The 144,179-nt window shown below is 35.5% G+C and overlaps 1 long non-coding RNA gene across 1 annotated transcript; it reads right to left on the reverse strand.

The window, feature by feature from the left end:
- Positions 1–12,203: 12,203 nt before the first annotated feature.
- LOC141419700 (uncharacterized) lies at positions 12,204–114,951 on the reverse strand. Its single transcript, XR_012444323.1, has 6 exons — positions 114,725–114,951; positions 54,578–54,711; positions 39,848–40,017; positions 28,667–28,797; positions 14,655–14,770; positions 12,204–12,314 (listed from the first exon to the last, which is right to left on the reverse strand). It is a non-coding gene; the product is annotated as an uncharacterized lncRNA (long non-coding RNA).
- Positions 114,952–144,179: the final 29,228 nt, after the last annotated feature.

Raw genomic sequence — 144,179 nt, forward strand, 5'->3', positions numbered from 1 at the left:
ATATCCCTTTTGCTGTGATCTGACGGACATTCCACCGCAATAGAACAGGGACTGAAGCCACATCGTTGAAATGTTACCCAGTAGAGCAACTTTGATCCAGGCTGGTGTTACAGATAATAGGATAGTTCAGCTCAGATGGCAAGTGCGACTCTTATGACCAGTGAGACTGTGGGGTTTTCCCTCTGGCATTTGGGGATTGGCCACCTTTCATGAGCCTGTACCATAATGTAGATCTGAGAGGTGTGCTGCAATCCTCCACTGCTTTCCCTCACTATGGGAAGCCACTTGTGGTCCCATATCACTCCTGGGAATGAATATAGTTGCTACAGGCCCCACACTGCCACACAGCGAGTGCCAGAAGCCTTGCTGCCAGCTGAGCTCACTAAAGAAGTACCTTAGGAAATGTCCACAATGCTCCCAATACCATAATTCCTACTTTAAATTGCCAAAAAGCTGCACACCCCATCTTCACTTCTGTATTTACCACACCCACTTGGGTCATTTGGGTGGTCCCAATCCCACATAGACCCCAGAGACACTGGGTTTCTTCAATATACTGTTGTAGTCACTGCTTACAAAACCAGCAATTATAGTTAAAGAAGCCACAGAAAAACTTCACCACATTGCCCAGCTTGAGCCAGAGACAATATTGCCTACTAAACCAATACTCTAAGACATATCTTCAGGAAAGAGCTGTTTAGAACAAAGCCACATTATATAAGTGGAACTATGAAAAAAGAAGTAACATGATACATACAAAAGTACACAATAACTCTCTAGTAACATACCTCAACAAAACAATATTGATTAAATGTCTGATAAAGGATTCAAAAGAATTACATGGAAACAAAATGTGGGGAATACAGCAGACCACTGAATGAAATTAGGCAAACAAATTATGATATGAATAATAATTTCAATAAAGAAATAGTGATATTGGAAAAGAAATAAGAATAAAACTTAGAAATGAAGAATAGAATATGTGGTGGACCACAAAACCATTTTCCAGAAATTCAAAATAACTGTATATATATTGTCCACAATGGAATGAAAACAGAAAAAAAACAAAAGTAACTTTAGAAGTTAAGCAAATTCATGGAGTATGAATAATGTGATATTGAATTAAAAATGAATCTTTGAAGAAATAAAGAAGAAACCTTTTTTCCTGAAACAAATGAAAATGGAAACACAACATAGCAAATCTTATAGAATAGAGCAAAAGCAGTAATAAGAATAATTGTAGCAATAATGCCTACCTCAAAAATAGAAAGATTTCACATAACCCAAGGTTGTATCTCAAGGATGTGGAAAACCAGGAAGAAACAAAACCCAAATGAAATAGAAGGAAAGAAGTTGCAAAGATCAGAGAGGATATAAAAGATATAGAAACTAAGGAAATTAAAAATAATAATTAGTTTGAACTTAGAAAAGGTAAACACAATTAACAAAAATTTACTTGTGCTAACCAAGAGAGAAGATCCAAATAAAATTAGAGTTTAAAAAGAAGACCTTATAAATAATACCTGAGCAATACAATTGAACTTTATAGAGTATTACAAGCAACTATATGCCAAAAATTGGAAAATCCAGAAGAAATAGATAAAATTCCATACACATATAATCTACTAAAATTTAGCTGTGAAGGATAGGAAACTTGAACAGATCAATAAAATAAACAATATTTAATCAGTAATTGAAAAGTGTCGCAAGAAAAAGAAAAGTCCAGCACCATATAGATTCTTTGCTAAATCCTGTGAAAATTTTATGGGACAACAACCACCAATTCTCTTCATACTATTTTGAAAAACTAAAAAGAAATAAATTCAACCAAACTTATTCTATGAAGTTACATTAAGATGATGCTAAAACCAGTCAAGAATACAAAAAAACTATATATGAACATCTATTATAACATAGATGCAAAAATTCTCACCAAAATACATGCAAATTGAGTTTAACAACACATCAAAAATCATTTATTATGATCAAAATAGATTTATCCCAGCAATGCAGGGATGATTTAATATCAGTAAATCAATAAACATAGTACATTACATCCATAAAGTGAAATATAGAAATCATATGACTATCTCAATATATGCAGAAAAAGTATTCAATAAATTTCAACATCCAATCATTTTGAAAACTTTGAGATAAATTAGTATAGAATGAATGAACTTAGACATGATAAGCTCATATATGAAATGAGGATGTTCATTCTCATTACTTTTTCAATATACCCATGAATGTCTTAGCCAGATTAGTTAGGCAACAGAAAAGAATAAGAGGTTTACAGTTAGAAAAGGAAGAAGTCAAATCATCCTTGTTTACAAATGATATTCTTTATAGTTAAGAAAGTAAAAAGTTGAAAAAGACTCATAGAACTCATAAACGAATTCATCAAAGTTTCAGGACACAAAATCAACATACAAGAATCAGTAGTATTTTTGTTCACCATCAATGATAATGCTGAAAAAAAACATTAAAGCAATTCTATTCATAATAGCTATAAAACAAAAATGAAATCCCTAGAAATAGATTTAACCAAAGAAGTGAATGATTCTATAATAAAATTATAAAAGTCTGATAAACTAAATTGAGACACAAAAACAGAAAGCCTATCCATTTTCATAGATTAGAAGAATCAATATTGTTAAAATGCCAATTATACTCAAAGATTTTTACACATTTAATGAGATTTCCATCAAAATATCAAAGACATTCCTCACAGAACTAGAAAAATAATCTTAAAATTCATATAAAAGCACAAAGGTCTCTGAATAAACAAGGAAATCTTGATCCAAAAGGAATAAACTGTGGACACCACACTACCAGGCTACAAAATACACTATGAAGCTATAGCAAACAAAACAGATAGCATTGGCATAAAGCAGACACAATGTCCAATAAATAAATGAATACAGTAGATAGAAATAATCTCATAATCATTAACAAATGCAAATCAAACCACAATGTGATGCCATTTCATCCCATTTAATATAGTTATTATTTTAAAAAGATGAAAAATAATGAATGCTGACAAAGATGTGTAAAAGAGTATTATTTGGCCATAAAAAGAATGATATCTTATAATTTTCAGCAAAATAGATGGAGTTGAAATTCATTGTAGTAAGTGAAATAAGTGAGACACAGAAAGACAAATACATCATGCTTTCTCTTACAAAAGTGAATTTGAATTTAAAACAGTCATTTATATAGGCTGTGAAGTATAACTGGATACTGGGATATTGGAAAATCACTACTTTAAAGAGGCATCTTTCCTTCTATGCTCATTGCAACACTGTTCATAATGCCAAAGATATGGAAACAACCTAAGTAAAGGGATAAAGAAATGTATATGAATGCACACACACATGTATACAAAAACACAAAATGAAATATCAGGCATAAAAATTAAGGAAATCATGTTATTCATGATAACACGAATGAACAAAACTGGAGTATTTTATGTTATATGAAATAAAAGTAATAGGGAAATACAAATAAATACATGGTTTCATTTTTACTAGAATCTAAAGAAGCAAAACCCACAAAGACAAAATAGAAGGGTTGTCATCAAAAAAGTGGATATGGGAAATTGGAATATGTTTTATACAAATTTTCTCTCTGTATACGAACTTTCTGTCATAAGTAAGTTCTAGGGACCAAATGTAAGGACTACAGTTAATAATTGTGCATTGCATGCTTGAACTGCTAAGGGAGTTGATGTTAAGTATTCTTTTGGAAAAAATGCAATTACAAAGTAACATATATTAATTACTTTGATTGTTTCAATCATTTCAAAAATATATCAAAACAACCTTTAGTACAGTATACCAGAAATATATTCAGATGTATGTCAATTATAATATAACTTGAAAAACTGCTGAAAGAATAAAAAGCTACCAACCAAGAATAATATATCCTGATAACTATGACTTTAAAATGAAAGAAAAATAGACATTTTAAAATTAACAAATGCTTAGAGAGTTCATCATCATTTGACCTGCTTTAAAAGAAGTGATAAAAGGAATCTTTCAACTTGAAATGTAAGGATTTTAGATCAAAAGAAAAGCATATGAAAATGTAAAGCCAATTAGTATAGATAAGTATATGAACAAATATACAATGCCATAGTATTGTAATGATGGTATACAAAATATTTATTTTTAATATATTTAAAGGCAAAATATAAAAATTATCATAACTACTAAATTATAATAATGAATACAAAATATAAAAATAAGCAATTTGTGATATCAATAAAATAAAGCAGAAGAAATGTAAAACAGTAGAATTTTTAGCTGGGTACACAGCCTTAGGCCTATAATCCTAACTATTCAGGAAGTGGAAATCAGGAGGATTGCATTTACATGCCAGCCCAGGCAATAATGTTCCCATGACCCATCTCAACCAGTAGCTGGGTGGGGTGGTGAACATCTGTCATCCTAGCTATGCAGAAAAGCATGAATGAGAGATTGTGTTCTAGTCTGCCTGGGCAACTGCCTAGTAAGTGAGAGGCCCTGAGTTCAACTCCACCACTGCCAAAAGAAAAATAAAAGTGGATCCTATTTCCCTTCCCTTGAATGTGGGCTGTATTTAGTGACACACTTCTAGGTAATTAAATGTGATAGATATGATATATGTCACTGATAAGATTGAGTTATATAAGGGCATGGTAATTTCCTCCTGTAAAAAAAGTAGAATTTCTGTATAAATTAAAAATTATAGAGTATTAAAGTAGACAGTTGTAACTACACAAAAATTTCTGTAAGTCCCTGAAACCTCAAGGAAAATACCTATAGATGATGCAAGTATAAAATGAGAAAATAATCAAGACATATCATCAAAATATATCAATAAAGCACAAAGGAAGGCAGCAAGAGACAGACAGACAAAATAGGTGTAAGAAAGAAAACAATGAGCAAAATGATAATAGTAAGTCCTTTATCACTAATTCATTTAAATGTGGAAATGTTAAACTTTCCAGTTCAATGCAGAATAAGTGAAAGGGAAAAATAATATCAATCTATATCCTATGTTTATGATACTTTATATTTCAGGACACACATAGGTTGAAAGTAAAAGGATGGAAAAAGATATTCTATAGAGTTGGTGACTAAAGCAATTCATGGGTTGTCATACTTTTATTGGACAAAAGTATGTTTTATGTCAAAACTCTCATAAGAAGCAAAAAATTCATCATCATACAATAATGAAAGAGAGAATTCCATAGGAACATATAACAGTTATGTATTTACTTAACATCAGAGAACCCAAATATATGAAGTAAGCATTGATATAATTGAAAGTCAAGTAAGGTCAAGCACCAGTGACCCAAGCCTTTAATCCTAGCTACTCAGGAGATAGATATCAAGAGGACTGCAGTTAGAAGCCAGCTAGGGCAAATAGTACTTGAGACCCTACCTTGAAAATACTCAACACAAAAAGGGCTGAATAGTGGCTCAGGAGTTAGAATGCCTGACTAGCAAGTGTGATTCCCGGAGTTGAAACCCCAGTACCGCAAAAAAAAAAAAAAAAAAAAAAAAAAAAAAAATTAAAAAGGGGGAATAAACAGTATAACAATAATAGTAGCATATTTCAAACCCAGCTTTAGTAATGGATAGAACAAGCAGATAGTGGACAAAGAATTTAAACCATGCTATACAACAAGCACACACAATGGAACATTTCACACAACAGCAGTAGAATACACATTAATTTCAAGTGTACATGGCCATTTTTCAGGAGAAATCTCATATAGTGGGCCACAAAAAAAATCCTAAAATAAGAAAATTGCAATTTTACACAAGTATCTTTTCAAAACACAATGGGGTGAAAACTGGAACAATTTCAAATATGTGAAAATTAAGCAATATACACTTGAACAATTAAACAATTGATGTGTCAAAGAAGAAGTCACAGGAGAAATTAGAAAATATCTTGTGACAAATGAAAACAAAATTCAACATGACAAGTTTATGGAGTGCAGAAAAAGTAGTAGTAAGAGGGAGGCTGATAGCAATAAATACATATATTAAAAAAGAAACAGATCTCTAATATAAATGCAGAATATTATGAAAAACAGGTCAGGTAAAGGGGAGGTCACACATGAGTGGGGGAGGGGTAAACAAAGGAAGTTAAGGTCAATGTGGTTGATGTACTCTGTATACAAGAACGAATACAGAATTTTCAAACTGGTTGAAACAACAATAAGAAGGGGACTAAAGTAGAAAGAAGAAAGAGGAGATGAACCAAATTGGGCTATAATACATGTATTCATGGAAGTGCCACAAGGAAATTCCCTTTGTAACTATCTTAAACAAGCAAAAACATCATTTCTTTTTTCTCTCTTTTGCAAAATCAGAGAACAGGAAGGTGGAACAGGTCCTGCTTGGGGGATTAATACCAATGGAATTCGGGAAGAGGTGGAGAAAGGCTGTAGGAAGGTGAATATGGTGCAAATACTGTGTACACATGCATGTAAACGGAAAAAAGATAACTGTTGAAACTACTCTAGGAATGGGGCAGAGAAGGGGATAAGGGAGAATGGTGAAGGGGGTAAATTCAACTATTATGCATTTGATATATTACAAGAACCTTTGTAAATGCCACAATGTACCCCTAAACCAGCATAACAATAAATTTTTTTAAAATCTCAAGTAAACATTGTAAATCTGCTCCTCAAGAGATTAATAAAAAATAAAACCAAAGTTTACAAAAAGAAGGAAATATCAATTAGAATTTAAAAAAAGACTAAGTGGCAAAACTAAGATATTTTTGAAAAATATAATCAAAATTGACAAAGCCTAAAACTAAGAAAAAATGAGAGGTCTCAACCAAAATTACGAATGAGTGAAGAAATATTACTAGTGATGTTACACAAATAAAAGAAAGAATAATTAGAGTACTATGAACAATTGCATGCCAACAAAATAGCATGCATTTCCTGGAAGAAATGCATAAACTTCCTAGAAAAAAATAACCTACTAAGGCTGAATCATGAAGAAATGGAAAATCTGATTACATAAACAACAAGTAAGGAGAATGAATCAGTTATCTAAAACCTCTCAACAAATATGACTTTGGACCAGATTATTCCACTGGAGAATTCTACCAAACATTTAAGAATTATAACAAATCCTCAAAATGTTACAAAAAAGTCAAAGATGAGAGACCACTATACATACCAGACAAAAATACTATAATAATCCTTCAACAAATACTAGTAATTCAAATTCAGCCACATGTCAAGGTACTATAGAATATGGGCAAGTGGTATTTATCCCTGGGATGCATGAGAATTTCTACAATAGAAATCATTCAATGTAATAATCACATTAACATAATGAAGATTAAAAATCATATGATTTCTTTAATTGATACATAAAATTCTCTTGATTAAAGTCAATACACATTCATGATAAAACACTCAACAAACTAGGAATAGAAATTACCTCAACATAATATGCTGATAAAAGACAAGCCCACAGATAACATCATACACAGTGGTTAAAAATGACATCTTCTACTTTAAGATAAGGAACAAGGCCTCACTTACCACACTTATCCAACACTAATGGAATTTGTAAACACTAATTACCTAAAGGAACAAATAAAAGAATTTCAATTTGGGAAGGAAGAAGTATATTATCTGTGTTTATAGATGGCATGATTTTATATGTAGAACATCATAGATTCCACAAAACAATTTAAAATAAATTCAGCAAATTTGGAAGATACAAAGTCAATATCCAATGTTAGTAATATTGCTATACATTGACCATGAATAATATGCAAAGAAAATAAGGGAGCAATCCATTTTAAATTGCATCAGACCTGGACACCAGTGCCTCACAACTGTAATCCTAGCTACTTGGGGAGACCAAGATCAGGAGGAACATGGTTCAAGCCCAGGCAAATAGGTTGCAAGACCCTATTTCCAAAATAACCAGAGCAAAATGGACTGTAGTTGTGCCTCCAGTGGTAGAGCATCTGCTTGGCAAGTGCAAATCCCTGTGTTCAAATCCCAGTGCCAACAAAAAAAGATAGCATCAAAAAGAATACAATACTGAAAGTATGGGTGTTGTGGTGCACCACTGTAATACCAGATATTTGGAAGGTAGAGATTGGAAGCTTGCACTTCAAGGACAGCCTGGGCAAAAAGTAATTTGAGACCCCCATCTCATTAAACAAAACTTGTCTGGTAGTATGTTTCTATAATTCCAGCTAAACAGGAGGCACAGGTAGAAGGATCATGGTCTGAGGTCAGCCCTGGGCAAAAACATAAGATCTTATCTGAAAAATAACTAAAGCAAAAAAGGACTAGGGGTGTAACAGAAGTGGTAGAGCACCTGCCTATCAAGAACAAGAACCTGAGTTCAAACCTCAGAACTAGCTAAATAAATAAATGCTTAGGAATAAAATGAAGTAGATGGAAGACATTGAAAATGCAAAAATATCACTGAAAAAAATAGGCAAAGCTTTCAGCTGGGCACCAGTGGCTTACTCCTGTAATCCTACCTACTCAGGAGGGAGAGATTAGGAGGATCATGGTGCAAAGCCAGCCCCGGGAAATAGTTCCAAGACCTTATCTCAAAAAACCCTTCACACACACACACACAAACACACACACAAAATAGGGCTGGTGGAGTGGCTCAAGGTGAAGGCCCTAAGTTCAAGCTCAAGTACCAAAAAACAATTAAGAAGAAAACTTTCAAAAAAGAAATACATGTTCATGAACTGAAAGACTTAATATTAACATATCCATAATATCCAAATTTATGCACAGATAAAATGCAATCTTCAACTGGTGGAGTGGCTCAAATGGTAGAGCACCTGCTTGGCAAGTGTGAGGCCCTGAGTTCAAGCTCCAGTATCACAAAAAAATGCAATTTCCATCAAAATTTCAATGGCAGCTCTCTACAGAAATAGTAAAAAAAAATCCTAAAATTTTCATGCAATCTCAAAGGACTCTAGATGACCAAAAGATCTCTCAGAACAAAGTAGGAGGTCTCATACATCTTGTTTTGCAAACATATTCCAAATTTACAGCAATCAAAACAGTATGATATTGGCATAAAGTCAGACTTGCAAAACAATGGAATAGAATACAGCCCAGAAATGAATTCTTCTGAATGTAGTCAAATGACTTTCAATAAGAATGATGAGGTTACATAATGAAAAAAAGATAGTTTCCTCAACAAATACTTCTGAAAAACTGGATATCACCAAGTAAAGGAAAATTGCATTCTTATCTCATAATATATAAAATTAAAGCATATGAATTAAAGACTGAAACAGGAGATCTGAAAATAAAAGTGCTTGGAAGAAACTAGAGGAAAAATGCTTCATGACAATGGCTTTGTCAAGGATTATTTTTCTATCTCATTTGTTTTTTCAGAAAGTAATGGATCTCATGATGATATTTTTGTATATGTATACAATATGCTTCAAGGATATTTACCCTCACATCACACTCTGTGGTTCCCCTCCAAAGTCCCTATAGTTCTCCCCTCCTCCAAAAGAAAAAAAATAGTAAATAGCTCCAGGTGTATGTTCATGTTTTCTCATTGGTTTGATTGTTTTTAGGTTTAAATTCCACATATGAGAGAAAAAATGTGTTATTTACTTTTCTGAATCTGGCATAATTTCTTAACATGATGAACTATTGTCCCATCTATTTTCCTACCAATGACATAACTTCATTCTTCTTTAATGCTAAATAATACTCTATTGTGTATATGTACCATATTCTTTATCCATTCACCTGTTGATGGGTACCTAGTAGATTCCATGGTTTGGCTATTATGAATAGTGCTGCAATAAACACGGGTGTGCAGGTGTCTTTGTTGCATGCTAACTTACATTCATTTCTATATATGCCAAGGAGTGATGAAGCAGTATCATAAAATAGTTCTACTATTAGCTTCCTGAAGAATCTCTGTACCAATTTCCATAGTGGCTGTATTAATTTATATTCACAGTAACAGTCTATAAGAGTTCTCTCCCCTCACACATCCTAGCAAGCAGTGAGTTATATTTGTGTCCGTCATGTCAGCAATTCTGAGATGGAATCACAATATAGGTTTGATTTGTGTTTTCTTTATGGCTAAGGTTGTTGGACATTTTTTCATGTATACATTTGTCATTTGTACTTCTTTCCATTAGAAAGGTTTGATTAAGAAGTCTCTTTGAATGAACTAGGAAGTGCAAAAGGGCCCTTTTACTGATGTCTGGTAGCTGCATGTAGATCTTCCATCTTTTTATTGTACAGTACCCTCTGGTGCATGAGTATGGATCTTTGGATCTTTCTGTGACTTCCCTTTTACTCTTGCTTGCAGTCCTGATTAGAAAGAGGAGCAGAGGGAGAAGCTCTCCCTTCTGTACCATTTTGCTCAGTGTTGTGTAGTGAGGTTTGCTGCTGCTTGTATAAATCTAAAGTTTATTATTTCTGATTTTCCTCTGATTTCTAACTCTATGTTTACTGTTACATCTCTCTGAGCTACAAATCTTATGGTTTTGTTTCAGATTCATGAAAACCCAAGAAAGTGTGGGGAATCTGCAAAATATAATCTTGAATACTTTTCCAATGATTTCTTAAATATGACATGAAAAGCACAGGCAAGCAAAGCAAATCTAAGTCCCTTGGACAACACCAAACAGAAAATCTTTTGCCCATTGAAATAAACAATTAGGAGCATGAAAAGGCTCTAAACAATATATCTGGAGTTAATATCAAGAATAAATAAAAGAACTCTCTATTTGATAACAAAAAATCTAATTATAAAATGGGTTATGACTCCAATTGACATTTCTATATAAATCATAAACATATGAAAAGTTCAAAAACACTAATAATCAGAAAAAAACTTCAGAACCACAAGTTATCAATTGATACTTATCAAGATGAATAATACTAAATGAAAATAGAATATATTTCATTGGTAGAGAACTTTAACCCTTTTGTACTGTTGTTGGAAGAGTAAAATGGTGCAGCTCCTATGGAAAATTAAAAATAGATTGACCATATGGTCCAGCAATCTTATTTCTGGTCATATATCCAACAGAAATGAAAAGAGTGTCCCAGAGATATTTGCACACCCATGCACATTATATCTTTATTCATAAGAGCCAAGAGGTACATGTATCCTATAAGTCTATGTATGGATGACTGGACAAATTAAATGTAGTATACAAATAAAATGGAATATTATTCAGCTGTATGAAAGAAGAAAATGCTGTCATACACCACAAGACTGATCATCATTGACAACATTATGCCAAGTGAAATAAGCTACTCATAGAAAGACAAATACTGAATGATTCCACTTAAAGTAGACATCTAAAGTAATCAAATACAAAGAACTAGAAAATACATTGGTGGCTACCAGAAACTTGGGAGAGAGGCAGTGAGGATGTATTTGTTCTGTGGGTATAGAGTTTCAGTCATGCAGGATGGCGCATGATATGGGAGTTTGGGGGATGTACATGCTGTTGACAATATTGTACTATAATTAAAATTTTAAGTATATGTTATATGTGCACAGATTGAGCAAAATTTTTAAAGTAAAATGTCTTGTGTGGATAAGGCAATTACAGATAACTAATAAAAACTCTTCCTTTGATTCCAATCAGCTAAATGAGTACACATGGGTCTTAGCAGTTGAAGTAAAACTCAAAGGAAAATATCTGTGTCCTAAGAGAACAGGATAAAAATGTTGTTTAATCATGTTAAATGCAATATTAAGGAAATACATTTATCCAAATCAAGCTGAAGACAAAAAGCAAATAATTAAAATGGGACTTCCACCAAGAACCTTAATACAGACTAAAAGTTCAACTGTGTGGGTGCTGAAGAATTAGATCTGGCTGCTTAAGTCTACCTACTACTCCAAGGGAGCAGATGTAATTGTTTAACACTAATTTTTAATCTTTATACTATAAAATAACACACTGTTAATGGGAAAAATCCTGGAGTTATTTAGGAATTAGCTTAAAAAGAAAAAAACGTAATTGGAGTTAAATATGATGATAGAATGCATTGTCATGCAGCAAGTACTCTGTAGAGAGATTCTTATGAAATCACGGAACATGAATAACTAGGTAGTTTAATAACAATAGGTGAAATTCCATGAGCATTTTCTGTGGATCTGGCATTATATTAACCCTCACTTGTCTTATTTAGTTATGTAGACTACTCACCTGTCCCATTCACAGATGAAGAATTTGAGAACTAAAGAAATAAAGTAGCTTCTGGAAGTTTATTCATCCAGGTAACACAACAGGAGATTTTGAATCCCAAATGTCTGATTCTAGAAGGCATGGATATTGAAATTACACAGAGAATTTATGAATTTGGACATTTGCAGTAGAATGGATGGAACTGGGGATCATTATGTTGAGGGAGATAAACTGAGCTCAAAAAGCAAAATGTCTCATGTTTTCACTCATTTCTGGGATGTAGACCTAAGAATAATAATGGGGCATTAATGTAAAAAAGGGGGCTCATTTGGAGTAGGAAGCAGTGGGAAGGAGAAGGGGAAAGGAAAGAATACTGAGAGGGTAAAGAGGATTGAAATTCATTACACACATACATATATATACATATACATATATATATATGCACACATATGACATATGACGAAAACATAAGAAAACTCAACTCATGAAAACACTGTTTGAAAAGAGGGAAGAATAGTTAGGAGAGGTCTGGGAATACAGTGGAGGGGATGAGTTTGTTCAAAATACATTGTGCATGTATATATCTGTGGAATTATCACAATGAAAGCCACTCATTACTTTATGCTAATTCAAAAAATAAGATCACATTTAAAACAAAATAAATAAACTTGGGCATATTACTTAACTTCTCTGTGACTTATTTTTCTTATCTGTCAAATAGGAATAAATCCACTATCTATTCACAATGCTAGTATAAGGAATCATAGGAAAATATATGTTACATGATAGGAATATAGTAAGTACTTAATAAATAGTGACTTATTTGTGTTTCTAGATAAGATCAAGCAGCACAAAATATTAAAGCATTTCCAAAGACCTTTGGCATTAAGTTAGCAAAAACTGAAAAGGCTTTCCTGAAGCCATAAATAAATGTAATGATTTCTTGAAAATAATGAACCCTGATAAGCTAATTACAAGTACAACAAAACAAAATTGATATTATATCAGACTGTCAGAAATTAGTGAAAATATTGAGGAAAAAATAAATTGTTTCTAAACTATACATAATAAATTTAAACATAGGTTTTTTCATACATATCTTAGCTCCTGGTATATAAATGATTCTGTTTATTTAGAAAAATGACAGATTAAAACTTGTAAACTTCTTTTCTTTTCTTAGGCACACTGCCTTAAATTTCTGACATTGCAAATAATAACCCTTTTGGTGTCAACTGATTTGAATAATAAATGTGAATTACTTTTCTTAATAAAATTTACTATGTCCTTAGAGTTATGTATCTACATTGACTAACAATAAAAATTGTTAGGTCCTTAAAGGTGCATATTTACATTGACCAAAAATAATTGAAATTTAAAAAGTTTTTTTGCAGCTTTGAAATCCAGATTCAGTTTATCTATAATATGAATATTTCCATGTAGAGAACAAAGAGACCTATGTCTTTTTAGGTGAAATAAGATAAAAGGAATAGTCACTATATTTTAGCATGGTCCATGATTTCTGCCTCAGAAAAAGTAATAGCAAGGAGTGTGTAACACACTCCCACCCTTTAGTGAAACATTTCTTGTGTTCTCTTTACAGAAAGTAGTCTGAATCAGAATCTTTCATCACCCCCCCTTTTTTTTTCTTTCATCACTAAGAAGGCAGCTATGAAGTTCAAAATTGTTTTTGAGTATTAAAGCTTCCCACCTATAGGTGGAGACACTTATGAAATACTGATACCAGCCAAATGTTGCTTTTCATGGATTGTATTCAAGAGAAAGACTCTGCAAAAGGTCCTTACATGAGTTGGTAAATCTGAAATTTTTACCTCATGATTTAAAGGAATCAAAGGGATAAATTTATAGACTGGTAGCAATATGGAAAAATAATCCCCGAGACTCAGAGATATTCAGCGTTTCTGGATGATTAAAGAAAATAAAGATGAATAAAACCTAAATATGAGTAGACTTTTTGAAAAGACTGTGAAGCTCACTTTACTTTTTTATCAGAAAAGGAAAACTTTAATACATAAAAATGAAAACAAATGAGTTTTAAAACTTTTTAGCATAATAAAACAAGAAAATAGTATACTAACTGTTAAAATATAATACTGTTTTTGTGGTTTTAAAGGGCTACATTAAGATGACAAACACTTTTTTTCTAGTCAGACAAGTATTTAAATGAAATAATCTGTTAAGCGCTGGTAGTGCAAAACATTTTTTTCTTTGTTAGATTTTAAAAACAAAATGAGATTTCCTGTACAGTAGTTTCCTAGGGCTGCAGTAACAAATTATCAAAAATTAGTTGTCTTAAACAGAGTACACACTGGGTGGCTTAAAGAGAGTACTTGGGATATATGTTTCCTTATTCATTCATTGTTCCAGAGGCTATAATCCTGAGATTAAGATGTACTTAAATTATTGCCTTTGGACAGTTGTGAGGAAGAATTTCTTCCAGGATTCTCCCCTACCTTCTAGTGCTTTTCTGGCATTCTTGGGTGTATTTTGGCTTGTAGAAACATCATCCTCATCTCTGCCTTCATCTTCTTATTGCATTCGCTCCCTGTGTCTTGGTATCCAAATTTATCTGTGTACAAGGAAGCGAATCTATTAGATAAATGCCCATTTAAGGTTACATTCTAAGGAACTAAGGGTTAGTACTCTGAGATATCTTTCTTTGGTGGGGAGGGCACAGTTTAACCATTAATACCTTGCAACATTTAGGGAAAGTAAAAGGGTGTGTGTGCCAGAACATCTATTTACTTCCATATCACATGGATGATTTGAGACAAGAATAGGACAGAAGGGGCCAATTTAGAGAAATTGGTCAGGTTAGACTGGTAATTAATACTTAATCAAGTGCATTACTCTATAGTTCTAAAGGAGATGTTCCTTGCAAAGTAAAGCCGGATTAGGCTCCAAAACTTGATTGCAAAACAACCTGACTGGAGGTTTTGTTACATGCCATTGGTATCTTTAGAGATGTCAAAACAGTTTATGCTGTTACAAGTATAGGGTTGTTCATATGATCCTTATGCTGTTTTTCACAAGGATAAAATAATATGCTGAATTACTATCAGGGAAATTTGTAGTCTAGACAATTCACATTTGGCAAAAATTATATTAAGCTTAGAATAAAGAATCCTTCCTCTTGGTTTATCTTTAAAAAAAACTGCCACAAGTTATGTAACAGTCAAAAGGGACTACAATTTCATTATTTTCATGCTAAAGAGTTCAAAAATGTGAGTTAAAGAGTATTCCCACTGGATAAATGATGACCAGTTGTTCATCTAAATAACTAAACAGATGAATAAAACTAGATATAGCCAAGTAAACTAGTTGACTTTTTAAATAAAATAATGACTTCGTATTGCATTTTAAAATGCATGAAGTGTTCTACAAAATATCAAGAAATTTTCCCTAATGACATCATGTTAATCATATCTGGTGAGTATTAACTACTAATACTCTATATTCCACAGAATGTTAAATGCATCACTTCAAAAATTCAGCACCCAAAAAACTAGATAGCAATTTTTGTCCTCAATGCAGAGAAACTAATGCAGATACTTTAAAGTGACAGAGGCAAATAGGAGAAGGAGACCAGGAACTAGAGAAAAGGTTAGTTTGAGAAGAATTAATTTAGAAGGTAACACACATGTACAGGAAAACAATGCGACTCAACTCCCTGTATAGCTATCTTTCTCTCAACTAGCAAAAACCCTTGGTCCTTTCTATTATTGCTTATACCCTCTTTTCAACAAAATTAGAGATAAGGGCAAAATAGTTTCTGCCTGGTAGTGAGAGGGAGGGGGCATGGTAGATAAGGAAGGGGGTGGGGGAAGGGGGAGAAATGACCCAAACATTGTATGCACATATGAACAAAAGGAAAAACAATCAGCCTATATTAGTATGTCAGGTGGTCAAGTGGTCTATGATATGCTATAACATTACTTCTAAGGAAAAAGAAAGTTTAATTTCCCACATTCCAAGGAAAGGAAAACTACCCAACTCATTTTATGAAGCCAGTATTAAACTCAACCCAAAACCAGACAGACACCTCCAAAAAGGAGAACTATAGGCCAATCTCCTTAATGAACAGCAATCCTAAAATCCTCAATAAAATAATGGCAAACTGAATCTAACAACCTATCAGAAAGATCATTCACCATGACCAAGTTGGCTTCATCCCAGGAACGCAGGGGTGGTTCAACATACACAAATCTATAAATGTAATACAGCACACTAATAGAAGCAAAGACAAAAACCACTTGATCATCTCAGTAGATGCAGAAAAATCCTTAGATAAGATCCAACACCACTTCATGATAAGAGCTCAAAGAAAAGTAGAAATAGAAAGAATGTACCTCAACATTGTAAAGGCTGTATAGGACAAACATATAGCCAACATCATACTTAATGGAGAAAAACTGAAACCATTTCCCCTAAAATCCGGAGTGAGACAAGGGTGCACACTCTCCCCACCCATATTCAACATAGTACTGGAATTCCTAATCAGATCAATTAGGCAAGAAGAACAAATAAAAGGAATACAAATAGGTGAAAAAACTGTCAAAATATCACTATTTGCAGGAGACATGATCCTATATCTTGAAGACCCAAAAAACTCTACCCAAAAAGTCCTAGACACCATAAACAGCTACAGCAAGGTGGCAAGATACAAAATCAATGTACAAAAATCATTAGCTTTTCTATACACCAACAATGAACAAATTGAGAAAGAATATATGGAAACAATTCCATTTACAATAGCCTAAAAAAAATCAAATACCTAGGAGTAAACTTAACAAAAGATGTGAATGATCTCTACAAGAAGAACTATGAACCCCTGAAGAAAGAGATCAAAGAAGACTACAGAAGGTGGAAAGATCTCCCATGCTCATGAATTGCTAGAATCAACATAGTAAAAATGGCCATACTACAAAAAACAATCTACATGTTTAATGAAATTCCCATCAAAATCCCAAGGATATTCATCACAGAGATTGAAAAATCTATCCTAAAGTTCACTTGGAAACACAAGAGACCACGAATAGCCAAGGCAATACTCAGCAAAAAGAGCAATGCTGGAGGTATCACAATACCTTATTTCAAACTATAATATAAATCAATAGCAATAAAAACAGCATGGTACAGGCACAAAAACAGATATGAAGATCAGTGGAACAGAATAGAGAACTTGGATATGAATCCACACAATTATACCCACGTTATTTTTGACAAAGGTGCCAAAGAAATACAATGGAGAAAAGGCAGCCTTTTCAACAACTGTTGCTGAGAAAAGTGGTTATCTGTCTGCAAAAAACTGAAACTAGATTCATGTTTATCACCCTGTACTAGTAGAACTCTAATATCAGACCTGAAACTCTGAAGTTAGTACAGGAAAGAGCAGGGAATACTCTGGAAGCAATAGGTATAGGCAAGGACTTCCTTAATAGAACCCCAGCAGCTCAGCAACTAAGAGAAAGGATGGAAAAATTGGACTACATAAAATTAAAAAGCTTCTGCACAACAAAAGAAATGGTCTCTAGACTGAAGAGACTACCCACAGAGTGGGAGAAAACATTTGCCAGCTATACTTCAGACAAAGGACTGATAGAATATACAGGAAGCTAAAAAAAACTAAATAAACTCTCCCAAAATCAAAGAAACAATAAAGAAATGGGCAACTGAACTAAACAGAACTTTTTCAAAAGAAGTAATTTAAATGGCCAAAAAAACACATGAAAAAATGCTCACCATCTCTGGCCATAAAGGAAATGCAAATCAAAACCACACTAAGATTCCACCTCACTCCTGTTAGAATAGCTATCATCAAAAACACCACCACCAACAGATGTTGGCAAGGATGTGGGGGAAAACAAACCCTTGTACACTGCTGGTGGGAATGCAATCTAGTTCAACCACTCTGGAAAGCAATATGGAGGCTTCTTAAAATCTAAACATAGGTCTGCCATATGATCCAACAATTCCACTTCTAGGGAACATACCCAAAGGAAAGCATCTCAGGTTACTCCATAGGTACCTGCACCCTCATGTTTATTGCAGCGCTATTCACAATAGCCAAGTTATGGAAACAGCCAAGATGCCCCACTACTGAGAATGGATTAAAAAATGTGGTGTTTATACACAATGGAGTTTTACTCAGCCATGAAGAAGAATGAAATCTTATCATTCACAAGTAAATGGATGGAACTGGATCCTGAGCGAGGTTAGCCAGGCTCAGAAGACCAAAAATCATATGTTTTCTGTCATATGAGGACTTTAGATCTAGGGCAAAGGCAGTAATGTTGTTGGACTTGGGTCACACACTAAGGGGAGAGCACATATGGGATGAATGGGGATAAGTAGGAAACCCAAAACTCGAAAGTGGTTGATGTCCCCACTGCAGAGGAGCTAATACATTAACCCTAAAATGACAGAGGCCAATATGTGTAGGTGACTGGAAGTAGTGAAGAGGTCAGGTAGAAATGAATGAATTCAGGTTGTAATACACTTGTGCACGGAAGCAATGCTAGGAATCTCTGTGTAGCTATCCTTATTTCAACTACCAAAAATGCTTTGTCTTTCTTATTATTGGTTATGTTTTCTCTTTAACAAAATTGGAGAAAAGGGCAGAACTGGTTCTGCCTGGAAGCAAGGGGAATAGGAGGAGAGGGAGGGGGCAGGTGGGAGCAATGACCCAAACAACGTATGCACATATGGATATATGAATAAGGAAAAAAAAGGGAAAAATTTCTCACATTCTACTACTAGAAAGAGACTTAGTCTTTGGTGGGTATATAGCCCTGTGAGCAAAATTCAGAATGTGTGCAAATAAAATATTAGAACTCAGTCATATATATGAGTTATTCATTGTATATGGCTACTTTACCCCTATAATACCAATTTTGTAGTCATGACTACTTATAGCCTTCAAGCTTTAAAATGTTTACTCTCTTTCTAGAAAACTAAAGGTTTATCCCTGTTTTGAGGGATTAGGTATGGTACAGTAGTCACCATCCTTTGTAAGTTGGAAATAAAACATTTCTCTCTTGCGAGAAGTGACAAGACAGATCTCTGAGTAACACAAAGTCTCATAGTCCCCACCTTTGCTCTACCTGTGCTTCTCCTTCAATTCAAAGTAGAGGGAATTCAAATGTTGGGTGAAGTAGCCTAGTTCACAGAATATTAATGGATTTGTGGGACTGGGAACATGGCAAGCTAAATTTTGTATCCCACTTAATTCCAACCAGAAATAATTCATTATGGGATATTTCATTCCAACCAAAAGATTCCACTATGGAATAATTAATCAACAGGCAGGTGAACAGTATGATTTATTCTACTTTCCTTCACTATCAGTTTCCACAATGAGTATTTGGCCATGAAAATGAAGATGTAGGTTTTAAATTATTCCTAACACATTAGATTTCCTTGAGCATAGCTGATGTAGTAGTTTCAGTTGCTGCTAAAAGTCCAATCTGTGGGAATCAGATAACATTACTGGGTCTTTGATAAAACATACTCTTGGTTAAGAAGTCCAGCTGGACACCTGGGGATAGGGTGACTATATCAGAACATCTCTTCCTTAGAAAGATTAGCAATTATTTTTTTTTCAAAATACATACATAACATAGAAATGAAATTTATCTTTCTTATTTGACTTCATGTAAAAGCATCACTATACAATAGTTGATGTAATTCTTTATCCATTGACATAGTACACTATTCAACATTATCTTGGACAAAAGGAGACACAGATGGTATAAAAATAGGCTAATGTCCATGGCATTTACTGCTCTTGTTATCATGGTCTTATTACCAAAAACTTGCTTGCCTGAACAAATAGTATAATAGTTGAAATACTCATGACTTAGTTAAAGTCACCTGTTTAGGATGAGAATCTAGATTTTGGAGTGTTGTCCTCCAGGTTGAAGTGCATGCATTGACTGTACTATATGTATTGAACTGGAATCATACAATTAATATGGAGTATGCACTTAACTATCATAATAATGGTATATGCTGATATATGGTGACATGTCTCAGTAAAAGAATAAATATGCTAAGAAACAACACAGTGAAAATACATGTGACCCCACCAGCATTACTTCCAAAAACTACCTGTAAATTTACTGCTTTGCACATTCACAAACTCAAATTGAGACAGAAATTCTGGCTCTTCAGGATAGAGATGAGGGCTAGTGAATATTTCATTGTGGTTAGCCACTGAAGGTTTTATTGTATTGGAAACTATGACTAACACCTGATCATTTGAGGGTTTCCATGCCAATAAATCAGAAGACACAAGAAAGTTTAGTGATTGATCTTGCTAATCATTAGAACCAAATTTGGCTAATATGCATTGGAGACAAGAGGTATTATATTTGAAATCTTGAGAATCTACTATATATCTCTTAGCATTTTTTTCTTACTAAAGGAGAATCAGGAGTTCTACTATATCAAATTTCCTCAATCTACATGGTTTCTACCACCCTACAATCTTTCCAGGTAACTTTTTCCTGGATCTGTTAGTCAGTGTCTCATTTTTTCCTTTTCATAGCTACATTTGTTAAGCAAGTTGTGTGTACTACCTGTGTACGTGACATTTTCCCCTATTATACTTCAACCCACTGTTTTCAACAGGTTTAATTACTTTTGGTTTTTTTAAGACCTGGTCTAACTATGTAACTCAGGAGGGATTTGAACTCATGATGCTCCTGCCTCAGCCTCCCAACTGCTAGTGTAACAGGCATGCAATACCATACCCAGCTCTTAATGCCTTCTTACGGGTGCACATGCTAGAAGTACTTTAGGGTTTCTCTACTTGAAATCTTGAGGTTTTTGGAGCCTTTGGTGCCTTCTTGAAACACCCTGTTTTGGAAAATAAAATCCATAAAAATTTCCTGGAGTTTTCCTTGATCTAAAAATATCAAGAACAGGCACATAAAAGGCATGTCATAAGAAATTAAATAAATGAAAAAATAAAATATGTTATTTGAATAAGTTACCAGTGATGCTATCATTATATGTTCTCACCTAAATTCTTCGCTCTGTATGAAAACATGATTTATCTACATTTAGTTACCAGAATCCTTGCTGGAATCCTTCATATACCTAGGATGCAAAATAATTCAAATGATTTCATGGTGATTTATAAAAGATGCATACATTTGGCCACAAGAATTTATCCATATTGAATTGCTAACTAAGTCAGCAAAGCATTCTAAATATAATTTTAAATGATCTAACACTTCTGATTTTTTTGAACTATAAGACATTTCCTCTGCATTTTTAAGTTTTTAAGCTATAGAATCATTTATACAACTGTAATTAATCATAAAGGACTGGTGTATGGAAAACCATATCATTGTTAAAGTCTGTATATATGTATATATATATGTTTTCATATATATATATGAATATATATATGAAAACATACATACATAATGCCCACTTAAATACCATTTATAATTCCACAGATAACCTTTTCATTCTTTCAAACATGGAACTTTTTTGTGTGTAGAAGATTGTATAAACTCCATACATATTGTAACTTGAATAATACGCACTTAATTTTCTGAGAAGCCATTTAGATCCTTTCTTATTAATAGCAAAGTAGTAAATGAAAATCTCTTTCCACCAGCAGATTGTGGTGTTCCACTTCTCTATTCTACAAATGATGTGTTAACAACCATTTGCTATAAATACCTAAACTAAGAACATGAATATGGTCATATACTGTCTATTCAAGAATGAATATGGAAATCTTTAATGGACTGAAACCACCATAAGAAAGGGACTAGGGTAGAATGAAGAAAATTACAGGAGTTAAACCGATTTGCGTTATAATACGCATATAAATGGAAATGCCATAAGGAAATTCCCTGTGTAGGAATTTATCTCAAACAAGCTAAAATGTTTCACTGTTCTTTTTCTTTTTTCTCTTTTTTCTTCAACAAAATCAGAGAACAGGAGGGCAGAACAAGTCCTGCCCAGGGATGAGGGCTTGCACCAGTGGGAGGGGGGAGGTGACAGGGAAAGAGGGTAGGAGGATGAAAAAATGTGTACACATGCATGTAAATGCAAAAATGATACCTGTTGAAACTATTCCAGAAATTGGAGGAGGAGGGGATAAAGGAGAACAGTGGAGTGGTTTAATTTCAATATGATATATTTGAAACATTTTAAGAACCTTTGTAAATGCCACAGTGTACCCTTACCCAGCACAATAAAGGAAAAAAAGATAAAAGACTTAAACATATTTTCAAAACATGGCCTGGAAACTTTGGGAGGAACAAATTAGGAAGCCACTAAGGCTTCCATTAGCAGTGAGAAAACAACCTTGGGATACTAGTATCCCAAGCAACAAAAAGCAGCCCAGCATGTAACTTATAGTCTAATTGGATCATAGAGATAGAAGAACAATGCATTTCTGAACCAGATCCTATAAAATGATGCATTTTATGGAAATACAATATTAATACTAGGAGAAATTGGTGCTTCCCAAGATGTGGCACTTTAGGTTAATGATAGTCAAAACATATCAAATAACTATCACATTAAGCTATTGGGTCATTTACTTCAGATCACGGATTTGTTAATAAATTCAGATGACTTGTGATTAGCCTCCAGAAGCCACAGGGATTCACTTCATCTAAGAACTCACCTAGAAGCAAATAAAATTAGATACCATAAATGCCAATTTAAGATGGAATGTCACTCAAAATAATATTAGCACAGGCAAAGAACCAAAAAGTATTAAAATTAAAATGAATCTGGGTCCAAGAAATTTTATCTCCAAGTTGTAACTTCACAATGGGCTTCCTTCCAAAATTTTTGGCATGGTCTAATTTTGTAATCAAGAGATTAAGTCAAAATTTATTCAAAAGCTCTTCTAGTACATTTACTGCCCTTTGAACCCTATATTCTGTAATTTAGAATGGAGAACCTTTTCAAGCCACCACATGGTTTAAATTTTCTGCTTTGTATAATACAAATCTAATTCTTTTCTGTTACATAATAATTCCCATTTATTTTATTAAAGGATAGGTGGAAGCCAGATAAGTCAAGACTTTACAAAACAGTTTAGTAATTCTTAAGTATAACTTAAGGATAATGTGGTTAGTAATAATAATAAGTAATGGTACTGAATATTTACTATATGCAAAATTTTATGCAGAATATGATTTAATTCTTAAGGAAAGATTCATTTAAGAAAAGCAACTTGCATATGGTCATATAACAAATGAATGGTCAAGTGAGGTTAGAACATTGATTATTTGAATGCACAAATCACAATCCTAATAGCTCTATTACATATTTGTTATGGACTTGTCAATTATATATTTCACAAAAAAGTATATACAACAAATATTGGTGAGGATGTGGGGAAAAATACTATTACTCATACTAATACTCATATACTATTGGTGGGAATGAAAATTTATACAAACACTATGGAAAATACTATGGAGGCTCCTCAAAAAAGTAAAAATAGAACTGCCATATGATTCAGCAATACCACTCCGAGGGATATAGCTAAAGGAATGTAAATAAGGTTACAATAAAGGCATCTGCATGTTGATTATAACATTATTCATAATAAGTAAGCTATGGAAATAGCCAAGATACTCTACTACTAATGAATGGATTAAGAAAATATGGTATTTATACACAATGGAATTTTATTTAACTATAAAGAAGAATAACATTCTGTTGTTCCCAGGTAAATGGATGGAACTGGTGAACATAATCTTTAGTTAAGTTAACCAGGTTCAGAAAGCCAAAAGCCTCATTTTCCCTCATATGGGGAATATAGACCTAATACAAATACAAGCAATATTATGACAAATAGTTCATGTTAAAGGGAGGTCATATATGAGGGAGACAGGATAAAAGAAGGAAGTTAGAAGGTGAATATGTTTGATGTACTTCTTATACAAGAATAAATATAGAAATTTTAAACCTGTTGAAATCATCATAAGAAAGGGACGAAGGTAGAAAAAAGAAAAATAGAGATGAACCTGTTTATAATACACATATACATGGAAATTTTATGAGGAAACCCCCTGTGTAACTATCTTAAAGAAACAAAAATAGTACTTTTTGTTTTACAAAATCAGAGAACAAGAGGGCAGAAAAGGACATCCTGAATCCCTAGCCCATGGAAAGCCTCCCCACACCAGGCACTGAGAAAATTTGGTGCCATTTCTCACCACTGCCACCTCCAAACCTGCATGTGTGTCAATGAACAGAACAGAGTATCCTTCCCTGCTACCCACTCACCACCTGCTGACCAACCTACTATACCAACTTTACATAACTCCAACCCCCTGCATTCCCTGACACAAGCACCCTACACTATAACAACAGAAATACGCCCAAATGTACACAAGGTCCACAAAACTCACCAGCCCCCACACCACTTACCCACTCACCCACCGCACTTCCCACTTCCCCTTTAAGTGCCACCCTAGACAATTCCCCAAATTTCTATTGCTAGCCTAACAGATGTTAACCCCCCCAACTCCTACTGTTTATAGATATTATCACCAAAGGGTCTTCTATATAAGATGCAAACAACTGGTTGGGTATTGAACCTGTCACTTAGTTATTGCTAAATTACACCTCCAGACCAGGAGCAGGAATAGCACACTAACCTAGCTAACAGCCAAGACAGCCACAACACAAAAATTAAATCAAGGGGAAGAAAAACAGGTGACCAAAACCAACAAATATTCTGATGTCTACAGAATGTTTCTGTCTAACATCTGCACAATACACATTCTTCTCAGCAGCCCGTGGAGCTTTCTCAAAAATTGATCATATCTTAGGGCACAAAGCAAGTCTCAGCAAATATAAGAAAACAGAAATAATCCCCTGCATTCTACCTGATCACAATGCATTAAAACTAGAATTCAACAACACAAACAACAGCTGAATAACACATTACTCAATGATCAGTGGATCATAGATGAAATAAAAAAGGAATAAAAATGTTCCTGGAAGTTAATGATAATAAAAACATGACATACCAGAACCTATGTGGCACAGCAAAGGCAGTCCTAAGAGGAAAGTTTATAACCATGAGTGTGTATATTAAAAGGACAGAAAGATCACAAATAAGTGATATAATACTACATCTCAAACTCTTAGAAAAGCAAGAACAAGCAAAACCCAAATCAAACAGAAGGAGAGAAATAATAAAAATAAGGGCCAAAATTAATGAAATAGACACCCAAAAAAAAAATACAAAGTATTAATGAAACAGAAAGCTGGTTCTTTGAAAAAAATAAACAAGATTGACAAACCTCTGGAAAATCTGGCTTAAATGAGGAAGGAAAAGACCCACAGCAGTAAAATCAGAAACATAAAAGGAGAGATAACCAAACAAGGAAATCCAAGGAATCATAAGAGATTTGAGAACCTATATTCTAATAAATTGAAAATCTTGAAGAAATGGACAAATTTCTAGGTACTTATGACCATCCAAAACTAAACCAAGAGGATATTAACCACTTAAACAGATCTATAACATGAAATGAAATCGATGCATCAATAAAGCATCTCCCAAAAAAGAAAAGTCCAGGATTCTCACCTGAGCTCTACCAGACCTTTAAAGAAGAACTAACACCAACTCTCCTTAAACTATTCCACAAAATAGAAAGGGAAGGAACACTCCCTAACTTATTCTATGAAGCCAGTATTACACTCATCCCACAGTATTGCTACATCCCAGTGTTATTCATCCCACAACCAGACAAAGACATATCCAAAAAGAAGAACTATGGGAAAATCTCCTTAATGAAGATCGATGCAAAAATCCTCAATAAATTAATGGCAAACAGAATCCAACAACATGTCAGAAAGATCATTCAGTGATCAAGTCGGCTTCATCTCAGGGATGCAGGGGTGGTTCAACATATGCAAATGAATAAATGTAATACAGCACATTATTTGAAGTAAAGACAAAACCCACTTGATCATCTCAATAGATGTAGAGAAAGCCTTTGATAAGATTCAACAGTACTTCATGATACAAACTTTAATAAAACTAGGAATAGAAGGAATGTACCTCAGTATTATAAAGGCTATAAATGAAAAACATATAGTCAACATCATACTTAATGGAGAAAACCTGAAACCATTTCCCCTAAAATCAGTAACAAGACAAGGGTGCCCACTCTCCTCACTCCTATTCAACATAGTCCTGGAATTCCTAGCCAGAGCGATAAGGCAGGAAGAAGTAATAAAAGGAACACAAATAGGTAAAGAAACTGTCAAAGTATCCCTATTACAGATGACATGATCCTTAAAGACCCCAAAAAAACTATATCCCAAAACTCCTAGACAACATAAACAGCTTCAGCAATGTAGCAGGATACAAAATCAAATTACAAAAATCAGTAGCCTTTCTATACACTAACAATAAACACATTGAGAAAGAATATATGAAAACAATATACAATAGCCTCAAAAAAATCAAATACCTAGGATTAAACTTAACAAAGGATGTGAATGGGAATTAAGTGGGAAAGGGAAGGAAACCTAAAACTTGAAAGTGTTTGATATATCCACTGTAGAGGAGCTAATAAAGAAATCTTATAGTGACAGAGGTCACTATGGGAAGGTGACTAGGGAGTAGTGAAGAGGTCTGGTACAGATGAAAAAATTCAGATTGTAATACTCATGTGCATGTAAGCAATGCTAGGAATCTCTCTGTATAGCTATATTTATCTCAAGCTAGCAAAAATGCTGTCTTTCTTATTATGTCTTATGTTTTCTCTTCATCAAAATTGGAGAAGAGGGAAGAACATGTTCTGCCTGGAAGTGAGGGCATTGAGCGGGGAGGGAGATGGGTTGGGGGTCAGTGGGGAGTTGGTCCAAACAATGTATACACATAAGAATAAATGAATAAACAACAAAAAAGAGGGCAGGAAAGTTCCTGTCTAGGGGGATGGTACCAGTGGGAAGGGGAAGAGATGTGGAAAGGGTATAAAAGGGTAAATATGCTGCAAATACTATGTACACATATTTGTAAATAGAAAAATGATATCTGTTGAAACTATTCTAGGAATGGGGGGAGAGGGGATAAAAAGAATGATGGAAGGGGAGAGTTCAACTATGAAATATTTGGTATGTATTAAGAATGTAAATGTCACAATGTACCCCCATCAGAACAATAAAAATAAATGCAAATAATGAGAAAAAGTAACAATTTTTAGAACTTGTGTAATTATATGCAATGAAATCTTATCTTGTTTTCTATATAATTTTAATTACCTAAAAATTAAATGTTACATATTTATTTATTAAAAGGTTGTAAAAAGACCACATTATTTTTTCATAATGTCCATTGTCTTTGGATTATATCATAAATTTAAAGGTATGCATATGAAAATCCCAATCTGGTTTTTAGCAATTATTTAAATGACATAATATTTGTATATATTTATGGGGTAAAGTACAATAATTCAATACATGTATTCAAATTATTGTAGTTAAATCAGGGAAATTAACAGTTCTCTTTCTTCCAACATTTATTATTTTTATGCATTGGGGAGCTTTGGAATCCTCCTTTCCAGTTCTGTTTACATATATAATAAATTACTGTAGGCTGCATTTACTCAATTGTGTTGTAGAAAACTAAAACTAATGCCTTCTATCTAACTGTGTTTTGGTACCTGTAATCTAATCTCTCCTTGTTCTCCCTCCCTCCACTCTTCCTAGTCTCTACTCTCCACTTCTGTAAAGTCACTATTCTGCAAATGAGTGAAAATATTCATTATTTGTCTTTCCATGCCTGGAAGATGTCATTTAAAAGTATGTTCAATAGTGGTCTTGAAAATTAACAAATGTTTCTAGATTATAGGATAATAAATTATTAAGAAAAGCTGCATTTATGGAAGAAAAAAGTAAAAAAACATGATTTCATTAAGTACATAATTCATATTATAGAGCTAAAATAATTAAAGTGTTGTATAACAACAAGAGTAATTAATAGTAATATAAATGAAACATTAAGTACCTTAAAATACTCAAAATGCTCAGTCAAACTGATAATTTCGGTTGTATTTCGTTAGTAAAATCTTCCAGGAAAAAAACAAGTTAATATCCAGGTAGCATAGATCAAAATGGAACAATGATGAAGAATACATGCTTCCAGTTTAAGGAAATAATATATTGTTGAGCACATTAACTCTGTTGATGTACTCCTTAGAATTCAATCCAGTTGTTTGGTTTGACTATTATGAGAACATTATTAAGTTACTCAACTTCAATGTGCTTAGGTCCTCATCTGTAAAATAGGGACAATAAGAATACTATTTTGATTATTGTCTGAATTCATACAAACAATTTAAAAAGTGCTGGACCCTATTAGATGAGAGATACTACTATTGTTGCTAGTCTGACAGTAATGCAGGAAAACACAGGATGGCAAAGGAATAATAAACAGAGAAGTGATTCAATAGTTTACCTGATGATGCAAACTCTGTGATGACACAAAATACATTGGAGAGATTTGGTCTGAAATATCAAGGTTTGGAAATCAACGCTTACTTCAGTAGAACCTATGCTCAGTGTCCATCAAATTATTCATTTTTCTTCCTGGAAATAGAGGAAGTTATATTTCCCTGTAATCAGACATTAAGAGATTGTTTTTTTTTGTTTTGTTTTGTTTTTTCATTTTTCTTTTATTATTCATATGTGCATACAAGGCTTGGGTCATTTCTCCCCCCTGCCCCCACCCCCTCCCTTAGCACCCTCTCCACCCCCTCCCGCTCCCCCCCCTCAATACCCAGCAGAAACTATTTTGCCCTTATCTCTAATTTTGTTGTAGAGAGAGTATAAGCAATAATAGGAAGGAACAAGGGGTTTTGCTGGTTGAGATAAGGATAGCTATACAGGGCATTGACTCACATTGATTTCCTGTGCGTGGGTGTTACCTTCTAGGTTAATTCTTTTTGATCTAACCTTTTCTCTAGTTCCTGGTCCCCTTTTCCTATTGGCCTCAGTTGCTTTAAGGTATCTGCTTTAGTTTCTCTGCATTAAGGGCAACAAATGCTAGCTAGTTTTTTAGGTGTCTTACCTATCCTCACCCCTCCCTTGTGTGCTCTCGCTTTTATCATGTGCTCATAGTCCAATCCCCTTGTTGTGTTTGCCCTTGATCTAATGTCCACATATGAGGGAGAACATACGATTTTTCATCTTTTGGGCCAGGCTAACCTCACTCAGAATGATGTTCTCCAATTCCATCCATTTACCAGCGAATGATAACATTTCGTTCTTCTTCATGGCTGCATAAAATTCCATTGTGTATAGATACCACATTTTCTTAATCCATTCGTCAGTGCTGGGGCATCTTGGCTGTTTCCATAACTTGGCTATTGTGAATAGTGCCGCAATAAACATGGATGTGCAGGTGCCTCTGGAGTAACAGTCTTTTGGGTATATCCCCAAGAGTGGTATTGCTGGATCAAATGGTAGATCGATGTCCAGCTTTTTAAGTAGCCTCCAAATTTTTTTCCAGAGTGGTTGTACTAGTCTACATTCCCACCAACAGTGTAAGAGGGTTCCTTTTTCCCGCATCCTCGCCAACACCTGTTGTTGGTGGTGTTGCTGATGATGGCTATTCTAACAGGGGTGAGGTGGAATCTTAGTGTGGCTTTAATTTGCATTTCCTTTATTGCTAGAGATGGTGAGCATTTTTTCATGTGTTTTCTGGCCATTTGAATTTCTTCTTTTGAGAAAGTTCTGTTTAGTTCACATGCCCATTTCTTTATTGGTTCATGATCCTATACCTTAAAGACCCAAAAAACTCTACTCAGAAGCTTCTAGACATCATCAATAGCTATAGCAAGGTAGCAGGATATAAAATCAACATAGAAAAATCATTAGCATTTCTATACACTAACAATGAGCAAACGGAAAAAGAATGTATGAAAACAATTCCATTTACAATAGCCTCAAACAAAATCAAATACCTAGGTGTAAACCTAACAAAAGATGTGAAAGACCTCTACAAGGAAAACTATACACTTCTGAAGAAAGAGATTGAGGAAGACTATAGAAAGTGGAGAGATCTCCCATGCTCATGGATTGGTAGAATCAACATAGTAAAAATGTTGATACTCCCCAAAGTAATCTACATGTTTAATGCAATTCCCATCAAAATTCCAATGACATTCATTAAAGAGATTGAAAAATCTACTGTTAAATTTATATGGAAACACAAGAGGCCACGAATAGCCAAGGCAATACTCAGTCAAAAGAACAATGCAGGAGGTATCACAATACTTGACTTCAAACTATATTACAAAGCAATAACAATAAAAACAGCATGGTACTGGCACAAAAACAGACATGAAGACCAGTGGAACAGAATAGAGGATCCAGATATGAAGCCACACAACTATGAGCAACTTATCTTTGACAAAGGAGATAAAAATATACGATGGAGAAATAGCAGCCTCTTCAACAAAAACTGCTGGGAAAACTGGTTAGCAGTCTGCAAAAAACTGAAACTAGATCCATGTATATCACCCTATACCAAGATTAACTCAAAATGGATCTTAATATCAGACCCCAAACTCTTAAGTTGATACAAGAAAGAGTAGGAAATACTCTGGAGTTAGTAGGTATAGGTAAGACTTTCTCAATGAAACCCCAGCAGCACAGCAACTAAGAGATAGCATAGATAAATGGGACCTCATAAAACTAAAAAGCTTCTGTACATCAAAAGAAAAGGTCTCTAAACTGAAGAGAACACCCACAGAGTGGGAGAAAATATTTGCCAACTGTACATCAGACAAAGGACTGATAACCAGAATATACAGGGAACTTAAAAAACTAAATTATCCCAAAACTAAAGAGATTGTTTTGGAGTGAGTGATACCGAGCATGATCATTATCTACCAAAAGGAGAGGAGGAAGCCAAGATTGGACAGTGGGAGAAACCTGTGGGGTGAGTTTTCCATTGAATTTTGTCATAATTCTCACACAGTGTTGTTTCCAATCACCAACACCTTTAATTACATAAGGTTTATTATATTGTACAGAAAACAAGGCTGTTTACAAAGCAACATAGACCTTCATCCAGGAAATGGGCTTTTTCATACTCTACACTATTTTCCAAACTTATGTTACTGATTATAAAGGCTAGAGTAGTATCTATAGATGTGAAGATATATTCTCAAAGCCTGGAAATGCTTGCCTGTGTGGTACTCCATTCTGTGTGGTAAGAGATATAAATTTTAATGATTTTTCTTTTACTTTGGAAGGATAACTAAGGTTACTCCTAAAAGTTTGAGTGGCAAAAAATTCTCTCTGGAAATTTCATTGAGTTTCTCTCTCTATGTCTCTCTCCCTTTCTCTTGAGAGCATGTGTATTACCAAGGCTTTTCTGTCTGCTAGCCATTCCTTGCTCATTTAGATTTATTAATGAAATATCATAGTGGATGACTGTGATATTCTATAAGATTTTTATACAGTCTGTCTTTGGAACATATTGTGACAAAAGGCCAGTGAGTTAACATAACCCTGGAGAAAAACTATACATATTAATTTTTGCTCATACCAAGCAAATGCAAACTACTATGGAACAATTCATTCACCACATCACTTACCATATATCACATACCCATAGCTCTCATATTCTGCTCTTACTCAGTAACTTTAAATGAGGTTGCTATTTTGTTGAGTATACTCTAATTTACTGTTATCATGCAGGATCTATGCAGTTTATTCAGGGGCCAGGCAAGCAAATTCAATGCAGATATCATTGAGACAACCAGCCTGAGCCCTTTCTATAGTGAAAAGATACACTAATTTTTTCCACATACTCTGCCATCCAAGATGCAAAATTATTTTTTACTTACTATGCTGGGTAACAAGGGCAATCTCAGAAGCATAGTCTTAGTCTTCCCTAATATAATAGCCCTTACTCTCACAAGTGAAGCCCTCTATATGGAGGTTATGCTAAATCCCATGTATATCAATCCTATTTATAAGTGGAGGTACAAGGTAAATGGCTCCCTGGTAGTAACCACCGTAAGCCAGATATAAGGCAGAAATCTATTACGTATTCACCATTCACCTTTACTCTAACAGAAGGGGGGTAAATGATGATATGTATGGCCTCTTGATATTATGGTCAACTTAGAGATTTCAAAAATCCTTGAAATACTTGGGTGTTCTTCCTTTACTAGTGTAAGTAAATGTCTATAAGTCATTGGAGAAAAGAAGTAAGGGAAATATTATTGTATATATTACCAAAAGTATTAACATTTTTCTTTCCTCTTATAGATCAAGTCTTCTTTTCAGTAAATATGTCCAAAATTTGAAAACTAGCTCATTGATGTAATAGATATTGATATTTTAATTTGCTTGATGATATAGACTGAGTAATACTTGGGTTGACTACCAATATATTTTTGTCCCCCAATATTTCATGTTTTTTAATCACCTCAGAAATTTAGATCTCTTTGTTTGCCACTCCTACCCCTCTGCCATAAGGTAATCACATCCACCTGGCTTCTGCCAGCTAGGTTTCTTCTCCTAACTTTATTGCATAGTGTATTCAGTTCTAACATGTTCATTACTATAAAAATGTAAGAAGAGAACACTGGTAAAGTAGGATAGTAATGAAGAATGACTATTGGAATAGTTTTATTTAGAAGGTACCCAAAGATATTCAAAAGTATATAGGGTTATAGACAATTGTAAGCAAAGTAATTTCCATATCGACAAATACTATGTGTAGTTTATCCTAAACTTGATATGTTTGTGTGAGAGTGACCATCAAGATAAAAGCATCATCTCATTTCCACCTTCCTATTCACTTTCACCCTTTTCCTACTTTGTAAAAGAAGAGTTTCTCTCTTTAAAATGTATTTTCACTAATACATAAAAACATAATAATTACACATATCAATGGGTCACCTTGCAATGCATTGACACCTGTACACATTGCATAATGCTTAACATAAACATGTTTGTCTTCTCAACATTTTATCAATTCTTTGTAATGAAAATTTCCAAACTTTCTTATAGCATACTATTGTCATTCATGATTACTCCACTGTGCAACAACATTCCAGAATGACTTGTTCCTATATAAATGTATTTTCATTTGCTTAACTAATCATATTACACTCTACCAGTGATGTAAATACCTACGGGTTTAACAATGGAAAAGTTCCAAAGTTAGTATCCATAGTAAAAAAATTTGTTACTAATGAGTATATATTAAAGTGTTTTCAACAAAACTGAAGGAGGCCCCCATTAAGTTGCCTAATAACTCAGAAAGAGTACAAAGACTTGAAAGACATTGCTACAACATAATTCTACTATCAACCATTTATGTTTACAAAGTTTATTTAGAATTTGTATCTATAAAACTAAAAAAACTGAAATGGAATTGTGTGTTTTGACTCATTCTATCAATTAAGCAATATCCTATGTATACGTAAACTGTTTGAAAATTCAAAATGTAACTTACCCATATCATTTAGGAATACTATTCTGTTGTTAGCATTATTGTACTTTAAGTAGATGAACTACCAGGTACCACTAAATACTATTCTTGGTGAAACAAGAATATGTAGTATTTGAAGCCCTATGGTGACAGAAAATTTACAAAATATTTCAATTTAGATACATATTATTTCGCTGCAGAAACATAAGTTACTGTGACCAATATAACAATGCTAATATCAAATATTTTGTACACATGTATGTAAATGGAAAACTGAGACCTGTTGAAACTATACCAGGAATGGAGGTCGGGGATATAAAGGAGAATGATGGAGGGGGTGAATTCAACTATGATATACAGTAAGAATTTTTATAAAAGTCACAATGTACCACTAGCAAAACAATAATAAAAAATTATGCTAAGATTATTTGGAAGAGACTGGATCAAAGATGGCAACTGGGACACAGCTGCAGACCACATGAGCTCCGTGAACCAGGGACGTTGCTGAGACACTGGAGACACACTTGACTGAGGTAAAGCACAAGAGAGAGCTGAAACATCAGCACTCTGAACCCCTAGCTCGTGGAAGGCTTCTCCTCTGAACCCCTAACTGGTGGAAGGCTTCTCCATGCCACAGTTTACTAAATTAGTAAATTACACAATTTAGTAAAAGAACAGCACTGCACACCAAGCCCCTCCCCATAGGCCCTCAGAGCTACTGCTCCATAGGCTGTGGGATCTTCAATTCTTGGGCCCACTTCTCAGCCCCTCCAGGGGCTCCCCAGACCCATGTGGGTCCCCTCAGACCCACATGATCTCCACAAGACCGAGCCCTTAAGGCCTGCCAAGCCGGCAATCAAAAGCATTCATGATCTTCGCTGGGCTGCGCCCCTCAGACCTGCACAATCTCCACTCTGCTGGGCCATGCCCCTAAGACCTGCCAAGCTGGCGATCCACAGACAATCATGATCTGCCAGGCCGTACCTACAAGGCCTACACAGGCCTGCATGATCTCCGCTCTGCCGGGCCCATACCCCTATGGTCTGCCAAGCTAGCGATCCACAGGCATTCAAGTTCTCCCCTCTGCCTGGCCTGCACCCTTAAGGCCTGCACAGGCCTGCATGATCTCTGCTCAGCCAGGCCACGCACAGAAAGCCTGCCAAGCCGGCAATCCATAGACATTCACATCTCTGCTGGGCAGAATTCCTCAGGCCTACACAGGCACTGCATGATCTCCACTCTGTTGGAAACACAAGAGACCGTGAATAGCCAAGGCAATACTCAACAAAAAGATCAATGCTGGAGATATCACAATACCTGACTTCAAACTATACTACAAAGCAATAGCAATAAAAACAGCATGGAACTGGCACAAAAGCAGACATGAAGACCAGTGGAAGAGAATAGAGATTCCAGATATGAATGCACACACCTATACCCACCTTATTTTTGACAAAGGGGCCAAAAATATACAATGGAGAAAAGACAGCCTCTTCAGCAAATGCTGCTGGGAAAAGTGGCTATCCATCTGAAAGAAACTAAAAGTAGATCCATGTCTATCACCCTATACTAGTATCAACTCAAAATGGATCAAGGACCTTAATATCAGACCCAAAACTCTGAAGTTTGTACAGGAAGGTGTAGGAAACACTCTGGAACTATTAGGTACAGGCAAGGATTTCCTAAATAGAACCCCGGCAGCCCAGTAACTAAGAGAAAGAATGACAAATAGGAATTCATAAAATTGAAAAGCTTCTGCACAATAAAAGAAATGGTCTCTGAACTGAAGAGACCACCCACAGAGTGGGAGAAAATATTTGCTAGCTGTACATCAGACAAAGGACTGATAGCCAGAATATCTGAGGAACTTGAGAAACTAAACTCTCCCAAAATCAATGAACCAATTAAGAAATGGGCAACTGAACTAAATAGAACTTTCTCAAAAGAAGAAATTCAAATAACCAAAAAACACATGAAAAAATGCTTACCATCTCTGTCCATAAAAGAAATGCAAATCAAAGCCACCCTAAGATTCCACTTTACCCCTGTTAGAATAGCCATCATCAAAAACACCACCAACAACATGTGTTGGTGAGGATGTGGGGAAAAAGGAACCCTCGTACAATGCTGGTGGGAATGGAAGCTGGTGCAACCATTCTGCAAAACAATATGGAGGTTTCTTAATAATCTGAACATAGATCTGCCATATGATCTAGCAATCTCACTCCTGGGGATATACCCAAAAGAATGCGACACAGGTTACTCTAAAGGCACCTGCACACCCATGTTTATTGCAGCACTATTCACAATAGCCAACTTATGGAAACAACCAAGATGCCCCACTACTGACGAATGGATCAAGAAAATGTGGCATTTATACACAATGGAATTTTACTCAGCCATGAAGAAAAATGAAATCTTATCATTCACAAGTAAATGGATGGAACTGGAGAACATAATTCTGAGTGAGGTTAGCTAGACTCAGAAGACTAAAAATCATATGTTCTCCCTCATATGCAGTCTTTAAATCTAGGGCAAATACAGCGATGTTATAGGACTTGAGTTACATGACAAGGGGATAACATATACGGGAGGTATGGGGTTAGATAGAAAACCCTAAACATGAAAGCCATTTGATGTCCCCACTCCAGAGGAATTTATATAGAAACCTTAAAGTGACAGAAGTCAACATGAGAAGGTGATCAGGAACCAGTGGAAACATCATTTACAGATGAATCAACATCGGTTGTAACACATTTGTACATGAAAACAATGCTAGGAATCTCTCTATATAGCTGTCCTTATCTCAACTAGCAAAAATTCTACGTCTTTCTTATTATTATTTCTACTCTTCAACGGAACTGGAGAAAAGCACAGAAAAGGTTCTGCCTTGAAGGAAGGGGGAGGGGGGAGAGGGTGGGAGCAGGGGCAGGAGGGAGAAATGACCCAAACAATGTATACACATGTGAATAAATGAATAAAAAAATTATGTGGAAGAAATATGAGGTTAATATGATTAAATAGAAAACAAATATACAGAATTTCTGATGGTGAAATAAGAGTGCATGCATTATTTTTCATGATTATTATGTCATTTAATTATGGTATTTGAATGACATGAGGCATTTTGCAGGACAGATGTAACTTTTATTTTTAAATGTAAATGAATTTAATGTGAAAAAATACACATTTTGCAATTTCTTAAACTTAAATAACAAATATATTTTACATTGTAAATGTGTGATATCTAAAGCATATCAAAATCCTTTTAGAAAGCTAGGCATAGTGGCTCATGCCTGTAATCCCATTATTTGGGAAGTGAAGGCAGGAGGATCATGAGTTTTAAGTGAGCCTGAGCAACATAGTGAAACTCTGTCTAAAAAAAAATTTTGAGTGGACATGAAAAAAAATGTTCATAAAAATGAAACAGGTTGGAGAACAAAAAATATATTTCTATATTTGTGACTCTATTATTTGAAGTTTTTAAAAGTGCCATTAAAATCCTTCAACCTATTCTGCCTGACCATCTATTTTGGATAACATAATTCATTGATTGCTATTCAATTTCAGCATATATTCATTCTAGCATAAAAACATAGATATTTCCTTATTGTTTGTTTTATGTATGGTTCAATATCACTGAGAAAAGTGAAGTGTATAGAAATGGTTAAAATATGTTATAGGTAGCCCGGTACCAGTGGTTCACACTTATAATCCTAGCTACTCAGGAGGCAGAGAGCAGGAGGATTGTGGTTCAAAGCCAGCCTGGACAAATAGTTCACAAGATACTATATCAAAAAAGCCCTTCACAAAAATAGGGCTGGTGGAGTGGCTCAAGGTGAAGGCCCTGAGTTCAAGCCCCAGTACAGCAAAAAAACAAAAAGGAAAAAAGGAAACAAAAAACTATGTTATAAGTATGTATGAAAATGTCATAATGAAATTCATTACTTGACCAACTTCCTATATCTATATTTGTGCAATTCCTATGTCCATATATAGATATAATGAAACAAATAGGGACATACTGAATCTTACTGAATTATTTGTAAATAGAAATATATTTGACTTAAAAAGATCAAACAAATGAAACTGTAACTTTTATAATAGCCTACTTTAAATATTTTCCATGTATAAGTAACATGAATATAATATATTGCTTATATGCATGTCTATGAATGTGTGTATGTACATGTGCTATAGCCCTATAATATTATCTATTCTATCCATGTAGTAAAATAAAAATTAGAGATCTTTTTCATTATTTACAAAGTTGATTAAAGAAACATAATTTTTAAAGATTTATATTTAAAAAATAATTTTTGAGGCAGTCTCCTATCTTGCCCATGCTAGACTTAAACTCCTGAATTTAAGCAATCTTCTTTCTCAGCCTTCCAATATGCTTGAAATTTAAAGAAATATTCCAAATCTTTATTTATTATAAATTTGACAATGTTAATTTATTTTATTTCAAGTTGCTTTTATTACACACTTTCCTAAGGTGAAAATGAATGATACATATCTCTTACTTCTTCCATAGCTTTCAGAATCCCGATCTGTGTAACTGACTCATTCCAATATGTCTCTAAATAGGTAACAAGGTTTAGGTTAACTCACTCTTAAAATATAATGTCATTTCAGAAATTACATCCAAGTAATTTGTCTTTTTTTCTTTTAGACCAATTAAAAACATCTAAATTCAAGTTAGTGCTAAATGTTGTAGCTATTACAAGATTACCTAGTTCTAGGAGCATAAGTGCCACTACTTTTCTGGCAATTTTACTAAGTAAAACTATAAATCATTTGTCAAATCATTTATTTTTATTACAAGTTTGTTTACTGCTTCTGATTTCCTTATGTACCTTCAATTTATCCAAGTGGAAATAATTTTCACATCTCCTGTTTCGTTGCCATGACTTTTGTCCAAATGTTACCTAGTCCATATGCCAGCTCCTTCAAGATTCCCCTGATGATTTGCTTCACCCATATTATGCCACAGCTGAAAATAATACTTCTTGTCAATTTTATAGTTGAAAATATTTTCTTGAAGTCCAAACACCTTAATTTTTACTTTTTGGTAGATTATTTTCTATGCAGAATTATAATATTTAGGCACATATTCCATATTTAAATGCTAAATCAATGTTGAACTAATTTGCTTTCCCAACAGCTTCTAATAATATTGTGATATATTTTGAGATTAGGAATTGTCCAGGGCTGGGAGCCTGGCTGAAGTAGTAGCATATTTGCCTTTCAAGTGGAAGGTTCTTAGTTCTAACCCCAGCACTGCCAAATCCACTTCCTGTAAGAGACCAATATGATGGATTGCTGATAGGCACCACTTTCCCATGTCTCCACAAACCAGAAATAAAACTTCCACTGTGTGGCTGCAGGGTTAATTAGTAAGAGAGGGGATGGTATCTGAGAAAGGACAAAAAAGTAGCAGGGGAAAATAACAATACATAGAATGCTAAAAGAAACAAAGAGAAAACCTGACTTGGAGGGAGTCCAGGACAACTGCGAAATTATGCTCCATGTTTCAACCATCTCAACCCCCACCTGATCTTCTTTTTTTTGTTTACTGTTCTGTTTTGTTTTGCTCTGGCAAGAGCTATCTATGCAGACCATCCCATGAAGGAAACAACTGCAGAAAAGGCTATGTGCACATTGGCAAGCCTTGCTGGTACTACCTGACAGAAATCTACTGGTGTCTGTACCCCACCACTTGGGGCAAAAAGTCTGTCATAAGTGAGCCAGCAGGGTGAACTTGTTTCATTCTTGAATGCTGCTGCATAGGCAAGGCCAGTAAGTGGGTGCAAATACATCTGACCCCTGAGAAAAATTTTTTGGCTAAGTGAGCTGATTGAAGGACCCAGCATGTGACTATGGCCTTGTACTTGTAGGTAAGAGCAGCCACTCAGTATCTCTCTACCCCAATACAAAGGAAGAATGTAGACATGAGCTAGCTACCACCCAACCCAATCGTGTATGTGTATACAAGTGACAAGAGCTACTTGCACCTCACCCTCCAAATGAAACATTAAACTGGAAACCTAGAAGGGAAAAGGAAAAAAGTTTACCATGGACAAGCCAGAGCAGCCACTGGATTCCCTGAGCAGGCAAACTGTGGGCTTTGAGTGGCAGAGTGCTTTCTGACCCACAGGCTGTGCTCAGAGACTCTCCTACCTTTCTCCAACTGCAATTGTACCATCAAACTCCAGCAGAGTAGCCCAACAACTGGGAATGGCTAATTTTCCATAGGAACTTGCCCACCTCACTCCATCAGCTGCCCCTAATCCAGAGCCTTAACCAGTCACAGAACAATTTTTGCAGGTTGGTCTGGTCAATCCAGGGCCCTGTGGGGATATATGAGTAAACAAAACAGGAGAACTTCAGACAGAAAGCTGAGGATTTGAGATTGGAGAACATTCATTATACAGAAAGAGCCAAGCAGACATAAACTTTTGTCCTCTACAAGGAAGAAATATGGAATTTTAGAGACATTTTTAGCAGAAAATCAAGATGGCAGATAGCTGACAGATGTGCACGATTTCAAACAATTACTCCATATTTTCATGTCAGCAAGGATCAGGTAATACTGCTGTTACTGCTAACCAAGATACCTCAATTATAGAGGGAGTACATAATATTTATTGACTGACCCTTAAGCTAACATTTTAAAGTGCATAACAGCCCAGCATAGGGTTAGGCAGCTACTGCCAGCCTGCCTATCTGTTTGCTGGCTAGGGACAGGGTCAGATGGCCCCAGCCAATCTGGCGATTTTTTTTCCTTGCTTTTTCTTTTCTTTTTCTCCCTCTCTTAATTCCCTCCCTCCTGGGTTAATAAAGCTAAAACACAATGCAGAGAACAGCAGAGACATGCAAGCATCTGGCAATACCTGGACCCACCATAATACATGCAGACACAGAACCTTCACCTGATTGCTACCCACCTGTGCAGAGCTCTCCCCACCTTAGTGTGTCTGCAATCTTGTCAACAATAATGCAATGCAGAAAACTACAGAAAGAGAGCTGCTGCAAGCATTTGGGAAGACCAGGACCTGCCAAACACAAGTGTACACAAAACCTCTGTCTGCCACCTGCCTGCTCTGCCCTGTAGCTGCTCTGTTTTCAACCAAGCAGGTCTGCTAACCAACCAGGTGAACCCAAAACACTGTTTGGGAGGGAAACACATCTTCTAGCACAGCTGGGGAGCTGACTGCACCCTCTCTGGACAAAATGGTGACCAAATACACAGAGAGAGTATTTCCCCTCTGCCTGGGGGGGAGGCAGAATGCAGAGCTGAAAAAGCCCCTGTGTGGGTTGGGTGACTCAGAAACCACTGTGGGGAAAGCCAGGCATTGCACTGCCTTGGAGAAACCAGGAACAAGCTGAAATTGACAGTCACACCAAGAGAAAAGCTTGTTTATAACACACAGGCTTGCTCTATGAGTGCAAGGGGCTGGTGACTACTAATTTACCAACCCCTCACAGGACCATTCCTGAGAACCTGTCTGCTCCAAAGGCCCTGCTCCACTAAGGAAGCCTGAGATCAAGCCCCCAGAGCTGAGTCCTGCCCCCCCCAAAGCTGTCTGATAGGGAAGAACAACCCTCATTTCCATGCAACCCAACATACTAACTGTAAGAAGGGACACTCTTGGCCAAAGCCCCTATAAAAAAAATAGAATCATCAACACCTCAAACTGAAATCAGAGAAAAATGTCCAGAACATTCATTGAAGTGATATAACTTTTAAATTTTTATTTCGCATTACTTCTATTTCATTTTTTAATTTTTGCAGTTTTATTTTTAATTTTTTATTTTAATTTTTATTTGCTTCATTTTTTTTCTTCCATCTTACTGTTACATAACTCCCTTCTCTCCTAACACTAACTTGCTCAGCCCTCTATTACCCACTTTCCTTTCCCTACCCCAGGTTTTCTTTTTCATCTTTTTCCATATTCACCAACTTGCTTTCCCCCTCCTCACCTTTCTCTCCCTCCTCCCTCTCTCCCTAGTACCTTGATCTCCTCAAAATGTACCACCCACTGAATATTCTATTATACCAACTTTACACATTACCCCATCCTTACTATCCTTCTGAAACCCTGACATTAGAACCCTGTGCTATAACTGAACTACACCTCAACACACACTAGGGACTTAGTACCCTTGAACCCCCATGCCTCACATCCCTCACCCCTCACCCCATCCACCCTTTCTGCCCCTTCCTCCAGCACCAGCTCTTTCAATGCCTAAGTATTCACCTCTATCCAAATAACCATTATTCCCTCAATCACTACAGCTTATAGATAATACCACCAAGGAGCTCACTATATATTTTGCAAATAACTGGATTGGCATTGAATCAGTGAATTGGTTGTTGATAATTTATACCACCTAGTCAGGGAAAAGAAATAGCACATCAACATAACTAACCACTGAGCCAGTAATAGCACAGTAATTGAGTTAAGGGGAAGATAACAGGATTACAATCCCCAATTAGTCACTCAGCAACATATGAGCAAAGCATATCATGGAATTATGGGGAGAAGAAGGAGGCAGGAAATTCTACAAACCAAATGACCAACAATTCAATAAAGAATCCTCTATTGTGAGGAGTGAAGAAAATGAATACTCAATTCCTGTCTCCAATAGAACAATGAAAAATATCACCATTAAGCTCAGTACACCCACAAAAAATCTCTCAAAGAAGAAATTATGGACAAAATCACTGAGAAACTCATGGAGAATCTACTAAACACAGATAACCAGAAAGTACAAGAAGCACTCAAGAAATATCAAGATACCATAAATAAAAAACTTGAGAAGACACAGAAACAACTAAATGAACACAGAGAAAACTACGACAAACAATAAAGTAACACAAAGGAGACTACAAAAAAAAGAGACATAAGAAATAAAGAAGACAAAACAGGTTACAAAAGAGGAATTTAATAAAGATGTGGAAAACCTCAGAAAAAAGAATCAAACAGAAACCATGGAAATAAAAATTTCCTTAAATCAGATAAAAAATACAGGGGAAAGTCACTCCAGCAGACTACAACAAGTAGAAGACAGACACTCAAGACTTGAAGACAAAACAGAAGAAAATCTTGAAGAAAACCCAGAAGAACTCTTAGACAAAAGACTCAAAAGCTGGAAAAGGAATATGTAAGAACTCAGCAACTCAATCAAAAGACCAAAACAGCAAATAATGGGCATCGAAAGATAAGAGGTGCAAGTCAAAGGGATATGTAATATATTCAACAAAATATCAGGAAATGTAACAAATCTAGAGAAAAAGTTGTCCATTCAGGAACAGGAAGCCCCCATAATACCAACAGACTTGACCAAAATAGAACTTCCTCACAGCATATTATCATTAACACATCTAGGACAGAGAACAGAGAAAGAATATTGAAGGCTATAAGAGAGAAAAACAAGTAACAGGGGTTTTTTGAGCACTGAAAGAAAACAATTTCAGTCCTAGCATATACTACCCAGCAAAAATATCATTTGAACTTGATGGAGGAATAAAAGTCTTCCATAATAAACAGAAACAAAACAAATTTTGACCGTGAAGCTAACACTATAGAAGATTCTGCAAGGAATTCTACACACAGAACATAAAAGTAAACAAAACCATGAGAGGATGGGAAGTATTAAACTGCAGGAGAAGAAAAGACAAGTAATCAGAAAGTAGCATTGATTTGGCTACACACACTGAATTCCTTAAACAACAACAAAAAAACTAAATGACAGAATTCACCACATACCTATCAATATCAACACTGAATGCCAATGGACTCAACTCTCCCATCGCAAGACATTGTTTGGCAAGCTGGATTAAAAAGGGAGATCCAACAATCTGTTGTTTACAAGAGACTACCCCCCTCCTTATTGACAGAAATAAACACTGGCTTAGGGTAAAAGGCTGGAAGATTTACCAAGCCCATGTTCCCTGAAACCAGACAGGAGTAGCAACATTTTTATCAAAGTAGACTTCAAACTTTCATTAGTCAAACATGACAAAGAATATCCCCTCATACTAATAAAAGGGGCAACACATAAAAAGGAAATAAGAGTTATCAACTTATATGCACCCAATGTCAGTGCACCCAACTTCATTAAACACACACAAAATGACTTAAAATCACAAATATACTCCAATACAGTGGTTGTGGTTGACTTTAATATCCCTTTATCAACAATAATTAGGTAATTCAGAGAAAAAAAATCAACAAAGAATTCCTAGAACTAAAAGACACCATAAATTGAATGGACCAAGCAGATAACTACAGAATATTTCACCCTACAAAAGCACAATATACATTCATCTAAGCAGTCCATGAATCTTTCTCAAAAACAGACTGTATCTTAGGGCAAAAAGAAAGTCTCAACAAATATCAGAAAATTGAAGTAAGCCCCCGCATACTATTTGATCATAATGCAATAAAGGTAGAGCTCAACAACAAAAGCAGCAGCAGAAAATAAACAATTGGAGGCTGAACAACACATTGCTCAATGATCAGTTGGTCATAGAAGAAATAAGGGAAGAAATCCAAAAGTTCCTGGAATTTAATGAAGATGAAAACTCAACCTATCAGAACATGTGGGACATAGCAAAGGTAGTCCTAAGAGGAGAGTTGATATCCATGAATGCCTATATTAAAAACACAGAAAGATCTCAAATAAACAACATAATGCTACATCTTAAACTCCTAGAAAAACAAGAACAAGCTAAACTGAAAACAAGTAGAGAGAAAGAAATAATAAAAAATTAGGGAAGAAATCAATGAAATAGGGACCAAAAAAAAAAAAAAAACACATAAAGAATCAAGGAAACAAACTGCTGGTTTTTGAAAAAAATGAACAAGATTGACAAACCTCAGGCAAATCTGACTAAAATGAGGAGGGAAAAGATCCAATTTAATAAAGTTAGACATGAAAAAGGTTAGATAACAACAAACACCAAGGAAATCCAGGGTATCATCAGGGACCTTTTGAGAACTTATATTCAGATTAATTGGAAAATCTAGAAGAAATGGACAAATTTCTACATATATATGACCATCCAAAACTGAACCAAGAGCATATTAATCACCTAAACAGATTTATAACACTCATTGAAATTGAAGCAGCCATAGAACACTCCAAAGAAGAAAAGTTCAGGATCTAATGGGTTCTCCCCTGAATTCTACCAGACCTTTATAGAAGAACTAATACCAACACTCCTTAAACTTTTTCACAAAATAGAAAGGAATGGAACACTTTCTAATTCACTCTATGAAGCCAGTATTGTAATCATCCTAAAACCAAACAAGGAGACACTCAAAAAAGAGAACTACAAGCCAATCTCCTTAATGAATATTGATGCAAAAATACTCGATAAAATAATGGCAAACTGAATCCAACAACATAAGATCATTCACCATGACCAAGTTGGCATCATCCCAGGGATGCAGGGATGGTTCAACATACACAAATCATTAAAGGTCATATAGCATATTAACAGAAACAAAGAAAAAAACATCTCATCATCTCAATACTTGCAGAAAAAGACTTCAATAAAACTCAACACAAGTTCATGATAAAAGCTCTGATGAAACTAGGAATAGAAGGAATGTACCTCAACATAATAAAGGCAGTATATGACAAACCTACAGCCAACATCATGATTAACGGGGAAAAATGAAACTATTTCCCCTCAAGTCATGAATGAGACAAGGGTGCCCAATCTCCCACTCCTACTCAACATTATCTTGGAATTCCTAGCCAGAACAATAAGGCAGGAAGAAGAAATAAAAGGAATACAAATAGGTAAAGAAGATATCAAACTATCCCTATTTGCAGACAACATGATCTTATACCTAAAACATCCAAAAAACTCTACCAAAAAAATTCTAGACACCATAAACAGCTTCAGCAAAGTAGCAGGATACAAAATCAGCTTACAAAAATCAGTAGCCTTTCTATATACCAACATTGACAGATTGAGAAAGAATATAGGAAAACAATTCCATTTAAAAGAGCCTCAAAAAAATTAAATACCTAGGAATAACCTTAACAAAGAATATAAATGACCTCTACAAAGAAAACTACAAAATTGAAGATTATAGAAGATGGAAAAATCTTCTATGCTCATGAATTGGCAGAAACAACATAGTAAAAATGGCTATACTAAATAAAGCAATTTACATGTTTAATGAAATTCCCATCAAAATCTTAATGATGTTCATCACAGAGATTCAAACATCTGCTGTAAAGTTCATTTTGAAACACAAAAGACCATGACTAGCCAAGGCAATACTGAGTAAAAGAGAAAAACTGGAGGTTTCATTATGCCTGACTTCAGACTATAGTACAGAGTCATTGCTACAAACATAGCATGGTACTGGCAAAAAGACAGATAAGAAGACCAGTGGCACAGAACGGAGGACTCAGATATGAATCCATGCAGCTACACCCACCTAATTTTTGACAAAGGTGTCAAAAACATATAATGGAGAAAAGTATGCATCTTCAACAAATGTTGCTGGGAAAACTGGATATCTGCCTGCAGAAAACTAAAACTCTATCAATGTTTGTAACCCTGTACAAGTATCAACTCATAGTGGAGTAAGGACCACCTGAAACCTTGAAGCTTATGCAGGAAAAAGCAGGGAATACAATTGGAAGCAATAGGCATAGGCAAGAACTTCCTTAGGAGGAAACAAATAGCTTAGCAACTAAGAGAAAGGGTGGACAAATGGGACTGCATGAAATTAAATAGCTTCTGCATAACAAAAGAAATGGTCTTTAAATTGAAGAGGCCACCCACAGAATGGGAGAAAAATCTTTGTTATCTATACATCAGAAAAGGGACTGATGCCCCAAATAAACAGTTCAAAAAACAAAAATCCACCAAATTCAATGAACCAATAAAGAAATGGGCAACCAAACTAAACAGAACTTTTTCAAAGGAAGAAATCCAAATGGCTAAAAAGCACATGAAAAAATGCTCACCATCCTTGGCCATAAAGGCAATGCAAATCAAAATCACACTAGATTTCATCTCACTACTGTTAGAAGAACACAAACAACAAATATTGGTGAGGATGTAGGGTAATAGGAACCCTCATACACTGCTGTTGGGAGTTTAAGCTAGTACAACCACTATAGAAAACAGTATGGAGGCTTCTTAAAAAACTAGGAAGATATGTCATATGATCCAGCAATATCATTGCTAGGGATATAGCTGAAGGAATGTAAGTCAAGATATAACAAAGGCACCCCCATGGCCATGTTTATTGCAGCACTATTCATAATAGTTAAACTATGGAAACAGCCAAGATGCCCCACTGCTGATGAATGGATTATGTAAATGTGGTATTTAAACACAACGTAATTTTACTCAGCCACAAAGATGAATGGTATTTTGTCATTTCACATGTAAACGGATGGAATTGGAGAATATTATCTCAAGTGACATTAGCCCAGTTCAGAAGGCCAGAAGCCACAGGTTCTCCCTCATATGTGGTTTGTAGACCTAAAACAAATGCAGCAATATTATGGGACACAGGTCACACTAAGGGAAGGCTGTACAAGTGAGGGATAGGGCAAGTAAAGGAAAGCAAAAACTTGAATGAGGTTTATGTGCTTACTCCACAGGAATGAATATAGAAATTTTAAATTGGCCAGGGCCACTATGTGAACCAGACTAGGGAGTAGTGAAGAGGACTGGAAGAGGCGAATCAATTGTGGCTGTAATACACATATGCATGGGTACAACACAAGGAATCTCTCTGTGTAGTGATCTTTATCTCAAAGTAGCAAAACATCATGTCTTTCATTTTTCGTATTATGTTTTTTCTTCTATAAAATCAGAGAACAGGAGGGCAGAACAGGTTCTGCCTAGGGAAGAGTGGGTGGCTGGCACCAGTGGGAGGGGGGAGGTGATAGGAAAAGGGGTAGGAGGATGCATATGTTGCAAACAATGTATACACGTGTATGTAAATGCAAAAATGATACCTGTTGAAACTTCCAGGAATCTGGGGAGGGTAGATGGCAAAGAAAAGCGGAGGGGGGGATTCAAGTATGATATATTTGATACATTGTAAGAACTTGTGTAAATGTTACAATGTACTCACACCCAGCACAAGTTTAAAAATGACATTTTTAATTCTTTTATTTCATTTATAAATGATCTTTACTTTTTCTTTTCAGTTTATCTATCTTTTATTTATAAAACTATTCTACTGTTGGTTTGTTCTGCCTCCTTCTTTTATTATTCTTAATCCTTCTATCTCTTTGCCATGCCTGATGATAGCACCTTTCTCCACAATTACTGACCTATATTCCTACACGCTAGTGTTTCATTTAACTACAGCTCTCACACTTAACTCCTCTTCTTCCCATCCTGCTCATTCCTTATTTCTTTCCTTACTGCCTTATTTTGATACTTAATGTTTAATCCCTGTGCACGTAAATTTTATATTTTCTAATTACATACTCTACAACATAAGAATGTAAGGCCACTTTTTTCATCTAAAGCCTGATATTATTCTTCCATCTTGGGGTCTGTCTCCATCTACAGTGCTCTCTGTCTCTCTGTGACAAGAAGGTGTCTTGCAGATCCATAGGCAGGATGCTAGACACCTAAGAAGCCAGGGATGAGTTCTTGCTGCAAGCTAGACAGAAGCTCAAAAGGCTTTTCCAAGATGGTGTATTGCTGATAGACCCTAAAGCATCAAACTCCTACAAGCTAGAAAGATAGTCTTAGGTTTGTGGCAGCAAAGATAAGTGAGTGGTTTGGCTAGTTTGTTAAATAAGAGGTTGATAATACATAGGCAGATCATATCTATAACAAACTCTAAAGACTTTTGAAGTACAAACCTGACCTAGGAGTGTGGGCACTACCAGCAACATGCCTCACTGCTGCTCTGCTGGCAGGTGTGATTTCTTTCTCTTGTGTTGCCCCTGGACCAGAGTAAACTCCAGGCCATAAAAGACCACCTGAAGCACTAAAAAATCAACATTCAGGGCTATGATCCCACAGGTCCAGGGGAGTCTGGTAATGCAGAGAAAATGAGAAATCTCCACCATTCACCCATTTAACTGAGTCCCTCCTATACCAGAGAGAGGTGCCTAAAATCTGTCCAGATGAGTGTGTTGCTTTTAGTCCTGGGGGATAACACATAGTCCATCTTAACTTGCATCTGACTGCATTTCTCAGGGAGAAGGCTTTAGGTCTAATAAACTGAATGAAATCTCCCACCCTGCCTGATGGAGGAAGGGAAATGTGACATGTGACTCAGCCCATGCAGTTCTCCATACAAGAAAGATACAGGAAGTACAGGCTACCTAACCTAAGCCCAGCCTGTAAGAAATGAAAAATTTCACAACTTCTGTGAGCTGAAAATGATTGCTTTAGCCAAACAGTCTGGACTAAAGCGCTCAGATTTACCTGGTGGGAGAGGCAGTCCAATATTCCCTTTTCAGCCCCCTTCAATCACCTCAGAGAACCTGCCTAGTGAAGAAATCTGAAACTAACTGCCCACCCAAAGAGGAACCTGTGGCTAAAAAGCTTGAGTGGAGCCCCCAAAACCATCCCAGAGTGGAAGAGCACCACCAATTGCCACCCAGTCCAGCACACCTATCCTAAGGAGGAACAGGGACACAGAGAAAGGCCCTATTAAAAGTGATGCAGGCTTGTATGGTTGGGCAGGGAAGGCAAGCAGAGGGGACAGGTGAGAACTGCATACTAAAACCAGAAGATGAGGACTGGGAGCATGGCTCAAGTAATAGAGCACCTGCCTATCAAATGTGAGGCTATGAGTTAAAACCCCAGTACAAGCAAAATAAATAAATAAAACCTGAGGACCAGAAATTGGAGGGGGATGTCCAGTATACTCATTGAAAATCTACTCCTCTACAATAAGGAAGAAATTTGGATATTTTTCTTTTTTTATTATTGTTGTGCCTGGTATTTGCAAAACTTCTCACAATATAACAAATATATTATACTTGAATTTACCTCCTCCACTGCTCTCTTTCACTCCCCCCTCCCCTGATTCCTAAACATGTTTCAACAGGTACCATTTTTGCATTTACTTACATATGTACACATTATTTGTGCCAGCTCCAACCTCCCCCCTGGGACCACTCCCCCCACTTTCTGGTAGAACATTTTCTGCCCTACTGTTCTCTGATTTTGTACAAGAAAAAACATAAAAAATAATAAGAAAAATGGCATTTTTCTAGTTTGAAATACAGATAGCTGTACAGGGAGATTCCTGGTATTGTTTTCATCATATATGTATTACAACCTGAATTGATTCATCTCTATCTGACCTCTTCATTTCTCATTTGTACCCTTCTCATAATGGCCTCAGCCAGTTTAAGATTACTATATTCATTCTTATACAACTTGCCCTAGCCCTCCCATGCACAGTCTCCTCTTAGTGTGACCCATGTCCAATAACATGATATTGAAGAATGAGAAGAGGTCCAAGCCAAAGGGATATGTAATCTATTCAACAAAATAATAGCAGTTAATGTAGCAAATCTAGAGAAAATGTTGCCCATTCAATTCCGGTACAGGACGCCTCCAGGACACTAACAGACTTGACCAAAATAGAACCTCTCCATGCATGTATCATTAAAACAACTAGAACAGAGAAAGAAAATTGAAGGCTGTAAAAGAGAAAAACAAATATCATATAAAGGTATACCAATCAAGACAATGGCAGAGTTCTCAACAGAAACCTTAAAAGCCAGAGTGGCATGGAGTTGAGGTAGTTTGAGCACTGGAAGAAAAGAATTTCAGCCCTAAAATACTCTACCTAGCAAAACTATCATTCAAAATTGATGGAGGAATAAAAGTCTTCCACATTAAACAGAAACAAAACAATATATGACCATGAAGCAAACACTACAGAAGATTCTGCAAGTAATTCTATACAAAGAAGATGAAAGTAAACAAAACCATGAAAGGAGTGCACACACTCAAATCCTTAAACAAAAACAACTAAATGGCAGGATTCACTATATACCTATCAATATTAACACTGAATGTCAATGGACTCAAGTTCTCCCATCAAAAGACACCATTTGGCAAACAGGACTAAAAAGGGATATCCACCAATCTGTTGTTTATAAGTGACCACCTTATTTACAGAAATAAACAGTGTCTTGGGGTGAAAGGCTGGAAGAAGATTTACCAAGCCAATATTGCCTGAAAACAGACAGGAGTAGCACTATTTATATCAGACAAAATAGAGTTCAAACTTGCATTACTCAAACAAGACAAAGAATATACCATCATACTAATAAAAGGGGTAATACATCAAAAGGAAATAACAATATCAACTTATATGCACCCAATGTCAGTGAATCCGATGTCATTAAACATACACTAAAGGACTTAAAATCACATGTACACTCCAACAGAGTGGTAGTGGGAAACTTAAATAGCCCTTTATCAACAATAATTAGGTAATTCAGACAAAAAAACCAACAAAGAATTCCTAGAACTAAATGACACCATAGATTAAATGGACCTAACAGATGTCTACAGAATATTTCACCCTGCAACAGCACAATATACATTCTTCTAAGCACCCCATGGAACATTCTCCAAAATAGACCACATCTTAGGGCACAAAGCAAATATCAACAAATTTAAGAAAATAGAAATAACCCCCTGCATATTGTTTGACCATCATGCAATCAAACTAGAACTAAATAACGTAAGCAGCAGCAGCAAATATACAAGCAATTGTAGGTTGTACAACACACTGCTCAATGATCAGTGGGTCATAGAAGAAATAAGAGACAAGATCAAAAAGTTCCTGAAATTTAATGATAATGAAAACATGAACTATCAGAACCTATGGAACATAGCAAATGCAGTCCTGAGAGTGCACAGAAAGGTCTCAAATGAACTTATTAAAATCTTATTGAACTTTTTGAAGTTTCAATTTGTTTATCCTTTCTTTTCTTTTTTCTTTCTTCCTCTTCCTTATCTTGTTTACTTCTCATCCTCCCTTTAAACACACTTTCCTAGTCTATTCCTTATAAATCACTCAATAAGTGGTTTATTCTACCACCTTGTATTACTCCCATACTTTTTCTCTTCTACAATCTCTGACAATAGCACACACCTCCACAATGACTGAACTACACCTCTACACACATTAGGGTGTTATTACCCTAGAACTCCCATACCTTGTACGTCTTTTTATATCTCTGTCCATCCTCCTCTTCCTTATTACCTCTTCTACTTACATTGTTTTTATCACCTATGTTTTTATCTCTATCCAAACAAATTTTATTTCTCCAAAACACCTCTATTTATAGATAACATGGCCAAGGGTTTTTATATTTCATGTAAATAACTGGTTTGGCATTGAATTCATGAATTTGTTTGTATACCCCCAGGACAATGGACAGAAATGATACAGCAACCTAGACCACAAGCAATTTAGCCAGATCATAGAAATTAAGTCAAGGGAAAGATTTCAGGTGACTAAAACTCCCAACCAGCTAATTGACAACACATGGGAAAATTTCAAAATAGAATCATGAGAAATAAGAGAAGGCATGGGAATATGATGCCTCAAAAGATCAACCACAGCAAAATATAGGGTCATATGGATAGTGAAGGGGATGAAACCTCAGTTTTTGAATTTAAAACAATGATAAGAATGTTTTAAGAGTTTAAAGAGGACATACAAAAACAAGTCAATGAATTCCAAGAGAGTATAGATAAAAAGCTCAAGAAGGCACAAAAAAGCCTAAATGAACTCAATGAGGATACAAACAAACATCACAATGAAATCAAAGAGGATACAAAAAAAATTAGATAAATGAAATAAAGAAGACAATACATTATGTGCAAAAAGAGCTTTATAAAGATACATAAAGTCTCAAAAGAGTGAACAGAAACCCTGGAAATGAAATGCTCTTTAAGTGAAATAAAAAATACAGTTGAAACCACTCTTGCAGACTGGAATAAGTGGAAGACAGAATTTCAGAACCTGAAGACAAAACAGACATAATGGAAAAAAATAGAGGAATACATAAAGAAAAGAATGAAGAATTGTGAAAGGAATATACAAGAACTCTATGACTCCAATAAAAGACCAAACATGAATCATGGTCATTGGAGAAGGAGACGAGTTGCAAACCAAAGGCACAGGAAACATATTCAACAAAATAATAGTAGAAAACTTCACAAATCTCAAGACAGAGATGCCCGTACAGGCAGAGGAGATCACTAGGACACAAAACAGACATAACTAAAATAGAACTTATTCGTGTAATGAATACTGAAAGAATACTGAATGCTGAAAGGGAGAAATGTTAAAAAAAAAACCCTATAAAGATAAATCCATTAAAATAACCACAGATTTCTCAACAGAAACTTTAAAAGATTCTGTTTACCATATAAAATTTTTATTTCACCTTCAATTATGAACGGTAGCTTTGCTGAATGGAATTTTCTAGGTTTGAAATTGTTTTCTTCCAGTGATCAAAATACCTCACTCCATGCCTTTTTTCCTTTTAATGTTTTGTTGACAAATCTCCTGCTATTCATGGGTTTACCTTTATATGTTATTTAATTTTTAAAATTTCAATTATTTCATAATTAATATAAAATTATTTTATACTTTCATTAATTGTATAATGTCCATGGCTTTGTTCTGATATTTGTTTAAATCCTCTTTGAGTTCATTTAGTTGTTTCTGTGTAGGAACAAGACACAATGAAACAAGAGAACTTTTAACCACACAGAGTGGGGAAAAAGAGCAAGGAAATGCTGTCAAGGGGGATACATTGACTTAACCATAGTGCATGTACAGGTATAATGTCAAGGCAAAAATACCACTGAACAATGAACAGATACCTAGACAATGAAGGAAAAGAATGGAAAACAGGTCATACATAGGAGAGGTACTTATTGGAATGGTAGGGTAAAAGAAGAAAGCTAAGAAGGTGAATATGTTTGATATACTTTATATATAAGAATGAATATATGCACATATGAATAGAATAAATGAATTTAAAATAACATATTGGCTGAGAAGCCTCCATTAAAATAGCAGGCATAGTAACTCAACGAAAAATAAAAGAATGAATATAGAATATTTAGAACTGTTGAAATAATCATAAGAGGGAGACTAAGATAGAAAAGGAAAAATGGAATGGATGAACCAATTTGGAATATAATACATATATACATGGAAAGGTCACAATGAAAGTTCCTGTGTAGCTATCCTCAACAAACAGAAATGTCTTTTTTCAAAAACAAAGGACAGGAAGGTGAGGTAGGTCCTGTCTGGGTTTTGGTACCAGTGGGTGGGGAGAGGATATAGAGAATGGGTAAAGCAGGGTGAATATGGTTGAAATATTATGTACTCATGTATGAAAATGGAAAAATGAAACCTGTAGAAACTATTCTAAGAAGGGGAGACAGGGGATAAGGAGAATAATGGAGTGAATTTGAATAAAATATATTGTAAGCATTTTTGTAAATATCACGAAGTACTCCCTAAACAATAATAATATGATAATAAATTTTTTAAAAAAGAAAATTTAAAAGGAAGAAGAGGATGGAATGAGGTTTTCAAAAGCACTGAAAGAAAATAATTTCAAGTACAGAATTATCGGGCTGGTGGAATGGCTCAAGTGGTTGAGTGCCTACCTAGCAATCATGAAGCCCTGAGTTTAAACCCCAGTACCACCAAGAACAAACAAAAAGTTTTATTCAAATGTAGAATTATCTACCCACCAATGTTATCATACACAATTGAATGAAAAATAAAAACCTTTTATGATAAACAGAAACTAAAACAATATATGACCACTAAATCAGCACTCCACAAATCAGCGCTCATGCTAATTCCAAGTACTATTACCATCTCCACTTACCATTAAAATGAAAAAAACTCACAATGCCAAACTTTCTCTTGTTTTTCTGGTTTTCTTGATGAAAAATACTCCTTACATGATTCTGCCCATCTGCTCTACTTGTTTGCTTTTACTCAATGGGAAAATGAGTTATCCTGTTGGGAAAGATAGATATTGATCTAAATGTAACAATTTGGCAAGGCAATGTAAATGAATCAAAATTCCTAAACTTTGAAAATTCACAATTTGAACTTTTTTTTCAAATGCTTCCCCTTGTGAAAAGACACAATTTGTGAGTCTTCCCAATAAAGTAGAACTTTCCATGGAGTAGACTGTGTCAAGATCTAAATACTATGTGAAGATTATGATGAAATCCTTATTGTCACACAGATAATCCACATTCTCACGATCAGCTTGCATCATTAATTAGGCAATATATTGTTCTTGATCTGGCAAGCTCCTTTGGCTGTCTTAACTGTTGCTCTTTATGGATACCCATGAAACTATAAAGTGACAAAAAGTATGACTCAAAGCCAAAGGCTGTTACTAAACCCTATGACCTCCATGGCTTTGTACTTTTAGTAAAATGATTATCATCTTGGCTGGGTATGGTAGCCATGGCTGTAATCTCAGGTACATGGGCAATTTAGGTAGGAAGATCACAGTCTGAGGGCAGTCCTAGGCAAAAAAGGAGGAAGCTTTATATTTAAAAAAAATAACTAAAGCAAAAGAGGGTGGGGGTGTGGCTCAAGTGGTAGAGTGCCTCCTAGCAAATATAAGGTTTCAAAATCAAACTCAGTACCACCAAAAAGTATTATCTTCTAAGTAAATTAGGAATTAACAGAGATTATTTCCTTTCCTTCCCTTCTTCCTTATCTTTCCCTTTCCCTTCCTTCCATTTCCTTTCCCTTTACTCCTTTCCTTTCCTTTCTTTTCCTTTCCCTTCCCTTCCTATCTCCTTCCTTTTCCCCACTCTCTTCCCCTCTCCTTTCCCTTTCTTTCTTTCTTTCTTTTCCTCCATCTCTTTTTCCTTTTTTCCTTCCTTCCTCCCTTCTCCTTCCTTCTTCTTCCTTCCTTCCTCCTTTCCTCCCTCCCTTCCTTCCTTCCTTCCAACTGGGATTGTGCTATGTAGCCCATGCAAGCCTTGAACTTTGAACACTTTTTATTTTTTGCAGTACTGGAATTTGAACTCAGGGCCTACACATTGAATCACTTCACCAGCCCTTAATTGTGATTTTTTTTCAAGGTAGAGTCTCACAAATTGTTTCTCCAAACTAGCTTCGAATGGCAATCCTCCTGATTGCTGCCTCCTGTGTAGTGAGAATTACAGGTGGGAGTCACTGGCACCCTTCTAGCCTTGAACTCTTGATCTTCCTTCCTCAACATACTAAGTGCTGGGATCACAAGCACCCTGCCCTGCCGAGACTATTTTCTTGAGTAGTTTTTAAACTCTTCTGCTTTAAAATGTGATTTTTATTTTGTTTTCATTTTGAATATAAAAAATCAAATGAAATACAAAAAAGTAGATGATATTTCAGATGTGTGAGAGTATGTTGCATGTTTTAAAAGTAACTTTTAACTTTCTGTATTAATTAGGATAGTACAAAATATTAAGAAATATAGATGAAATACTGTGTATACATGTATGCAAATGGAAAAATACCTGTTAAAACTTCCAGGAATAGGGGTAGAGGGGGATAAAGGAGAATGATGGGGTGAATTCAAGTATAACACATTTGATGTATTGTAAGAACTTTTATAAATGTTACAATGTATCCCCACAAAGCACAATAAAACAAAAAATATGGAAACATATATAAATGGATAAATATACAAGCTTAAGTCTCACATTCTCTTTGTATTTATTTATTTTTGCAACGCTGTGGATTGAACCTAGGGCCTTAGATATGCTAGCCAAGCACATTACCATCAAGATACATCCCCAGATATTTGTCATACTTTCTTTATTGGCTGGGTGGCTCTCTCCTCAATAAGATCCAATGAACCCTGCTATTTCCATCTGTGTCTTTACCATTGTGTAAGCAAGTAATGTTCAGTAGCATTTGTTATAATGATGAGAATGTACCCTTTATACTTTTGAAATGTGGCTAGTGTGAATAGGAAATTTAAACTTTAATACTACTAAATTTTAATGCTTTTAAATTTAGTCACAGCTGCCATATCATTTAAAATATCTAGAAGAGGGGAATAAAAAATGGACAGGGGGAGGAACTTTTATTTTCAATGATTTGATCCAGAATAGCATTATGTTCACTTAAATTCCACTGACATAAACTAGTTCTGGTAACAACTAGATGGGTGCATGCAAATACAGATTTTTTTTTGCCAGCTACTCCTCAATTGTAGCCATACATAATGAAAGGGTAAATATATTATGTTGGCCATGGATAGTCATTATTATACCTGAAGAGAAATGATTAATGGATTTTAAAATAAATGTTCATATTGAAATAAAATATAAAATGAGAAGTAGGTAACTAGAAGAGTGACAAAATCATAGCAATAGCCATAGTGATAACAACTGGCTTTCTTTATTTTTTGGGTCTAAGAAATTAAGAAAGAAAAAATATGAAAAGAGAAAATTGGTAAAAAGCTCAAATTAGAGAGGGAATCTAGAGTTTTGTGGCTCTCATTATGAATTCCCTATGACAAAATAATCCCATTTTTGTAATAAGCTACAAACAGATGGTTAGAAACATTTGATGCCACTGAAATCACTAAGTAGTCATGAAGTAGCAGAATGGACAGAAGTTGTATTTAAGCAAAAGGACCCAGTAGTGTAGATACTCCAATGTATAAACAGTATAAAAGTAGATGTTTTCACAAAGGAAGAAGAATATCAAAGGCACAAAAAGAGCCAGCGATGTCTAACAGACTTGTTTAAAGAAGGGATACTGGATACTGAGATACCAGGCTCTTTTTGGGTCATTCACTAACTAATAGATCAGTGTGGGATAATTTCCTTCACTTCTAATAGGTCAATTTTATCTTTTGTAAAATTAAGAGTATAAATGTTGTCAATTGATTGTTGAAAATTAAGAGTATAAATGTTGTAACTGAAAGATCTTTTCAGTTACACATGACAGAAAATCAATGAAGTCTAATTTAAACAAAATAGGTAATTTACTAGTTCATGAAACTGTACAAACCTAGCCTGGTATGTTCAACAAACTAAAACTGTATAATTCAGATGCTCTATCTCTTGGCATGTACACTGGTGTGTAAGGCTGGTCAAGCCTATTTCATGTGGCTATCCCAGTGAACAATAATGCAATTAATAATATAATGATAACCACATGCTATTGGAAAGATAATGGGTGAAAAAAATAAAGAAGAAAACCAGACCAAAAAGGATTTGCGGTAAACAAAAAAAAATTAAGTAATCTTTATAGTGATAAACTTCTGAATCCATTGTAGAATTTTACCAGTTAAGTTTCTTCAGACAAAAGTACTCATCATTTTCATAGTTTATCAATTTGTTTAATCCAGTTCCATGTGGCATTTATTTTCTATTACAACAAAGGAATTGGTTCATTATACTCTAATTTTCAGTTTCAAAAGATTCTTATATCATAATGCATTTTGTCTAAATATTCTAGTTTTCATATGATATAATTTTCTTTGTGCACCTAATTTACAACCTACGCTCATTAAAATATTAAAATTATATTTCACTTTTATAAAAATATGCTTTTATTTCACATGAAAAATAAGCAAGTAAGAAGATGTATTTATGTGTGAGAGAGGTAGTATGATACATTCATCTAGATCAAAATGATCAGAAAATAGAAATCACTGTCTAAATTACTATAAGTTAAACTATAGGAAATTAATTCGTTAAGCTAGGATATTTTCCATTATTGCTAATTAATTCATTCAATGATGTGTATTGAACATGACAATGTCTCAGTTGTTCAAGGACAGTACAGCATCGAACAATACTGAGAAAACCCTGCCGTCCACCAAGGACCTTTCATTTTAGTGTGGGAGGGAGAATACTGATGTACTATTAACATTCTAATAGTTTTAAATCTAGGTTCCCAAAGAAAATATTCACTGAAGGGAACAAAATAAAACTCATTTAGTATAAGATACAGTCACTGGCATGCCTGTTCCTAATCTGGAATGTGTATGTTTCAATTCATGATATTCAAATAAATTTTATTTTTAATCATTATATCAGGTCTATAAAACACAGCTAAATGTGAAATCAGATAACAACTGACAAACTAGATTCCTACTTCATTCAAATGCACATTGTGGCATCAAAATGCAGGAAATCCTTGGTCAGGAAAACAGGTTCCATTTACTCTAATCTCCTCCAAGATAATGTCTCTATTTGTCAATTAGTTTTCTCTAAACATCTCACCTTATGGAAGGACATTAGCTAAAAAATGTAGGCATTTTGGAGAAATAACTTATCCAGAAAAGCATGGCTAAATATAATCAAAGTAGAATGATAAAGAAGTAATAAAATTGATAAAAAGTAACTATTCCTACAGAAATAAAAAATCTGGCTAGAATTTTACTTGGCTAACACAGTTTACTGAGCACAGCAATACAATTCCTCTCCTTGACTCTACCTTGTGTGGACTTCATCCAGATATTCAGATTTTTAGCCTAAAATAAACCCAGATTTACTATGCCTCTATGCATCTTAGAAAAATGTTATTAGACTCCTTAATGTTTTCTTTCAGCTGGATTCCCATGTTGTCTACATTAGCTTTCAACTGTTCTCTGATTTGGTTCAGTAGCCCCACTGGATCCTTATTTTTTGAATGAAACAGAAAGTGTCTATTGTGACTACAGATGTCTATTTAGGATTCAGGCAATTATTTACTGATGTTTGTTTTAGCTACTTAATGCTTCTGTGAGATTTTTACAACTTCAGTTATCTGGAAAACCATGGTTGGCCATTTCTCTCCCTTTCTCTGGTTTGCATGCAACATATTCATGAGTTACTTCATAAGGCATGCCATATCCTTAGGAAAAACTCTGTCTCTTCAGCTGTTATACTTAATTAAGCTAATTTCATATTTTCCAGGATAATACTGCATCTTATCCATCCTAAAGTTTGTCCTTCAAGCTGAGATCAAAGTTGACAATGATGAAAAACTTGACATATGGGCAAGAAGGAAGGTAGTAACGAAAAATATTTTTTGAATATTGAAGAAAAATAAATTGCAGATTTTTATTGCCTATATTAGACCTAACCGTAACCTCATATGTAAATTTTCATCATCTGGGTCTTGTGTTATTAGAATTTGTGCATCTGCCTCTGACTAAAAAACAACAGTAAGCAGTCTTCCCCACCAATATTTCCTGCAAAACACTGCTTTACAAAAGTCATGTGAAATCTCTATTCTGCTTTGTGGATAGAGACACAGTCACTTGCTTAGATCAGTTCTCCTCAGACCACATATCTAGCTTCCTGTAATGTTTCAAGTAAACATTACATCCTGTTGACCCCCTCCCAAATACAAATCTATCCCATATCTTGGTATTAATGGGAGCACTTCTGCAACTAGAATTGGACACACCTCTTTAAAAAAAAGTTCTCTCCTATCAGAAATATAGAGTGAAGAAAGATTCTTAAATAAGACCCTTTCTTCTATAAATTTATCTGTGTGTAGCACTGCAAATGTAATCATCTGTTTTATAACCACAGCCAAGGCTTCAGCGTGGTTGTCTCACAAATTTATTTTTGGGTCCCATTGGAGCATATACATTCTTGCTACACACTGATTCTTAAATATTGCAGTTTAGCCATGACACGTTGTGGGATCACAAATGCAATATTACTACACTCACATGTGTAAAGAAAACATAGGTCTCTTACTTAGTTTTTCCTCATGTTTTGTCCCCCATGCAAAGACACATTTCATAACATAGGCAAATCTGGTCTTAATCATCTGCCCTTTAAATACAGAGCTCAATCTTATAACTTCTAGGTTTTCAGAAGCCCTAATTTCTGGTTATGATAATGGATATGTGCATTTTAGCCTTAGATATAAGGTTATTCTCATAATTTTAACCAGGGAAACAGTTGACTTTTCTGATTAACCCTGGAGCCATGTGGGAATTTCTTCAACTCTGTATCATCCTATTCTTTCCATCCCTTCAAAAGTCAAGTGTGGCTCATGGTACCTTATCAGAATGCTTTTTGTCTAACTACTGCATTCCGTGACTTTTTACTGTGCTATAGCTTTCATTCCTTGCCCAAGTTATTTCCCTGGTCTCATAGGTTTAGAAGGTCCTCTATAATGTAAGGACTAGGTAAAGATTATCTCTATCTTTCTTCTTCCTATCCCAAACAATGTCCTTTATAAGAGATTGACAGAAAAGGAAGGGAAAAGGCAAGCATGTATCTCTTTGTCAGCTTCCATTCATTTTCCCTTTGTTTCTCTTCCTTTTCTATCCAAATGGAATTCAAAATCTGGATGTTCCATTTTCCCTGCTTTGTGGTAAGGACTACTCACATACCACCTACTTGTTTTCTGATGACACTTAGTTTCATGGTTCACTTTTAGTAGTGGAAATCATAGAATAGTAATATGGTAAAAGAAATGTCTGAGATGTAGTATATCAATTAATTTATGAACCCCAGCACTGAACTTGTTAAAAGTATTTTTGTGAGATTAGAAATCCTTTCATTTTCATTGCAAAAGTTATATTTTCCTTATTTTCTGAGGAGAGTCAAGTTTAAAGTCAAATGTATATTTTGACCTCTTTGTTCTCAGAGATACCTACTCTCTTGTTCTCTCTTATGTTCATTGAAGTGATAAATTACATGATTCAACCATGGAGGTGCCTATAAAGGAAGATGACTAAAGGAGAAGTGAAAATATGTCTATTGAAATGTTAAAAGTATTAGACCCATCTCAAAAATTTTACCTACTTCATCTTGTAGCTGTAGAATGTCCTGATTAGAAGTTTTATGGGAATTAACTTCAATTAATTTGAATTCTAGAATATATAAATTATATGATTCAGACTTCATTTCTGCATTGATGTCAATGACCCAAGTACACATGCATTTCAACAATGACTGTACTGTATTTCTCTACAGAAATTTAGGGAACCATCTAGTGAAAAGAAGAATATCTATTTAAGAAGAAAGAGTCAGGCACTGGCTACTCAGGAGGAAGAGATCAGGAGGATTGTGGTTTGAAGACAGCCTTGGTAAATAGTTTGTGAGACCCTATCTCAAAAAACTCTTCACAAAAATAGGGTTGGTGGAGTGGCTCAAGGTGAAGGCCCTGAGTTCAAGCTCCTGTACCACAAAAAAAGGAAGAAGAAGAAGGAGAATGTGTGAGAGAGGATGAACATGAGCATGAGAGAAGGAGAAAGAGGAACGGGAAGGGAAGGACAGAAGAAGGAAGGAATCAAGAAAGAAAGAAAGAGAAAATGAAAGAATGAAATAAAGAAATTAAGAACAACTCTAATAAAATATGACCATTTCTTTTCTACTCAAAATTTCCCTGAAGTAATTTTTTGTTGAACTAGGGTTGGAACCCAGGGCTTTGACTATGCTAGTCAAGTGCTCTCCACTGAACTCTACCCTTACCCCTCTGATACAGGAACTTGAATCCATCTATTTTCTATAAGTTTTTTTCATTTAGTGAAAGCTATGCTCACACAGCTTTTGCTCAAGGTGGTTAAATATGCATTTCTATCACTATCATTTTATGACATTATATGAAAAATTATTTAAAAGCTAGAGAAAATTCCACAAAAGTGTACTTGATAAGATTCAGGAAACAGAAGAAGAAATCTTTATCATTTTATTTACCTTTGTGGGTTTTCACGAACATACATGTTTTCTTGAACTCCTTGTGAAAATGTCTATATGTGCACATGCATCCATCCATTGATCCATCAATTCATTAATATCTTCATTAACTTTGTTGAGGATTTTTCCAGGATATAAGGGGGGGGATACAGTGGGGAAAGTTGGCAAGGTCTCTGTCTGACAGATGTGAAATATAATAATCCAATAAACAAGTTAACTGGATTTTGTGATAACATCCACAAAGGAAATGAATGGGATGTTGAAATACACAGAAATATGATCACTGTATGGATATCACTTTTGACTTAGGACTTCAAGAAAGAAGATGAACATGAAAGGAAACAATATAAAATGTTGACAAATTGCAAGAATTAGAGAAGGATGTAGTTAAGTGGACTATTGCAGTATCACATTTGAAACGGAAGTTATATTGATTTCAATAACTATTTTAATACTTTTCTGTAAACCCAGATTTTTAGTAAGAAAATTTTACCTCATCTACTATAAAACATAAAGTATATTTTAATTATATCTCTATCATGTACAATTTCAAATTCATTAATTCATTCTACACATGTACTTATTTACTTTTCTGATATATTCATTAAGTGATTACTGTGGTTAAGAATGCCCACATTTAAAGTTGTAATTTAAACAAAATGCTATCAGCATTTTTAAAGAGCAGCAGGGTGTAAAAGAAATCCATAATAGAGGCATTGAACATAGTCTGACAAGAATTCTCTCTGGGAAAGAGTTCTTGGAGTGAAGTTATATATTGAGGAACAAGGAGAATTGCTGGAATTAGATTCTTTTATAATGTAAAGTTCACTTAAGCTAGCAAACAAGACATTTTAATGGCCAATGAAACCAATAAACATTCAATAACTGCAAACTACAAAATTTTTATTGTAAATAGTCTAATTTATAAAGTGAAATATCAAATTCATAGAGGTTCACAATTATGCACACCAAATAGAATAAGCATAAATTGTTGTGGGAGGCTTTTAGCTGAGATAGGAGACACTGAAGCAATTTAGCAGGAAGCAATGTTTATTGTGCCAAAACAGACCCAGTGGACTTGTGTCCAAAGGCTGAGCCCTGGGAACAAAGGGGTCTTACCTTATGTACCCTAGCAAGCAGGTTACAGAGGCAATAAAATTTAAAAGAACAAGGTTTATCCCATACATGATTACATGCAATTCTATAAGCTACTTCACCCTAGTGATTTAGTGCCCCTCTACCCCTAATGCTGTGTGACCTTCTTCACCTTTGAATTCCTTAGGTTTTATCTCTCTGCTATGCTCTCCCTTCCCCCCTGCTGCCTTATCAGAACTTGGGCCTGTTTGTTTTCTTCTGGTCCTCCTCCCTGGTACATCATTCCCCCCTTTGATGCTCAGACCCACCTAGGGTCAAAGAGCATCATCTTGATCTAGGGGTTTGTATCTCCACAGCATCATTACATGTGAGGGTGTTTTCCTCTCCATAGTAGCCTCCATAATATTCCTTACAGACTGCATTACAGGGGGAACTAGGCAGGGTAGTATTAAGCATACTCCTAACATTAGGCCTATTGCCTCTATCAAAGTTTTGAATCCACCTAAAGCAGATAACCACCCTCCAAACAGGTCATTGGGATCCCATCCTTTCCAAGTCTGGACAGGACATGGGAAAGCTTTTTCATTTTGTCTGTGATCTCTTCTATGACCTTTCCCTCATCATCAATCTGTAAGCAGCAGTTTCTCAGGTTAAATTTTCCACAAACTCCTCCCTCAGAAGCAAGCAAATAGTCTAAAGCCAAGAGGTTCTGATAGATGGCATTGTGCATGATAGTGCTTTTTCTCGCCAGCAAACTGAGGGCTCTTGCAGTTTCATTAGTTATAATTTCAGCAACAGCCTGCAGCCTGATAATGCGGTTCAGCATATATATAGGGGTACAATAGCCCCAGGACCAGTCTTCTGCCAAGGTGGCAGGACCACAATACTGGATGATTTGCTCAGGAGGCCATTGGTCATCTTTCCAATTACCAATTTGTAAGGCACCCCATTTTGTCTGCTTAATCTTTCTTCATATATGGGGACTCCCAGTTTTTCACCTTGTCTGAGGGGAAGCAAGAGGAGGGATGGTCTGATTGAGCCTAGTACACAAGACCCAAACCAGCTTCTAGGTACAACACATAAGCTTGCTTCCCACAGATCCAGTATAGCCCCCTGGGTGCCCACCAATCTATGTTTGCAGTAAGATTATCCAATGCTCTCCAGAGATTAGAAAAATTGGCCAGTGTGTGGGGCCGGGTTCTGTATGGTTTGGAGCTCCCCACCACTTGGTCTCTTGGGCATTGTCATTGTAAAACTTCTATCCTAAATAAGTTAAATCCCCCACTGAGGTAGTGATTTTGCCTTCTGGGCAGAAGATACAATAATTTCTGATGATGGAAGTTTTAAGGAGTCAGATGCCCTTCCTGTGTTTTGGGAAGGCAGTCTCATTAAAAGGCTCTTGTGGGTCCAGCTCCCTTGCTTCCCAAGGCCAATGATCTCCCATGTTGGTTCCCCCACAAAAATAGCACAAAGCGACATTCAGTGTCTGGGCTATAGACTCAGCCAGTGAGAGAAACAAGATTTTAGCCTTGGCAGAGATGGAAAATTCACTCCTCATCTCCTCATAAAAGGAGTGAAATATTTGCTATGAGGAACTCTCATGGGTAACAGTTACTAATTTGAAGTGCATCAGACTCCCAGGGTCAGGGCCCTTTCCTTCTATCCTTATGCTAATTACTTGTCCCTGTGTCCAATCTGATAGCTTAAGTACAGGGAAATTTACAGGGTTACAGGTGCCATGGGTGCAGTTTGGGGCAGCTTTCCCCTTGTGAAGGAAGGCTGCATATTTAGCCCTCTGCCATGTGGCCCATGAAACACAACTCCAACTAGGGCAATAATAAGAACCCATATCATCACATGGCCAAGAGTTGTCTCCCTGGCACATATACTTCTCATTTGATGTACAGGCTCTTTCCCAAGCTAGGTCCCCACAGCCATAGCCTGTACTTCCACACCCATCTTTGTCTATGGCTGCACATGCATCAAAAAGCATTGACACTGGTTTATCAGTACTAAACACCTGGCTGTGGCTGACATGGTTCCCAGGGTGGCAGATGCTCCTGATCTCTAATCATTGCTCCTGAAGGTGGTAAGTGGGGTTGAGGCAGATATGCTGATTCCCATTGGAGCACACTAGTTAGGTGGTGTGATTGTGAGTGCATGACATGGTAACAGAGCCTGCACAGGAATAGTAAGTATGGAAAAGTAAAGTCTTAGTAACAACACTCTCTGCCCGAGTAGTACATATACCTAGGTCACAAGGGAGGGCTCTGGGGCCACAAAAGGAAACCAGACCAGTAACAATAAATAGTAAATATGCAGCCTGCCCAAAAGAGATAGAAAAGAGCAAATAAAAACCTTTCACTGTGAGGTCAATCAGAGGGGTGGTTTCTACCAAGCCTATGGCAAAGACCAGGGTGAGAACTACAGCAGCAGATATGAACAAGAGGTGACAATGCATTACAGAGAGATAACTGGTGTGGAAAACAACCTGTTTGTCCCATTGGAGAGTTGACTCCTCAAGTTTCTGCCATGCATAGACTAGTCAGCTTCCAGAGTGACTAGAGCAGGGCTGTCATCCTGTTGTTCTTGGTCCCTTGTTGTTTCCTGGGAAGCAGAGTTCTGCTGAGGGAGAGTGCTCAGGTTCTGGAGGGTGATCCTACACAGTGAAGCCAGATCAGGAATGCACTCCCAATCGAGAGAAGCTGGCTTGACTCAACTGTGGTGGATCCAAGGGGCAATCTCTGCTATTTTAACTGTGGTGGGAGTGGACAAAATAACAACAAAAGGGCCTCCAATGAGGCTTTAATGGTTGGACATTCCATTTCTTAACCCAAACGGCATCTCCTGGCCTGTATGGGTGTGTGGGAGTCTTTAGGCTAACAGGAAGTCTCTCCCAGACCCAGTCATTAATCTTTGAAAGAGTTAACCCAAGAACCTGCATCTGTTGCCTCAGGGTGAAGTCACCTATTTCCTTAAGGTCCCCCCATATGCCCTTGATTAAGGGGGGATGGGCGTCCATAGAGGATTTCAAAGGGTGAGAATCCTGTCCATTTCATGGGGCTAGACCTAATCCTCAGTAATGCTGTGGGCAATAATTGATCTCACTGTAGATGGGTCTCCTGACACAGTTTCCTTAACTTTGATTTTAGGGTTCTATTCATGTGCTTCACTTTTCCTGAACTCTGGGGATGGTAGGCCGTGTCCAGCTTCCAGGTGATTCCTAAGCCCTTGACCATTTGTTGTACCACCTCAGCTACAAATGCTGGCCCATTATCCAACCCAATAGACAAAGGTATTCCAAACTGAGGGATGATTTCCTTTAACAGACATCTGGCCACCTCCTGGGCCTTTTCAGTCCATGTGGGTAAGACTTCCACCCATCCTGAGAAGGTACAAACACCAACAGATATTTGCATCCACAAACTTGTGGAATTTCACTGAAGTCCACAATCAAGGCTTCAAGGGAAGAAGTACCACCAACACTCTGGTCATGAGGGGGTGCTCTTGGCCCTTGTCTGGGGTTGTTTTTGGCACATAAGGCACATCTCTCACATATTGTTTTACTTCTGCTGGAGAGGCTGGGGCATAAAAGTGCTGGGCCAGGGTGCTCTCAAGGACTGCTCTCCCTGAGTGAGTTCCCTCATGGAACTGCTTGATAAATGCAGGGGCCAATGATTCAGGGATCGTAATACAATTATCAATAAATTTCCACTATCCATTTGGTAAAAAATTTCCTTCTTCAGTCTCAAACCATGCCCATTACTATGGTGTGTAGCATGGGTCTCATTCAGCTAAGGGGCATGGGAACAAGGCAGCGGCCAGAACATCTAGGGCTGGTATCCTCATGAGGGCTGCTTGCTTGGCTTCCCTGTCAGCCTTCCAGTTTTCCCAGGCAATTGTTACATTTCCCTTCTGGTGCCCTCATCAATGCATAATTGCTGCCCGTTTAGGAGCCCACACAGCATCTAGCAGTTCAAGGATTTCCTGTCCATACTTGATACTTTTTCCTCCCGAGTGAATGAGTTCCCTTTCCTTATACAAAGAGCCATGAACATGACTTGTTGTGAAAGCGTATTTTGAATCAGTATACATATTTACTTGCACTCCTGCAGTGACCTGGAGTGCCCTTGTGAGGGCAACAAATTCAGCCTTTGGTACAGAAGTCCCTACCAGCAGCAAATGAGTCTCAATTATTGACTCCAAAGTTACCACTGCATATCCAGCAAAGTGTGTGCCATCCTGGACAAAACTGCTGCCATCTGTGAAATACTCAACATCTGGATTATTGATTGGCTGATCAGTTAAATCTGTCCAGCTGATGAAAACCTCATCCATAACCTCTAAGCAGTCATGCTCTGGGGGTCCAGTGTCAATTGGCAACAGAGTGGCCGGGTTTAGAGTCTTAACAACCTCCAGCTGTAAGCATGGGTTTTCACACAGCATACTCTGGTATCTGACCATCCGAGAGTTAGTCAGCCAATAATTTCCCTTGTACTCCATGACTGTCAGGACAGAGTGGGGGGAGCTTGGACAGTGAGTTCTTGCACCAGGGTGAGCTTATCTGCTTCCGTTACCACAGCAACCATTGCTGCCAACACCCACAGACATGGTGGCCAGCCTCGGGAATGGGATCAAGCTGCTTTGATAAATAGGCAACTGGGCAGTGCCAGGAACCTAGCAGCTGTGTCAAGACTCCTACAGCTGTACCCAGTCTCTCATGTACATATAGAAAGAAAGGCTTTGCCACATCTGGCAGGCCCAGAGCAGAGGTGATTGTGAGTACCCTTTTTATTTCTTTAAAGGCTTTCTCCTGTTCCCTTCCTCATATCAAAGGCTTCTGCTCTCCCCACTTTCTGGCCTCATGAGGGGTTTTGCCAGGAGGGAGTAATTAGGGATCCAGATTTGACAGAAACCTGTGACTCCTAGAAATTCTCTGATTTGTCTGCTGGTCTTAGGGGCTGGGATGGAAGATACAGCCTGTTTTCTCTCAGGGCCAAGCTTGTGCTGTCCCTGGGACAGGTGAAAGCCAAGGTACTTAACAGTGTTTTGGCAAATCTGGGCCTTTTTCCTAGAGACTTTGTTTCCTGCCTTCCATAAAAGAGAAAGGAGAAGATGTGTCCCTTCCATGCATTCCTCCAGAGTTGATCCAGCCAGCAGGAGGTCATCTACATTCTGGAGGAGGGTGCAGCTGTGCCTGTCAGCTGAAAAGGCTTTTAGGTCAGACAACAAGGCAGTTCCAAAAATAGTAGGTGAATTTTTGAAACCTTGTGGTACTCAAGTCCAGGTTTGCTGTCCCTCTTCTCCAGTGTTGGGATTTTCCGATTGGAAGGCAAAAATAGGCTGGCTCTGTGGGGCCAGGCAGATGCAGAAGAATGTGTCCTAAGCAGGTAAAAAACTTTGCCTCAGGTGGGACAAGGCTTAAAAGCACACATGGATTTGGGACTATGGGATGCAAAGTGACAGTTGCTGAATTTACTGCCCAGAGGTCCTGAACTGGTCTGAAATCCTCAGTCCCAGTTTCTGGACTGGTAATAAGGGAGTGTTCCAGGGTGACTGACAAGGTTGGATGATCCCATATTTTAAGAGTCTGTCAAAGATTTTTGAATTCCAAACTGGGCCTTTCAAAGAATGAAGTATTGTTTCTGGCTGATGGAAGTGACTTCCAGCTTTAATTTACCACTACTGGGAGCATATTTTGGGCCAAACCTGGGGGATTATTCAGCTCATACATGTGGAATCTTGAAAGGAAGTTCAGGAATCTCTAGAGGCTTCCCCTCAGGAGCATAGAGCCACCACTTCTTCTCTTCTGCAACTGTGAGTATTAAAGTCCTTGCCTTGGGTTCTCTCAACTTTAAGGCTGCTGTGCTATCTGAATCAAAAGTTATCTGTGCCCTCAGTTTGCATAGCTAGTCCCTGCCCAACAGGCTCACAGGACAATCGGGGAGATACAGGAATTCATGCCTTACTTCATGACTCCCTAGATTGCATTGTGTAGCCATCAGGAAGGGGTGGTGGACCCAGTCCCCTGCAACTCCAATAATAGTTGCATGTTTGTTGGAAAGAGGACCTACTGGGTGGGTCACAACTGAATGTTCAATGCCTGTGTCCACCATGAGATCAATGGGATGGTCCCCTATTTTTATTTCAACCATAGGCTCCTGGGGGCCTAGTAGGATGGAGTCCAGTCTATCCTAGTCTTCCTCATAGCATTCCAGGCTTGCCAGACTGACAATATTTTCCTCCCATGGGCTGGCTCCCCTGCAGGTGGGCTGGTACCTTTTCTCAACCACCTGGCCTCTGCCTTTAGTCTGGGGGGACTTTTGGGAGACTCCAGCTTGCTTGGGACATTCATTCTTCCATTGTCCTTCCTGACGACAGTAGGTACATTGGTTTTACCCCAGTTCCTCCTTAGGGCAGGGGTATCCTGGGGGTATTTGCTGTCACTCTTGGGGATTGCCTCTGCCTCAGCCTGAATTTGCTCACCAGTGCCCACCTGACTGTCCATCCAGGACTGATGCAAGGAGGTCTACTTTCCTTTTCATCTTCCTGTCAGCCTCCCACTTAGCTTCTTGATCTCAATTGATAAAAACCATTGTGGCTACCTCCAGGAGCTGACTAGCATTCATTCCAGCAAATCCCTCCAGCTTCTTGAACTTTCACCTTATGTCTCCCTGGGCCTGACCAACAAAAGCGGCATTTATCATCCTCTGGTTTTCAGTGGCTTCCAGGTCAAAGGGGGAAAACAATCAGAAAGCCTCACATAAATGCTCATATAAGTGGCTGGGACTCTCATCTGGCCCTTGGAGGACTTCTGATGTTTTGCTCATGTTCATGGCTTTTCTTCCTCCTTCCTTCATGCCTCCTAGTAATGCCTCCTGATAACATTCAAGTCATAGGTAATCTCATCTATTATTGTGGTCCCAATGTGGGTTCTCCTCAGGGAAATAGGCATGAGCATATACTTGGGTATTTAGAGTGCCCTCAGGGGTATGATCTTCTAGCCACTTTAGAGCTGCCAGCATTATATTGCACCACACTTCAGTATTAAATGGAGTCAGGAGAAGCAGTCTACAGTCTGTCCAGATAGGTTTGTGATTCTGGATGATAGATTGCATCAAATCAATCCTAGCCTGAGGCTCTTCCTTGAAGAAGGGAATATGATGCTTCCAGTTGAGGAGGTCTCTAGTGGTAAAGGACTGATGACTGATAGACAAGTATTTGTCCTCCTCCTTGTATTTGGCTTCCTGGTCATAATACATGGGGATCTGGGCTTCCCTAAGGAGCATCTGCAGGGCAGCTGGAATCTGGGGAGAGGAAGGGTCCTCACAGTGACTGGTCAGATGTTCTCTGTCAAGTGGGGAATGTGGGATGAGCACTGGTGGACTTGGATTGTGTATAGAGTACATAGGACTCTGGGAAGTCAGGGGAGTTGAGGCCCTAGAAGCTTCTGAACCAGATTTTACAGGTGTGACTCTCCCTCAAGCTTCCCCATCCAGTATCAGAGACAGGGATGCAGAATTTGGCACTGGTGGCAGAGGTGGAGAAAGTGGCACAAAGGGCAGTGGCACCTCCTCAGTTTCCTCAGCTAGTATAGGCTTCTTTGCTTTTTCTCTACACTTGGAAGCTGTGGCCACCCTAGCTACCATAATTTTACAAGCCTCTTATAGGTAAGACCTTAGCCAGCTGGGCTGGCTAAGAACAGCATCCTGCCAGCAATCAATATAGGGAAATTTTTCTGGATGTCTGGGCTTTTCTACAATTACTCTGTAAATTTCATTAACCAAAGTTTTATCTAGTGACCCTTCCGGGGCCATCTTACACCAAAAGCAATCTACTTCACAAAGGACCTTAAGATTGTTAGGAGTTAACTCCATAATCTCCATTAAATCCCCTTTTAAAGTTTTTAACCATACACTCCAAGGAAGTATTCTTACTCTGGCCTCTGCCCTTATCCTCCCATTACCAGCCTGCCAGATAGACACAGAGGGGGAGGGGTTTTGGAAAAGCAGCTGCTTCACCCATCTTCTGCTGCTCCCCTTGTGGGGATTTAGACATCTCTCTGGCCATAGTGCATCTGTATGCACTATACCAGACCAGACGCCCCATTGGGGCTCACTCTTGACCTTATGAGTTCACCACGGAACCAAGGATCTGGACTCCTCACTCGCTTTGCAGCTAGGCTGCATCTCAGGCTCACACTTTCACACTCTCATACAGCACAGTACTTCCATCTCACTATCTGAACCTGAGAGACATGGTTTCACTCCCAGCAGTTACTAGGGTGTCTCATTGGGAGGTGATCAATCTCCCCTCTGCCTCCTGAGGCAGGCCTGAATTCTAACACAGGTTCTTACCAGTCTGATGAGCAGTGCTCACCTCTCCTTGCTGGTTCCTGTGCCTCACTGGGTCCACTGTGCATCTGAGGGTCTCACCCAGACTCGCTGGGAGGATAAATCTCTCCTCCAGATCAAGTTGTCTGTTGGCTCCTGGTGAGATCTCCTCCCACCCGTCCAGGGGAATGCACCCCAGTGACAAGGGAGGTGATAACTTACTGTGTCTCCATAATCGCAGACAATTAGCCCCCAAGAAATGTTGTGGGAGTCTTTTAGCTGAGATAAAGGACACTGAGGCAATTTAGCAGGAAGCAAAGTTTATTGTGCCAACACAGACCCAGTGGACTTGTGTCCAAAGGCTGAGCCCTGAGAACAAAGGGGTCTCACCTTATGTACCCTTGCCAGCAGGTTACAGAGGCAATAAAATTAAAGAAAATAAGGTATAACCCATATATAGTTATATGCAATTCTATAAGCTACTTCACCCTAGTGATTTAGTGCCCCTCTACCCCCGATGCTATGTGACCTTCTTCATCTTTGAATTCCTTAGCTTTTATCTCTCTGTTATGCTATCCCTTCCCCCCTGCTACCATATCAGAACTCGGGCCTGTTTGTTTTCTTCTGATCCTCCTCACTGCTACAAAATATCTGAACATATTCTAAATTCCCTTAGGTGCTTTTTTTGAAGTCTTATCACTATCAAAATCTAATCAGTGAAACTGCCTATGATATGCAGGAAGTCACTGAACAAATTTTGTGCTTTGCAACTTTATAATATTAATTAATAATGGCCTAAGTTTCATTCATGACACTTGTTTTCCCCAGAATAAAAGTTTGAAAAGGATTTCCTTACCCTTTTTTAATCCAAAATGAAAATTCATCTATCTAAGAGAAACTCCTTCATTATTTCTGTAGGCTCCTATAGGAAGTACAAGATTAATAGTCCTATATATTTTGATGTACAATTAGATATGTTCTTTCTGCAGTATTAATTCTAAAGACTCCAAGTAATATGAGCTCATATATCAAAAATTAAGTAATTTATAGTTTTAAAAATCAGTACATACTGATATATACTAACAGCTGTTAAAAATTTTCATTGTGATTCATAAAGTTATTATTTTAAATTCTAATTTGCTATCAATATATAAAGAGGTAAAATTAGTAACTAACTCAAAAATATTGGTTGTTATCTTTCCATCCACATATTTATCTGTTTAATAATCAGTGTTATACCAGTAAAATAGTTATTTAGAGAAGCTAACAATAGGATATCCATATCCTTTTACAGTTAATCAGGATTAAGAGTATTATAAATTATTAAATTAATGCAATAGGCACAAATCAGGACTATTGTCATGATACAAGGTCACCCTTGTTGAGAGCCACGTTTAAGGCTTACATTTAGTAGGAAACTAAATTCAATTATTTCTTTCACGTTTTCCTTTTGTCCTGATTCTCACATGTATTTTTTAAGTTTAACCTATTTTTAAATAAGGACTATGTCTCTATGAATAATATTTGATTACATTTGGAACAGTGATATAGTGAATGGTTGGATAGGTATAGATAAATAGTAATAAAAAAGTGAGAGAAAAAATTTAAACTTAAGATCAAATACTCTTGTTAAGCTTATAGAATCTCTGAGTCTTGCTAGGTAATAGGTAAGTTTACCAAGCCTTACATGGCAGCATCCTGGAAATAAGGAATCTCAGGCCATGCCCAAATATTGAATCACATTTTCATAAGGTCCCAAGTTGTACTTATGTGCATTAAAATTTGATAAGTACCATTTAAGAAGATGCTTCAGTTGGAATCAACATCAAAGACTCGACTGGAAACGTTTTTACTTCCTACTCAAGGTTTTTATTTGCTTCCTACATGAGAATAGAAATTGTATGTCTGTTAACATTATGGTATTTTTCAATGAATTTTTAAATTACAAATACATTATCATTATGCAAGATCATAAATCTAAAACTGGATCTTCTGTCTCTTCATAAAGTTTCTGCCTCTTGAACCATAAGTAGAAGCAAAACTGCAATAATTTGGTACTGTAAACAAGAGAGAACATCTTTCTGTGAGATACTATATAATGGTCTATACCTGGTCTTGAGGCACATTGGCTACTCTGTGGAATTATTTACACATTCCTCTCTCCCTGTAAGATCCTTCAACTGAATACAATGACTACTCAAGTTTCTGACTAATCATTACCTGAGAAATTATCACCTGTGACTTTGGCTATCTCAGATACAAACTACTTTCCTAAGATATACAAAGTAGCACATAATTCTAAGACATAATTACAAAACATATCTAAATAGAATTAATTATGAGGTTAAGTGGCAATAGTTGAGTGGTTTCTCTAGAGTCAGTTGTTCTCTATAAATTAAAAATTACATGAAAAATATAAACTAAAATGGTATGCATCTTAGGTTTCTCAATGATGATGGGTGGAACACAATAGATGAATAATAAATGAGTCCATATATAATGACTTAGCCTTTTCTTCTCTACAGAAAATATTACACACTTGTGACCATACTTTTACTCCTATGAAATGGAAATCATGTAGTTATATAGAAGTTTTTGTTTACCAAGTAGTTAATAAAGTTCTGAAAGGCCAAGAAAAAGATTTTACTTATTCTTTGCCTCTACTGCTGATACACAGATGACACGTGCAGGAATTTCAGCTGCTCAGGGTTCTTGAGCCCACTCTGAGAATGAACACACAGGTGGACTCCAACAGCAGAGGTTGGAAAGATTTTATTTGTAGAGAAGTGTAGCAGAGGAATAATCCATTCAAATAAGCTCAGAATTCTTGGGTCTTTTTAACAAAGCACTTACCATCAATGGAAAGTATTTTTGCCAGAGCCTAACTGACTTAGGTTTTACTAGTGTAATTCATTTGGTAGAAGGAAATACCTAACTTCAGCAACCAGTATTCTTATATTAGCTACGTGGGAGTGGGAAAAAACTGAGAAGCACTTGGAAAGGGCACAGTATTGGAACATAAGCTCACTTAAAGTTAATTATCAAAAACATCAATAACTTCTTCTCAGGCCAACTGAGCAAAAAGAGAGAAGATATGACCCACTAATATCAAAACTGAACGAAGGGTTATAATTACTGATTCCATGAACATTAAAAGGATGACAAAGAAATAGTGTGAACAACCATATAACCTCAAATATAATAATTTAAATGAAATGAAAAAAAAACTACTTAAAAGTCACAATCTACCACAAGTCTCACAAGTAGAAATACATAATCTGAATAAGATTAAATATATTCAATATATTAGATCAATAATTAGTAACTTTATAAAGCAAAAGTGATGACTCAGTTTCACTGATGAATTCTACTAAACTTTGAAATTATACCAATTTTATATAATCTTTTCCAGAAGACAGAAGTAGAAGATATACTTCTTAATTCATTTGATGAAGTCAGCATTGCCCTAACATCCAAAGATATTGTGAGAATGAAAAATCATAGCTAGATATTTCTCATAAATATAAATGCAAAAATTCTAATAAGATATATGTAAAACAAATGTACCAGTATTTAAAATGAATCATACATTAGGAAATGGCATTTGTTAGAGGTATGTAAGATTTATTAAACATTCAAAAATCAATGAATGTAATCAGTCACATAAACAGGTTAAAAAATAAAAATCACATATTATCTCAACAAATGCAGAAGAAACATTTGAAAAATATTCAAGATCCATTTTTAATAAAAATATGGTCAGTAAGGTAGGACCAGAAAACTTCTGCCTTCAGTTGGTTAAGAGCATCTACAAAAATCTTAGAGCTATCACAAAACAATGGAGAGAAATTAAACTTTTTGTACCTTTGGAAGGACAAGGAAATGATGTTTCTTCTCACTATTCTTATTTAATGTCATACAGGATGCCCTTGGTATATAAATATAAGAAAAGAAATGAAAATAAAGAAAAACAGATTAAAAATGGAAAACAGATTAGAAATTTAAAAAAAGAAAAAAAACAGATTAGAAAAATAAGGAAATGCAGATAGGTATCGGGAACAACTTCCTAAACAGAACTGAAAAGGCTCAGCATCTAAGAGAAACAATGAACAAATGGGACTGCATCAAACTAAAGAGCTTCTGCATAGCAAAGGAAACTGTCACCAGACTTAAGAGACAGGCCACAGAATGGAAGAAAATCTTTGCCAGCAACCCATCCAATAAGGGGCTAATACCCAGAATCTATAGGGAACACAAAACACTCAGCCCCCAAAGAATCAACACCCCAATGAAGAAATGGGGACATGAATTAAACAGGGAATTCTCAAAGGAAGAGGTACAAATAGACAGTAAACACATGAAGAAGTGTTCAATTTCCCTGGTTATAAAAAAGATGCAAATCAAAACAACACTGAGATTTCATTTTCATTGCACCCCAGTTAGAATGGCCACAATCAAGGGTAGTAACAGCAACAAATGCTGGCAAGGATATGGCAAAATAGGAACCCTTATACACTGCTGGTAGGAATGCAAGCTAGTACAACCAGTATGGAAAGCAGTATGGAGTTTCCTCAAAAAAACTAGAGATAGAGCAGGCATATGATCTAGTGGTACCAAACCTGGGCATCTATCTGAAATAATGAAGACAGAATACTGTAGAGACACCTGTATAATTGATGTTCTTCGCAGCACTATTCATAATAGTCAAGCACTGGAAACAACCCAGATGCCCTACAACTGATGAATGGATCATGAAATTGTGGTACATATACACAATGGAGTATTACTGAGCCACAAGGAATAATGACATGGAGTTTGAAAGGAAATGGATGCAGTTGGAGGACATCATGCTAAGTGACATTAGCCAGGATCAGAAACACAAAAGATGCATATTTTCTCTCATATGCAGAAGATAGATCTGAAGATAAACATATACACAAAATAAGCATGATCATATACAAACTCAAATATAGAACATATTTGTAACAGTGGAACTACTCTATGGAACTCAGGGAAAGAGGGAAAGGGAATAAGAATGATAGAGCATCAGTAATATAACATACCATAAGATGTAAATGTAGAGGATATAAGGATGTTTGTTGAAAAATGGGGCTGGGAGGTAAAGGAGTAAGGGAGGGTATTCAAAGAGATTGAACCAACCAAAGTAAAGCCACCCACAGTGGGCATAAATTGGGACACATCTTTGAACACCAACTTAAATATCAATAACAAAAATCAGGGCTGAAAAATAGGCAAAATGTGTGGGGGGGTACTTGTGTGGGGGGAGGGTGAAGAAAGAAGATTAAGGTGATGGTATATGGTCAATAGACTTCATATACCTATATGAAACAGCACTAAAAAAACCTCCTGCAATTGCTTTAAGTGCAGTGGGGAGGGTGCTGAGGGGAAGAGACAATGGGGGCAATGGAAACAATGTACAATATAAGTCTAATTGGAATTGTCACTAAGAATCCCCCCATAATGAATATATATGAATAAAAAGTTTATAATAATAATAAAAAAGAAAAATAAATTAGAAATGAGTAAATAAAATCACCTTTGTTAACAGATAATATGATTGTCTACACAGAAAATCAAAACAATCTTAAAAATTCCAAAGCAACACAAAGGAAAACAAATAAATAAAAATACATAAAATGTCTCTCAGAACTAATAATTGATTACAGAAAGGCTGTAGCACACAAGAAAAATATACAAAAATCAATCACTTTCCAATATATCAATAAAGAAAAGTTGCAATTTGAGTATAACATATGCCACTATTTACATTAACAGAACAAATTGAAATGCTTAAGTTTATTTTTATTTATTTATTTTATTTTATTATTCATATGTGCATACAAGGCTTGGGTCATTTCTCCCCCCCGCCCCCACCCCCTCCCTTACCACCCACTCCACCCCCTCCCTCTCCTCCCTACCCCCTCAATACCCAGCAGAAACTATTTTGCCCTTATTTCTAATTTTGTTGTAGAGAGAGTATAAGCCATAATAGGAAGGAACAAGGGTTTTTGCTGGTTGAGATAAGAATAGCTATACAGGGAGTTGACTTAAGTTTAAATGTAACAAAACATATATAAGATCTCTCATACCGACAAAAGTAACAAAAATCAGATAAAAGAAATGAAAGATTTAAAGATTCAAAGAATTGGAGACTTACATCATGTTCGTGAATAAAAAGGCTAAATATTGTCAAATTGTGTCTTTTTCCCTGTGATGATTAACCTTGTCAACTTGACTGCATTGGAAAAGTACCTAGAAATTTAGTATATCACACCTCTGAATGAGTCTGTGAGGGAATTTCTAGAGCTTATATCATCAAGGCTCTGACCCATTAAGTGCTTTCAACACATCGATTGGTTAAAAATATGAATAGAATACTGGGAGATAGAACTGTGGAAAGTGAGGACTGATTGGAGGAACTAAGTCACTGGTAGCATGTCCTTGGTACATATATCTTGCCCTGATCTCTTCCTATTACTGCTCTGCTCTGCTTTCTGTCTACCACTGAGTGAGATGCTCTACTGTGCCAAATCTGCCATAATGGACTAAAACTTCTGAAACCATGAGCAAAATAAATCCTTTCTCCTTTTAAGTTTATATCAGACATTCTATCACAGCAAGAGACTAATTGACACATTCCAAAATTGGTCTCTAGAATCCATTCAATACCAAAAACAACCTACCAAGTTACTTTATAGATATTGACAAATTCTAAAATTATTATTGAAAGGCAAAAAATCCAAAATTTCAAAAACAACATTAAATAAGAACAAAACATGGAGAATGATATTCCTGAACTTCAAGAATTACTATAAAGGTACGATAATCAAAATACTATGTTATTAGTGAACAATAGACAGATAAATAAACATGACAATAGAGCACCAAAATGGACCCAGTTGAATAAGCATATGGCTAACAAAAGAGCAGTATTATTTCAATGGTGAAAAAATTGCATATCCATATGGAAAATACTGACTGTATCACAGGACTTATTCCCTTCCCAATAATGAAATCATATATATAATTTCATATATATATATATATATATATATGAATCACATATATAATTATATGTATACATATATATAAAATTTCATATATATATGAATCACATATATATACACTTACATATATATAAATATTCAGAATAGGATATGATATTTTTGTGTTACATATCCAACAAAGTACATATACCCAGAATATACAATGGACAATTAAATCTTAAAATTAGGACTGTGGATGTAACTCAGAGACAGAGTTCTTAAGTAGCATATATGAGGCTCAGGATTCCACCAAAACAAAAGAACCAAACAAAACATAATCATAAGAAAACATACAAGGACACTCCAATGAAAGGAGCCATTGATTTTTCAGCAAACCTAGTGTGCCTAAAAGGACAGAAAACCAAGATCCAACTCACGTTGTCTTTAACAACACACAGACTGAAGGCTAAATAGTAGCAATAAAAATCATTCCATGCAATAGTAAATAAAAGAGAGCAAGTATGGCTATATTAATATCTGTCAAAATAATTTTTAAGTTTAAATATTGACAAAAAGGTCACAATAAAATTGTATATATTTATTGACAAATAAGTCAATCAATTCATTTGGAATATATAACAATTGTGAAAATACATACAACTAAAATTAGATCACTTAAATATATAAAACAAACATTACCATAATGTTAACATCAACACTCCACTTTCAGTAGTGCATAGAATAATTAGAAAAACAACAAACAGAGGAGATTCAAGATGGCAACTGGAGTACGGAAGAAGAAAGCTTAAACTCCATGACTCCAAAAACCTCCCTGAGATGTTGGAGCCACACTAGATAATTCTGACTTCTTCTAGCCAAAATAATAATTGCCATCACATTAGGTGTAAAAAATTCAAAGATTGACCCTCAAATCAGCCTTTAATTGCAAATAACATCTGCGACCCATGGCACAGCCAGCAAGGCAGGTTCAGCCCCAGGTAAACCTTCCTCCCCTGATTTCTTTTTCTCTTTCTTTCCTTCTCTTCTCCCTCCTCCAACAAGTGGAAATAGAGCATCAACCATAGTCAAGCTCTGTGACATCCTGAACCTCTAGACCATGGAAAGCCTCCCCACACCAGGCTGCACTGAGAAAAGTTGGTGCCATTTCTCCCCACCACTGCTGCCGCCAATGCCACTGGTTCCAAACCTGCCTGCATGGCAATTGGCAGAATGAGCAGGTGAGCACCATACACCATGTGGGGCTCTGCTATCCACCCCTGGGAACATAAACCAATGCAGCTCTGGGGCAGTCTGATCCCCCTCCAACAAAACTGAAAAACAAAAAGCAAACTGTAATCTAGCATGTACAGCAGATGGGGAGGGTGACAAGCTGACTCTGACTTGAGAAAAGGGGTGGGGCAAGGAGCTAAACTCAGTGACAAACTCTCAGTAAACAAACACAGGAAAGGCAGCAAAGACTGGGAGTAGGTGGGCCATAAGTCACTCCCCAAAGCAGGGAAGGTAGTGGATCACAGAACTGATCTCCTGAGTCAGAAAGCAGCATCCAAAACTGAACTGCTCCACAAAACTGAAAAACAAACATCGAACTGTAATCAAACATGGGAAGCAGATGGGCCAGGTGGCATGTTGAACCTGCCCCAGAGAAAGGGATAAGGCAAAGAACTAAACACTCAGCACTGAGCTCTCAGTAAACAAACACAGCAATAAGCCACTTCCAAAGTAGGGCAGGTAGTTGATCACAGAGCTTATCTCCTGAACCAGAGAGCAGCATTCAAAATTGAACTTCCGAACTCACTGGGGGAGGAGCTGACCAAACAGCTGCAGTTGAAGGATAACACAACTGTCAGCTGTGGAAAAAATAGCTCTGAACACCCTGCATGATCTGGTAAACCTACTGCACCTCACAATTGCAATTAAACTGGTGAACAGAAGGACAAAACACTATTCACAAGCCAATCACCTAGTGAGACCAGGTCATGGTTTCTGCTTATATGCCAGTGCTAGGCCTGGATGCCAGAGGAATAATTCTAGAACTTAAACTAAGACTGAAATCCTATTGTTCCTGAACATGTTGGGGTTTTTTACCTGTTTTGTTTTTTTGTTTGCTTGTTATATTATTATGGGTTTTTAATTTTAATTTTTATTCCTATTCTCTTTTTATCTTTCTGAACTATCAACTTCACCATCACTATTTTCTCACCCCTACTCTCACCCCCTTAACTCTCCATCCTTCTCCTGTGCTACAATCCATTGTTCTCCTTCCCAAGTACTCTTTCTGTCCCTTCTCATCCACTCTCTCTCCCTGCCTTCACCTTCTCCTCCCATCCTCCCTCAACCTGTCACCAGACCACACCTTCCTCCTACACACTCACCACCTGCTGACCAATCTACTGTACCAACTTTACACAACCCCAACCCACTGCATTCCCTGACACAAAGCACCCTACACTACAACAACAGAAATACACTCAAAGACACACAAGGGTCACAAAACCCAGCAGCCCCACATCACTTCCCCCACCCACCCCACTTCCTGCCTCCATTTTTAGTACCACCCCAACCAAATTCCCAAAGTTCTAAGCTTAGCCTAACAAATGTTAATTCCCCCAACTCCCAATGTTTTTAGATATTACCACCAAGGGGTTTTCTATATAATTTATTAACAACTGGTTGGGTATTGGACCTGTAAATTAGTTATTGCTAAATTACTTCTTCAGGTCAGGGACAGAAATAGCACACCAACCTAACTAAAAAGCAAGATAGTCACAAAACAAAAATTAAATCGAGGGAAAGAAAACAGGCAACTAAAACCACCAACTAGCCTATCAAGAACACAGTTGCACAGTACCAAGTGGAGCAATGAGAAGAAGGGATAGAAACTACTCTCCTCAAAAAAAATTTAATACAGGATTCAGAGGGAAATGAAGAAAACAGATACTCAGTCCCTGACCCCAATAAAACAATGATAAACGGCACTAAGGAACCCAGTGATGCCCACAAAAACCATCCTTAAAGAAGAAATCTTGCAAGAAATAACTGAGAATTTCATGGAGAAGATACTAGGCATGGTTAACCAAAATATACAAGATTCACTCAAGAAACTTCAAGAGACCAAAAATAAAGAACATGAGAAGACACAGAAACAAATAAATGAACTCATGGCATCCCAAGTAAACACCAAAGTGAAACAGAGAACACTGTAAACAGAGAGATAAATTAATTAAAGACAAAAATAAAAAATATTAAAGAGGAAAATCTCAGAAAAAAGAATCAAACAAAAAAACAATACACAGTGGAAGCCACTCCAGCAGACTAGAAAAAGTGGAAGACAGAATCTCAGAACTCCAAGATAAAATAGAAATTAAAAAAAAACTGAACAAATGTTAGTCAAACAACTCAAGAACTGTGAAAGCAATATGCAAGAACTCACTGACTCCATCAAAATACCAAACCTGAGAATCATACATATTGAAGGAGAAGAGGTCCAAGCAAAAGGGATTCTTAATATATTCAATAAAATAATAACAGAAAATTTCCCAAATCTCAAGAAAGTTTTGACCATTCAGGTACAGGAAGCCTCAAGGACAGGACACCAAACAGACTTGACCAAAACAGAACCTCCCCACAGCATATTATCATTAAAACAATATTCATAGAGAATAGAGGAAGAATCTGAAGCCTGTAAGAGAGAAAAAACACATAATATATAAAGGTAAACCCATCAAAATCACAGAAGATTTCTCAACAGAAACCTTAAAAGCATGAAGGGCATGGAGGGATGTATTTTGGGCACTGAATGAAAATAATTTCAAACCTAGGATACTCTACCCAGCAAAACTATTCATTCAAAATAGATAGAGCAATAAAAATCTTCCATGATAAACAGAAACTAAAACAATAATATGACAACCAAGCAACCACTAAAAAAGATACTCCAAGGAATTCTGCACACAGAAGATGAAAGCAAACAAAACCAGGAGAGGACGGGTAGTACGCAACCACAGGAGAAGAAAAGACAAAGAATCAAGAGAGTAACATTGATTTAGCTGTACATAATCAAACTCTTAAACAACAAAAACAACTAAGTGTCAGGAATCACGACATACCTATCAATACTAACACTGAATGTCAATGGACTCAACTGCCCCATCAAAAGACACCATTTGCCAAACTAGATTACAAAGTAGGGGTCACAATCTGTTGTTTACAGGAGATCCATCTCATTGACAGAAACAAACACGGGCTTAGGGAAAAAGGCTGGAAGAAGATGTATCAAGACAATGGCACCTGAAAACAGGCAGGAGTAGCAAAACTTCTATCAGGCAAAGTAGACTTCAAACCTTCATTGATCAAATGAGATAAAGGATACTTCATACTAATAAAAGGGGAAATACACCAAAAGGAAATAATAATTATCAACCTACATGCACCCAATGTCATTGCACCCAATTTCATCAAACATACTCTAAAGGACTTAAAAGCACATACGGATTCAAACACAGTGGTAGTGGGAGATTTTAATATCCCCTATCACAAAGATAGGTCATCCAAACAAAATATCAATAAAGAAATTCTAGAACTAAATCACACCATAGATCAAATGGACCTGATGTCTACATAATATTTAATGCAACATCTGCACAATATATATTCTTCTCAGCAGCCCATGGAACTTTCTTCAAAATTGATCATGTCTTAGGGCACAAAGCAAGCCTCAGCAAATATAATGAAATAGAAATAATCCCCTTCATTCTATCTGATCACAACGAATTAAAACTAGAACACAGCAACTGAAAAACAGCATAAAATACACAAATAATTGGAAACTGAATAACACATTGCTCAATGATCAGTGGGTCATAGATGAAATAAAAGAGGAAATTAAAAAGTTCCTGGATGTTAATGATAATGAAAACATGACCTACCAGAAACTATGGGACACAGCAAAGACAATTCTAAGATGAACGTGTATAGCCATGAGTGTGTATAATAAAAGGACAGGATGATCTCTAATAAATGATCTAATACTACATCTCAAACTCCTAGGAAAACAAGAACAATAAAAACCCAAATCAAGAAGAAGGAGAGAAGGAGAGAAATAATAAATATAAGGGCTGAAATTAATGAAATAAAGACAAAAAAACATATAAAGAATCAACAAACAGAAAGCCAGTTCTTTGAAAAAATAAAGAAGATTGATAAAACCCAGGCAAATCTGACTAAAATGAGAAGGGAAAAGACCCAAATCAGTAGAATCAGAAATGCAAAAGGGAGATAATAATAAATACCAAGGAAATCCAGGAAATTATCAGATACTACTTTGAGATCCTATATTACAATAAATTTGAAAATCTTGAAGAAATGGACAAATTTCTAGATACTTATGACCATCCAAATCTGAGCCACGAAGATATTAATCACCTAAACAAATCTATGACAAAAAATGAAATCGAAGCAGCAATACAGAATCAATGTAGAATTTTTAAATCAGTCAAAATCACCATAAGAAGTAGACTAAGATAGAAAGAAAAATAGTGGGAATGAACCAATTTGGCTAATAATACATATATACATGCAAATGTCATAATGAAATGCCCTTTATAGATATCTTAAATGAACAAAATGTCTTTTTTCAAAAACAGAGGACAGGAAGACAAAACACATCCTGTATGGAGTTTGATACCAATGGAAGGTGAAGGATATAAAGAAAGGGTGTAGGAAGGTGAATATGGTGGAAATATTATGTACTCCTATATGAAAATGGAAAAATGAGACCTGTTGAAACTATTAGAATGGAGATGGGGAATAAAGGAGTATGATGGAGGAGGTAAATTCAACTATGATATATTGTAAGCACGTTTGTAAATGTCACAATGTATCCCCAATACAATAACATGATAATAAAAAGAAAACAAATTGTACCCAACAACATATTCAAAGTTTCTTAAACCATGAACAAATGATATCTCTGGGATTAGAAGGATGGCTCAACATAAGAAAATAACAGAATATGATGCACTATATTAGCAGAGTAAAAGATAAACATAATAAGATTTTTTTAATCAATGCATTAAAAGCATTTGTCAATCTTCAATAAAATTTCATGAACAAAAATCACCAATAACTAGAAATAGAAGGAAATTACTTCAACACCAAAAGGTCATATATGCCAAGTCCAGAGATAACATCATATTCAATGGGAATAATGGGGGAGATTTTTCTCTAAGATCAGAAAGAAAGCAATACTGGAAATTCTAACCTGAGTAAGTAGGAAAGGAACAAACTTTCCAGAAAGAAAGGAAGACATATCTTTGGCCTGGTTTATAAGTACAGTGATCTTTTTCATACAAAATTTTAAAGCCTTCATTTAAAAAAACCCTGTAAAAACTAATAATCTAACTCAGTAAAATTGTTGGATACAAAATCAACATATTAAAATCAGTTGTATTTCTTTGCACTAACAACAAATTATCTAAAATGGAAATTAGAAAAACAATTACATTTATAATAGCATTAGAAAGAAAAAAAGCCTTAGGAATAAAGTACAAGAAAGACTGTTTACTGAAATACACAAAATGTTGATAAAAAATTAGATAAATAGAAAGACATTCCATGTTCATAGATCTTAAGGCTTTAATGTTAAATTGTCCATGACGTCCAGATCTATTTACACACTCAATGCAATTACTATACAAACCCTAACAGCATTTTAATGAAATAGAAAAATATGCTAAAATTCATATGAAGTTGCAGAAAACCCCCAAATCCTGAATTAATATTTAAAAGGAATGATAATAGAGTATATTTCAATATATATTTCAGAGCTACAATAATTTAAAGAGTGTGATACTGGCATAAAAACAGGCATATAGACTAAGGAAATATAGAAGACTGCTCAGAAATAAAACTAAGCATATATGGTCAACTGATCTTCCATAAGGGTGCTACAAATAAATATGAGAGAAAGGATAGTGTCTTCAACAAATGGAATTCAGAGCACTGCATATCCACATACAAAAGAATAAAAGCAGACCCTCATCTAATATCATATAGAAAAATCAACTCAAAATGTATTAAAGACTTCAACATAAAATTTGAAATTGCAAATCTCCAAGAATAAAACAGAGGAAAATCTTTACGACATCTGTTTTGGCAATGAACTCATGGATACAAAACCAAAAGCATAGGCAGCAAAATAGAATCAGGCAATTGGGAAATCATTAAAGCTTCTGAACAGCAAAGGAAATAATTTACAGAGTGAAAAAGCAACAAAAAGAATAGGAGAAAATATTTGTAAATTATTTATCTGATTCAGGATTCTAAAACATATAAGGAACTCCTCTAACTAAATAGCAAAAAGATAAGAACATAATTTTAAGTGGACTAAATAACTGTATTTTCCTCCAAAGAAGGTATGCAAATTGCCAATGGGTTTATGAAAACATGCTCAAAGTCACTAATCATCAAGGAAATTCAAATTATCAAGAAAATACAATGGGATATAATCTCACACCTGTTAAGATTGCTATTATCAAAAACTCAAAGACAACAAGTATTGGCAAGTACTCAGAGAAATTGCAACCCTTGAATACTGTTGGAAGGAACATTAAATGGTGCAGTGGCTGTGGCACACAGGAGAGAGGTCCCTCAAAAAAATCATAATGATAACTATAATACGATTCAGCAATCTCACTTCTGGGTAGGTATCCAAAAATATTGAGATTGGCTTTCAAATAGATATTAGTATTCTTGTGTATGTTGCAACAGTGATCAAAATAGTCAAGGTGTGCAAACAATCTAAAGGCCCAGGTAACAGGTAAATAAAATGTAGAATACTTTTTAGCTTTAAAACCTAGGAAATTCTAGGGTGAGTGATGTAGTTCAGTGGTAGAGTGCTTCATGAAGTCCTGGGTTCCAACCCCAACAATGCAAAATTAAAACAATTTTTAATAACATCACTAACTATGAATCCTGTGGACATTATGCATAACAAAATAAATCGGGAACAAAAGGACAAGCACTCCATGACTTCACTGGTAGGAGATACCTATAAAAAGTTAAATTTTTCTGAGAGAGTAGAATGGGATTTCCCAGGAGCTGAAAGTTAGGAGGATGAAGTAGTGGAGTTAATAGAATTAATAATCAATATGCATACAGTTATGTAAGACGAATAAATTCTGGAGATCTACTAAACAATATTGCACCTGTTAACAAAATTATATTCTACACTTAAAATTTAAGAAGATGGATGTTATTAAAATTGTAACGTCATAATTGCTCATCATTTGTAACAAATATACCACACTGATGTAAGATGTTAATAATAGGTAAAATAATGTTTTGGGAAGATAGGGTATATGATAACTCTGTTTATTCTCTATTCATTTTTTTTCTGTAAACCGAAAACTGCTCTAAAATAGTTTCAAAACAAAACAAATGGTAAAACTGGGGGGCTGATTCAAATACAGATTACTGGGCTCCATCCACAGAATTTCTGCTTCTGTTGATTCTGAAAAATACTACCCAAATTATATTTTTAACAAACTCCCAGATAATTTTGACAATTGCTGACTCAGGGATTACACTTTGAGGTCCAGTGTATTAGAGAAATGTGATCCATTAAAGATTTTTAGATAATACCTTGATAATTAGGTAATACTTTTGGAAAGTAAATATGGACAAATATGCAAAATAAATTGATGGGTATGATACTGGAGCAAAAATTGAATATAATTGGTAGAATTAAGAAAGTTGATGGAAAATGAGGTATAGTTGTAGAATCAATGGCACTTAACCATTCGTTTGGGCATAAGAACAAAGGAAATGGAAGGAGAAAGTTAAGTGGGTTTCATACTGGGCATGCCTGTGGAAATAATTCTGCCTTAAATAGAAATAGAAAAAGACATGAAGAAATAACTTGAAGGGAAGTGGCATATATTTAATTTTAATGTGAATCAGAAAGAAAATTCATATTTTCGAGGATTCAATTTTTAAGAACATCTCTATTTATGGTTTTGCCCCTATTAAACTGTTGCTTTTTCAAGAATGCATTTAATTTTTGTAAAACTTTTAAGAGAATTAAAGTAGAAAGATAATTGGTTTTATATAGGTAATATATAAATATGTATATGTATATAGTATACATAGTATATGTATATATACTATATGAATATATAGTGAGGTATATATTCATCTATCCTGTGTTAAATGTTATTAAGTATTCAGTGTCCAAAACATTATTGGAAGTTATTTTTCTGAACATTCACCTTAAGTATTTTTTCTTGAATTCAAACTGTGTTTTTCTGATAGATGTACAAGAAGCATTCATTGCTTAATGGATTGATCTGTTTTGACCCATTTTTCCCTTAATTTGGCTAAAAATTCTGTGCGGTTGCTTGGCAAAGTTATATTTAATTGCATATTTGGCATTATTGTTATTAAATCTGTCTGGCATGGTGTGGTGCTAGAAACACAATTGCATCAGGATATGTGGTTGCCTAAAATGAAGATTACTGAGTAATAAAAACTGCCAATGATCTACTTTTAATAACCATTTCGTTCTTTTAAAATGACACTAAACTTTTGACTTCATACTAGGCAACTTTTCCAAATCATTGTCTTTAAATGAGTGTATGTTTTCTCTCCTTTGTTCATGTTCTTGATTCTGCTCAGTTTCTGTAAATTATCAGTATAACATGAAATCAGTACAGATCCCAGTGTTCTAATGAAAGTCTGAATAGCATCCATTGATGTGCATCTATGTAAATAAATAATTAAATTGAATTTTCACATTATCCTGAGCCAAAGTAATTCAGTTTACTCTTTTTCCAATGATTAAAACATGGTCTGGATTTACTTGAGATCTATAGCTATGAGATTACCACTGATAATCAGTAGCTGTCTTGCAGAGGAAGAAGCACAACTATGCATCTAAATGAGTTTCTCTGAAGGTAATCTGATTTTTCAAAATTGTCTTGTGTACCATAATGTACAATATATGTTTACAGAACATTTCTCATTTGACAATTGGAACTATTTGGATAATAATAAATAATGGTTACTGTTATTTTCATTATATAAGGGAAACTGAAGTGCTACAAGATTCATTGTTTACCCAATTTCATAAAATGAACAATGGCTTTAAGACCAGAATTCCATACTCTAGTATTTTTTGTTATGTACTGCATTCTGTACACACAATGGGTAGTAAAGCAGGACTGTCATATGTATTAATATGTTGGTAAAGATGGGGAGTTTATGTCATTAGAGTTACTGAGTGGTGATTGTGTCAATTTGATTTATGTGTCACTTTAGTTTCTGTGACTAAGCGCTACTTTAATGATTAATCACAAGGAGAAAGAATATATTACTTTAATTTTGGCAAAATGCCTTATACACCATTTGTAATTCTTCGGCCCTAGATCACTTTTTATATGTCAAATGCCTGCACTTTCAGTTTAATCACTTTACTTTTCTCATATTATTGTATCACGAGTATTGTATGCATTTAATCTATCTTCTAACTTATACACGTAAGTCTGTCATGGCGGGCTCCCCTTTCATTTGTTCCACAACAATGTAAATTTCTCACACCAATGTCAAATATCCCTCAACTACATATTTCTTTGATTATCTGTGTCTTTTTACCATTCCCTAAAGTGCATAGATGGATTAACATGACAGTGGCATCATATTAAAATTCCACAGAATAGACACAACCATCACACAAGGTCAAGGTACTTGGATTTGCTGTATTTGTTACATATGTCACATTTAGCCTCTGGTGTTGTTTTATTTCTACTATTCATGAGCCTTGATCTTGCCATAGAGGAAAACAAGGGAGATTTAATGCCCTTATCACATTTTCCCAAGATATAAATTCATGCCCAATCCCATCTGCCTTTTGAAATATGGTATCCTGTACATGAACTTCCTTCTCCACCACAGTACTACCAAGAAAATAAGCAATCCTCAATGATAAAAATGGCTTTAGAAGAAACATTCAGATCAAGGGCTTCTACATATAAGTTACTAATGTGCTACAGAATAAGAAGATAGACACATTCACATTAGAAATAGACACATAGCTGTTATTCTTTAATCTTCTCCTATTATAATATATCAGACATTCATATATCCCAAAGAGTTGAATTGAGGAATACAACATTACCCAAACTGGAGGGTATTATTAATTTGTGAAAGTGTTAATTTTTTATATAAAGTGCCAGGAAATCAAACACAGTATGGTCAGAACAAGTGTTTTGTGATATTTATAGGAAACAATCTGATAATTTCACTATTTTTAAGGTAAGGATATGGGCATTTCCCCAGCAATTATATATTATTTATCCTGCTATGTAAGTCTTGTATTGAATATTTATTGCTGACTTAACAATATTTACTTATACATAACACAGCAAAAGAAGTCTTATCAAAATACAAAAGTTTGGATCACAGCCAGTTTAAAATCATTGAGGTTCTGGAATTTAGCCTCGACAATATGTTTATAGAGGTTAGATAAAAGTGGACTTCCTCAGCTGCCAATGTGTAATGACTGAAATGAAGCAAGCAAGAGATTCTTGCAAAATAAATCCTTCTGAGACTTACTATCATATGCCTTCAGGCAATGAGAAATTGCTGGGAAAAAATGTCCCCAAAATATAGATAAATCAATCTACCTTGTGGTAATTAGTAATTTAATTACCTAATTTGAAGAAATCAATGTGAAACCAATAAACACCTATAATCTGCTTCTTGACATCTACTAATGAGTACTTTCTGTGAAGTGGTTTCCTGTATCTTTGTGGTCTTTTGTTTAGAATGAAGAATGGCATGGGTCTAGCGCCTCTACTCTCTTGGTCATGAAAATATCTTCCATGCATCGTCTCTCACCCATATAGTGAGTTCAGTATCTTCTTATTTTCTACTTTTTTCTTCCATCTTTTCTTCTCTTTTCCCTCTCTCCTTCTGTGTCCCTCATTCCCTCCTTTCCTTCCTTCCTCTCTCACTTTCTTCCTTCCAAATAAGCTAGGCTTCATATAAGTTCTGTGGTGCACCTGTGTGTTTCTAGTGCTCAAAGTGACAATTTAGGGGTCTAAGTCCCTTTGATCATGTGATTAAGCCATTTAAAGTATATGACTTACAAGCTTATTATGACAGAGGAAATAAACATTGTAGAAGGAATGTACAGGCAATTTTATGGTCATCCATTCACCCATGACCTTTCCTTGCTTACATGTATTACTTTATCTTTATCACACAATATAATAGTATGTGTTCTGTCTTTTATACTGCTTACCATCTTGTGGGAATTAATAATACAGAGCTTAGCACATTATAGATGTATATGTGAATGGCTGTATGAAAAAATAAAGAATGAATATAAACATTCCAAATTCACTTTCTCTAAAAATCTTATATCATTGGGGTTTTCTTAATATATCAACTTATTATTATTATGTAAAATTACTGAAAATTATAATAATCACTAGCTATATTCTAGTAAAAATAATGTTAGTATATTTAGTAAAAGTATTTTATTTAGTAAAAATAATGGTCACAAGTGTTGTTAAGAAAAGATAACTATCCTTTAATTTTGCTTCACCAATTGCCATCAGAAAGGACATCTGTGCATGTCCTCTTTCCTAGTAATCGTTCACATACTCACAAACTTAAATATATACCAAATTCAAGATTTTACATTGATTCTTCAGTGTCTGGGGAACTCAATGGGTCATGTCTCACAGCAAACAAGGTTTATTAGATCTGGTAAGATGAAGAAGTAAATATAATCTGAAAATGAAAGTAGCATAAAATACAACATATATATAAATTCCTATATGTTTGATTAAACAGTCATGTGAAGGAGACAGTAGCTATGTAAATATAAAACTTTGAGAATCTTAAATGTCTACTAATATGTTCTTGGTATTCAGTATAACTAGAAAGAGTGTATATGGTTAATTGACAAAATAAGATAAAGAAGACCCAATTATCTTTGATCATGAGCCAAGGACATGGCAAGAATTTGGATAAGTAGAATGATGTTCTCAAAAATTATTCAAATACGTATGCTTAGCTCCTGGTCACCACGGCTACTGCCTGGCATTATCTTCATATTATAATGAGAAAATTCACATGCTGATGAGGTTATAAGTAAATAGGATAACAGCCAATACTTTAGTTCCAACGTGGAGGGTTATTAAAAAGTGGAAAATTGATGAATAGAAAAATAGAATGATACCATAAGGAGATAGTCCTCAGTTTGTACCTGAAAAGCAAAGTAAGGAGCTTGCATGCTTAGCAATTTCTTAACTCCAGCAAACCATTCTTTCCCTATTTTGGTATACATTTAAATGAATAAGCATTGTATTTATCACAAGTACCCAAATTTCTATCCAGCAGGCGTATTACTAACTCTATCTCTGAAATTTAACCTGAATAGATTTTAACACATTCATCTACAAAATAATTACATTATAGTACATTATTATCATCTCTGACCTGGTCTCTTGCCAAATTACAAGTGGCCACTCTTTTTAGACCCATCACTTCCTTCACTTCTTTTTTCTCTCTCCAGTTTCTAGGAACCTCTTTTAAATGTTCAATCATGACATGCCGTTATTCCATTTAAAACTGTTCAGTGATTTCCCCTCTCATTGAGCACCAAATTGAATACTTTTACCATGGCTTAAAAATCTTACCTGATTGCACACTTGTTATTTAGCTGAAGTTACTCTTTGTTTCTTTCTTTGTGGCTCACTATACGCAAGTCACAGTGTCCTCCTTCTCTCCCTCAAACATGCCAACAACATGCTCACCACAGTATCTCTGCACTGCCTCTTCACTTGTTATTTCATCAGATACTCAGGTGACTCATATTTTCATTATTTGATGGTCTCTTCTTATATAATTAGTTAAGAGGCCCTTTGTGGCCACATGTGAAAACTCATATCTCACCCCTTGCACTCTGTATTGTGTTATCCTGCATTATCTTGCTTCATCTTTAGCAGGCACCACTTGATATATTTCATGTATTTTATTGTATTTTATGTGGCTTTCCTATTTAGAATATAAGCTTTATAAGAATAGGAAGGTGTGGTGTTTTCTTTGCTCTTTCATCTTTCTACCCCAAAACAGAGTTAGCACATAGAAGACATTCAATAATTATCCATTAAATGCATAAGCAAATGCAAAAACAAATAAATGGTAGGAGAAACAAAACTTATTTTCCTGAAGTGACGGTGTTTATGTTATCTGTTGCTACATAGAAAACCACAATAAAATCTGCACACAAAATTGTGCATAAGAAATTCAAATATGGCCATTTTTGTCTACAGAACCCTCCCAGTGATATTTAGCTGATAGATAGGCTGGTCTACTGAAATGGCTTCCTTCACATGCTTATTTATTTGATAGAGATGGATAGGAGACTGGATACAATGGATTCTGTAAGCAGAAACATGTAGACATAACCTATCCAGAATAAAAAAAAAAACACTAGGTATTCAGACTTCTTAACATGGTGGGTTTGGAGTCTCAGAGCAAGTGCCCTAACACACAAGGACAAAGCTTCATGTCTTTTATGAGTCAGCCTTTGAAGTCAAATAGCATCACTTCCAACATATTATATTGATTGAAGTTTTATAAGCCAGCCCACATTGATGTGTAGGGTACACATACATCCTACTTTTTCTGTGAAATAGGTGGATTTGTGACCATATATGAAAACCCTTACAGATGACGTTCATAAATTGGCTTGGTTTATGAGCAGCTTTGGTTACTTGATGCCTTAAGAGAGATGGAACTTACCTGAGTAGATAAAATTAGTGATCACAAAGTCCCCAAAATAAAATATTTGCAATTAAGCTCTGATGGAAAATTCTCCTGTACTTTACATTTTTCTGTGTGTCAGATTGCCCTATATCTCTGAAAGGTAAAGTGACCTGGGCCAGGTGAGACATGTGGACTGAAATGGGGGACAGCTGAATGGCAGGAAGGCTTATTAACATTGCTAAACTTATGGAGTATGTTTCTGTGCAGGTTATCAGAGAAGTGCTACATTAGATGTTATGGGTGATTTCCTTGCTGTTTCATAAGGTAGCACATTTTTAAACATGGGTATTGTATATATTATCATCATATTTGTGTACATTTGTGAGTAATTCTAAGATAAAAAGGACGTTAGTGGAAAATTTGCACATATTTCCATTTGAACTTCAACACAAAGTCAGATATTTATAACATACATTACTTACAATTCAGTCTGCATATAATTATTAAATCTTATTTATTGTGAAATCTTCAAGATTTTCCTGCTATAATATAGGTTTAATAAGCAGTTATATTTTGTAACTTAAATACTCTAAATATTTAGTGTATTTATACTGCCATGTTGTCATGATTTAAAATTTATAAATATTGTATCTAATAATTTAGGAAAATCTTCATCTGCTTTATATAAAATAAAATCTGACTATAATTATCAAATTATGAAACCATAATTAAAATATGAAAGCAATATTTGAACTTGAGGTACCTTGTATTTCAACTTTACTACTGTATTGGAAACCTTTGATTTAATTTTCTCCAAAATTTTGCCTTCTTCCAATGAAAATATCAATATCTAGTTTCAAATTCCCCAGGTGAAACATTTTATGGCACTCTACCTTAGGCACAGCAGTTCAATAAATTACTATACAGTATGAACTATGTTAAGGATTTTGAAACAATGTCACTAGTGAACAATTGACACGATTGGTATTTCCTTCAGGAGAATGTTCAATGTTTAGTATTCGGTATTGTTTTACCACATGTAGATAAACTTGTTAGTCTCTATTATTGAAGGTAAAAATACTGAACTGGATAGCAATACTATGAAAATTTCAATGTGCCTAGTTTTTCTCATATCACCTAGTAAAATTAACGGTGTGGTTATCTATTTCACATAGATGTCTTTTGAAATATATATATATGTATATATGTACACATATATACATATTTCATTTATCTATTATTATTCTTCAATGAGTTCTCACTGAAAGAAATGTATATATGTGTATATATATATATATATCTCCAAGCCTAAGAGGACTGAGAGAATAAATTAATCAGACCTCCATGAAGTATATAAATTAATTTAATTTTATCTTATGACAAGTTTATGTAGGAATTTACCTCCTCATTTTATCAGTTATATTTCATACCCCCAAAACATGTGTTGAAGTTCTAATCCTCATAGTTCTGAAAGTGATTTGGAAAGATAGGTCTTTGCTGATGTAATCAAATAAAGAGATAGTAATAGTAGATAAGGATGGGCCCTAATCCAACAACTGGTATCCTTATAAGAAGAAAGAGATTTGGACACAGAGACACACAGATATTGGTGTGATGAGGCTGATGGTCAAGGAACATCAATGAACACTGATAGCTACTAGAAACCAAGGATAATTACGTCTATGGTCTTTGGAGGGACCATGGCCCTGCCAACACCTTGATTTCAAACTTCTGGACTATGAAAATTCCTGCTATTTTAAGCCACCTAAATTGTAGTAACTTGTTAAGAGAGCCCTTGGAAATTGATACACTCTCCAATAATCTTCTAGTTAATTCTAGTCCACCTCACTCCTGCATCACTACTACTAGTTTTCATTGAATATCGCTTTGAAGTTACAGTCATACTTTCTAGATGCCCACTGCTGCTAATATCTAATATCCTATCACCAATCACTTATATTTTTAATGTTTATAGTTTCCTATTGTGTAGATGAGACTTCTATCCCTAAATTCTTTTAGAAATCTAATTCCTTCTCAGCTTCTTGTTTCCAACTAATAAAAACCCCAAACTGGGCTATGCAGAACATCATGAGAACAAACACAAATTCATACTCAGTGAATTGTAAATAGATAAAGAACCATAACCGTTTCTCAAAGGGAAACATGATCTCTGCTTATTCAACCTTGGAAAATCTACAGCATCTCAAGCCTATTTATGAAGAGAGTATGGGTTTTGTACTTATGAAAGTAAAAAGATCATTTCAGATTTTGATATTTTCCCAAAAGTAGGGAATGATTTATCTTCAGTTTTTGTGCCTCTTAAAAAGCTTATTGAAGCTTTAAAATGGCAGCTTTTCACATTCTACTGTGAAAGGTTTAAGAAAACAACACTATCAATCCACCTAGCAGAATTTCACATCTTAGGTAGATACCCATTTGCTGATTTCTAAAATAATGTTTGGGTAGCACTTATGGTCTAAAATGTGCCTTTAATGAAATAGAAGCTATATAGAGAGAGAAATGTTTAACCTTCAAGGTTAAAGACTTTGGTGATTTCAGCAGTCTATTTATGTGAACTTTTCTGCATTCACTGGTGTAGCTAACTCTTCAAGGTCCCTTTCATCCATCTATACCCACTTGTATTAGATGCAGGTATTTATAGGAGAGGTGGAATAGGTCCTACTGATGCAGTTAATATCATTCTGGGTTACTGTCCATTTTTACCAAAGCCCCACCAGTCGCCTTTATACTCTATTATTTTTCAACTCCTTCTGCCACAGTCCAGCTGCAGCAGGGTCTCTGACTCTGGACTTGGGTGCTTGGGTGGCGAATAATGACACAAACTCGGGGTTGTGCTGGGCAGAAATGGCATAGTTTATTTTCGGAAGAGTGTATTTAAGCAGTGTAGAAAAGCAGGAAGTAGTACGTGGCAGTCCCTAGGATTCCCTTGACCTCTGTACTAGGATTGGCTGTCATGTTGCTATGGCTACCAGCCCAAGTGCAGAACATCATGTTCTAGGGACTGGGTCTTCCAGGTCCCATGCAGAGAGAGAACAGGGGAGTTCAGCAACTGTCCTCTTGGACTGTTGCAATCTCTCTTAGGGCTGTTGCACAAAAGCTACAGTGACTCTGCTCCTTTCCAAGAGGTTTTGGGGGTCCTGAGAGTTTCCCACATCTCCCCCTTTTTAATTTTTTATGAAGAAAGCATTTGGAAATTTTTCTTTTTTGCGGTGGTTTCTCGAGTGATTAGTTATATCATACTAAGTAGAACCAAAAGCATGAGTCCAAAGTCCAAAATTAAATTAATAACTAGGATTAAGTTTGTCTAGCTGAAGTCTCTTCATGGGTCCCATCAATGGCTGTGAATGGTTTGATGCATTGGAGAGGCAGCCATCTTGGTCATTGTTCATGTTCTAGAAAGACACAAGCATATCCTCGACCAGTAGTTAGTAAAGGGTCAGGACCCTGCCATGTGTTTGTCTCTAAATTCTTCCAAAGAACACACATAGGTGGGTAGGTGTTTCATGCACAGAAGTGCTTTTTCATAGGTGATAATGCCTTGATCATCAAGTGAGACAAAATTTAAAGTTAGTAGGATGAGATGTAATTGGGTATGTGGAGACTTGGGGGTGAACTCCCTCTTTTTTATTTTGAAAAGTTGGTTTTTGATCCTTTGATGTTGGCATTCTACAATGGCTTGGCCTTGAGTATTGTAAGGAATTCCAGTATTGTGAGTAATGTCCCATAACGTACAGAATTCTTAAAATTTTTTACTTGTATAGGTAGGACCATTGTCTGTCTTTATGGACTTTGGAATTCCAAAGGTTGCAAAAGCACCAAGCAAGTGACCAAGGGCATGTTTGTTAGTTTCCCCTGTGTGGGCTGAGGAAAAGAGGACACCAGAGTAAGTGTCCACTGTCACATGAACATATTTTAAGGTGCCAAACTGGGAAATATGAGTAACATCAGTTTGCCAGATATGGTTTGCTTTTACACCACAAGGGTTGATGCCAGTATTAGGGCCAAAAGATAGAAGAGTACTGCAGGTGGGGCAGACCCTAATAATATGTTTGCATTGGTCTCGAGTCAAGGGTGGGAATTGTTTTTGTAACATGTTAGCACTATGGTGTAGTAAAGAGTGGCTTTGTAAGGCCTGTTGAAAGATAGAAGGATTTTGAGAGTTCTCAACAGCAGTGAAGGAGATGAGCTGATCTACTGCTTGATTTCCCTCAGTCATAGGGCCAGGCAGGCCTATATGTGAATGGATATGAGTAATAAAAAATGGAGAAGTACGAGCCTGAATGACTAATTGAGCCCATGTGAATAACTGAAAAATGGTAGAATTAGGATCTCCTTTTACTCTAGCTGTTTCAATAGAGTTAATGGCTTTAACTACATATTGGGAGTCTGAAACTATATTGATTGGACCAGGAAGTGCTCCCAGGGCCCCAAGAACTGCTAAGATTTCAGCATGTTGTGCAGTGGCTCCTGGAGTTGCAATGTTTATTTGTTCTGTACATGTCCCCGAGGGGGAGTAAATGATATAGCTGGCTCTCCCTTTACTGGTGCCATCAGTGTATACTGTGATTGTATTGGCTAGGGGTTTGGTGGCTGTGATGTGAGGTAGAATCCAGGCCTGAGAAGTTAAAAATTTTATGGTAGGATCTTTGGGATAGTGATTGTCAAATTTTCCTGAGTAATTATTAATTCCAATTTGCTATAAGAGGTTTTGTCGATAAAAATAGTCTATCTGAATATTGGTGAAGGGAGTAACTATGAGTGATGGATCATTGCCAGACAATTGCTTGCATCTTTGTCTTCCCTTCATAATTAGATATATTACCTCTTGTATATAGGGAGCAATAGTCCTAGGGAGTGTGTTATATGTAAAGAGCATCTCATTTTATTTGGCCATTGTATAATAGGCCCCTGTTAGAATAGATGGAGTACCCCATATGTGTAGCTGGAGGGGGTGACTGGGGTCTATGCTGTTAATGAAACTATGTTAAAGAGTGGTTTCAATAAGTTGTATAGCCTGTTGTGCTTCTGGAGTTAATTTTCTTCATAATGAATTTAATTGTGAGTCACCTTTTAATAGTTCAAATACAGGTTTTAAAGAGTCTGAGGGAATCTTAAGAAAAGGCCAAATCCAATTGATGTTTCCTAATAATATCTGTAATTCATTTAATGTTATAGCCTCTTTTATGTCTAATTTTAGCTTAGGAGGTTTGACTATATTATCAACTATAGCGTGTCACAAATATTTGAATGGTGGACAGAGCTGTGTTTTGTCAGGAACTATACTTAAACCTTCCTTGGCTAGGCATCTTTCCAAGTCTCTGAGGGCCTGTTGTAATAGTGTAAAATGAGGGATGAGCAATTAAAAGATCATCCATATAATGAAAACATTTAATTTGTGGCCATTTTTTACAAAAAGGTATAAGAGTGACATGGACATATACCTGATATATGGTGGGACTGTTTTTCATGCCTTGAGGTAATACTTTCTATTGATATCATTGAGCTGGTTTTTCATTATTAATGGAAGGCAATGTAAAGGCAAATTTTTCCTCATCATTGTGATGTAATGGGATAGTAAAAAAACAATCTTTTGAATCTATAATTATAATTGTAAATCCTCAGGAATCATGGCAGGAGAAGGGAGGCCAGGTTGTAAAGCTCCTGTGGTTTGCATAGCTTTGTTAATGGCTTGAAGGTCATGTATTAATCTGTATTTTCCTTTGGTCTTTTTTTTCTATTATAAAAATAGGACTATTCCATGGACTATTGGAATGCTCCACATGTCCAGCTTTTACTTGTTATACCAAAATATGAGCCTATTGTAATTTTTGTCCTGAAAGTGGCCACTGATCAACCCATATAGGCTCATTGAATAACCATTTAAGTGGTATAGATGTGTGCCAGGACTTCCCATCAGTGGCCCCTAGGAAGGGGGTGGTTACAAGAATAACCAAGGCCACAGCAACAGGAAGAACATTGGAAAAGGGCCTCCTCCCAAGGTCATATGATTGTCTTATCTTGTTGAGCTTGGGAAAGGGCCTCCCCCCAAGGACCTGTGACTTTCCTATCTTGTTGAGCCTGGGAAATAGCCTTCTCCCAAGGTTGAGCTTTGTGCATGGTAAGAGTCATGTGCAATTGTTGCATTATGTCTCTCCCCCATAAGCACAACTGTAGCCCTGTAATCATGAAAGGTTGAAAAGTCCCTGAATTGTCCTCTTCATCTTCCCATTGGAGTACCTCTGCACTAACCTTGGCTAATTGTGGTCCCTCTACTCCTTGTATTGTGGTTCCTCTTTTTGTTCCCCAATGTTTAGGCCATAACGATTAAGGGATAACACTCTGATCTGCTCCTGTGTGTAGAAGACCTCAAAAAACTATTCCTCTAATATAGATAGTAGCTAAGGGCCTTTGATCTAAAATGGGTTGAGTCCAATATATTTGAAGAGAGGTTTCAGATGGTAAAGGCAAAAATATTGCAATCTTGGCATACTTTTCTAATTCTAACCATTACCTAGAGCTAGAAACATAGACTATTGTTGGAGACTTGGATTGCAGCATAGTATAATAAGTATGCACAGTTAGTCCTTGGAGAAGATACTTTTCATTCCCCATGATTATTCCTGTTAATTCTTTTACAGAGTTATAGAAATGACATGTTACTGGGACTGGTGTATTACCTGGAGAGATGGTTAATGTTTCAAAGACCAAGAGATTAAATCCTGAACTCTGGGAGTTTTCCCACTGGATACAGGAAATTATTCCTTCTTGGGGTGGGGCTGAAGGTTGCCCACAGTCCTGTTTAAAGGTCTCCCATCAGCATGAAATTTGGATTTACAGTCTTTATCCCAATGATAGCCTTTATTGCATCGTGGGCACATTTTAATAGGTTTTCCTCCTGGTGGGACATGCTTTGGGCCCTGGTAATCTTTGCCCTCAGGGCAGTCCTTTTTCTTTTTTTTTTTTTGTATTTTATTTTATTTTTAATTTTTTATTTTTTATTGTTTTATTATTCATATGTGCATACAAGGCTTGGGTCATTTCTCCCCCCTGCCCCCACCCCCTCCCTTATCACCCACTCTGCCCCCTCCCTCTCCCCCCACCCCCTCAATACCCAGCATAAACAATTTTGCCCTTATCTCTAATTTTGTTGAAGAGAGAGTATAGGCAATAATAGGAAGGAACAAGTGTTCCTGGTTGAGATAAGGATAGCTATAGAGGGAGTTGACTTTCATTAATTTCCTGTACGTGTGTGTTGCCTTCTAGGTTAATTCTTTTTGATCTAATCTTTTCTCTAGTTCCTGGTCCCCTTTTCCTATTGGCCTCAGTTGCTTTTAAGGTATCTGCTTTAGTTTCTCTGCGTTAAGGGCAACAAATGCTACCTAATTTTTTAGGTGTCTTACCTATCCTCACACCTCCCTTGTGCGCTAAAGCTTTTATCATGTGCTCAAAGTCCAATCCCCTTGTTGTGTTTGCCCTTGATCTAATGTCCGCATATGAGGGAGAACATAAGATTTTTGGTCTTTTGGGCCAGGCTAACCTCACTCAGAATGATGTTCTCCAATTCCATCCATTTACCAGCGAATGATAACATTTCATTCTTCTTCATGGCTGCATAAAATTCCATTGTGTATAGATACCACATTTTCTTAATCCATTTGTCAGTGGTGGGGCATCTTGGCTGTTTCCATAACTTGGCTATTGTAAATAGTGTGCAATAAACATGGGTGTGCAGGTGCCTCTGGAGTAACCTGTGTCACAGTCTTTTGGGTATATTCCCAAGAGTGGTATTGCTGGATCAAATGGTAGATCAATGTTTAGTGTTTTAAGTAGCCTCCAAATTTTTTTCCAGAGTGGTTGTACTAGTTTACATTCCCAGCAACAGTGTATGAGGGTTCCTTTTTCCCCCTCATCCTTGTCAACACCTGTTGTTCGTGGTGCTGCTAATGATGGCTATTCTAACAGGGGTGAGGTGGAATCTTAGTGTGGTTTTAATTTGCATTTCCTTTATTGCTAGAGATGGTGAGCATTTTTTCATGTGTTTTTTGGCCATTTGAATTTCTTCTTTTGAGAAAGTTCTGTTTAGTTCACTTGCCCATTTCTTTATTGGTTCATTAGTCTTGGGAGAATTTAGTTTTTTAAGTTCCCTATATATTCTGGTTTTCAGTCCTTTGTCTGATGTGTAGCTGGCAAATATTTTCTCCCACTCTGTGGGTGTTCTCTTCAGTTTAGAGACCACTTCTTTTGATGAACAGAGCTTTTTAGTTTTATGAGGTCCCATTTATCTATGCTATCTTTTAGTTGCTGTGTTGCTGTGGTTTCATTGAGAAAGTTCGTGCCTATACCTACTAACTCCAGAGTATTTCCTACTCTTTCCTGTATCAAGTTTAGATTTTGTGGTCTGATATTAAGATCCTTAATCATTTTGAGTTAATATTGGTGTAGGGTGATATACATGGATCTAGTTTCAGTTTTTTGCAGACTGCTAACCAGTTTTCCCAGCAGTTTTTGTTGAAGAGGCTGCTATTTCTCCATCGTATATTTTTAGCTCCTTTGTCAAAGACAAGTTGGTTATAGTTGTGTGGCTTCATATCCGGGTCCTCTATTCTGTTCCACTGGTCTTCATGTCTGTTTTTGTGCCAGTACCATGCTGTTTTTATCATTATTGCTTTGTAATATAGTTTGAAGTCAGGTATCGTGATACCTCCAGCATTGTTCTTTTGACTGAGTATTGCCTTGGCTATTCATGGCCTCTTGTGTTTCCATATAAATTTCATGGTAGATTTTTCAATCTCTTTAATGAATGTAATTGGAATTTTGATGGGAATTGCATTAAACGTGTAGATTATTTTTGGGAGTCCAGACATTTTTACTATGTTGATTCTACCAATCCATGAGCATGGGAATTCTCTCCACTTTCTATAGTCTTCCTCAATCTCTTTCTTTAGAAGTTTATAGTTTTCCTTGTAGAGGTCATTCACATCTTTTGTTAGGTTTACACCTAGGTATTTGATTTTTTTTGAGGCTATTGTAAATGGAATTGTTTTCATACATTCTTTTTCAGTTTGCTCATTGTTAATGTATAGAAATGCTAATGATTTTTCTATGTTGATTCAGTCCTTTTTCCAGTGGCCTTTTTGTCCACATCCAAAGCATGTAGTGTGGGAAAGAGTAGGGTTCCCTTTTATAAGGGCAGCCACAACAGTGGTGGCCATATAGGTTTGGGTGCCGATATCCTGGGTAGCAGAAACCCAAGTAGAAAGATTTCCATTCTTTACTGGTCTGATCGCTTTTTTACATTCTTTGGTAGCCCCCTCATATGCAATTTGGTGAACCAAGAACCTTTGTGCATTTGTATGTTGAATTTTGCAGCTGATAACACTTTTTACACGAGTCAAGAATTCAGCCCACGGCTCATTGACCTTTTGTTTTAGTTGTAAGAAACTTTCAGTTGATTCTCTGACAGAGTCAGGGAGGCTACTCCAGACTCTCTTGGCACAAAGTCTTACCTGGTCAAAACATTGGGGTGTGCCTTGCAACTGTTGAAGGGCATTGGCAAATGGACCAAACCCCTGCAGTTCGTCCTCAGTTAAAGGAACCCCTGTAGCCCTATTTCTTTGTGCCTGTTCATCACATTCATCATAATATTTTGCTTTCTATATAAGGAAATCACCAGGGCTAAGGCAAGCTGAGGCTAACTGCTTGTAGTCCCATGGTGTACAAATTTCTCAACTCAGATTTTCCAATAGAGTAAGAATGTAGGGACCATTAGCTCCATTCTCCCTGACTGAATCTCTAAATCTTCTAAGTACCTCAAATGAAACAAGTTCATGCCTTCATTGTCCCTGAGGCCCCAGGATGAAGGGAAGGACCAGAGGGTTCTCTGAAGATGAAAGAGCTAAAGGCAGAGGAGAAGGGTCATTATTCCCATCCTCCAATAAGAGTTGCCTGAAAGTTGTTTCTAGGGAAACGTCTTCATTTTTCTCCATTTTGTTCTTGCCTAAGGTATGGCAATGGTCTGAGGATCAACCTGAAATGGGGCCAATGATGGGTAAAGGCTAGCATAAGGTGGTGCAGAATCCTCCATAGAGGAAAACTGAAATTTTACAAGTTTTTGTGGAGGAGGCTTTTCCTCTTCCTTATTGTCCTTCTTATTATCTTCCTTATTGTTCTCTGGAAGACTTGATTTATGAGCCTCTTTAGAAGGATCTGTTAGAGGTCCCAAGCAATAATGAATAGAGAACCACATGCCAAAAAAATGAATAGGAATATTTTCCCCTCTTTGGTGAGCTCTTTTTACATTTTCTCCTATCTGCTTCCAGCTATTGGGATCCAAAGTTCCATGCTCAGGAAACCAAGGATTAAATTGGATAACTATCTCTATAAAATCTTCAATTTGTCCCTGGGTGTAAGATATACACTTACTTTTTAGCAAACAGCGCAGAAGCTGTAAGAAATGCCTATGTTCTGAACTCAGTGAGTTCCCCATTCTGTCCCCCAACTTTATGGTTCCTGACACCTTGGGTTGGAGCTCCACAGTGAGCCTGTCCCTCCTTGAATTATACTGCCAAGACATTCAGAGTGGATCCAAGTCATGGCACCACTTGCCACAGTCCAGCTGCAGCAGGGTCTCTGACTTGGCCTTGGGTGCTCGAGTGGCAAATAATGACACAAACTTGGGGTTGTACCAGGCAGCAATGGCGTAGTTTGTTTTCTGAAGAGTGTATTTAAGCAGTGTAGATAAGCAGTACATAGTACGTGGCAGTCCCCAGGTTTCCTTGACCTCTGTACTAGGATTGGCTGTCACATTGCTATGGCTACAAGCCCAAGTGCAGAACATCATGTTCTAGGGACTGGGTCTTCCAGATCCCATGCAGAGAGAGAACAGGGGAGTTCAGCAACTGTCCTCTTGGACTGCTGCAATCTCTCTTAGGGCTGTTGCACAAAAGCTATAGTGACTCCACTTTTTCCTAGAGGCTTTGTTAGATCCTGAGGGTTTCCCACATCCTTCTATTGAATAACTTTCAAAAAGCACAATCCAAAAGGACGTTACAGTATCCATGGAAAAATAGGATATATAGACAATGGATATGCAGTGGGCCATCCAGCCCACTGATAGTGCATGCTTGAAATTAGTATTTCAGACCTCCTTGAATAATTACCACAGTGGAGTTAGAAATAAGGATAAATATTTAAAGAATTTCTGTTGTCAAGATAGACATAACTGACTAATTTGCATATATCCAAATAAATCATTGTAAAATTTCCTTTACAAATTTCCTTAAATGACCCTTATTTGAAGCTATTTGAACAACAGATTACATATCATATAAATATCAATATGAATAATATCTGGCTGAGTTATCTACACATTGGAAAATAAATAAATAAAATTTTTTCTTATTTTTATTTCAATATTTTTTGTGTGGAATCCATAAAAATTTCCCTAGTATCCTCCCTGTAGTGAGTACCCATTACTATTTAGTATTGTTTTACAAATTCTGAGGTAATATAAAGTAAAGGGGTAATTATTGGTTCATGAGATTATAATTTTTTAAATTGACATAATTTTGTATGTGTACATTATATATACCTGTGTATATGCATACATATCTATATATATGGTACAATAAGGTGTTTTGATCTATGTATATATTAAAGATTCAATCTGATTAACATACCCATTACCTCATCAATTTAGCATTTTTGTAGTGAAAACATTAGAACATATTTTAGTAGATACTGTATTATCTCACATATACAATCTATTTAAAAAAATCAATCTCATAGAAACATAGTTGAAAGGTGTTTATCAGAGGCTAATAGAGTACAGAAAGGGGGCAAAGGGAAGATGTTGATCAAAGGTTACCAAGTTTACACTGAGCTAGAGGAATAAGAGTCAGTGATTAATTACAATGCATGGTGACCACAATTAATAATAATATATATTTTAAAATTGCTTCATCAGAGTTTTCATTTGTTTTTACATGTGTGTTTTATTGTACATGCATGTGCAATAAAACATATCTCCTACAGTAGCTCATAGTCAGAATTATTTTAAGTACCTAGAAGGAAATCAATGTGAGTCAACTCCCTGTATAGCTATCCTTATCTCAACCAGCAAAAACCCTTGTTCCTTCCTATTATTGCTTATACTCTCTCTACAACAAAATTAGAAATAAGGGCAAAATAGTTTCTGCTGGGTATTGAGGGGGGAGGAGAGGGAGGGGGCGGAGTGGGTGGTAAGGGAGGGGGTGGGGGCAGGGGGGAGAAATGAACCAAGCTTTATATGCACATATGAATAATAAAAGAAAAATGAAAAAAAATTACTACACTGGAATATAGCCTCTCATTCAGTCAAGTTGCATTAATTAAATACTTCTTCTAGTCCATTCTGAGGTTAACAATGTTTAATGTTAATCTACTTGTTCTTTTACTTCATTTACAAAATGATTTTGTTAGCTTGCTTTATTGCCTTAACTTCTGCAAAGTATCTTTGGGAAGTACAAAAACCACATTCTTACAAATAAAAATATGAAATTTCAAGTTGTACAATATATTGGTTATAGGACAGAGAATGATAAAACAGTAGAGGTAGAAAAAAAAATAAAATTGCTTTATCAGAGTTTTCATTCGTTTTTACATGTGTGTTTTATTGTACATGCATGTGCAGTCAGAATTATTTTAAGTACCTAGAAGTCAATAGCACTACTTTGAAATTCCCAGAAGATATTATAATTAGTCCTTTGTGAAAAAATATATTAGACATGCATTGATTAGACTGTCTCTATTGATTTTCCTTTTACTTAGGACCACTGCTCTGAGTTACAATATTGTCAAGTTCATTTTAATTAATTCCTACATTAATACAAGAAAGAAAAAAACAGCATAGCTTTTTATTTACTCACAGTGCTTATATTTCACCAGGCAAATTGTGTATGCATGCATGTGTGAGATGTGTGAAATTTAGTAAGGTTTTTCTGTCTAAAGTACAATTATATGTTTCAGTATTTTTGTGTTTCAGAGTACTCAGTTGTCAGTAAAAGACTTTCATATTTAAATTGGGATAATAACAAGTTATTTGGATAACAATGTTAAAATTTAGCCCAAAGCCAAAGCTTTGAGCATGATATAATCTTTCAAAATATGTGGGAAAAACTTGTAACTTAGGATCATGAAATCTGACTTTTCTTGCTTAATAAAGTATATAAAATAAGTCTATATCTCTTCTTAGAATAATGCCATGATCTTTATACTCCCAAGATTTCTGGATGAATAAATTTGAGGGGTTTCTCAAATAAAATTCAGTTAGAAACCTAAGAGAAGGATCAATGAAATGTGATTAGAATCACTTTAAATCCAAAGAAGGATATGATGCTTAGATTAAAGTGATGAGAGATATAGTTGCTCTCACTAGAATACCTGAACTTTTTTCATGGATGAATCTTCTTTGTCATTTTAAGATGCAAATAAAATCATGGCATCACCATTTGTTCTTTGCCCCTCTACTCCTTTCTCAAATTTAGAAGCCTTCACTGACTTCTAAGTGTTTTTTAAGATAGAGACAAGTTTCTTTAGTTTTGTGCTTTAGATCCACTTAGATGGATCCTGACTACCTCATGAGCCATATTTCCCTATCTTTATTTCACTACTTCCTGTTAAGGTACACTGACATTTTATTCTTTCTTAAGGCCACGGATCAGGGTGTCCTACATCCTCTGTCCAACACTCTTGCTAGAGAATTGTTTTATCATTCCTACTCTTTAGAATAAGTTTCATTTCATTCACTCCTTCATCAATTGATTAATTCAGCCACCCAACCATTCATCCATCCATACACCCACGCAACACCTTCAGTATAAGTGAGTGTACTCATCACTGGGGATTATGCAGAGTAGAGAACAGACAAAATTACTTGTCATACAGAGTTCATAGTCTTTCATGGGTCAGGAGAAAAGGAGCAGACTGTATACCAGTTAAGTAAAATATGTAATATGTCAGAAGTGGTTAATTTACAAGGAAACCAAATAGGCAAATGCAATGGGGAATGTAAGGCAATTAGGATAACTGATAGAAACTTCAAATACATCATGATGGCTCAAAGAAAAAATGAGAAATATCTAAAAGAGGTGATAGAGGAAGCCATGAATGTACAATAAGAGAAGTGTCTTCCAGGCAGGTAAAATTGCAAGGTCAAAAGTCCTGAGATTTGTATGTGCTGAGACTGTCTTAACTCAATGTGAGTCAATGCCCTGTATAGCTATCCTTATCTCAACCAGCAAAACCCCTTGTTCCTTCCTATTATTGCTTATACTCTCTCTACAACAAAATTAGAGATAAGGGCAAAATAGTTTCTGCTGGGTATTGAGGGGGGGAGCGGGAGGGGGTGGAGTGGGTGGTAAGGGAGGGGGTGGGGGCAGGGGGGAGAAATAAACCAAGCCTTGTATGCACATATGAATAATAAAAGAAAAATGAAAAAGAAAAAAATAAAAAAAAACAAAAAAAAAAAACATCAAGAAGAGCTCAGCTGGATTAGGCCATAAAGAATGAAAGCAATAGAAAATGAGGTGTGAGAGAAAGAGGTAAGGTAATGGTTGAATATGTGACTCTTATAAGTCATAGTATGGGCACACAGAAGGCTGTCGTTTGGAATGAAATGAGAGCCCTATTAAGTATTTTGAAAATATAGATATATTCTCAGTATTTCACTTTTATTAATTAACTATAATTTTGTCAGTAGTGGATATTCTTCTAATTTATCTTTTCTGAATAGATTGTAGTGAGACAAAATTGAAGCACCTAGACTCTAAAATACATTTCAAAAATTTTGGATTGATATGCCATGTGAATATTTTACATTGAAATTTAGGATATACAAATATATGTGTACAAGTACAGATAAATATATGTCATGTGTCCCTATAAATGTATAATCCCAAATTAATATTTTATAATTTTTTTCATTTGCATAAATTATACAGTTCAATGTTTTCCATTATATTCTATGACATTGTTTTACTGCTCTTTTTAAGGCACAATATTTAATAAACTATGACTCAATAATTGGCCACAGCCAAGTTAAAAACAAATAGAAACATATGAAGTAATTTACGAAACCAATGATGATGATTTGAATCAGGGAAATAACTATAGAAGTATGGAGATGAAGTAGATTCTGGATGTAGTTGAAGGCAGGGTATGAAAGAGAAAGTGAAGATTGAAGAATGACATTGTCTTGTGAACTCACAAACTGGAATGTAGATGTTGATATCCACAATAATGGAGAAGGCAGATCTGGTAACAAGATCTAGGAATGATAAAGAGGCTTATTGTGGACATATCAGATTTGGAATACATCTTTTGTGTTTTTAGGGGGCCCTGAATAGGCCATTGAGTCTACAGACAGGATTTCAAAAGAAAAATCATCCAGTTAGTAAGGTTTTATCTATAGATCTATACATGTTAAATTAATCATTTCTTTCTCAGTGAAGTCCGCTCTGCCCTTCATGTAGCCAATCATGGCTATTACAGACACTGAAGCAACATATATCCTTGATCTAGCTGCAAACTTATTTCTGTGTGTGATCCATACTTTTCTGCCTTTCCTAACTTTCCTCAGCTGATAGTTCCATTATGACAAGAATATTTACTTATCATTGCATTTCTAGCACCTAGTCCAGTGCATTGAACATGATAGATGCTCAATAAATATTCTATTGCTCACATATACTCAAGCACAAATAAAATTAACAGGCTAGAATGAGATATTGGAAAAGTCAGCCGCAATCTCAAAATCATTGGTTTTTGTATTGTGGTTTAGATAACTATAAGTCAAGACCCATAGTCTTTGAGGGTAGAATATTTTATGAGGAGCAGACATAGCTAGAATAAAATGAGTATGAGCTGGAGTTAGTAGGAAAAAAGCTCAGAAAAGAAGGACTACAATCCAATATGAAGCCTTGGTGACTGGCTCAATGATTTTAATATGGGTGAAGATGTTTGATCACTTACAAATTTAGGCTTTTCATCTGTGGCTTTCTTTTTTTTGACCCTCACCTTTGACCTCAGCAACTATGTATGAGGAAGCCAAGAAGCTACATGGAAAGGTTATATATAAGTGTTCTGACCACAAATTCAATAAAAATCATAACTAACAACTTAACCAATTATCAGACATATGAATGAGGATAGAATGAGTCTAGATTCTAACCCTCAGATTTTTAGTGTTTCCCTGTGATACCAGTTAGAAAGGAAATCATCTCTTCATGTCAAATCCTTCCCTAATTTGCAGATTTAAGAAAATAACCAACATGAACAAAAAATGGGGACTACTTGAGGAGAATAGTGTGAATGATTAGGGCAAAATGAGAGGGTAATAGGGAGTAAATGTGATTTTCATTGTTTTAAGCTGCTACGTTTTGGGTAATGTATGTAATATGTAATACATTACACAATAAATTATTGCTAGCACAATTTATAAATTAGATACATTTATTTACCTACCAGAGATGTGATAATTAATGAAATAATGAATACAAGAACAGTGTGTAAGCTGTGAAGGCTATAAATACAAGGAATTATCATTGAGTTATTGTTTCTATAGAACTTACAATACATAGGATCTATAAGGCATGCATACATGTTTGATAAAAGCCCCAAGAATGACTAGAAAAGATTATTTAGGAAACAAAATGAGGGGAAACAAATTCTAAACATATTTAGAAAACTGTGTATGGAATTTGTATAATCAACATGTATTTTTAAATTAAATATATATGTTTGGATTTGTATTCAAATGGTTTATCTATATATGATCTAAAATTGAAAAAATTAATGAGTGACAAGAAATGAAACTCAAAAATGCTACCATCTACATACCTACAGACAACTAACCCTGTCCCATGGTTTGTGTATCAGCCTCTGTATTTACCCAGTTGTCACAGCAGAAATCTGTTCACAATACCAACTATATTTGCTTTTTTTTTTCTTGATCACCTTCTTGTTTTCATACTGATGATATTGCCTACAAATTAAGTTATATGGTCTCAAAATTCTTGTCTCAGAGTTTGCTTCTAATTATAGTACTGTTGCTAATTTTGTCTTTGACATAATAAAATTATGGATTTCATTTTATATATTAAAAGACTGGAATAAACTACACAGTACCTAATGCTATTAGCAGTACTACAATGATAATTTTTGGAAACCTAGTTTTGCTAGATGCATAGTTATGCCTAATTTGATAAATGAGAACGAATTGAGTCTCCTTTTGAAGTTGAGTTTATAACCCAGCTGTCTCCAAAAACCCACAATGTCAAATAAAAGGCCAGCCAGAAGGAACCATGCTAGTTTCTAGTGAAAATTTCAGGCGAAATTAATAATAAAGAAATTATAGTTGCACACAGTAGTGGTTCACACTAATACGAAATAAATTTTGACATGGGGCAAGTCTAGAAGGAACTGTTTGTTATTCATTTTTAGCTCAGAAGGAGGCCAAAAAGAACTATCAAGTTTCTTCCACAAATTGATTCATTTTTTTCTAAACATGACTGAGTTCTTGCCCAAATCTGCCTCTTAGCCATACTGAGACTCATATATTTATGGATTGTTTTCATTTTTATTATTATATATTCATTGTGCATGGAGAATTTGTTGTGACAATTCTGAATAGCTTTACACTGTACATTGGTTTGATTACCCCTTCCATCTTCCCACCCCCTACAAACCCCTCCCCTTTCCAATTAAAGCAATTACAAGAAGTTTCATCATTCTGTTTCCCTTATATATATGAAACCCATTAAACCTTTTTCCTACATGGCAAAATGCATTCCCCAAAATTTTATGTTTTGTTTTTTGGTGGGACTGTGGTTTGAACTTAGGGTTTCACACTTGCAAAGGTGTTCTACCACTTGAGCCATACTTCCATTCCAACATTCACCAAAATTAGAATGGCATCTTCAGTTCTATGTGCTTTTCCTGAATCCTGAAAATACCCAATAGAGAAGTATAATTTCTTTGCCCTAACCAGCCTCTTGGACTTGACATAATGGTACCTATCAACCTCATCACAAGATTCAACCTATAAAAATGATCTTGGGCAAAAAAGGATGTTAGAGCCTTTCAGATAGTCTAACACCTAGATTTTAGCTTTAGTATCAATAAATGCTTAATATCAAGGCAACATACCCCTCTTCTAGAACTCTGAGGACACGCCAGAAGGCAAGAGAATGCTTAAATTCAGATCATTCTAGTAGTCAAAAATTTTCAAGAGATCACTAAAAAGCAAGTTTAGAAAAAACAAGAAAATGTTGTGATTTAAATTACCCTTGATTGTGTTGAAAATGTTTCTTAGAAAAATTTGCAGAGCCCATGATGGCAATCTAAAAATATAAACTAAACTTCCAGTCTCCTAAGGAAAAATGCTTTCTCTGCATGCCTAAAATAGGTATATTTTTAACCATGTTTTCTAAAATAGCTCTGTTAAGAGAAAACTAACAAATAGCCATGTTGATTCATGAAAGTTCTCTTGTGCAATCAATGGATATTACTATACAAAGTGATGACGGTTCACAAAATGTATATCTAAAATACTGTTCAGCATTATCTGGTAAAGGAAATTACATAAAACTTTGTGGGAGGCATATTTTTAGTGTAAAAGATCTGTGCTGTATTTAAGACCTCCAGGATACAATTATCCATTCACAATTAAAGTAGTAGAGTTTATTTAATTTATGTCATGTTGTCAATATTCCACTTGGACTCTTCATATAATAAATGACTTTGGCTGGTAACCTAAGGGTCTTTGACATGATTTGAATGTCTTTTATCATCTTAGTTGCAAATCCTTTCTGGTATGGAGAGCTGCAGGGGTTCTTGGAATTCATTTATGCAGGACAATATCCAAACTGAAAAACACTTGATATTTCTATGGGCCAGTTAAGGAGTCACCTAGGTGTAACTGGGACTCTACATAGAGGTACCCTTACCTCCCTCACCTCAAAGTTCTTGAATAGAAAATCTTTAAGAAATCTATTTTTATATTTGTTAAAATAAATAGAGCAGTGTGAATTCATAATAAGCTCATTGCTTAATCATCTTCACCAGACAATTTCCAGGAAGACTTAAAACTAACTTTTGAAGATGTTTTGAATAGAATAAAATAACGAGCAATAATTTTATCCACATACTCACTCAGCTTTTAGAAGCTTAAGTATCTTAGAGGTTTATAAAATCTTGCTTCACTCCTAAAATACCATAGTTTTCTTTTTGTGTCCTAGAGATGTTTTGCTATAGTTGCTTATTCAAACAATATATATACTCCATGTAGTTTTATCTTTTTCAGCATGATATTTAAGAGAATTTACTTCTTTCATACAACAATATTTTCACAGACATACCTAAAGATAGTTATAAGTAATTTTAATCTGTAGTTATTTTAATGCATTAATTCGATAATAGAAAATGCAGTGTGTCAGTGCTTATTTTTTCTGACTTGTGAATTATTTTCACATTTTTCTTCACTTAAATAAGAGCTCTGCCATAACTCTAAATATATTTCACTTTATAAAATTATTAGAGCTATTATGTCTAAAAAATGACCACTTGGAAAACATAACACATCTGTCTGTACACAATAGATATTCAATAGACATGATTTCTCAGGATAAAGTCAAGTTTATCTAGTTGAGAACCCAATCTAAGAGTCACCCTACATTTAAGGGAATTCTGAAGTTAGGTCTAACTACTAACTTTTTGTCAAAATAAAGTGCTGCTATGAAAAAGACCAATTTGGTAATGCAAAACAGGACTGCAAACATTTTTTACCTTAAGCACTATAATGGGAATGGGAAGACAGTTACTAGTAATATTATCTTGAGGAAGGAACCAAATTGACTATGTATATGCCCTTTATCACAATGAGAAAAACATGAAGTTTGAATAAAACCTTGGTTGCCCATTGGGATCACTTGGGAGCTTGTTAAAAACCCTGGTGCCCAGGTGAGATCTATTCATTAGTAATGCTGGGGGTGAAAATAGGCATCATTGCTTTGTAAACTACTCCAGTTTATTCCAATTTCTGGTGAGAGTTGAGAACAAGTGTTTTAGAAAAGGATCTCTGTTCTTAATGAAAATGAAGATGACAAGAAAAATCTTAGCTGTTGCTAGGTACTTTTCCAAGTTTCTCTTGTAAAGTTAATTTTTCTTGAGTAGATGATGTCTAGGATTTAAGGTTACTGCGTACTGTAGGAAGAAGTGCAAGATAAGTTATATGTGTATGTGGGGGGGGTGAGGAATAAGGATACTAGCCAAATGAGAGTCACTTTTGAAATTTTTAGAAAATAAAGTCATGAGCTGTTTATAGTCCAATCTAATTCTAGGCTCCGGGGTGGGAGGTAGGGATGGAGCAGGCAGGCTGAGTGAATGTACACGCTGAAAGAAGAGTGGGTAGCTTTGGTGAAATCGTCTAAGAAAATTGTCTTCAGACAAATACCCACATCCGGTCAATGCACTTGAGTCAGGATACTAAAGTGTGTACACACGTGTAAGTGACCCAGATAGCTAAAGCAAGTGACCCTTCTCCCCAGGGTAGTCATAAGTGGCAATGCTAAATCATTCATGACCTCATGTGCTGTTTTTGGCAAGCGGCTCCCTAATTGCTCTTGTTTTTGCATTGATTCTGCGCAGGGTGGAAAAGCGAGTCTCTAACTTGCTTGTGGATTTATTGACCACCACCAGGTCCCTCCTCAGCTTTCACCTTCCAGCCCTCGCCCACACTATTTTAGAACCTGCAGCTGGGAACAGCACCTGTTTCCTAGTCTCTAAGGATGGGCTGGGCATTTTGATGGCGCCCTCTTTCAACCAACCCACGCCAAGGTGCCAGTTTTTCTCTGTTTCCCAGCTTACCATCTAGCCCCCCCGCGCAGTCCCCCGCATCCCTATCTCGGTGCCTGAGGATCTGGGGAGGAGGGAAATCCGCCCTCGGACGCACAAGATCCCCAGTTATCTATCTGCTTTGGAGAGCATCAGGCAGACTGCAGGAATCCACCTGCCTCCAAAGTTTGGGTGGTGGGGAAGCCAGGGCATGTACCGTGTGGCTATGGCTCACCTGAGGGGTTCCAAGGAGACCCGGGAAGATGCCTCTGTGGACGAATTCACCGACGTCATCAAGAGCCGCGCTGGTAGGACCCCGCTGTTTTGCTTTTTTAGTGTTGGGATTTATACACGTTGCCTTGTTACTTTCCACTGAGGTTGTGCCCTGCAAGTTAGCACAGGGTTGAGGAAAGTTGTGTGACGCCGAGTGGAGGAGTAGCAGGAGACTGTCATTGCGCCCCATAAGTGGGGAGGGCGGGGAACCACGCAGGGCGCGTCCAGGGTGTGGGGAGAGGGGGTGCTGCTATCAGGGACAGCAGTACTCAAGTTTTTCTTTTGGGTCAAGTGGATACGGGTGAGGGATTTTTTTTTTTTTCATTAAAGCACCAGGTATTGATTTTGTTTTGAGATGTTAACTTGATATAAAAATTAAACAGAAAGGAATGAACAGATTGATTTAAAAGAAATATTGTGATAGTCTTAGGGAGGGAAAGATGGTGAGATCTGAGGAGAGCATGCCTTGTTAGGGTGTGGTCTAGCTCAGAGTTAGGAAATCTAAGAAGTTTCACCTCCCTTCATAGCTGTACTGAAGGAAAATGTCAGAGGGGTAGACACAAGGCTTGCATGCCTGGAACAGAACTACAGGAGTGGAAATCAGTAAGACAGTAGGAATGAAACGTGTTTTTGCAGCGCTTCCTCATCCTTCCCTGACTCCCCGTTCATGCACGTGTAAATTGTGTAAATTTCATTCTTAATAAATCTTCTGGTGCTTGGTAGTCTGGCCTACATATGGAAAAGCTTGTAAACCAGGATAGGTCTTTAAAGCTGTAAATGGAAGCAGCTTTTAAGCTTTCCCTAAGGATGAAGTTTCAGCTGCCTGAAACTGGTCCTCTTGCCCTTGGAAATGCACCAAAATGCGCTCAGCAACATAACAGATTTCTTCATGTACATTTGTGGACGCTGAAATGGACTGAGATGTGGAGTTACTGTGCATTTTTTTAAACTGAGGTTAAAGCAAAGATAACAGCAGAAAACAAAAATAAGAAACACAGAAATAGTTTTAAGTATGGAACAGTAAAGTGTTGGGACGATGGAAGACCTCTCCAAAATTTTAGTTAAGGTCTTTAGTTAGAAATAGCACAAGTTGCTAATAATACCTGTAAATCAACAATGGTGCCTCTGATAATGTATGGGAGAAATCACTTACTGAGTCTAAAACCACACCTACCTTTTTTTCCTCACCTCATTTATTGTAAAATGCTTTAGATTTTCAAAGAAAGAACGGCAAACCTTGTTAAATAGAATGCTCTTAGCATTCAGGAACTAGGATAATAGCGTTAAGTAGATATCCTAAAATGATAATGTGAGGAATACATTGGATAGCTGCATACATTGTCTTAAAATTGCTATCATTTATATATTTTATTGGACAGTAACCTTGAAGCTATAATTATCTGAATTTTGCAGACAGATATCTACAGATAATTGATTAGGAAAATATGTTAATTTAGGGATTTGTTCTACAAATTAATTTTATTTATCATTGTGCCACTCCTAAATTTGCCAGTGCATAGGGGGAAAAAGAAAAGGAGTAACAAATATATTCTCAAAACTAGATTAAGTTTGTAAAAAGGTAGCTTAACTCCATATCTAAAGAAAACTCAATATTCCTTTCTTACTTTGCATTCCATATTTGATACTGTTGCAGAGAGTCACTTTAAGGATGTAGTGATTGAATTATTTCATTTTCATCTATGAAATTAAAATTTTATTCAGGTGGGAGGAGTGACAGGACCGATATGTGTTCTACTTTTCAAAACCTGGCTTTATCTTTTCCATAGGTCATTTCCCTTAAGTGTTTAGAGACCCTTAACTAAAATATAAAATAATATTTACTTTGAATACTTAAATTTCTGTACCCTCATAAAATCAAGATATAAAAAATTTGTTACTTATGTTTCTTAATGGTCAGGTGTGTATGGCAAAATATATGGTGGGACCACCAGTGGTTCCAGACAAAGCAAACCTAAGAACATATTGTTAGACTGACAATACCATCTCATAGTCATTCATTCTCTCTTCCCCATTTTATATTTCAGATTGTTTCTGGACCTAGAAAAAATGGTAAAAAATGTGGATTGTGTTATTACAATGCCTTTAAAGATTTATAATCACATTTTATATAAGATGCTTATTTTTGGTTTCATTATTGGAGATTGTTTCTTTTGAGGGATTGTGGTTTGAACTCACAGCTTTGGAGATAGTTTCTTACATAATAAGAGGCAGAACAGTTTTTTAAAAATTGGAACACAAAGATAATTATAATGTACATTGATAAAAGAACCATTTCATTCACTTATATATGTTGACCTTGGATCTTGGTTCATCATTTTCAGAGAAGTCACAATTCTTTTATTACAATAGTATATTCTTAACATATTTCCTCAAGGGATGGTGCTTTTGAGTGATTGTGGTGTATGTTTATGACCTCAATCATCATAACGTGAGTACCATCCATAGAAGCCCTGTGCCTTAGGTGAAAACTGGTGCTACAATACGAGTATCACAACATAGAGCTTTCTCCCCTTAAGACATAAACTTCAGATATCTTAAATGTGAAATCTCAGTCTCCAAAAGCATTACAATACAGAGTATTTACAATTATACTTTCTTGCATGGCTATAGCAAATATGCACTCTTGATCTATTGATTGGATTTGCTTTCCTGTAATTGGAAATATCCCATTGTAACATAAACATTCCCATACTGATAATATTTTTTTAAACAAGGTGTAAATTTAACCTGTCCAGATTCCTCTTATGACTATTTTGTGGTGTGTATTTACTTGGCATCTTCTGGCACGTCTTTAGATGTTTTACTGGCATGAAGTAATACATGAATAATTGAGTAAAATGTACTTATGAATTTGTATCATGAGACATTTTTAACCTGTTGAACATTAAATTCAGGTATTTTCATTAGAAGAAAATCAGCTAAGGAGTAATTTTTCTAAGAAAGGTAATTAAAAGGTTAGGATTGGTTTGATCTTACAGTCTAAAAATTTTTTTCTGGTGAACAATTTGAAATTCCAAATTCCAACTGTAGAAGATTGGTATATCAAAAGCTTGAAGAATTTTATTCTGCCCATACATAATGATTATAAAAAGCCTAATATAAACAATAATGCATAGACATTATTGTAAATATTTTAACACAAACTAGACTTACTTTAGTACTTAAGTCTTACAAACAAGAAAACAATAAAATTGAACTCCTTAAGTTTGAGCTAATGCTCTTAAATTACACCCTTAGATTACTATACCAATAACAATTAGTCTCACAATAATCCAAACATCAAATTTGCAAAGACACTTGGAATTTTGGTAGGGGAAAATGTCAATAAGAAATCAGAAGAAGCTGATCACGGGTCACATAGTATTGTAATCTTAACTACTCAAGAGGCAGAGATCAGGAGGATCATGGTTTGCAGCCAGCCTGGGCAAATAGTTCCTTTGCGAGATCCTATCTCAAAAATACCCAACACAAAAAATGGACTGGTGGAGTGGCTCAAGTGAGCACCTGCCTAAGAAGTGTGAGGCCATGAGTTCAAACCTCAGCACTACCAAAAGAAAAATCAGAAGACATTTTGAATAACCATTCCTTCAGAAGTGTTAATAATTTTATTTAGGAATATTTTCTTACTAGGGTCATTCAGTATCTAAAAAGTCACAATAGTAATGAAGTCTGTACTTACCGAATGCAGAAAAACTAAATGCTCTTATGTCATGATATAGTGGAGTAGTTTATTTTGTGTGTCTGTAGAAGACTTGTTTTGCATAAAAGTACATTCAAATTTCAGTATGAGATTTTGTTTTGCTTTGACATATAAAGATTCTTTTCCACACAGACTGTGCTATGGAATTTGTTGGGAATACTTTTAATAGATAATAAGTATTAAATTGTTTTTCTATATTTTAAGTTTTGCCTCATTTCAGATAATTAGGCATGACAGCAGCCTTACTGCAAGAATAGTTAGGTGTAAGAACTAGAAGATTGAGAAACCTGTCATTCTCATTCTGGAATACAGGTAGAACCTTGGATATTTATGAGAGCTAATCATGTTTTCATGCAGTATTTCTAACATAGAAACATTGTTTCAAATGTATGAAATACATTTTCGCTCATATGATAGTGAATCTGGTTCCTTTCTTTTCTCTAAGGAGAAACTTAGAAATTGTACATATTGGATTAATGAGCACATTTGGCTTAAGTATAAGTACCATCTTCTAAGTTTCAACTTACTTTTGCATATAGTATGATAGCTGCTTCCAATTGTATAAGTTGAGCCAATTTTTCTTAAAGTTCAGTAATTATGAACTCTGTTTCTGGTCTCTAATACAATGGACCTCTGTTCTCTAATAAAATGAAATTGAAAGTAACATTAATGACATTAATAGTTTTGTGAAAGTATAGTTATTTATTAGAATATCTAGTGGCATGCTAGAGCTAGTTATCATTGGCTCATGTTATCCAGTTCTGTACCCTATTTCTAACTTCAAATTTTGTAACATTTTGTTGGTATATTGAAGTTATCATTGTGTAATTATACTACAGAAATTGGCAAATGCTAACATTCAGGACTTTCTCTTTGTTTCTTTTATGTGTGTGCAAAACTGAAAATACTACCGATGGAACTACAAACTTGAAAAAATGCATTATATTGAGGCTGTATTCGTATTATGTATGTATTCTACAAGTAACAGGTTAACCAGTTAACCATGGCATTTAGAAATTTTAATAAAACAGTAAATCCAGAGCCACCAGTTTCCCTGCTCCGCTGCACTTCTCCAGATGTAGCCTTTCCTTTTTCTCAATAAATCGTACTTCATGTAAAAAAAAAAAAGCGGTAAATCCAGAGTTAGGCCTCTTTTTGGTGTTGTTTTGCCATCTCAGTGGAATCAGGGCTAGTGTCTCCATGAACTCTTGACTTTTGCTATCTGATTGCAAGTTAACAGCCACTTTAAGGTGCCATTTGAGACCGGAAGAAAAACAACACTTGCGTTTCTTTTGGAATCTCTCAAAATACTGCTGCTTATATCAAGAATTGTGTTGTGTAGACATCCTTAAGCCTGCAAGAGATACTGATAATATAAATATTTAGCTTTTATAGCCTCTGTATGCATTTTGAAAAGGGACAAGAGAGGCGAGAATGTGAAGTGGTGTTAGAGTAGTCAGTCATTCAAACACGTTTGTTTGCTTAAATGCTGAGTCTTGGGTCATGGTAAGGTACAGTTCCTGTTATTCAATCATAAATAATATTCTGGCTTGAGTTATGAATTATTTTCATTAAAAAGGTGAAACTCATCATGGCACATGGACTTTAAAATTTAATAGCTGTGACTACTTAGTGTAGGGACATGAAGTCTCCTTTTGAATTCTGCTTCCCACTGAAACCTGATCTATTTAATCTCTTGAAACTGGTATACTATTTTGAGAATGGGCATAATTCACTACGGACAGATGACTATAACTGCAATCATGCCCAGAGGCAATTATAGTACATACATCAATATGGGGTATTTAGTGATTATATTTTAGTCTAAGAAAGTTGACCAGGATGACCACTTGTTAACACCTTCAGTTTCTTTTCTGTCTTTATAGTATCTGAAAATTGTTCTACTTTTTAGAAGTTAAATTTAATGTTCCTCCATCACACTATACCATTCCCCTTTTCCTTTCTTGAAACATTATTTAAAGTACTTAGGATGAGCTATGAATGCAAAATTTGTATTTAAACTAAAAGTGTCCATGGTCATCATGTTTGTACAAGACCTGGAGAATTGCCTTTCACTTGTCAAACATAATAGAAATGCATAGAAAACAGGAGAGGAGGCTACATACTATTTTTTTATTTGAATTTATAACAAATCTGATAATTTTACATGCATGCACTTGGCTTAAGGAAGTCCTAACTCAGAGAAAGTAGTAACAAGGATTAAATCCATAGTAAAAATTTGCTAAAGATTAAAGGGGAAATAAACTTTAAGAAGTGAGTAAAAATATAGTCAGTGGCTTGCCCTGGCAAGAACATTAATGAATGCCTGAAGTCACATAGGCTTAAGTTAAGGAAATACTCTTTAGGCAAGTTAGTAAACTGACAGGCAAGAATTAGCTTTGTGCTTGTCTACATTTGGAGGCTTGAACAATCCTGATGTTTTTGTAACGGTTGTCTACCTTGAGCATTATAACTACCGACAGCATATTAGAAAGTGAATATCTGGATCACTCTTACAGAGTCTTTATTTTTTTCTGGGGGTGGAACCTGGATACTGATCATCTGCCAAGATTTCTGTTGAGTCTTTGGTTTTAACAAACCTTGGAATCTGGATTTGAATCATCACAGGGACTTTCCTTGTTTGTTTGCTGTATGGCGACAAATGAAAATTACTGTTTTCCTTATGATTAGAGGATGCAAAGAATCATTGGTAGCATTTAAGTCACAAGCTCTAAATGATTTATGCTTACAGAAATCGTACCCCTCCTCAGGAATCCCTGAAAATAACACCCAATAGTATCCATTGTGATAAAAGTGAGATGTGAAAGGATCTGTGAGTTACAACAGCAGAGAATAACGTGGAAATCAGGAATAGCTGCTGGGACTGGCCAAATATTTTCGATATTTGTCATTCATACTTAAATGTGAACCAATTAACTCCAGTTTCATTCTTGTTAAAATTCATGTAAGATAACCTAAATTGACCAAATTGAATTCTGGTTGGGTACAAGAGGAAGAGAAGTGTATTTAGATATAGATGTTACAAACAAGCAGACCACAAGGACAATTAATCTGAGGAATGTGTTTTGTTTGGCATGCAGAGTATCCAAAACGAATAGATGATTCCTTAGAACATGCTCCTCTAATTCTTTAAAGCCACAATAAACCCTCTTATTGGAGCAATATATAACACTACTCATTACCATGTTGCTTAACTCAAAAGGCATTTTTCAGCAGTTTCAGAGCTTAATAGAGAAATATACACGTTCTACCTTAGAATTATAATAGAGGACATATGGAGGGACAATAGAGATCTCCTGAAAAGAAGACAATAAAAGTTAAAGTGGAGTCAAACAAAAACTTTTTTTTGTATTGTACCTGTAGTTATCAGTAAACCAAAGAAGAGAGAGGCAAGTAGTTACCTCTTCTATTTTTCCCATTCCTCCCTTTCCTAACTTTCACGTTTCCCTTTTGAACCTCATTGTTGATCTTTTCAGAACTCAAGTAAATTCCATCGATACTATAGTACAATTAAATTACAGTATGAATGAATAGACTTCTTTGGAATGGTTTCATTCCCTTGCCACAATTTTGTGTGTTTAGTCCATGGGGAAATATGTTCCAAGTTTCATTATGCCAACTTTCACTTCAGTTTTCAGCTAAAACTTGTACAAATTTTGGACTCCTTACACTTTATTTTACAACATAATTGCTATGTTCAAAAATCTGGCTCATTATAAACTAAATTTACAACTTTATAAAAGGAATAGCTGATATGATTATTAAAAACATATAGGACAGATATCAGTTGTATTCCTCCCCTACAGTGGTTCTCAAATTTGGCTGTACATCAGAATTGTCCATACAAGGTGTTAAAATAAAGCTCACTATGCTGTGCACTAATTGTTTCTTGTTCATTACTTGCGGGGTGAGGTCTTAGAAGTTAGATTCCTTCAGGTTCATAAGTACTGCTGATCCAACTGGTCTAAGGACGACATTTTGACAATCACTGTTCTGCTAAGCAAACAAAAAAAAAGGAAGCAATTGAAATAATGAAGGAGCAATTAGCTCTTTGTTCTAGGAAATAATTCTGAAAGCAACACTGTTCAGAATTATTGTAGATGGCATTGTTTCTACTAGTATATATTGTGATTTTAATAAGTTTTATCCCTTAGTCTTTTCCAGATTAACCTCTATCTGTACCTTGAAAGGAAAAGACCAAGGCAGTTGCAATGACTGAAGACATCTATAGACAGAGTTCCTGTTTACTGGAACTTAATCATAAATTATATGTATCCTTTGTATGTCTTTTGTATGTCCTTTAAACTTAATTACATAGAATGCAACTAATTTTATATAGGAAATATATTCATGTGCTTGATATTACAGATGGACTTCTAATGTTACAGATGACTCATCTCAGTCACACTGTTTGGTAGCCTGAATGTATTCCCTCACTCTGCCAGAAGTGTAGTAGCTTCCCCTCCCTCATGAACTCTGAGCCCATTTCCCCCCCCAAATTCACCACTAAATGTATACAACTGTAGAATATATTTTTGACAGTTCCTAAGTTCCCCAAAATAAATATCATCTGCTAAAATTGTTTCATTATTTCAACTAGTATTTTACCATCCACCATGTTAGAAGTGTCTTCTTAAATTCATTATTAAATTGTCCTCCATTATTTAATTTGAACAGTATTTTCTAGCCTATACTTCAAGGAACATTTATTTCATAGGCTCTTAATACTATTTAATGATCAAATAAGTTTGGGACACATAGGTTAAACAAAGTTAACACACTTGCGTAGAATTTCTTAAAAATTTTATTGTACTAGAGGACATGAAATAAGCTTTTAGCCAGGTTCAGAAAGCCAAAGGTCATATGGAATATAGACCCAATACTAATATGAGCAATATTATGAAAAATGGGTTAAACTAAGGAGAGGTCACATAAGAGAGAGGGAGGGTAAAAGAAGGAAGTTAAGAATGAGAATATGGTTGATGTACTTCCTATACAAGAATGAATATAGAATTTTTGAATCTTTTGAAATCACCATAACAAGGGGACTAAGGTAATAAGGAGGGAAATAGAAATGAACATATAATACATATATATGTGGAAATATCACAGTGAAACACCCTGTATAACTATCTTAAAGAAGCAAGAGTGTCATTTTTTTTTATTTTTACAAAAAGTGAGAACAGAAAGGCAAAACAGGTCCCGTCTGGCAGATAGGTGCCAGTGGAAGGTGGTAGGATATAAGCAAAGGGTGTAGGAGGGTGAAAATGGTGGAAATATTATGTACATGAGTACATATATGTAATAGAAAAATGAGACCTGTTGAGACTGTTCCAAGAATGGGGGGGTATAAACAAGAATGATGGAGGGAGTGGATTTAATTATGATATAGCGTAAGAACTTTTGTAAGTGTCACAGTGTATCTCCAGTACAGCAATAATAAAAAAAAATAGAAAAAATCCAAATTATCCAGATTTGTTTTTATCATAGAAAGTTTGTTTTGAGAAATATTTATGGATTAGTATTTCACAGAATCCAATGTGTAAAATAGAAAGTTTAGGTATATATGTATGAATTATTATATATTAACCCATTTATTGACTAACTTATTCTACCTGACTTCCCTATCTTATTTGGAATACCATTTTCTTACACAGTGGTCAGTCTTCTAACAGGGTATATGGTCTTAGTCAATGAAAACAATAATGACAGGTTTAAAGGGCCATTCTGGTTCTTTTGACCACATATCATTTTGTATAACATAGAGCATGTTCTACAAAAACTGACATAACTGATACAACAAATCAGAAATAGTTCTAACCTAAACCACTAACAATGTTACATGTGCAGGCATTTATATATTTACACAAGTATGTATGTAGATACAAGATATAACATATTAATACTACATATGTGTGTAAATGTATATACACATTTATATACAGGATAAGTGATTTTATAATTTTATATATGTATATTTGTGTGATAATAAAGATGTATAAATACAAACATACTGTGCCTAATATTTTGTAACTTTTCTATACATTAATATAAGCATAATACCCCTTCATTAAATATTTTTATAATGCTTCAGATGTGTGTATCATATTAGAATAACAGGGGTGATATTCAAAAATGGCTACCCATGCCCACAGAATTTTAAAAATACTGTGACGTAAATATAAAGTGAAGAGTTGAATATGAGAAGATCTGTTTTCCACCTATGAAACAATGTTTTCCATAAACTATATCTTGTAAATATGACTTTCTTATTCTGACTTGGTTCTCTAATTATGTGAAACACTTATCTAAAACACATTGACAAGGACTGAATTGATCTCTGGTTAGTCAGAGATACATAGGGAAGGAAATACTTAAATATATCTAAAATACACTATAAAATTAAACTTAATGGATTAGAAGCAGCATATACCAACCTTGGCATGCAACATCAGAAAGACTTTTGTTGCCCTTTATTGGCTGGACCTGGGTGACCAAAGCTGTAAAAAATGAGGGGACTACTGAGTCTTGCTCAATAGCCACTTTAATGAAGATCACTTCTGCTTTTTATAAACTCCTCTTTCACAGAGAGCATTTGGTCAGAGAAAGCATGCCAAGTATTATGTGTCAAGGTTACATTAGTACAGGGAAGCACAGTTAAAATTAACTCTTTGTAATGTCTCTTTTAAAATGGGAACAGAGAAGCAAGAGAAGCACATGGTCAGCATAACCTTATTTACATCTGAAGGACACGAAGCCATCTGGGGAACCTTGAGCACTGTTGTTTTTCGGGACATCTGGTTCTAAGACTTTGCCTCAGTTCCTTGGAGTTTTCTCACAAGGCCAGGTACCAACTGACACAGTCAAGGTCCCACTGCTGGCTCCGATAGACTTTAAGGGGGAAAAGTCTAAATTGTGCAGTATTGTTGAACAAAGGTGTTTAATTGGAGTACATACTAGATGAGGGTAGAAAAGAGTGCTCAGTGGAAACACAGAAGCATACAGTTTGTCAAGTGATTTAAGCTGGAGCAACACACTGTGCTTATTACATAGATTTCAATAAGACAATAATTACCAATACTCATACGAGGATTTTCCTGAAAATGTGAAAATCAAACACATGATGCAGTACAACATAATTGATAACTTACTTCTGACAGCAATGTTCCCGAATCTGTTTTCATGTCTACATATTATAGTAAATAAAATTTTATTTTAAAATGAAGCAGGCTCATTTATCTTAGCCAAAACTACATACAATGTAAGATAAACTAAATAGATTAGTTACCATATATTAATCACCATAAAATCTCCAAATGCATTTTCTCCCTTAAATGTATGCATGACTAATTACTGAGGTCATGATACTATAGGTTTGGGAAAGGGATAGTTTTGAATCATAAATGGAAATTTCTTATAAATAACATTCATAAAGAACATTTCAAAAATAAGCCCCATGAGAAAATACATTATTAATTATAACCAGTCAAATGCTTACTTTTTAATTTCATGGAACTTCATGCTTTACAATAAAATAGCTGTTATATACTCTTACATTGAAAGTTAATTACATGGTGGTTCCTAATAATGGTCATGTTTCAGATATTAATGATTTGTGTCAAACTTCTAGGTGTAAAACTCTAATTTACTAATAGAATTAAAACAATGATAATATCTTTTTTAAAGAATATTGATGGAGAGTTGAACATATCTAGTTAAAAAACCTACCAATTAAAATTGATAGGTTAAACTTGAGTTAAGTATAGAAATATAAGGCACAGTATTCTAAAATACATAAATCATACTTTTATACACTGATTTTTCTAATCCTAAGAAACAAATATTAACGAAACTGTTAGTTGGTTATAGTAACCACTTTTAGACAAAGTAAACTGTCCAATTCATTCACTTGCCATTTCCTCATTTCTTGTAAAATTAGGTAATATTTACATGAAACATTAATGCAACCAATGAATAAATATAAGATATCTATGGGAGTTTTCAGAACAGTAACAGAATATTTCAGTTATAATTAAAGTAGATTTTTCTGTGGAAACTGTAATTACTGATAAGTAAAATTTTTCTGCTTATGGAATACAAAACTAAAGAGTTGACAATAGTCATTTTAAATATTCCTCTAAATAATTCTTATCTATTCAATAAATGTTTATTGAATGGTAGTAGAAATTTTCCCTATCAAATCTATTTTTGTAAAGATGAACTAAGATTTTCTTTTTCTTTTTATTCATGTGTGCATACAATGTTTGGGTCATTTCTCCCCCCTTCCCCCACCCCCTCCCTTACTCCCCAGCCCCCTCCCTCTACCCCCCCACCCCCTCAATACCTGGCAGAAACTATTTTGCCCTTATTTCTAATTTTGTTGAAGAGAGCACTCTACCACTGATCTACATACCCAAAACCTTGAGGTAGTTTAAGAGAGCCCACAATGGAGATTTCTGAAAGTGACATCTGTGCTATAAATAGAAACAGAAATTTTATTTATTTTGTGGCACTTTAAAAATTCTTTTCTTTTGAGTGCTTAATAAGGATTGGAATATATAAATATACTTTATATATATATATATATATGTGCACTTATTTATTGATTCATTCATTTGGGGAGTCCACAGTATTTTACAATTAAGAGTACAAATTTTGAAAAAAATAATGCCCCCAATTTTACTTGATTTTCAGAATCCTTTCAGGCACTCTGATTCAAATAATGGTCAATAATAGGTAATTTCTGTTTACCCTATAAAGTCAGAATAGTATAAATGAATTTCGCCTATTATCATTTTGACTTTCTCATTCAGAGCCAAAAAGATGATAACCATGAAGGGATTTAGGAATCTTCTTTTATTTTGAGTGTAATAAACTAAATATGATTTTTGTGAAATGTTCACCAGATCCATCTTCATAAAGGGATGTTCTACCCAAACTATTGGTGGACAGCTGTCAATTGTTAGCTCTTTCAGGGATTGCCTCAGTTGACGAGAAGTGACTTGGGCCATGTCACATTTGTGAATGAATCTCATGCAAAGACTGATCTCCGATGTCATATAAAATCCATTTCCTCTCAGACAAATTTGATTGTACCTGTAGAGCCAGTCCAGTTCCAGAGTTCCCCATAGCTTTGACAGAAGCTGCTGTTGAGCTACTGGTGAAGTGAACATCTCTCTGCCCACTCCTGCTTATTTCTTCTCTTTAAAGGGGGTATTGATCCCAATGGCCCACCTTAACCATACTACCTTCATAATCAGGGTTGGATTTCCAGTGAACATAACACTCAACACTAAAAACAAAGTAAGCAGCTGTGTATTCCAAAATAAAGTTTTGGACTGAGAAAAACAATAAGAAAACGGTACTAAAAATGTAATTTTTATTTTGTATCAGACCTGTCCTTTATGTGCTTTGCTATCAGATGCATTCTATTATGACATGGAGGAAATAGGAAACTTCATGATATAGTATGGTAATGCACATAATTATTGTCACTTACATTTCTCATTGGGCTATATTTGACCTTTGCCTCCTAAAAGTATTTTCTTACTGATTGCTCCCTAGAGTGGAGGTTCTTGTCATCAAGGAGCCCTGTATATAAAATCCACATCACTCTCCATAGGGGCTTATTAAACTACCTCCTTTTTAATTCTTTCCATCCCACCTCATGGACCATTTATTTGTTCTATTATACATAACTATCTTTAACAGTTTTAAATAGCATAAGATCTGCATTTTAATTAGGTATAATCTACTTTTAAAGTCAGGTGAAAATTTTTCTAGGATGAAACATCTGTAATATCCAAAGGTGTCTGGCCTAGGGCAGAAAAAGTAGGAGTGCACATCTTTATTATTGCCATCATCAGAAAATGAAGTCCTATTAAAAACATGTTCATAGTGTGCTCTATTCTCTAGGAAGCAAAAGTTTATATCCTGGAAAACTACTAGCATTTCTTTTAGGCAATAAAAGTTTCATGACAGCCCAGACCTACAATATTAAGCATATGCTCAGGCATCTTAAAAATGTTATTACTGATTAATCTATAGTTATAAATAACTTTCATTGGCCCTGCTTGCATATTTAAACATGGTAATTTATGGTATGTGTTTTTTTCATACAAATGTGGCCCTCTGCCTTTGGCCAAAAAGTGAAGCTATTCTTACATATCATATAGTTTTGTAATAATGAATGCTAAGGAGACAGGATGGAGTACCCAGAAATAGAAGTATCATTGATAGAAATGGCTTTGAGTTGTTAACCCTAAATGCTAAATCTGGTATGATATAACATATTAGCATATTTCTTAAACCTGTGTAGAGTAATATTTAAAAGATAAAATCTTGATTTTTACCAAATGAGATACTATTTTCATTATTTAGATGTAAAATTTCAAATTTAAAATACCACTAGATAATTCCACAAAAATATGCATTTGATATGAGGAGCAATAAGTAAACATAATTAGGGCAGTGATAAAAATCAAGAAAATAAATTACTGACTTTGATACATTATAAAAATACCTAGAAAAATATATTTTATCAGCAAATATTGAAAAGTGGTTTCCAAATTAAAAAAGGTTGTGGTTATAAGAAGGCTTCTTAAAGTATTTTAGAATTATGAATTTGAAAGCATAAATATGACAATGATGAATTTGTCTTATTCATGCAATAATATACAATCATAAAATGTAAAAATAATTTGTTTTCTAATTTCTTTGATAAAGTTGGTGGAAAAGTCAACATATGTAACTTGTGTGTGTGTGTGTATGAAGAAAGCAGAATCAAATGTACATATGAAAGAAAATGTCTGGAAGTAATGTTGGCAGTCTATGGGAAGTGATGTTATAAGTGCTGTATACTATTTTCTTCTATAGTCTGTGTGTAGTTTGAATTTTCAAAGAAAGATGAATGATTTGTCTACTACTAAAAAATCACTGGATCCCACAGTTCATTCATATAATCCCAGCTACTCAGGAGGTAGAGATTGAAAGGATCACAGTTTGAGGCCAGCCTGAGAAAAAGTTATCAAGACCCCATCTCTATAGTGGTCCACCTGTCATTCAGACATGCAGAAGGCTATAGGTTGGAAGATCATGGTCTGAGGCTGGCCCAGGACTGGGGCAAACCCACAGGACCCTACCTGAAAAATAAATAATGCAAAAAGGGCTGGGAGTGTGACTCAAGAGATAGAGGCCCTTCTTAGCAAGTGTGAGACCCTGAGTTCAAAACCTAGTACCACAAAAAAAAAATAGAAATTAATCTATGCTTCAAATGTAGTTGCCTTTCTTCTAAAGATATGTGCATTGTAATAGAGGTAAAGCCATTTTAAGTGCTGAAATGTGTTAGAGGAAGTCCACTTCCAGGGCTTGGTCATAAACTCTAAAGAGGTGAAGAACATACACACATATGTTTTCCAAGAACTCAAAAGGAATCTCAGCAGTGGTCCCATGCTAACATTTCTTCTCAACATTTCTTCAGAATTTATGGTTTTTGTAGTCTCAAATCATGAGAAAAATCAGAATATTTGTAAAACATGAATGCATTTATTTGAATCCTCCTGAGAGAATTGCAGTTTTCAAATGAGTATGGGAATATTATGAGATCGAAACTTGAGGTGTTATTGAATTCAAGTAGAAATAATGCAAGATCAGGAAACACACAGACTATCCAAGTTTGTCAACAGGTAAGGTTGACTTAACTGGGAACCAATTTAAGAACATGCATACAATAGTGGTCAGGATATAATTAGTCCACCTTGCCTTCAGCTATTACCATGCTCAAAGTGTGTTTGTGTATCTGTCCACTGCTAAGAATGTATCATTATTTGCATGGGCTGACCTGAAACCACAGTCCTCCCAATCTCAGCATCCCAAGTAGCTAGGACTATAGGCATGAGCTAAAAGCACCCAGCTGAATTCTGAATTCTTCTTTATAGATCCCAAATATCAATATCTGTTAGCAATTTAGAAACTATCATCCAACATCAACTCACAAAAGTGATGTATGGACAGGGAGAGAAAGGTGGTCATTTCTAGACCATAATGACATCCTTTCATACCTATACCATGTAGTCTATAACTCATTTTGGTTTTTGTATATAAAATTATTACATTAAATACCAGATGACTGATCTTAAATGAATGAACTAGGTGGATGATTTCCTGATACCTATCTTCCCCAATTCTTAAACTTTTGGAGTTAATGTGAGTCTGATGACTCACATTATTGCAGAAAGGAGACTGTCAACTATGTGTTTTGATTCAAAAATATATAACCTTTAACTCTGATTATTGGGTATGATTAAAATGACAGGGTTAAAATGAGTACTATAGGTACAGAACTGTAGGGAAACAGATAATGAGTTGCAATTTGTAAGTGTAAAAACTACCACAACTACATAAAATGCTTCAGTAAACCTGGTAAATAACTAGTTTTTGGATTATGGAACTGTATAGGAGTAAATTGAGACATATCAATAAGTTGAGGTATAGACTTAGCCTTAAAAGTTTTGGCTAAGGATGTTTGCCATCTTACACTTCCTTGTAAATACAGAAAATTTTGATATTGAAACAGATTTTGGGGGCCCAGTACAAGTGAGTCAAGCAAGTAATCCTAGCTACTCTGGAGGTAGAAATCAGGAGGATCCCAGATAAAGGCTAGCCCAAGCAAAAGTTGACAGAGCCTCATTGCAACCAATGCCTGGTATTTGTTCATGCCTGTAATCCCATTTACATGGGAAAACACAAATTGGAAGATCATGGTCCAGGCAGCTGGAGTATAAAGCAAGAACTTATTTCAAAAATAACCCACACAAAAAGCAATAGAGGTGTGACTCAAGTGGTAGAGCGCCTGCCTAGTAAGGTCAAGGCCCTGATTTTAACCCCTGTACCTCCAAATAAATAAAATAAAGTGGATATTTTTGTATTTATAAAGAAAATCCAAACAGCACATGTGTAGCTACAAAATTAAAACCTCCTGGTTGGTTCTCTGACATTTCATTGTGTGCTCCATGTTCAGAGAAAGGCAATGCAATGGATCACAGAGTAATATTTACAATTTATTATGAGATTGAAGATGTCCACTCTTCTACTGAGCTAGTTTGTGTCCTTTTACTCTCCTCTTTCCTGATAGCATAAGTTTAGTGTTGTTTGTTCTTGTGGGGAGGATTATGCAGCATAATGATTAACACAGACCCAGTTTCTGTCATTTATTCAACTTTATTCTTGTATGAGAAAAAAAGAAAAGCCCTGAATTTTACCCCTGTTGCTTTAGAATTGTAACTTTTCTACTATTGCTGGTACATTTCCAGTAAGATTTTCAGTGTCATTATGATAATCACAATGACCATGTCCGGCTCTTAGTAAAAATCTGGGAATTTTAAGGTATGTTATACAAATGGATACTAACCTTGGCTGAACACGAATGTACCTTTCTTCAGGATGTAAATGGCATTAGACATACATTTGAAAATTATGATTGTAGCAGAAAGAATTATTTTACCTATCTAAAATTTACTTTTCAAATACAAAAATGAAAAATTAATGAACTTAAGATATTTTCTTGAAATAGCTACTTGTTTTTAAATTGCTAGTCATCAGTACTGAAAAGTGCAAAAACAATCTATATTTAATCTGGCGATGAAACGACTGAAAGTTTTTTATGGTGCTTGTAGCACCATGAAGCTGCACTTCAACACTTAATAGGGGAAAATACAAATATTCTTTGTTAGTCCAAGTATATACTTCTCATTACTGTGATAATGAGATTGTTAAAGTCTCAAAACTAGTTGTCTTCTCTGAATTTGTGCCATGTCTTGAAGTAGTGTCATTTGATTTGTTAAAGTTGGATTTATCCTTTGAGGCAGCACAGCAACTTTTGCAGGTACAGAAATGGTTTTTATATTTAAATGTGCTGCCTGGAATACACTCCCATCTGTTTTTTGTAGTTTACACAAAGAATTAGTTCATTTCCAGGGGTGAAAAATTATAATTCTAAAGGTTAAATTCACACACAGTGAAGCCCAGTGGGACTGGAATTCCTATTTTAGAAGATGTGTGTCCTTTTGCACCGTGAACATTACTTGCTATCTCTGCATTATCTTCCTGCAGAGCCATTACACTGCACTTCTTTTCTCTATAAACTTGTTCCCTGCCTTTGTCCTGATGTGATAGCACAAAAAGTTGAACAAGTCCCAGGACTAAAAATGAAGACACCTGGAGCTTATGATAAGGAAACTGCTTGAACCTAGGAGTTCCATGTATCTTTTTTCTGGTCCCTTTACACTTTCTAGACTTGGTAAAATCAGTATTAACAACAACATGTTATTTGGAAAAATGTATATGAGACTGCTTTGTAGAAATAGATAGGGTAATTACAATTTTCAAATGTTCTGGGATACATTCAATTTTAAATGTTCATTTCTACTGTTAAACCATGCATTTAGATGTGGTGCTTGAAAATAGGTTCCTTGTAGTTGAACACTTCTTTTTCAGTATTTCATTTTAATAATGTCAGATATCTTTCACTTAATGACTTACCACTTATGTTTATGTATAGCTAAATATTAAGACTTGTTTCATTATATTTTTGTGTTTGTTGCTTTGCTTCAAAAGGGAAACTTCAGAGTAAAAGCTACTTGTAGCTGAAGAAACTGTCTTACTTATGAGAAAATTTCCTGAGTTGCCTCCATCTGAGAGCCATAGATTAAAAACTACTCAATAAATTTCATTTGCTGTAGACAGTTGTTTTTTCCACCCAGTGGTAAGATGATGCGTTAGTTTATTATGCCTTATAATTTAATGTACATTGATTTTTAATTTTTCAAATAAATATCAGGTGATAATTTAAATGATATAGAGCGAAGAAATAGTGAAGTAAACAAGACTCAGTATATAGTGTACTTCATATTTTTGTAAATAGCACTATTAATGCTTAGTAAATATATATTGCATTTTCTCAGATTACTATTTTATTTTTATTGTGATTGTAGCATTTGCAAAGGTTCTTATATCAAATCTATCACACTTGAATTCACCCCCTCCACCATTCTCCTTTATCCTACCCCCCCATTCCTGGAATAGTTTCAACAGGTATCATTTTCCATTTACATACATGTGTACACAGTATTTGCACCACATTCACATTCCCACACCCTTTCCCCACTTCCTCTCCCCTCCCACTGGTACCATATCCACCAGGCAGGACCTGTTCTGCCCTTCTGTTTTCCAGTGTTGTAAATGACATTTTTGTTTAAGATAGCTACACAGGGAGTTTCCTTGTGACATTTCCATGCATATATGCAGATGACATGTATACGATTGTTTTGGTGGCACCTTAGTTTAAGTTGAAGTAAATTTTGGTCTACAGAAGAAAGGTCACTGAGCAAATTGTGGTTTATTACTTCTCATATTGATGATGAAATGATATCAGTAGTCATCTATGGCAGGAATATGTTGAAAAAGTATCAAATAGTTTTGAAATTATTGAGAAGGAAGACCAATAATATTTTAATCTGGTAAAAAGCAAAATTAAATGAAATCGTAATTGAAAAATAGTGTTCTCTTATTCAACTATTAAGGGAAATATGTATTACCTAGATACCTAAAATAGTCACATAAAAATGTAAAACAGTTAAAATAGGCCCTATTTCCCTACTAAACAAATAGCTGAAACAAGCCACATGTATTTGATTTCAGTTTTATCATAGAATTAGACATGAAAGAAAAGAACCAAGGTAAAAATTGTACTTTGGTCATAGACCATTACAAATTATTTTGTTAGTTGGACACTGGTGGTTCACACCTGTAAATACTAGCTATTTGGGAGGCTGAAATCAGGAAGATTATGGTTCAAGGTCAGCCAGGAAATAAAATTTTGTGAGATTCCCATCTTAACAGAAAAAAGTTGGGTGTAGTGGTACATTCCTGTCATCCCAGTGAATGCAGGAAGTCCAGTCTTGGTCTAGGCCAGCATGGGCAAAAAGTGAGACTCTGACTCCAAAACAATCAGAGCAAAAAGAGCTGGAGGCATGACTCAAGTGGTAGGGCACTTGCCTAGCAAGTATGAAGCCCTGGATTTAAACTGCAGTACTGCCAAAAAAAAGTTTGTTTTAGGGAGGATTAACTGCAAAAAGATCTGAATTATGTTGTAGCAGTTATGTAGAATCATAAAGTAATTGTATTTATCTTAATTTTCAAGTGGAATTTTATCTTGTAAAGAAGCATACAAGTTAAATAGTTGCCATAACTTCAATACTAGAAGATAATTTGATTTATTATTTTTTAAGGTTGTAACTTTTATATACAGTGTCCTGAAATGCCATGATTTTGTACAGGGATGTGACTCTCCATTCATTGTGCTGAACCCTCTGGGGTCTTTTCAATCTACAAACTCATGCTTTTGGTAAACTCATAGAAATTTTCTTTAACTCATTAAATTCTCTGCTCTACATTTTCTCTTTTCACTCGTAAATTCCATTATTTGGATATTTTATATCCATACGATATTTTAAATCCATAATTTTTTTCGTCTTCCTCTGATATTATTGTATTTTAGTGTTATTTCCTGAAGTAGTTATAGCATTCCTCAACATTTCCTTATTTTAATCTAATGTTCTTTTTCTAGCGTGAAATAGCTTCTTTTATATTAGTAATGATTATAAGTCATTTTTCCATTGCATTTTTCTTATAGTTTGATTTGACTGTACTTTCAAGATGATGCTCTTCTCAGATACATGTTTTTCTTTGGATACCAATTTAGGCTTTACACTTAAGGACTAAGATGCTGTTTAGATCCTCCATAAATAAGGGCAGGTTTTATCAATAGGTCTTCTTTGTTATATAGTGATTGGGCAATGCCCTAGCTGTTTCCTCAGAATCTCCAGATGTGTACAAGTTTAGGATTTTTTCTGTTGGGCCATCTATTTATCTGAAGGGAAACTTTTTGGTTTTCTGCTCCAGGGTTGAGGTTATGGACAAAAATTTGCCCACTAGAGTTATGTAAATCAAGCAGAAAATAAAGACTTGAGAGAGTTTTACCACTCATTATCATTTATATCATTTTCCCATTTTCAACCCAGTGCTTCTACCTTCCCTTCAATTATGCTTAGTTTCCTGGATCTAGCTCTTGACAAGGTCTACAGAATTAACCTCTGTCTTTTATTGAAGTGGGTAAAGTATGGATGTGTGAACTTGGAATTTGACACCAAGCTAGTCCTTATACATAATGTCTGAGCAGTTTTTTAAGCCATGCTTTTCATGTTCAAGGATTCAGAGAGATATGTCCTTTTTTCCCGAAGATGTGTCAAGGTTTTGTGGTGCAAATTAGCTTGATTCTTACTGTTTTCTCTTAGCTTCTAATGCTGCCTCCTCACCTCATGTAGAATTATTTGTTTCTCTATTCTCAATTGGTAGTTCAATTGAAGTATATTGGTTTTTGGCTCCCAAAATTTTGTTGACATTTGGCTATTTGTTTGCTTTTTCTGTTCTGTCTCTCTGTATGTTCTTCTAAATATTAACCATATTTGTTTTTCCTTTACTTGTAATCTACATGGGATTGAGGAAACCTGTTAAATGTATATATTCAATCAAAACTGTTTAAATCCAAACCAGGCTTATATTATTTCTAACATTTTAGTGTTGACTATCTTAATTTTTGTCTCCTTTGGAAGATTAAGTATATGATAGGAAAATCTAAATGTTTTTCTCTGTATTACCATATTTAGGTAAGATACTAAATGTTGCAAAATTCTACCCACTCATTTTTATTCACATAATGGCAGTGATGTATGGAAACCCAAATTATGGGTGGTGTAAATACAATGTACATTTAACTTTCTTGGTATGCAGCATTTTTCATGCATTGTTTTGGTTTATGTATAATAAAAATTCAACAGGTAGAGACCTTGAACTAGTCCTCCAATCTGCATTTTTCTGTCCATTTTTTCATGCACTATCCTAATTTTTTTAGCCTTAGAGGGCACCTTGAATTCAATGTCTACATTAAAATGGATCCTTCTTCACCTGTGGCCATATTGTTACAGGAAGTCTCCTTATTCTCTTTTATTAGGTTACTCACCCTTCATAATTCTGAGATATGGCCAAGGTTCTAACAAACCCATTTTGTTACTTGGTATGATTTTCCAGTCTCCTACCCTAAGCTTCTCTGATTACCATGTTATTCCCTTCTTGTCAGTTTCTCTCTTGATCACTCTACTTTCTCCTCCACATGTGCACATGGGCTGTCTTTTCATTCCTAAGACTACCATTAATACCACACTATAACATGTGCTCAAAATTTAAGACTAACTGAAAGTAATTGTTACACAGGGTAAGAACATATTGAGTGAGATAAAGGAGAATTCTACTTTTAACATCACTTTTTCATATTACATAACTCAAAACCAGACAAAGATCCAGGTAAAATTTAAAAGAGGTACAGGACAAAACCACAAGTATAGTGTTTGTATACTCAGGCTACTATAGGCTTATATGTTATCATGGATTATAAACTGTCAATATGAGGAGCTCATTCAGCACTTATTTTAAATGTGACTTCATAAATTATTCAGCATATTTACCCAAATACCATGTAGCTTAGAATTAGATATAATTCTCTTGTGCACTGGACACATAACTGACATGCACTTTATAGAATTTCAATACATTTAATTAAATCATAAAACTTTTTAACGTTATTCTGGTTAATGTCACTGTATGCTTGTATTGTTGTCTATTAATATGGGTAGATAATGAGACAAAAAGATATACCAATAGCATTTATGGTTGTTCCAGTCTGTAGAGAACAGGAGCATCAGGTGATAGTCTGTTTATTCTTTTAAAATGTAAAAAAAGAGTGGATCACTCAATTTTATTGAAATAAAATTAAATGCAAATGTGTCACTTATGATATAGTCAATTGCAGTTAGTGTTTTAAAACCTACCAGATGAAAATATAACACATTAGGCTCCATGTGTACTTAATGTAATACTTTCTGATCATTCTTTTTACTAGGTTTTATTTTTCTGTTTTAATCTATTAAAATTTGTTTTTGCAAACACGTTGATTTTTTTCCTTTATATCATTATTAAAATCTTTGGCTAACTTTTGCTTTCTTCTTATTTCCTTATTTTAAGGAGCTAGCATTAAATTGTAGACCAGACATGTATCTGGGGCCCCAGTATATTTCCCTAAAGTTGGGAATTTATACAAACTAGAACCAAAAGAGTCTCATAAGTAATTTTCTCTAACAACAGGATAAATGAAGGACTGAGAAAGGACATTGTGTTATTTTCCTCATGTTGAGTAAAGCTAAAGTCTATTTTAATGCAATAAATTGAATTGCAAAACCACAATATTTGATCTTAGCAACAACTACTCTATCATCCTGTTGCTTTTCCTGTCTCCATTTGTAGCTTCTAGCATTATTTTTTCCCATTTAAAGGCCCATTTAAACCTTTCTCTCTTACACACACCCATACACATATTCAGTGAGAATACTGTTATACAAAAAACTTATTCCTTCTTATTTTTGCAAATGTATGCAAAGACTTACAAAATTTGAAATTATAAGTTGCTATATAAACATTTGAATTCAGAATCTTTAAGTTCAGGCTGGCTCGTACAGAAAGGAATTTGCCTAGGCAGTGAGGAGATATTACTCTGGTCAACTCATTTGGTCCCCCAGGTAAATGAACTCAAATTTCTTATCTCCAACACATGAAATTACATTTTAAAAATTGGAGCTTATTAGGGAAATTGAATGCCTGAAGACAACCAAAACCATACTTGAACTAACCAAATGAACTTCATTTTATTTCAAATATTTATCAGCATATATTCATTATCATTTCATTGGACATAATATATACACCCATCGAGAATTATGGGAGTATATAAAACAGAAACCAACTCAAAGATGTGTGATTCATCTGTCCCCTGCTCATTCTTCCTAGACACTTCTTTTGTCTCAGCATATCAATTTCTCTCTGCTAAGTCCCAGAATAGGAAAATATCCTATCTTCAACTCCTGAGCTGGCATGTTACATGTTGTTCAATGTATAAAGAGAGGTTACAATCTTAGGTCCATTGAAAATTTCACAGAGGTCTATCTAGTTGGCCTACTTTTTTTCAGCTATCCAGATATTGCCCAATCATTTCTGGTTAAGGCAATATGGAGCTGTCTGTTAGGTTTAGAAGAATGAACCACATGCCTACCGGTTAGCAGAGAGCCCAACAAGTGTAGGTTTAATGATAAATCTAAAAATGTTAGAGTACAATATATTCACAGGTGGAATATCATGGTGAAACCCCTTTGAACAATGAATATACGTATAAAAAATGAAAGACTGATTGGAATGTAAAGCAGGTCCTTGTAGGGGCTCCTAATAGGAGGGGGAGGGTAAAAGAGGGTAACTATAGCCCATGTCCTTTATGTACTCCTATGAAAATAGAACAATGAAATCGGTTGAATTTATTTTAAGTAGAGGGAAGAGGGGTGAGACAGAATGATGGAGGGGATGAATCTCACCAAGGTACATTGTAAAAACATATATGAAATGTTAAAATGAACCCCCCAATTCAAATAACATATGCTAATAAAATGTTAAAATTTTTTTTAAATACAGGCATAATAATCTTTTCTTACTATTGAAAAAGCTTCTAATTAGAGCAGTTTCCCTTCCTGATCTCTATGTGCTGCTTTTATTTTCCTTCTTTAGCTTATGGGTCTCATTAATGATTAACGTTTACTGGCCAGTGTAGTTGTATTATTTTCAGTTAGAAGAATCCTAGTTTATATGCAGAAGATCCAACTCAAAATGGCTTGAACAAAGACAAACATTACCTTACCTAATAGGATAAGCCAAAATGAATGATGGAATTATAAAATTAGAGTAGTCTGAATTAATCCCAGGATCACCATTATTGATAATTTTACAGATGCAGAAGAAAAGAAGAATGAGATAAATCAGGTAGAAAATTGAAACAAATTTTGGGACTCTCCAAGTCTTTTGTTCCTGTATTGCATTGTACAATTATAAAGGATGTTTCAAATAAGGGTCACACATTATTTTCTAAGCAAGAAATAGACAGGCTATGAAATCACTCCATTTTAGATCCCGACTTTGATAATACATTTAAATGCCTCAGAATTTATAGATTATGGATTTTTTCACTATAAATAAATTTTAGCTGAGGATATTCTGCTAAAACAATTCTAGATATCAGAATTCTTATTCTAGCAAACATAAATGTATTTACAAAAGGGGTGAATTATCAATGTATTTACAAGAAAAATAGATCATGTCACCAGACTTCGTTTTGAACTAGAAGCAGTCTCTCTATAAAGGGAAGGAATCAAAAGTAGTTCAGCTGCTTTAACTCGTCTGTGCTCTAAAGGGCCTACAGAATCATATGGTAGCCTAATTCAGGGGCTCATGAATACCATCAATGGCATAAATTCTTTCTAAACTCTCCTTCCCTCCTTTATCCCCTTCTCATTTCTCTCTTCCCCTCCCCTGTTCTCCTCCCCTCCTCCATTCTCCTCCCCCTTTCCAACCCAGTTATGATACATTCTGAGAAATGTGTCCTTAGGTGGTGGTGTTTCTTTTGTAAACACCATAGACTGTACTTACACAAACTCTGATTGATAGTATGCCACTAAGTTATATACTTTTATATTACCCTCATTGTATATAAGATACTTACCTTATTGAAACAATTTTACATGGTATATAATCATATTGATTCTACTCTCTGGGCTTGTTTCCCATGCTTGCAAAATGGGCACCACAGATACAAGCAAACCATACAAAATGATGTCTGAGGGTCAGACTGCAAGAGAAAATCATTCTCAAATATCCCACTACATATTCTTTTCATTTGTCATAATTATATCACATCCCTTTTCCTAAACTAATAATTGCTAAGGAAACAATAATTAGCTTGATTGGAGTGGACTAATAAAGGGTAGGGAGGAATAATAAAAATTTACACCTGATGATAGAGGAAAACTTGATTACATTGGCTCATTAAGGGAGACATGAGGTATGTGTTGGGGGATGGGGTTGTTTTTGAGTAGCTTGACAGAGTTTTATGACTTCCTGGTATGTACAGATATGACAAGTGAACATAATTCTGAAGTCATAACTTTAATAGCCATAAATCAGAAGAATTTTAAACAGTTGCTAATAGTTTGGAATTTTGCCCCAAAATAGTGTTTCTAATATTATTATTGCCATTTTTTATTCAGTAGAGACACTATACCTTCTACAAAAGGTTATTTAATTTGGAAATTAGGTGTCTCATAATCATTGCTGATGATTTAGTGTAGGAGCCTCTGGTCTACTTTCTGAATGGCTACTGCATGTCTGCCCTCTGGTTGCAGTAATGGGAGCTTATTGTCTTCGTTTAGAAACTATAACTTTAGAATTTGTTAAAATCAAAATTCCTGGCTCTGCTTTAGAAACTTGGATGAGTGAGCCGAGGAATTTTCATGTTTAACAAGCATCTCTAGAGAAGCCAGACCACATATGATATTTTGACAAATTTTTTTAGAATCACTAACAATATGATAGGAGTTAGGAAATGAATCCTTTTTTATGGTGTTACTAGGGTTTTGAATTGAAGTCCTTGCTCTTGGTAAGCAAGTGCTATAACACTTAGGCCACACCTCCAGCCCTTTTGGATTTAGTTGTTTTTCAGATAGGGTCTCATACTTTTTCCTTGGGCTAGCATCAGGCTGCAATCCTTCTACCTATACCATTCACATAGCTGGAATTAGAGAGACATTTTCCATCATGTACGGCTCATTCTTTGAGATAGGGTGTCACTAACTTTCTTGCCTAGGTTGGCATCAAACCACAATGCTCCCATCAATGCTTCTCAACTACCTGGTATTGGAGATGTGAGCCATCATGTCCAGCTAGGCAATGAATCTTTCAGGTTGAATACAGCTTAGAATATTGATCCCTCTTATCCAAGAGCCTTTACTTCTGAACTTTTTCCTTTCCACTACAAATATCATCATTGCCTAGGCCATTCTTCATTAGCAGGCTCATTTTAGGGATACATTTATATGAAATATGAATAGAATATAGGGTTTTATAGAAATAGTCACATTTGAATCATAACTGCAAATATTTCCCAGGATGATTTAACATGTATCTGGTTCTTTCCTCCTGTCTTTTAGTTTGAACTTGGCTTGTTTATTTACAAAGAATGTTATAAGGAAGCCACCTAATTTAAGTTCAAGTATACGTCTCAGCTATTTTTATTAAACCATAACTAGAATCAACTGCAGGCATTATTTTTGTGGGTAGAATGCTTAACTGTCAATAACTCTATTTTTCAGAGATATCAACATAATCTCTCCATCTTCCTTGCCTTTGAGCTTTAATCTCATCACCTTGAAAAATTCAAATTTCCTGTGATCAATTGAGTAGAAAATCTCTAAGAATATTCTGTGATGCTTACTCACACACATACTCTCTCTCTCTCTCTCTCTTCAGTACTGGGGTTTGAACTCAGGGCCTATACCTTGGGCCATTCCACCAGCCCTTTTGTCAAGATAGGGTCTCACAAACTATTTGCCTGGGCTGGCTTGGAACTACAATCCTCTTGATTTTTGCCTCCTGTGTAGCTAGGATTACAGAGGTGAGCCACTGGCACCCCAGAATGCTTACTCTTTTTTTAAATAGTCCCTGGCACACCAACATCTCTTCCTTTGGTTACATATGTCATCAACTTGCATAATTATACTCGAGTTCTCTAGAGACAACATGTTGTGTGTGTTCATAGTACCTAGCAAAATACTTTGGAAAACATTTCAGTGAAATAAATGAATATTACACACATTCGTGTCTCACCTAAAATGTATCATTTATGGAGCTTAATAGGCTCCCAAAAGCAAGTCATATATTTCTTATGAAAATTTAAGCAACTGAGAATCTATATACTCCAAAGCAACTGACCACTTACATTATGACTGACATACTCAATGTAGTATTTGTACAATATATATAATATTACATATTATCTAATGCTTCATTGGAATTGAAGTTACTGAAGAGCTACAGGGCAGATTATCTTTGAAAAAAGAAGTAAAAAATTTCAGCTACTGTAAAAGTTATTTCTTGAAAACTTGCAAATTCTCTGGAAAAGGCACCTGTGTGTGTATCATAACTACAGCCAGAGACTGAACCTGAACCTATTAAGGAAGAAAAGCTTTCACCTGGACCTATTTTGGTAAACTTGTTCTTACCATTAAAAAAGACTATAATATATAAAACTGAGTTTCCTCTGCAGAATTATATTACAGCTCTACAAAGAACTAGAAATGATAGTATGTGTAAGTAAATGAATGGATGGATGTGGGGAATGCTTGCACAGGTTGAGGGTGGAGAGTAAAAAAGAAACTGACCAAAACTGAGCCACTTCCTTTTGTATTCCAAGTACATTTTTATTTTCTGTTTTATTTACTCAAAATCTTACTGAAGTAAGCATCATTCCTCACCTCTATTTTACAAGTAAATATAATCATTCCCAGATGACCGAGCAAATTCAAATACAAAGCTCGTGAATAAAATGTCTTCCAAAGGCAAGTCAGAGTGACTCCAAACCTCCTATTGGTTTTCCCTTAGGAAAATGCCTCTTGAAGTTTTCCCCCATGTGCTCTGGAACATGAGTCCATGTGTGATAATGTTTAAGAACCATCAAGGAATTACCAAAAGCTGAGATTCCCAATTTATCTTTCTATAGGTTTTGTAGCGTCAACTTTGCCACATGTACATTTTGTTGAAAAGAAAGTAGTTTAAGTCAATTTTCTTTGAGCTAATTCTAAGGACAGCTGAATTTCCAGAACTTGGCACTCTTCCCCCAAGTATAATCACAACTATCATTTTGGAAATACTGAAGCATAGGATAGAAGCAAAGGAATGATTTCCAGTGATACCCCAACTTCATAATAAATGTGTCTCATAAACATTGTTTTAAATTTTTAATGAAAGCCAAATAGAAATGCTTTATTTTTTCATAACAAGAGTAGTGTAACTATGTTCTTCAATAGTAGTCCAGTCAACAGTGCAGAAAAATGGGAATGACAAAAATCTGTTTGTCAATAATAAGCATAAATACAAAATGTTTAAACACGATTTATAATGTATACTCATGATGGTTTTAAGAATCAAAACCAGGCTGGGTTTAGGAGGATTATAGTTCAAATTCAGAACATCTCTGGCAAAAAGCTAGCTTGTCTCCATCTTAATGAATAAGCCAGGCATTGTGGGACACCTGCCTATGATTCCAGCTACACAGGAGGGAGGCATATATAGGATTACAGTCTGAGGCTGGCCCCATGCAAAAATGCAAGACTTTACCTGAAAAATAACTGAAAGCCAAAAAGGGCTAGGGTGGAGCTCAAGTGGTAGAGCATCTGCCTAGTAAGTGTAAGGCTCTGAGTTCAAACCCAGATATTACAAACAACAACAAAAACATAAAAGGATTCTAAGCCAATGTAAATTTTCAGCTATATTTGTTTAATTTTCATTAAAAATTTCTTGGTTTTCAAAGATTTTAGAAAAAATATAGGATATAATCTAGTAGAATGAAAATTATGTATAGAGAAACCCTAATAATACTGAAATTAGTGCAATCAAATTTAAGAAATAAAATTTCTAA

Source organism: Castor canadensis, chromosome X, assembly GCF_047511655.1.
Source record: "Castor canadensis chromosome X, mCasCan1.hap1v2, whole genome shotgun sequence".
NCBI classification, from domain to species: Eukaryota; Metazoa; Chordata; class Mammalia; order Rodentia; family Castoridae; genus Castor; species Castor canadensis.